Raw genomic sequence first — 103,784 nt, 5'->3', positions numbered from 1 at the left:
ATTTATATATTTTAAAATTATTTAATTTTTAAATAATAGAAAAAAATAAATGAATTTGACAAAACATATAAAATAATTTATGAACTTTAAATTTATTTTTTTTCTACTTTTTTTCATCATTTTCTCTATCATATTTTGTCTTAAATTTTCCGATAACCAAATATGGGGTTCAAACATGCCGTGTTTAATATTTGATAAATGGCAGCCATGTTCTGCTATAATGATATGATTGCACTTTAAGATAGAAAATATTACCATGGCCCCCAACTTATTAAATAATTACAAATGTGTCTCTCATGATAACAGTCAATGCAAAAATGAAACATGACTATCTATCTTTTTAGCTGACCATCTATGTCCTTCTTAGAAAAAAAAAAAACATATACGTATGGTAATAGAAAATTATTTTGAAGATTTTCTTTGGATGGTAACACTTACCTTAGGTTGTGTGTGAATTATTACCAATCAAGAGTGCTTTTATTGAATGGATACCTAACTCAAATTAGAAAAGCTACAATCTTAATACATTATGCCCTTAATATATTCTAATTGTAGATCTAGGATCATATACATTACAACAAATTAAAATATATAATGTACTCGCATTGGACCTACTAATCCTTTTATAATTAAGAGCTACTTATAAGGATGGTAATGGGTGGTAAATAATTTCTATTTTTATTTTTGGGAATTATTTTTAATTTAATTTATTTTATTCTATTAGTCTTATATTTTTGGGAAGTGTCCTATTGAGAATTATTTTTTATTTTATTATATTATATTATATTAGTGTTATATTTTTTGGAAGACTTCTATTGAGATTGTGCTAGTGGAGTCTCATTCCTTTTATAAGTAGATTGTCTTTCCACTTTGTGTCATCTTTTAATTACAAATAGATTCTCATTGGGATTGTGTTAGTGGTCACCTAAACCCTAAACAACATATACCAATATACCAATTTTTTGGAAGACCTCTATTTGGAGGAATTTTTTCAAAACCCGAGTGTGGACCCTACATTTCGGCTCATGCGCTTCCACTCGATGGCGAGCTTAATTTTATTTGAAAATGATTTTATTTATTAGAAAATGACTTGGAGTCGCCACTTATTTTTGTTTTATTTTTAAAAGAGTAAATAAAATAAGAAAGAAAACCATAAGTGTGACTCCTTATTTTGGAAAAGGTGATCTATGAAAAAACTGGATCAGACTTAGGGGTCAGGTTACTTATTGAGAAGGTACGGTAAAGACCATAGCACCCCTCTAAGTCCCTAAAGTCAGGTCTCTACTAATCAAATAAAACTGACGTGGCAATCGACAAGAAAATCAATGAATACCGACATGATCACATACTGAAAGTCAAAACATATATGTATGATGGTCAGAGTGAGAAAAGATGCGTACCTAATCAGCAAACGGCAACGCACTATCATAAAATGAGGTTAGTGAGTAATAATGAACATAAAATATGTCACTCATATCACCAAACAAGATGAAGAATCACCGATAACACGCATGACACTTCATTCAAATTCATTTTTATTTTAAAGAAAATTTATTTGATATTAGCCCCCACCAAAGCCCATTTTGTTTTTGCACGAATCAATTCCGTGAATTATATCACTTGGAGTTATGAAAATTAATTCTTGCTTATTTTTAAACATTTTAAAAACAGAGGAGGTGTGAAAATTACTTGTCATGAAGAAAAATGGTAGTAAAATTTTATTTAAAAATAGAATTTTTGATGAAGGAAAATGTGGAGTTGAAATTATTTAAAAAGACTAAAATCCAAAAGGTTATTTGAATAAAGGGATTTCGAAAAATTCTTTTCAAAACCAAGATGGTGAAATGAAAAAGGGAAAAAATAAATAAATAAAAAGATGTGACACGTGGCCACCAAGGTTTGCATGCCAAAGGTGGCCATGCATCATTCCAACCAAATCCAACCCCAGTTGCTTTTATTTGGTCCAAACCCCGAGGGAACAGTCAGCTGCCTTGGTCCTGAGCTTTTGGAATGAATTGCTCTCTTCCGCTATGTGGAGTACATGTGCCCCTTTCATGGGACAAATCAAGTCTGACAGCTCAACCCAGCAAGTCTCTATCATTCATTTGGGGAGCCTTCTGTGCTGCTTCTAGAGTAGCAAACTCGACATGACCAAAGCCCTTGAACCTCTCGTCTGCATATGAGGAGAGGCAGGGGTTTTGGGAACTTCCTTCCCAGATTTTGAATCGGTCTGCTTCAACATCTACCATTTCTATATCATTGCCATTCATCAGATGAATCCTACTCTGAAGAATCCTCCTTTCCCCTCATCAGTCTTCATTCATACCCCAGCTGGAGAATCCCAACTATGCCAACCCACCAATACCAATAATGTAAGTCTTGCTGAAGTTTTCAGTTGTTGATAAGATGTCTGAAGGTTTCATCCTCCGCAAAGAGTGCTCAAATGTTGCAATATTGATGCTAGGTGTCTCCTTTGGCTTCTTGCCCAGCAGCTCATCAGTGGATTCTGGCTCAACCGCTGTCACTAGCTTGTCCTTTCCCTTGTCAAGAACTACAGTACCTTGCCTCAGCATCCTCCATCTGAGAAGAAATATGAGCAGGACTAGGAAGATGAAAGTGACACTTAGTGCAATAGCCCAGATAGAGGCTTGGGTCAGAGCTCTCACAGCTGGGTAGCCCTGAGAAGAAGGGAAAACAGGTAGGAGTGCTGAGCACTGTTTGTCCTTCAAGCAAATCTCTGGTGCATAGCCAGTGAATCTGTTGCCAGAGAAATTGGCAAAGGCAAGGCCTGCTATGTCACAAATATTGCATGGGATAGACTCTTGGAAATTGTTATTGGAGAAATCGAGGTATGTCAAGGCAACAAGTTTTGACAGTGAAGAAGGCAAGCTGCCTGTGAGTGTGTTGTTGTGAAGATCTAGGATAGAAAGGGATGTTAGATTTGATACCGAGTCACAAAGGGTACCAGACAAATGGTTGTTGCTGGCATTTAGAACCAACAGAGAACTGCTGGTCCTAGAATCAAGAGAAATGGGACCCAAGAAAGAATTCATGCTAATGTCTAGATAGGTCAGGCTCTTCATGCTGAATATGGATGAAGGCAGTGAGCCAGTGAGCCAGTGAGCCAGTGAGCCAGTTGTTTGCCAAATCAAGCTTAGCTAAGTTTGGCATCAACAAGCCCAGATCAACAGGGATGGCTCCTGTTAGCTGGTTATGGGAAAGGATAAGCCCCTGAAGGTTTCTCAAAGCAAAGAACTTTGGTACAGCTGGCCCTGTCAAAGCATTGAAAGACAGATCAAGCAAGGTTAAGTTTGCCAGATCTGAAATATCATGAGGAATGACACCAGTAACCTTGTTTCCCCGCAACAGTAGCTCTGTCACAACAATGCACTGCTTAATTGTTGCTGGTATGGAGCCCACAAACTCATTATAAGATAAATCAAGCATACCATAGTGCTGGGTGAATTCAGAGTCCGGTAAGGGCACCTTTTGAAACCCAGAGCAGATCTCTTCAGGAATTGGACCAGAGAATCGGTTATTGGATAGTACCAGATTGTCAAGCAGTTTCAACTGTGATATAGATTTTGGAATTGAACCCATAAGCCTGTTTGCACCCAGATCCAGGGATACTAACTTCTTACAATTGAAAAGTTCCAAAGGGATCTCTCCAGTCAATTGGTTTCCATGCAGTGACAAATTAGTGAGATTTTTTAGTTCTCCGATGTTACTCGGAATGGTCCCTTCAAAGAAATTATTATCCCACTGCAGCCTCTGCAATGTCAAAACTTTAGCAAGAGCAGCTGGAAGCTGACCTGCAAGCAAATTGTTGCTGAGCAATATCTCCATAAGGGTTTTAGACTCCCACAGTTGATCAGGAATTTTTCCGGAGAACTTGTTTTTTTGACAGTTCCAACGTAACCAGCTGAAGCTCTCCCAGATAACCAGGTAATCCCCCAGAGAGATTGTTGCCATACAATAACAGATCTGTGAGACTCAAACATCCCAAAAGAATGTATCACTTCCAACCCTCATCCTGTGAGTAGATGAGACTTACTTTAAAACCCTCAACACTCCGTCTGATTGACTTAGTAACATTGATCAGACCTTCATCTGCCATAGCTTCAACATGATTTTAATCATCAACCATAGCAAATGAGGCATTTCCCATCCACGAAACTACAGCAAGCAAGACAAATACGCTCTCTTGGTCCTCCTTACTGACATGAATAATATCCAAAACTTCCACCATAATATGGCTACTCCATTGAGTAAGGCTCAAAGCTAGGTTCGACCCTGCAACCGGTAGAACACCGAACCCGTTACAATCATTAACTATTAAGCCTGCTCCATAAGTCAGATCCATCGAAAGTGCAACATCCAAATCAAGAGCCGCAAGTGATGATAGACTTAATGACAAAAGTCGAGGCACGTCCTCCAGGAACTCAGTCTCAAACCCACAAAATTTGGAAACGCTCCCATCACCCCAATCTTTCCCCAAGCATTATCTTGCCTCAAGAGGATGGTCATGTATCATCGTATTCATGCAAGGGTCAGGGCTTAAGAACAAGTGGTAAAGTAATTGGAGGATGTGTCTCCACCGATGGATCCATTTCCAGTGCTTTGGTACGCCACAAGGGAGGTTTATCTTCACTGTTCACATCTCTGTTGTCTGAAATATTTCAAAACCGCATAGAAAGCCAGAAACACTGGGTTCGCCTCTCGAAAGCACGCCAAACAAGATATCCAACCCAGCAAACTATCAACCCAGTAAGCAGTCGGACCAACTGTGATACTCAGTTCTTCAAACGCACCGGAAGCAGAGGAATAAATATAGAAAAATCCTGGACCCAAGATGACAAACTCCTCTTCCGTTCAACTTGAAATGATTCCTCTCCAAAGACTCTGGCACAGCTTTCCCTTAGGAACATTCCGATCCAAACGGCCGACCCAAACAAGATATCCAACACTCCAGAAGAATGTCAGAAACAGAGGATAAAGTGAAGAAAAAAAACAGAGTGCGAACAAGAGAAGATAATTCCATTAAACACAGCTTCACTTCATGAAAACCAGGGAGCTTAAAAAAAACTGGTGGGGCAGTTTGAGTGGTTTCAACATATAAACAGACAGCATAATCATCATGTAACTCATACGGGAAGAAACAGAGATCAGGCGAACAGGGATGAAAACCAAGCTTAACGTCTTACAGTCAAAAATAAGCATCCCAAACATTAGAAATGAGTAAAGTATGACTGTAAAAGTGAAGAACCTAAAGTGGGAGATGATCAAACCTGAATGACTCCTTTGGAGCAAAGTCACTTGGTTCCCAGCGAGCTGCAAACTCTCTCCTCGGTTCCTTGCTTCTTCTGTGAAAGCTCTCTCTTCTCTCATGTTCCCTCTTCTCAAGCCAACAGCCAGCCCAGAAAATCCCCCCAAACAGAGTACTCTCTCGTCTCTCCCCAGCAAAATATCTCTCAAAAACCAGCAACAAAATCACCTTTGCCCCATATCGTAAAAAAACACTCACTAAAACGCCTCCTGTAGCAACTTTCTCTCCAAACTATCACCCAAACTCAAGAAACCCTCCTCTGTAGATATCGAATACACCTCCTCTATGTGGATGCAGAATACGCTCTTTTTTCTCTCCACCCTCTAGCTTGCTGCCCTAGCTAAAGAAAAAAAAAAAAACCCTCTCAAAATATCTCCTGCAGTACCCGGCCGGCAGCATTTTAGAATATCTCTTGACAAGTGTCTCTTTTCCATTGGCTCATTCAAACCACTACCTGATTCCATAAGGATCAATAGGGAATCTACACGTGGCCCTCCAGGATTGCTGGGCCGGGCAAAAAGGAGCTACAGAAAAACCTCCCAAAATGGGGGTCTACACCGAGTCGTACACACTCGCTTTCAGAGTGCACCCAAGGCGAGATCTGGTTGTTGTGGAGGTAGACCACCGGTACCCTAATGCATCGAGTTCATCTTGCCTCAACTGATAAGTTTTTCTTCTTATTCATTTTGTTCTTTGTTTATGTCTTTTGGACTAATCTTTTGTTTTCATACCCTTAAACCCAACAGTGGGGTCAAGACAAGTTCCCCATTCCTCTCATCTTCATCTCAATGGGAAGAGGGTATGAGAATTTCACATACCTCATCCCATTCTTTTTTTAAAATAAATTTTTTTATTTTATTAAAAATAAATATATTTTATAAATATATAAAATATTATAAATATATTTTATTAAAAAGGTAATACTTTATCATTTTATGTGTAATTGGAAAAAAAACTAAATTAAATTATTTCTAAAATTAATTATATACCTAATCGAGATGGATGAGGACAAGGCAATACTAAGGAGTTTCTCATTTTTGGGTTCATAACAATGGTAGCTCTAGCCTATTATATATTCATTGTGAGTGCATAGAAAAAAAATATTTATAATACATATTACATATTATCCTATATGATAATATTTATTTTTTATATATTTTTTAAGAAAAAAATATCAAATTATATTCTAGTTATCTTAAAAAAAATTCCTATTTACTATTTAAATTTTTATATAAATTGATAGAATTTTCATTTTTTTAATTATAGATGGATTTTGAATTATACAATCTGACTAACTTGAACTTAAACTGAACCCAAACAACTCAAGTCTAACATGAACAAACCCAACTCAACCCAAACTTAAGAAAAATGAAGTTGGGTTAAACAATTCAACCCAAGCTTAGAAAAATGAAGTTGGGTTGGGCTTGGGTTGAGTGTTTCATGTTAGAGGTCAAGTTAGGTGGAGTTTGGGTTTGATTGTTTTTTAATTAAAGTTGGGCTTGAGTTAGTTAGTCATCAATCCGATCAATCCACTCAAATTGCAACACTAGTTTTATTATAGAAAATGATAAAGATACATTTTTTTCCTTCTATCTTTTCACTTTATTTTCTTTTACTCCTATTTTTCCTCAAATTTTCCAATAACCAAACTAAAAGAAACGATTTGGGTGGAAACTTGAACCATATAATGATACAAGGTAATAGGAAGATGACATTTGGCTCATGGCGCTCATCATCTAGAAGAAGCAGCAGCAGCAGTACTTACATTTAAATCTGTAATGCTGAATAGAAGGTACTCGAAATACAACCTATATTTCTTTATAAACAAAGAGTTGCTGTCAAATGAAGTACATTATTTTGGGAACATCACCTAGCGCATCATCGCTCCTTCAAATTTTTCACACTAAGGATTTGTAGAAGCATTGCTAGCATTTACACCTGTGCTAGAGTCCACTGAGGGTGTCACAGCCCCCTCCTCCACCTTCTTATACTGCGTGGTTTCGTGAGTCACCTTAGCAGACTCCTTGGCCGTGTCATATGACGCGTGCAATCCAAAGAAGAAATAGTAAACCATGAGAACTGCTGTCCATATTCCAAACCTTTCAAACGATGCTTTATCTATTGATCCCAGAAGGAAAATGTTGATGGCAATGGATGCTGATGGCAGCCATGGAACCAGTGGGACACCCCAAAGTTTAGGCTCCCTTGCTTTTGGAACAAATGCCCAGAGTGCCACAGTCGCTAGCAGCCAAATGGGAACTGTTACTACGTATCCAACCCACCCAGTCTCACTAAGACCCCAGTAAGTAGCGGTGGCAATTGAAGACCCGATTATAAGCACCAGGCACACGATAAGCTTGTTGCGATTTGTAGGTGTGGTCACATTGCTGACATAGTAGCGTCTCACCAGAAGCCCAACAGCCACAAGCATGAAGATGAAAAGTGTGGAGATGGAGAGGAGGTTGGAGAGAATACCAAGATCTGTGAAGAAGGCAATGATTGCAGTGGCCACAAGCATCACAATAGTTGCATTCACCGGCGTCCCAGTTCTTGAATTCACGTGGGCTAGCCATGGGGGCATCATGTGGGTCCTCGCAATGTGAGTTAGATACCGAGCCTGACCCACCGCACTCACTAGCAAAACGGTGGTCATGCCTTTGAGGGCTCCTGCAGCTACAATATATTTAGCCCAGTTCCAACCTACGGCCTCGAATGCCACAGAAAATGGGGCATCCTTATCAATATCAGTGTATTTTTGCATGAGACAGAGTGTGACAGCCAGCAGACAGTAAGCCAATGTAGTGATCGACATTGAACCTACAAGCCCTATTGGGATATCACGACCAGGATTCTTGGTCTCTTCGGCCATGGTGGAGACGGCATCAAACCCAATGTAAGCAAAGAAGAGAACTGCAGAGGATTTGAAAATACCGCGGACGCCGTTAGGAGCGAAAGGGGTATAGTTGCTGGTGTCAGCTTTGCAAAGGCCGGCGATGATGATAAAGAGAATAACGATAACATGGAAAATGGATGCGATGTAATTGAAGCGGGAAGAACCCTTGGTGCTGAAGACAGCAAGTAGGCAGATGATGGTAATAACACCGACGGCGATAGGGTCAAGTTGGTTGTAGTCCTCTTTGAGACTATGGGCTATGATTCGGAAATCTTCAGGTTTGTGGTTGCAGAGGGTGGCAAAGTAGGAGGTCCATGAACGGGCAACAGCAGCACCACCAATCACGTATTCGAGGAGGATGTTGCCCGCAGCAATGAAGGCCATGAAGTCACCAAGCTCTACTCTTAAGTAGGCAAACGACCCACCTGCAAGGTAACATTTTTGCTTTTCAGTATCCATAGATGATGCCCAAACTAACCCATCCCCTCCCCTTTCCAACCCTAATCCTATCTTGTTTACATTCCTAATCAATCAACCGTATCGCATCTTTGGACACCTGAATAGATGATTAAATCCGGGGATCCTCCCATATTCCATGGAACCCAAATTTCTAGTAAATTTGGAATATCAATAATAGAATTTCAATGTTTCCTCCCAAGACCAACTGGGTTATTACAGCGTGCTACAAATAAAAATATATAGTAATTAATTTTTTCATATGAGTGGGGTAGGGTAATACGCGAAAATCTGGGAAAAAATCACGCCTCCAGATGAGCTCATGATAAGTCGTCCATGAAAGTCATCGTCTAAGTCAACACGACCTCACCCATGTGCCCACAGAATAAAATATACTAATATACGGAATCGCATCGGACGGTAATATTTACGGACAGGTAAAAAAGGGTAAAAGATTGAAAACGTACCAGCAACTGGGATTTCGACCGCGAACTCAGTGTAGCAGAAGACGGAGAGCATGGCGGAGATGCCGGAAACGACGTACGACAGCACCACCGCCGGCCCGGCGACGTCCCTGGCTTGGATTCCGGTAAGTACGAATATTCCGGCGCCAATGACGGCGCCGATCCCGAACCACATGAGATCCCACCAAGTCAGCGTCTTCTTCATCTCGTGTGCGCTCCGAGCCTTGATCTCGTTCATCTCGGTCGTGTCCAGGGACCGAGTCAACAGTCGGTCCTTCAGCCTGGCTGGAATCTCCGCCAGCGCCCTGCCATAGTTCCCCCAAGTCTTGAAGGACTCCTCAGGGAGAAAATCGTCTTTTGAGCAGGAACACCCCCTTCTCCTCACTCCCTCACTTGGCTCTACACCCATTCTGAAATTTCCACAATCACAACACAAATCCTCAATATAACGATGAATTCAACACACAACAATAGAAAATCTTAAGCACAACAACACAGATTATAAAGATATAGAGCCTCCGTTTCACTCACTTATTTTGATATATTTCTGAAGATGGAGATTGGGAATGGAATTCTTATAATATAAAGAGATTCAAAGTCGGCAAAGAGAACAAGAAGACAAGAGAGTCGGGTTGAGAGCTTTGTTTTCGATTCAATCTCATGACTTTTATATGAAAGCCAACAACAAACCATTACGCAATCACAGAAAGCGATTCCCACAAAGATAAAATAAACAACTACGCATTCACATTGTTTTTTGAAAAAAACAAAGTCAAAAGATTCAAGTAAAGGAGAAAAAAAAAAGCAAAAAAACAAACACCTCTGTTCGAAACTAATCGACGGCGAACGGGCCGGAATACCGCAATTACCGGCCAGAGGAGAGAGAAAGCGTGGTGATGGTGATGTGAACCGCGGGAAAAATCCAGGGGCGAGAGGAGATTTTATAAGCTGAGAAAGACTGAGTGACAGGTGGCAGTGGAACAGTGGGAGTTGAAGAGCAGCCGTTATGATCCGCTGTCTTCTCTTGATTTGTTTTTTTATTTTATTCTAAACGAGGAGACGTTCGATTTGGTGGATTTGGAGCCGTGTGGTGGGCTGTCTGGCTGTTGAGTTTATACCGAATCAGAAAAGCTGGAGCCAGCAAAGGTTAAGGCTTGTTTGTTTCAGTGTGAAAAGGAAAAGCGCTTTATCGGTCTGTAGTGGACCGTGGACGGGAAATATCTAATGTGGGGTCCTCACCGACTTAACTGTATATCCTACCATTAAGATTATTTTATATAGAAGTTAATAATGAGAAAAATATCTTTTTTATTCCCAAATAATATATAATATTTTGACAACTAATATACCATGTAGGTTATACTTATTTTTAGAAACTAGAATCAAAAGAATTGTTATGTTTAATAAGGGAAAGATGGGTAAAATAATAAATAAATAAATAACTTTTTTTCTATTTTTGGAGAAAATATATGTTCTTCAATTTTTTTTTTTCCCTCTTATTTTTAGGTTATATTTGATTCTTGGGAAAGAAAACATATTAAAGAAAATGATTTTTTTAAATTTAAATAAAATATATATTCTTCAATAATTTAATTAATTCCTCACTTTTTCTTTTCTTTTTTTTTATTTTCTTTCCCTCCTACTTTTTAAGTTATATTTAATTTTCAAAAAAAAATATTAAAGAAAATGATTTTCTGTTATATCATACAAAATATTCAAAAAGAAATCAAACATGATAATAATCTATTAAAAATTTGTGTATTTTCAAATTATTTCATCTTTGTATTGAAGAATTAAAATAAATAAAATAAATTTCAAGGAGCATATAATATTAATTTATTGATTTTTGAATCCATTTTTTATTTTTCTTCCGTGTTTCCTCTTTATTTTCTTTTTCTTTTTTTAATTTTTCTCAAATTTTTCAAAAGCTAAAAGAACCGTAAATAAAGTTTTTCACAAATTATATTATCACCATGTTTTTAACTACTATAATTCAAAATAAATTCAAATAAAATTTTTAAAATATGTAAAAATAAAAAATTATGGGGTATCTAACTAAAAGGTGGTCTCTATCTATTGAAGCATTTAATCATTATCTACCATCTAATAAGGCAATAAAATGATAGGAAAAGTAATTATATCATGAACATTTTCCCATAAAAAAAATTATTAATGTATTATTAAGAAATACTAAATTATATTTCCAACTTAGATGATTAATTAATCAAGTCTTTTCATTTGAAATGATACCCAATTTAGTAATAATGGATAAAAGAAATGGAGAAAATGATTAAAAAAAGAGTAAATAAGGTTTATGAAAATATATAATTTGTTTTGCAATTATTTTTAAAAACAATTTTTTTGTTTTTAAAAACATAAAATATATTTTTATAACTTGTTTTAAAGTTGGGATCTTATTAAAAAAAAAGGAAAAACAACAAGCGTATTAATGACAAGAAATGTATTTTTATGTTGTACTTATTATGCTATTATGTCCGAGCCTAGTTAAGGAAGAGTTACAAGGTGTAAAACAAAAAAATTATATTGATTCAAAAAACAACAAACATACTCATGACGAGGAACATATTTTTGGTATGGTATTAATATTTGTACTTATTATTCTATTCTGTCAAAACTTTATATATATATATATATATATATATATATATATATATATATGCTAATTCGAATCGACATATTATAAGTAAATGATTGTATCAAGAATAATTAAAAATAAAATAAAAGTTATTTTTAAAAATTATTTGAAAACAAAAACAAGTTAAGAACATTTAAAATTTTAAACAACTTTTTGTTTTAGAAAATATCAAAGCACAATTTTGAGAATTTTAAAATATGATTTCCAAGAAAGTCATAATTTTTTTTTTATTCTTCCTTTATTTCTTATTTCCTCAAACTTTTCCAAACATAATAAGTTAAAAAAAAAAAAAAAAAAGGAAAAGAAATTTTGAATTAAAAGTTAACTCAATAATAATAATTACAAAAAATTATAAAAGAATATTCAAATTAGACAAAAAGAAAAAGAAATAGGGGAGAATGTTCCTGGCGCTATATATGTAGAGACTCCTCTTAACCAAGTAGACGCGTTTTAAAGCTGTGAGGGCCCCCTTGGGCTCAAAGCGGACAATATCTACAGGGTTGGGTGCGGGTCGTTACAAATAGTATCAGAGCTGATCCCCGATCCCGGTGTGGGGGTTTGTTTGGCTTCGTAAGGAGTGTTTGTCTGTTTGACCCCGTAATCCCATGGGACACAACGAGGACGTTGTGTCTGCATAGGGGGGTATTTGTGATGTCCCACATCGGATAGGGGAGAATGTTCCTGGTGCTATATATGTAGAGACTCCTCTTAACCAAGTAGACGTGTTTTAAAGCCGTGAGGGCCCCCTTGAGCTCAAAGCGGACAATATCTACAGGGTTGGGTGCGGGTCGTTATAAAAGAAATTTTGAATTAAAAATTAACTCAATAATAATAATTACAAAAAGTTATAAAAGAATATTCAAATTAGACAAAAAGAAAAAAGAAAAAGGAGACAGAGAAAAACGAGGATATAGAAATAAGAGACCAAAAGAGAAGCTAGGAAAAGGCGTAGAATTCGGCGCCTCGAATCGTAAATCACCATGGATTCGGCAAGTTTGGAAAGTGGGTTTTGTGATTGACTTTTGAATTTCCATCTCATTAATCAATTAATAATAAATTATTCATCCATGCATCCACTTTATACATATCCCTCTGTCTCATTCTTACACACAAACTTCGACTAATTGGCAAGGCTTCCTTCCCCACATCACATCACCCCCACAAAGGCACAAACATAATTTTATTTTACTTTTTAATATATTTATCTAAAAAGTAATACCCTTTTTTGGTCAATGTCCATTAATGCAAGCTTACACAATTATAAGATTTTGATAGTTTTGAGGTTGAGGTGAATCAAATTTTGATTTATATTGTAATTAAAATGTTACCTATTTTGAAGACCCATTCTTTCATATATTTCATTATTTTGAATCAAAATAGTTTTCCATATATTTTTCTAATTTTTTTGGAAATTTTTGAGGAAAAATGTAAGAAAAAAATAAAGAAAAAAATAGAAGGAAAGAAAAAATAAAATAAAATAAAATAAAAAATTGAGTTAAAAGTTAAGAAATTATTTTTATTTACTATTTTAAACTTATTTTATAAGAAATAATTGGTTAAGAAGGTTGAAATACTCCTCATTTTTGTGAATTTATCTATTCTCGTTTTTTTATTTAAAGTGTAATTTATATTTGACATAAATGACCTTAATTATTTTAAATATTTACATTATGTTTTAAAAGAAAATGTTATTTTTACCAAAAAAAATAATAATGACATTTTCATCCAAATGAACAAAAAAAGATGAAAAATTAGATTTCTAAAATTTTAACCCTTTTATTTATTCTAATTCGTCATTTTAAAAATTAAATAATTTAAAAATGTATAAGTGTTTAATTCATTTTAATTATTATTTTTTTGGAATTTTCCGTAGCACAACCAAACATGAGAAAATTGAAAAAATAAAAATAAAGATAATGATACATGTAACATTATCCTCCTTAAAATACATTTTCCAAACTTATACTACACAATTTAATCTATTTATTTTCAAAATAAGTATTTTCTCTTTTTTTTTTCTTCTTATTTTTATGTTTTCTAAATCTAAGTAAACACTTTATTTAGCAAGTTATTGATGAGAATTTAGAATGGTAAGAGGAACCTAATAATTTTGTATTTTATTCTGTTTATAAATTCTATATGAAATATGCAAAGCCAAATGGAATTATTATTTACCTTTTTTATTTTTTTTTGTATAATAGGTTTAATTAGGTGTGAGACAACTCCTTTTGTTTGAAAAGAAACTAAAATGGTAAATCCAATTGAAGAATTAAAGAATCCTTAAGGAGCAAGGGATGATTTGGCTGGCTTTCCTTATTAATATCTTTTTCATATATATATATATATATAAATTGTTTTTGTTCGTTCTTTACCTAAAAAGAAAAAATAAATTTAAAGTTAATAAATTATTTTTATGTGCTACTTTAAAATCATTTTACTTATTTTATCTAATCGATGTAAAGATTAAATAATTTGAAAATATATAAGTTTTTAACTAGTTTTATTTATATTTAATTTTCTTTTGTATTTTTCATGGGATAATCAAATATGAGAAAATCATTTTTTTTTATCAATTTTTTTCTTTCCCTAATACTTTTTCAGAAATCAAATATAGTCTTCAGAAAAAATAAAAGAGGAAAAAATTAGAGAAAAGGGTGCTCAAGAAAAATTAAGAAAATAACACAATACATAAAATACATAATAAAAGCTTTAAGGGTTGAGAGAAATTCAACATTTTTTTTTAGGCTATGTTTGGTTAAAAAAGTATTAAGAAAAAAAATGTTAAGAAAAATGGTTTTCACGTGATTTCATCATGAAAAATACAAAAGAAAATCAAATATAATTAAAATTTCTTGAAAAATTAAATATTTTTAAATTATTTAATTTTTATATAATTGAGAGAAAAAAGTGAAATGAGTTTAAAGAAACCAATATTTAAAATATGGGTAAATACGAATATAGTGGTACTTGAATTTTATGGATATATTGAAAATATTGAAGAAATATATCAAAATCTCGATTGAACATAAATAATTCAAAAATCATGAAAATGTTTAAAAAACTTTTAAAAAATAATAAAATAAGTTAATATACATATATTAAAGTTATTTAATAAGTGTAATTGACATAAATACGATTAAATATAATACTTATCAAATTTTTATAAAAAAAATAGTTTAAAATAAAAAAAACAGGATAAATATAAGAAAGATGGCTTTTTTTAGGGTGATTTTTTCAAAATATCCGACTTTTTTACGCCGCCCATCGCCCACACGAGTGTCGCTCCATGCTTGGATTTTATCGCCAAATTTTTAGTTGATATTTCACCAATATATCTACATAAATTCCAATTTTTTAAACACCGAAACAAACATATAAAAATTCCTTTCCTTTTACCGTTTTTTTGTCTTCGTATTTTCCTTTAAATTTTCTAAAAATCAAACATAGTATAAAATAAAATAATAAAAAATAAAATAAATATATGGATAGTATTATCAATTATGTCTATGCACTCAACACCCTATTTAAATCTTACACGCCACAACAGCCGACTAACTTCGTTTAGAAGTATGATTTCCCTTAATTTGATTATTTAAATGAGATTCTAAGGTGGGAATTGAAGTGGGAGAAGATTCTTGAAACCTTTGACCTTTATGAAAGGAGAAGATTCTAAAGGAGAGGCTTAGAAAGTGGAAGAATAGTCAAAGATGGTGGGAAATGGTGATAGATATAATAACAAATTTGACTATTTGACTATTTGACTTCACATATTGTTGTGCCATGTGCTCTTAATATTCAACTCCCCATTCAAAATGGGTGTTCTGCATTCATGATCCTTTTTAAAAATTGAAAAGAATGGGATTCAAAATAATTAGAATAGCCCTTCATTTTTAATATTATTATTTTAATTCTTATAACATATATCATTATTTCAATTTAAAATATCATTCAAAGTTAATTATGATGCATTCATTTATACATATAAAACTCATAAATTTATGTGGGATATCAATTGTATAAATATTATTCGTCTTTCAAGTTAAAAGAATATCACATAGGGATGTAATTTGGGCAAGTTGATCCAATCCAATTCGATATTTGGATAAGTTTGAACAATTATTTTCAATATTTGAGTTGAGTTTTGATTAGATTTTTTGAACCCGAACCTACTTTGAGTTGGACTCATGTCAAAGTTTGGACAATTCAATTCTAACCTCAATCCGATTTAATATCTTTATAATATTTATAATACATATTATCTCATACAATAATATTCATTTTCTTTTTATATTTTTATAAAAGAATATCAAATTATATTTTTCATTTTTTTAACAAAAATATATAAATGTATGTTTATTCTTTTATTGTTATCTTAAATTTTTATCTTATTTACTATTTAAATTTTTATATAAATAAATATAAAAAAGTTTTTAAAAAATACTATAGATGGATTTTGAATTATATAACCTAATGAACTTGACTAACCCAATCAACTAGAGTCCAATTCGATCAATTCAAATAATGCGAACTTATAAAAATGAAATTAGATTGCACTTGGGGTGTGGATTGATTATTTTTTATTTCAAATTTGACCTAGATTAGTCATTAACCCAATAAACCTAACTTACAACCCTAATATCAGAATCACCATAAATACCACATAAATATTATTTGATTTCACGATTTTAAAAATCACATGCATAAGATCATATATAGTGTTTTTTTTTCTATCCAATGTAAAAAAAAATTGATAACTATTTAAAAAAAAATAGTTTGGTGTAATTTAAAATAATAAAAAAATTAAATAAAAAATATGTATAATAATTAGATAATTAACTTCTAAAGAAAAATTTCAAATGTTTTCTTTTTATATATTTTGTAAACTGTCATGAAAATCAAGACTCTCATAGAAATCACTTCTAAGTAACCATAATCCTAAATCCTAAATCCCTTTATCATCATCTTCTTCTTCACTATTCACGCTGGCATTAATTTTTTTTTTCCTTTGAAACAATAAAATATTTTTTTAAGAACCGTAATGGAAAGGGGAGCTGGTTTTGAAAGAGAAACGAGTTTCTTGGCACTACTAAGCAAGCGCGTTGAAGCTTCCTATTTCCATATGAAGCTCAAGTGAGCTGTCGCACTTGCTTGGTTTACAAGAAGGAGTTCCAAGTTGGGGTGGAAGACAAGGCGCCTCATTAATATCTCCCTACATATCACATCACAGTCAATTTCTTTGCACAATCCATTCCAAACCTCCCCACATTTAAGCTCATCGATGACTTTGACTCATTGTTTTTTAAAAACAATTTAATCCCAAAAAGTATTTTTGAAGAAAAATGAAATGTTTGGGATGATTTTAAAAATATTTTTAAGTTTTGAAAAATACTTTTTGTACTTTTAAAGAAAATATTTCGATTAAAAATATTATTTTACAAAAACTTCAACCTCGGAGGAGTTAAATTAAGCAAAAATTATAAGAAAAATTATATACTTTTTAAAGAAATATTTGTGATGAACCGATAATATAATTACCATATATAAAAATATATTATTTTCTTGTGAAAATAACCTTATCTTGAAAAGTTACATGCAAATATTTGAAATGGTAAAATATTTTTTTATATAAAAAATTGATTACTTTTTAAAAAAAAAAAATGAAAATAATTATATTCATAATTTATGGATTATTCCATCCCTTCTAATCAAATATTCTTTCAAAAAATTAGTTCTTTTTTAAAAATGAAATCTAAACAGCAAGGGAAAAGGATAGGGTTGTTTTAATGTAGTCCTAAAAAAATCACTTAATAATTGATATCAAGAAAATGTGGATCAACATCAAGACACTAGATATTAGAGTTGTAGAATATGATTGAGTTGGATATTTTTCTATATGGGAAAGCATTATAGCAGTTGCCAAAGCAGATAAAGATAAAAGGGAAAAATAAGAACCAAGGGGCAATTTTTAAATATAATGCTACACTCAGCTCTGAATATGACTTTGAACCCATCCCCATCAATAAGGGGAATAAAAGGCAAGGAAAAGGACAATCACATTAAAGACAATAACCATATGTATCATCCAAATTCCACAACCAGTTTGATATCATTCTTCTTTTTTGTAAGCAAATGATAAATCAAAATGGAATTAGATAATATGAGAAAAAGACTTGGTCTGCCTCTCAAACTCATTTCACAATATGATCAGACCCATATGTAATGTGTTAGTGGGTTTCTCCACAGATGGAGAGATTTTTATTGGGGTATTCTGGAAATGGGATTCCAAATTTCATTTGAAAACCATGTGGCTCAATGATCATCAACTGCAATTGCTATGTTGAGAGAGTGGGCAGGAAGAGCAATGTATACTGACGCTACCCATAGTGTTTATCACTACCATCATGCCTCCACCTACACCTTCAGCTTTACCATTTTTATCAATCATACCCCAATTTTATCAGGATAAAACCACTGGGATCATGGATAAGTCAGAATTTCAGAATACAAGCAAGGCATCAAGGGATTTCAATCAGGTTATTCTGTTCCCAGGACAGATATTCGTATGGCAATGATGTGTACACAACCTAATTTATAGAATAAACCAGCGTTAGAGATGGCCATCTCTTTTCCTAGGTCAGGGAGCCTGGTAGAAACTATTGCACCGTGTTTGGTAGTAAGAAAATACTTAAAAAAAAAAAAATCAATTAAAAATTTATATATTTTTAATTATTTGAACTTTTTAAAATAAGTAAAATACATTTAAAATAATTTATATACTTCTTTTATTTTTATTTTCTGTTCCTTTAAACTTCCTTGGGAGCAAACATAGCTTAAGGATTATATAGCCAGTCAATTTGAACAAAGGAGCTGGGGCCTGCATATGCGGATGAGCATTAATTGCCAATTTGACCCATTTGCATGACCTGTCTTATGAGGTAAGTATAGTCGTCCCCTAATATTGCCCTCCAAATGGTTTTAGCATCCAAATTATGAACTAATACCCAAAATTTCAATAATATTCCGATAAACTCAACTAAGAAAGCTCTCTTTCATATGCTTAGTCATTCTTACTTCTTCCCATAATTTCATATCCACACGCACGCACGCATACAGTAGGATTTCATATTCACACACACACACACACGTCAAATTACCTTGACCAGGGATAATTTCATATTTCACACACACATCAAATTTCCTTGACCAGCATTTCATTCACACACATACACTAAGATTTCATATTCACACACACACATCAAATTAACTTGACCTGGGATAATTTCATATTACACACTAAAATTTCATATTCACACACACACACACACACACATGGTGCTTGTCAACTAGCCCCAGGGATAATTTCACACACACACACAGATATATATATATATATATATATATATATATATATATATATATATATATAGACGCGCACACAATAGCAACTCTTGTCAACTAGCCCCGGTCAAAACGCTCCCAGCTAATTTAAGGAGTATGTGAGACTTTCAAAACCACGTCAATCAAGCATCTGCTTCTACTGTTAAGGAGGACAAGGGGTGCTGCTAGTGCTACAAACCCAAGGTTTTGTCTAACTAAATCCAAAATCTAAAAGCAGACGGATAGAAGTTACAATAAAAACCAGTTTCCGAGCCTCCACATTTATCAGCAGAGGTGTACCCAATTTGCAATCTAATGATGTCTCCAGGTCCCTACCTTGCAAGAAATCATCCCCAACAGATTGTAAAAGTTTTTATAAGAGAGACCATCCCAACAGATCATAAAAATAACTTACCCATCTTTTGGTTGGCTGCAAAATTACAGGCAAAGCAGCACAGAGAGAGAGAGACAGATGCAATATTTATTTATGATCCCTCTGTATATCTTATAGTTCATAATAATAAGTTAAATGGTTTCCAAACGATATCACAACTTTAAATACCAGAAAAACAATACAGAGAGTTGAATGTAGCCTGAATATAATAAAATATAACTTAAAGTACATCCCAAAAGGGCTGTTTAATTTGAAAATTTTCTATCAAAAAAAAAGGGGAAAATCCTGCCTTTAGCAAGAGCAGTTGTCAAAGAATGAATCTGAACATATAAGCTACAAGCATTAAAAAAAAGGTAAGACAAAAACATATGAACAACAGGGTAAGTAAAAAAACGGGCAATTACCATGCTAGGATGCACTCTGCAGGCAACTATGTGAAAAGGGTGACAACATCTCTACGGTATCCCCTTACCATCAAAAGCCTAGGTACATTCTCTACCAAAAGATCCATGTACTCCATGTAGAAATACGCTGGGTGGTTGAGAGGTGGTGGTGGTAAGCTCACAAGCACGACTGCAGCCATTCTTGAGTATCTAAGTATTGTCGAATTAAGCTTCAGTGTTGTGTAAAGAAATTTCTCCACCTGTTGCTCATTCACAACCACAGATTTCCCATCAGCCATCAGTGGAGTTCCTTCCCTCTTAGCTGCCTCCTTCATCTCACTCAAGTAACCAGCAATCCGCCGCTGAGCACCCGTGAATGCCTCTATTGATTCATCTTGCTGGGACACTCCTTCTCCTTGGGCATCCCATGATTTCATCGATATAACAATCACTTCAGCATGCATGCGAAGATCATACAAAAACTTCTTGACATCAGCCTTGAGCTCCTCTGCATCAGAATCCTCCTCCGCAATGCAGAAGACCTGAATCTTACAACTCTCAAAGCTCTCCTTGGTAAGGAGGAGCTGGGAGAGGAGAAGCATAAGGCCCCCATCTCTCACGATCCAATACAGATCAATAGTACCATACTGCCTTTGATACTCATTGGGCCATTCATCAAGGCCCTTGACAATCACAACTGCCTTGTTTGCAACAATGCAGTCATTAATTATGCCAACAAAGGTAGCTGGGATTTCAATTAGGTTTTCCCGACGCCATATTTCAGGGTATCGCATGACCACAATGTTCGGCTTAAGATTGCCTAGGCCCATAGTTTGGACAATGCCACGGAAACCATCTGACATACTGGGGGCCACAACTATCTCTGCAACACCTTCACAGCGCTTATAGTCAATGTAGGTACTCAGCTGCCTGCAGGCTGTCTTGGCATCTTCTGCACACTCATGGTAATCTCCATCTAAAATAGAGACAAAAATGGACATTCCACGACCCTTTTTCTTCATGCAGTTAGCAAAGTCAGCTAATTTAGGGTGGCAGGGCACATTCTCTGGCAGCTTCCCCCATGGCCGGCAGAATATGAGGGGAATAGGATACCAGTTCTTTGGGTGCACTTGGCTTGCTGCACATATAATGAGGTAAATAATAAGAACATGATGTTCATATAAAACATGCATATATAATAAACACACAGGCAAGGGAAAAAGGTAGAGAGAGAAAAAAGAAAATCTAGATATCTGGATGGGAGCCATTCAGCAGGCACATACACATACTGTTAAAGATCATGTCCATCCATTCAAGTCGTTTTCCAATGGATCATGCTACATCTTTCAATGTTTTCTTTTTTTGATAGGCAAATTTTTGTCCCCATTGGGAGTTGAACCTGGAACGTCCCACAAATCCTCCCCATCCCTTTACCACTTGAGCCACAGGCCTCAAGGGGTAGATCTTTCAATGTTGAACACCCAAATGTGACACTGTGGATCTTCATATGGTCATAATAACTCAATTCCCTGAAACCTTAATCCCAACTACATGGAGTTGGCAAAAGAGGCTCATTTTCTGCCACTTGGCTATAATGGTATAACCTAAATCTAAAATCAAATGAGAGAGGAAGGACTGCTGTGTGGATGGTAAACCAATTCAAGGATTATTTGATTTTCAGGATATTCTAATCATATGAAATAGTTAGTTGCTAGACATCTGAAAACTTTACGATAAATGTTCATGTTAAAGTCCTAGCAGTTTAAATCCTAACAGTTAATAGAATATACAATTTCAGTTTAAAATTATTGGATTATCATTTTGTATTCCAAACATGAAATGCATGTCTCAGTCAATACCAATGAATTTGAGATAGATGAGATTGGCCTATGAACAGAATGAGCATATAAGAAAATTAAATAGTAGCTCCAGGTGACTTTTCAAGGAAGTGCTGACTCATGTTCAAGTGATACACTTGATGATAGTGGGAAATTGCGTGACAAAAGGCACTACAAGTTCCAAACTTGAAATGCATAGAAAGGTAGAGGATTCAGCTCCATGCTCCAAAGATATTCTTTGGAAAAGAAAAATGCCTGTGCAAGTGACTGTAAATGCACCGCAAAGACATGCCCACACAGAAAGTTAAACCTTCTAATCCTAGCCTACATCCATGCTCATACTCAACTACACAAACGCTTATGATATCATAGCTCCAGTAGTTGCACCATTAAAACTTCACTGAATTAGATTAAGTCCTGCAATCAGGTAGCAATTAGTTTAAGAGTCGTCTACGGCCATAACAGTGTTCAAGCTCCAAGTAACATTGGAATCAAGATTTGTGTATGAAATCCAAACATGTTACCAACATACTAGTTGCCACTCAGAAGGACCCAAGTTTCCAGTTTATAAGGATATCCCTGTCAGGCCTCAGGGGCTATTCTATTCAAGTGAACATGTTTTAATTGCCCTTAGGCCTAAACCTGCCACACAATCTCACAAGGACAACTTTGGACTAAGACTAAAAGAATCTGTCCTAAATAAGAAGAGACAAAAAAAATACCATAAAGCTACATTTTGGTTCTGGGTATCTTAACCATCATGTTCAGGTAGACATAACATAGGAAGTTCTAATTTCCTTAGATATGAAATTCTCCCAATAATGGGAAAATCCTATACCCATGGAAGCCTTGGTATTTTTTATTTCATTTCATTGAAGTTAAAAGGAATGTGGACAAATCATTTTCATTTTTATATTTATAATTAGATCCAATTTTCTCAATATTATTTGAGGAGGTTTTATGTAAATTCATATTAATTCTCAAGTAATTCATATGATAACTGTTGAGAGAGAGAGAGAGAGAAAGGAGAAAAACCTTATTCACATTCATTGTAATCTCTATTTACAATTGAGAGATATATATATACAAGGCTAGGAGTCCTAACTACCATACATGTGACCTATATTAACAAGGAAAGATAGTATACTATACATACATTATATTCAACACTCCCCCTCAAGCTGGAGCATATACGTCATATGCACCAAGCTTGTTACAAATATATTTAATCCTAGGACCTCTGAGAGATTTAGTGAAGATGTCTGCTAGTTGATCATTTAAATTGACAAAACTTGTAGCAACACATCCTGATGCGATCTTCTCTCTAATGAAATGACAGTCAACTTCAATATGCTTGGTCCTTTCATGAAAGACTGGATTGGATGCAATATGTAATGCGGCCTGGTTATCACAGATGAGTTTCATCTGTTCATCCTTTCCAAATCTCAACTCCTGAAGAAGATGTCTCAACCATATGAGTTCACATGTTGCCAAAGCCATAGCTCGATACTCGGCTTCAGCGCTAGATCTGGCCACTACATCTTGTTTCTTACTCTTCCAAGATATTAGATTACCTCCAATAAAAACACAGTACCCTGAAGTGGAACGTCTATCTGTGGGTGAGCCAGCCCAATCTGCATCTGTGTAACCAACAACTTGAGTATGATCTCTGTTCTCGTACAATACACCTTGGCCTGGTGTACTTTTGATATATAGAAGAATACGGATTACGGCATCCCAATGGCTATCACATGGTGACTGTAGGAATTGACTAACAACACTCACAGGAAAAGAAATGTCTGGATGAGTAATGGTGAGATAGTTCAATTTACCTACGAGCCGTCGATATCTCCCGGGGTCTCCTAAAGGCTCCCCCTGTCCTAGTACAAGTTTGACATTCGGATCCATAGGTGTGTCTACCGGTTTACAGTCTAACATACCGGTTTCTTCCAGGATGTCTAAAGCATACTTCCTTTGGGAAAGGACCACACCAGAACTGGATTGAGCTATCTCAATTCCCAAGAAATACTTGAGTTTCCCCAAGTCTTTGGTCTGAAAGTGGGTAAAAAGATGTTGCTTTAGTTTCTGAATACCATCCTGATCACTGCCTGTAATGACGATGTCGTCCACATAAACAACCAGATAAATACACTGCCCCAAGGAGTTATGATGATAAAAAACTGAATGGTCTGCTGTACTGCGAAGCATGCCAAACTCTTGAACAACAGAACTAAAACGGCTAAACCATGCTCGAGGAGATTGTTTCAAGCCATATAGAGAGCGGCGTAACCTGCACACTAAACCAGACTCCCCCTGAGCAACAAAACCAGGAGGTTGCTCCATATAAACTTCCTCAGCAAGATCACCATGAAGGAAGGCATTTTTAATATCCAACTGATAAAGAGGCCAAGAACACATAGCAGCCATGGACAGAAGCAAGCGGACAGAAGCAATCTTGGCAACAGGGGAGAATGTGTCACCATAATCAGAACCATAAACTTGAGTATAGCCTTTAGCAACTAAGCGGGCCTTAAGGCGATCAACCTGACCATCAGGACCAACCTTAACCGCATAGACCCAACGACAACCAACTGTAGATTTACCAGAGGGTAAAACAACAAGATCCCAACTGCCATTAGAGTGCAGAGCAGCCATTTCATCCACCATTGCCTGTCGCCAGCCTAGATGGGAAAGAGCTTCATGGGTGCTCTTTGGAAGAGAAACAGAGGATATAGCAGAAACAAAAGCAGAATAGGGTGAAGATAATCGATGATAACTCAAAAAATTGTAAATAGGATGAGGATTACGAGTAGAGCGAGTACCTTTCCGAACAGCAATGGGTAAGTCATTAGGAGAAGGCAGAGCCGGGGCAGGTGAAGCCGAAGGGATAGGAAGTGAGTCAGCAGGTGCCTCAGGAAAAGGGAGAGGAGCAACGACACGAGGGCGACGATGAGAAACCTGAATTGGTCGAGGGGGCATAGCATCAGGTGGGGAGACAATGGGAATGGGCAAGACTTCAGAAACAGGAAGAGACTCAGAAGTGGTGGAAAAGAATGGTGAGTCCTCAAAGAAGGTGACATCAGCGGAGATAAAGTACCGATGAGTCTCAAGGGAATAACAACGATAACCCTTCTGAAGTCTGGAATATCCCAAGAAGAGGCACTTCATGGCTTTGGCGGAAAGCTTGTCCTGTCCAGGAGTGAGAATATGAACAAAGCAAGTACAACCAAAGACACGAGGAGGAAAGAAATAAAGTGGTTGGTCAGGGAAAAGAAGGGAGTGAGGAAGCTGATCGTGTAAGACAGAGGAGGGCATACGATTAATCAAATAACAAGCGGTAAGAACAGCGTCCCCCCAAAAACGAAAAGGAACATGATTATGGAGGAGGAGAGTACGAGCTGTCTCAACAAGATGTCGATTCTTGCGTTCAGCTACCCCATTTTGTTGGGGAGTATGAGCACAAGAAGACTGATGAAGAATCCCATGATGAGACATAAACGAAGTAAATTGGGCTGAAAAATATTCCCTGGCATTGTCACTGCGTAACACACGAATAGAAATATTGAACTGGGTTTGGATTTCAGTATAAAATTTCTGGAAAATAGAGAATAACTCAGCTCGATTTTTCATTAAGAATAACCAAGTACATCGAGAATAGTCATCAATGAAAGTGACAAAATACTGAAATCCTAAAGTAGACGCAGTCCGACAAGGACCCCAAACATCAGTGTGGACAAGCTCAAAAGGAGACTTTGCCCGATTATTTAAACGCTTTGGGAACGAGACACGAGTATGTTTCCCAAGCTGACATGACTCACACGGAAGCGACGACAAAGTGGAAAAACGAGGAACCATCTTCTGGAACTTGGAGAGACTAGGGTGGCCCAAACGATTGTGAATGAGGAGAGGAGCATCAGTGGAAATGCAAACTGTAGGAGATGAATCTGAGGTGAGGTGATAGAGGCCTTGAGACTCACGTCCTATGCCAATCGTCTTCCCCGTACTCCGGTCCTGCAAGGTCACAAATTTATCAGAAAAGGTAATAGAGCAATTAAGAGTACGAGTGATTTTGCTGATGGAAATAAGATTAAAAGGACATTCAAGAGTATAAAGGACAGAAGTGAGAGGTAGAGAAGGCAAAGGAAGGGCCAAACCAATACCTTTAGCCACAGTTTGAGAACCATTAGCTAAGGTAACAGTAGGTAAATCAGAGGTAGTAGTAATAGAGGAGAAAAGATCCTTATTACCAGATAGGTGATCAGATGCTCCAGAATCTAGAATCCAGGGTCCAAGAGAAGATGTGTGGGTAAGGCAGACAGAGGCATTACCAGGCTGGGCAACAGAGGCAATAGAAGCCTGAGATGTCTGAGATGCGGAGGAGCTCGGAGGCTGAGGCAGCGGAGAATCAGAGGACTGGGCCATATGGGCAGTGCGAGAAGGTCTTCCATGTAACTGATAGCAACGATCGCGAGTGTGGCCAAGTTTATTGCAATAGGTGCAATGAGGACGTTGGCCTCTACCTCGGGTACCACTGCGTCCTCCTCGAGAGGTAGTTTGAGAAACTAACACAGAATAATCTGAAGCGCTATCAGATGACAAAGTCTGAGTGGACGAGATACGGAGGAGGCGAGCAAACACATCATCCAAGGACGGAACTGATGAACTACCAAGAATCTGATCACGAATAGGCTCAAGATCCGGACGGAGGCCGATAAGATAAGGACCATGAAGAACTTGTCAAGCTGTGTTTGTTGAGCCCCAACATCAGGAGTAAGAGGCATCACAGTCAAGAACTGCTCCTTAAGAGAGGCAATCTGGCCAATATAAGTAGATAGATCGAAGTCCTGTTGGCTGAGATGGACAATAGCAGAAGCCACCTTATAAAGACGCTAGATATCATTCGTGTATAATCCTTTGGCCTGAGTCCAAAATTTACAACAAGTTTTATAGGCCTGAAGATGAAGAAGAATTCGGGGATCAACCGATTGCCATAATACACTACACAACTGTGCATCTATCTTCCTCCACTGTACGCGGTCAACCTCAGGGATATCTGCCTCCTGTGTAATCAAGTGATCCTCATATCCTTGACCCATAAACCAAAGTTCAACAGAGGCAGACCAGGAAAGATAATTTTCACTCCCAACTAATTTCTCCGAAGTAATCATAGGAGATCCAGATATGACAGAGGAAAAAATGGAAGCTTTAGTAGCCATATCCACTTATCCGGAGAATGAAGTATGTTTGGATCGAAGAGAGCCCTAATACGGCTTCAGATTGCGCGTGGCCGGCGCGTGGCTGCTCTTTTGGTGCTGGTGCCTTCACAAAAGTTGGAGATCTCCTCCAGGCGCTCCTCTCTGGTATGGTCGGTGTCGGAAAAATAGGTCGCCGGAAATTTCGCCAGAAAGTTCGCCGGAAAATTTCGCCGGAAAATTTGCCAGCGGTGAGTGGTTTCTAACGACGATCCGACTGACCGGAAAGTATTGGGAGATGGGGAAGGTGACCGGAAAGAAACACGGTCACCGGAAGGTTTCCCGGAGTTGATGACACGGAAAACAGGAAAGAATTAGGTTTTCTTGCTTGGCTCTGATACCATGTTGAGAGAGAGAGAGAGAAAGGAGAAAAACCTTATTCACATTCATTGTAATCTCTACTTACAATTGAGAGATATATATATACAAGGCTAGGAGTCCTAACTACCATACATGTGACCTATATTAACAAGGAAAGATAGTATACTATACATACATTATATTCAACAATAACCAAACACTATAATGGGAATAAAATTTGATAGGAATTTGAAATTTTGAATTTTAACCAAGCATTCCACATGGAAATCTCATATACATTACATTCCTGAAATTTATTTTAGAACATCTGATTTCCATTCCCAATTTTAGATGTCAGCAAACCAAATGCACCCTAAAACTCCATAATGCATTATAAAGAAAGGAAAAACCTGCAACAGAAACTAGAAAGAAGGGCATGTTCTGCAAATTGTTTTATATTCTAAATTTACAACAGCAACAAAATATCCAGAAACCCCAATGCTAATTTTCACAAAATTCTTTTTAATTAAAAGAAGCAGAAGCGTAACCCAAAAAATAAAAAATAAAAAGGAAGCCCTAAATATGGTGAAATACCCAGAACATCTTTTGTGCATCTAAACCCACATTGTTGGAATAAAAATTGGAGTTGTCTAAATGAGATGAGGCAGAATGAGATGTAAGCCTCAATAAACAAACAAACAAACAAAAGAAAAAGGGGAAAAAACCTCAAAAAAAGTACTACTAGAGTCACATAAAAAATGAATAACAGAAAAAGCCAAAAAAAATTAATAATAAAAAATGAATTGCTTGTCATTTTCAATAGTTTCCAATTTAGATTCTCATTCTCTCTTCCAAAATATAACTTTTTCTCATGGCACTATAACCATCACTTAGGGTCTACCAAGGAATGGTCATCATATCTAATGGCTCCATCATCATTCTCATCGATGTTAGTGTCCACCCATTCATCATCATCATCCACCAATTGCAAAGGTCATTTTCTTTTTTCCCTTACTAGAAAAAACATATCATTGCCCTAAAGTATTCCTTCCAAATAATACAATTAAATAAGAAAATATCCTACAAAAGAGATCAATATTTGGATTAAAAAGAAAAGGCAACTGCACAGCCGAAAGTGGTTACAATAACAAAGTTAATACTTGGGGGTTAGAAAATACCCTACAAAAGAGACCAATATTTGGCTCCTTGTTTTACTAACATATCTGCCACATGATTATCTAAAAGAGGAACCCAACAAAAGATGCACCCCAAACTCTAAAGCAATATCAAAAATTGGGTGAAGTCAAACTATCAAAACTCCATAGGTCTTTTCTTTCTTATTCACCCAAAAAGGATCAGTTTGGAATATCCCTCTATTGTAAGACTAGAAAAACCCTCAATTTTAGCTAGCTTCAGACATTCCAACAATACTAGTATCTCAACCTCAATTGTCAAACCCACTCCAACCTGTTTATAGAATGACCTAACTAGCATTCCAGGATGATCCATCAGCATTCCTCCAATTCCTAGCTATCCCGAAATACCTAAGGAGCAACCATTAAAATTCTACTTATCCCAATATAATCAACCTAGTAGATCTCCATACAAGGTTCCAATCTAGCAATATAATACTCAAAGGGGACACCGGAAATATAGAACAAGTTGACACCCAAAGAGGAGGAGATATATAAATTAAATCCCATATTGCTTCCAAAATCCTCCATCTATCCTTAAAAATCATCATTTTGATAAATATGATGTACAATCACCCACTACTTTAGGATAGTTTCTAGTTCCGAACTATTGTCAAAAGAAAAACAAGTAATAAACATTAACCAATCACACCAAGATTCCCAGGGACCTAGGTTTCCTAAACAATTTGGGAAGAAACAAATGAAGAAAAAATATATTGGCAAGCTAGACAAAATTGCTCATAATCAATGTGATGTGAGCCTACCTCTCTTTAATAGGTGCATCTTCACAAGGCAAGCCTTTTGTGGAATCTCTCTTTCATCACATCTTTTTTTTTTTTTTTTTTTGATTGGAAACGCCACAAATATATATTAATATAAAAAAGAAGTACAAGAAGAAGGATGAGAAATCCTCCAACCAAAGACAACTAAATTACAGGAAAATACACATAAAACAAACGAACACCCACTAAGGACCAATCCCTATGGAGTACACACCGCTATCCAATCCAGATGAATCACATTAAGGGGAATCCCCTTAAATGCCTTGGAACAGAAAGCCCAAAGGGAAGCAAGGACCTCTGAATTCCTTGCTTTATCCTCGAAAATCCTTGCGTTTCTTTCCCACCACTCAACCCGAATTAGAGCTATGCTCGCAGCTTGCCACAAAACTATCCCTCTCTTAGAATTACCGAAGCCTTTAAATTTGATGGACATCATGTCATATATGCTCCTTGGGGGAACCCAATCCATCTTAGCTAACTGAAATAACCTGTGCCACAACCCAATCGTCAAGGAACAATGAAGAAATAGATGATCTGTTGATTCCCCGTGCTTCATGCACAGGATACAAATATTAGGACTAAGGGCTTTGTAGGGTCTCCTCACTTGTAACATATCATTAGTATTCACCTTCTTGTGTACCACTAACCAGACAAAGGACTTCACTTTGAAAGGAACTTGGGAATTCCACACGAACTTTGAAGGAAAGTTCTGAGAAGATCCAGAAGATTGAGATAATGCTAGAAAAAAGGATTTGACTGAAAAAAGCCCTGAAGAGGATAATGGTCATAATCTGGCATCTGGGACCGAAGGAGAAAGATACAAATCATCAAGAGACCGCATGAGGCCTTCTAAGTCCTCAATCTCAGAATCTGACAGGTTAAGGCGGAAATTCAAATTCCACAAGAAAGGCCGAGATGGACCGAGAACTGAAGAAATAGAAATGTTTTTGTCCACGACTACTCTGAATAGTCTTGGATATTGGATTCCCAAAGGTTGGTCCCCCCGCCACAAATCTTCCCAGAACCGAATTCTATCCCCGTTTCCTACCACATACCGAGTAATCAAAGAAAACTCCTAAAAGACTTGAGCAATAGCCTTCCAAGGACAGCGATGTGACCATCTGACTAAAGTGTTAGCATCCCAACCATTAGAGTGTGAACCATAAATGCTTAAAATGACCTGATGCCAAAGAGCTGAACCCTCTCTAGGATACCTCCATAACCATTTCCCTAGAAGAGCGAGATTCCTCCAAGAAATATTCCCCAAACCCAAACCCCCTATTGTCTTCGGTTTGCACACAATATCCCACCTCACTAAATGATCCCTTTTGCCTTCCCCAACCCCTAACCATAAAAAATCCCTTTGCAACCTCTCTATTTTTGCAGCCACTGAAGCGGGCATTTTAAATAAGGATAGGAAGTAACTTGGCAAATGGGAAAGACAAGATTGGATAAGAGTTATCCTCCCCCCGAAGGATAAGTAGGCCTTTTGCCACCCATCTAATCTACTTGAGATTCTCTCAACCACTGGATCCCAAAAACCACACGCCTTAGGATTCCCGCCCAGAGGGAGACCCAGATATAGAATAGGCCATCCAGACGCCTTACAATCAAGCATCTCAGCCAATCTTGAAAGATGAGCCTGATCAAGATTGATGCCATAAATACTACTCTTGTTAAGATTGACCTTGAGCCCAGAAATGTGCCCAAACACTAACAAAAGACTCTTCAGAGTATGCAGCTCTTCCTCCCTTGAGTTAGAAAAGAATATGGTGTCATCAGCAAATTGCAAATGGGACACCCTAGTTCTATTTCTACCCACCCTGAAACCCTCCATCAAATTTCTTTCCTCAGCTCTCATGAGCATCCTGCTCAGTACATCTGCGACTAAAGTAAACAAAAAAGGGGATAAAGGGTCGCCTTGTCTTAATCCCCTAGATGCCTGAACCCACCCTTTAGCACTACCATTCACCAAGATTGCATAAGATACTGAAGATAAACATCCACTCATCCATTTCCTCCATCTAGGACTGAACCCCTTCTTTTCTAACACATGATCCAAAAAATCCCACTTCACGTGATCGTATGCCTTTTCAAAGTCTATTTTGAATACGACGCCTTCCTCCCCTGACCTTCTTCTCTCATCCACTATCTCATTCGCTATAAGAACCGCGTCCAATATTTGTCTCCCTTGAACAAAAGCGCCTTGAGTATAGTGGATGGTCTCATATAGAACCCCTCTTAGACGCCCAGAGAGCACTTTGGCTATTATCTTGTAGAGACTAGTGATCAAACTAATGGGTCTAAAGTCTGATATTCTCTTTGATAAACTCTTTTTGGGTATTAGAACAATGAAAGAGGCATTAGTGCTTTGATTGATAATTCCGCTCCTATGAAATTCAGCGAACACTCTCACCAAATCCTCCTTAATCACATCCCAACACTCTTGGAATACGGCAATAGTAAAGCCATCTGGCCCCGAAGCCTTGTCCCTATCCAACTGAAAAATGGCCTTAGAAATCTCTTCTTCGGTGAAAGGGGATTCTAACCTTAACGCACTCTCTTCCGAGATAGGGGACCAATCTAATCCTTCAACACCCCAAGACTCTCCTGTAGGATTTGTGTAAAGCTTCTCAAAGTAATGTAAAATCTCCTCTGTGATACTCTCGGCATTCTTCAGCACTAAACCCCTCTCATTCTCCAACTCCTTGATATATTTCCTATTTCGCCTGCCATTAGCCACTTTATGATAAAACTTAGAGTTGCAATCCCCTTCCTTGACCCATTTCACTTTGGTTTTTTGTCTCCAATGTATTTCCTCCCTCAATATTAATACCTCTAGCTCCCCTTTTCTTGAGGCTCTTTGACTTATCAAATCAGGATTGAGACCCCCTTCCTGCTCAATGGCGTCAAAGATAGCTAAATCATTGAGAATACTTTTTTTCTTTTCTTTAAGCTCTCCAAAAGAAAACTTATTCCACTCCTTCAGTTTAGCTTTAACATATTGAAGTCTCCTCATGAACTTATGACCTTCCCATCCGTTTCCTTGAAACCCACTCCACCAATCTCTAAAGTTCTCCTTGAAATTAGTGTGTTGTAACCACATATTCTCAAACCTAAAAGGTGTTGGCCCCCACATAAACGGGTTAGTATCCATAACAATTGGCCAATGATCTGATGTCCTTCTGATTAAGGCTTCTTGAAGGCCTTGGGGAAAGAGCAGCCCCACGCATTTGAGTAGAGAAAACGGTCCAATCTCTTACACACGGGAGACTCTTGCATATTTGACCAAGTGAATGAAGCATTCCGAAGAGGTGGGTCAAGTAATTCACATTCACTAATAAAACTATCAAAGTCCCTCATGCTTGGAGTAAGGCTAGAACCCCCCATTTTTTCTGAGCTTCTCCTTATGACATTAAAATCACCTCCCACACACCATAGCGGATAAGTTAATCCATAAATGTCAAAAAGTTCCACCCAAAAATCCTTCCTAAGTGAGGGACTGTTTGGACCATAAACAGCAGAAATCCAAAGGGGTCCACAACCGTCCAAAGAGAACTTGACTGAGACCGAGAAAGATCCTATTACCACCTCCTCTCTACTCATAATTTTTGAATCCCAGATGATCAAAATCCCACCTGATGCCCCAGACGCCGGAAGAGCAACCCACTCCTCATTCCTGACCGTCCAGACACTACCCACAAACCTTCTATCACAAATCTCCTTTTTTGTTTCCTGAATCATCACAACATCCGGATTCTCTGACCTAAGAAAATCTTTAACCATCCTACGCTTATTCCTTGAACCCAAACCCCTAACGTTCCAGCTGATAATTTTCATGGGAAAATACAAAGACCCTAGCCTTCCGAGCTAAAACCAACATGTCTCAATGCCCTGTGGGGCCTCTGCTCTTCCTCCTAGAATACACCTTAATGTCTAGAGAGCATAATACCTCTTGCACTTTGGCCATTTTCCCGGGAGACAGGCCATCAAAAAGGAAATCACCCGAAACCTCCTTATGCGACCTGACAATAGAATCCTTAGGGATACAGCTCTCTGACGTCTGGTTAGATAAAGCACACTGGTTCTCCTCCTCAACACGGTCAGGTATGTCACCATGATTTAAATTGTCAACACCACCTTTTTCATAAAAAAATTTTGAGATGCCTTGGTTTTCCGTAGGAGACTGAGGAAGAGGGACTGAATTGGGAAGAATTGGACCAGAGGGATTCGTCAAAGGAGAATCCGGACTACAGGAAGGAAAAGAAAGTGACTCGGGTGGCTGAGAAGGAGAGGGCTGACATACCTCCAAGTTTTTGGCTCCCGGAATTTCGCAAAACCCCTCAAAGATGAGTCCTTTACCTCTGATTATTGAAATAGAAGGTGAGCCCATGTCTGAAAAGCCACGAGGATCAAACCCCACTCGTCCCATTAGCCCTCCTTTGACTTCAACGCTGCTCGTCGAGGTGTCCTCCTTCGAAAGCTTACCAGAAAGAGGACATCTGGAGAGAGGATTCACTCTGATTCCTCGCTCCATCTGAAAGCCCATCCCAAACTCCTCTTCCATGTTGCGGTCTTCCCTTGACGACGACGAACCCCTTGTGAAAATAGGCTCACTGCAGCACCGATGTCCCTGTCGTCGATCGGCGCTTGGAGGGAAGAGGGTAGACCACGCCTTCTTTGAAATTGCCGTCTCTTTCTCCTGCGTAGTGTCTCTCATGTGAACCGCGGGGGCTTTCCCCTTCCTCGCTTCGATTTCTTCCCTTCGCGACCATGCTTCCATACCAGAGGGCTTCGTTCCTCCTAATTTTTGGCCCAACCCCGACGGGCTTTTAAAGTTACAGCCCACGATGTTGTCTGACAATGGCCTAGAGTTGGGAAGGGACTGGGCCTTTAGCTCAACGGCCCGACCTTCTTCTCCGAAGAAAACCTCGGCGCCGGCCCTTGCACCGTCTGGACAGAGCGTCGCGATCGCCTTTGTAGAAGAAGCAGCTCACTGGGGAGAAAGGGGCGAAGCCGATGCAGACTGGTGGGCTTGAGGATCATCTGGGCCATCTTGAAGCCCACGATGCCTCATCCCACTTTGGGCCCTAACCTTTTGGGCTATAAAAGAGGACTCATGCTCTGGCCCAATAAAATTTGCTTCAGCTTGGCCCGATCTGCTCCATCTCCCTCCTGTCTCCCCTTTGTCCGCCAAACACGTCCTTGACTGCCGATAACGTGCCCGGGGAAGACGCCTCTTACTGTAGCACTCAATGTCCCTAACGCTACCTCGTAGCCCTTCTGCAGCTTTTGACGACTGAGAGACGCAACCTCCCACTCTCACCCACTCGTTCCTGTTGCGGTTTACCTCAGACATGACAACGTCAGCATCTTCATCTTCTCCGGTGACTGAAACTGCTACTGTATAGGACCATTCCCCATCTTCCACCTCAAGCAACGCTGGTAACACGACGTTTGGAAGCATCTCCACCCACAGCTTCGCCCTCGTCAGGTCCACCAGCTTCAAAGTTTCCTTTGCCACCTTCGTTACCCTCCCCCATTTCTTCAAAATGAAATTCAACTGAACTTCATCCCACAAATGGAAAGGGAGACCTCTCAATACTAGCCAGCCCCTCCTGAACTTTCCTTGAACCACCATGTTTTCCTTGGGCGACCATTTCCTTAGCAGAATCGTCCTTCCTTTCACTGAAATTCTTCCCTGATCATGAACACTTTCCGCTCTCCTTGTTGTACTCACAAAGAAGCATCCTTTGAAAGCGGAAATGGGATTTATGGACACCATTCCTTTCATCCCCATCATCCTCGCAATGGCTCTTCCTTCGTGAGTCCAGTCTTGGACTTCTTCTTGGCTTTCACATATTACAGCTCTGGCCCATTTTCCAGCTGACAACGTACCTCCAGTCCTCAAACCAGCCTCTACCACCACTTCTGCGTATGACCTTCCTCCTCTGAAAGTGTCCCTATTCATCCGGATATCACCATTCTTCTCCTTCGAAGCTCCTCCGTCTCGTTCATAATACTCTTGCACTGATAGGATCGCCTTCCTGAGATCTTCCCATCCTTTCCCTTTGACGCCCTCGGGGACGACAAGTACTAAAGGTTTCCTTTTTGTAACAAATTCTGTAATTTTCATGAACCTCCCTCTGTTATTGAAGCATATCTCCATCAAGAGGGTCTTAGTCTTGCCCCTGATCTTTCTTACAAAACCCCTAGAAGCCTCCACCTCCACAGCTTTCTTCAAATGCTCCATCAACCAAACCAGCTCCTCCATGTCAAATCCTATTGAAACTACGAAACCTCGGCTCCTCTCTGTTACCGATACCCAAGTTCCACCATTCAAACCTTCAAACTCTACCTGATAATACTTTTTCTCCACAATAATCCTTTCAACTTTGCACTTCATCTTTTCACATTCGATAACGACCACAGCTGTTATGGTATCAACTCCCTTGATGTACCCATGTCAAGACAACACCATACAAGTTTGGGCATGACATCTATTCTTTCATCACATCTTAGACCATTAACAACTTAAAGAAGGCTTCCAACATAAGGCCTAGGTAGAGATGATGAGGAGCTCACCCTCCCCCTCCCCATGCCCTACACAGCAGTCAACTCCACCACACTACGCACTCACTCTAATAGAAGGAACACACTATTTTCCAAATTAATTTTCAACCTAGACACTGTGCCAAACCACATGAGAATGTAATCTACAAATAAATGATGGGACACCTCCATCTCCTCACCACCCCTCTTTCCCACTTTGAAACCTGATATTAAACCACCTTTCTTCAACCCTTCTTAAAAAACAATTGATAGCCACAATGCCATAAGTAGGAAGAGCGATGCCCTAGCATCAATCCCACAGAGCTTTTAAAGAAGTCAGCGGCAACACTGTTCGCTAACACTGAGAATCTTGTTTTGAGATACACCATTTAATCTTATCAATCCCTTTCCACTTCTAAATTCTACTTTAAATGGCATTTTAAAGATGGAAAGGCAATATGCCGAAATACACACTAAACGAGCTTGCATCTATGTAATTTGCCCCATAAGGACATGAAGCTCTTGATCTGAATCCCAAAAAATATAGGCTAATCTCACTGGTTGATCAGAACCAAAATAAAGAGTCGAACTAAATAGCATCTGCCCATATGGTTTGAGACCAGACACCACTGCCAATACAGGAAGAACAACTTCAAAGTCATCAAACCACTCTTCATCCGTGCTAGAAAAGATAATTATGTCATCCAAAAAAATAAGAAAAAGAAAAAAGTACTTGTAGTGTACAACCATAAATGATTAGAAAAACGCTAAGTCTGCTAAATCTTTTAGATTCTAAGTTCAAATTTGCAAATTCCTAGCTCATATGTTTCACCTCCAATTATAAAATTTTCCCTTTTTTTGTCCTTTTTTCAGCAAAGGCAACAATAGAAAATAACCACAGCCTCTAAATGATCTTGCATTCCCACTATTTCCAAGAACTATACTTACATGTGTACAAATACATACACATATGCACATGCACACACATGAGCAGTAACCTTCATCATGTATTCACGTATGCTTAGTGCATCATGTTTAAATCCTAAAGTTAGTAGCTATTTAAGTTTCCAGCGGAAATATAGGTACTTCCCATATTAAGACTACTATTTGCAAAGGTCAGTGGTGTTTGTGTATGGGGGTTTCCTGTGGGACAGCAGCACCCAGCTTGTTTGTTAGTCCAAATGCACATGCAAACAAGCAATAAGCATACTAATAAGCATGGTAATAGCAACTTACCATCAATTAATATTGCGATAGAGCAAACAAATTTTCACTATCGAATCTGAAAATATAGCTAATAGCTACTGAAATAGAACAGCAATGGAACTACAGTATTGAAATTTTTCACAAAATAATATACCCACCCCCCAGTGATCGAAGACTACGAAGGGCTAGTTGGAAATATGCACTCTTGAAGCCATCACCCCAGTCCCCAGCCTTCCCTTTGATGCATACATAATAATATATGAGACTTGCAAGGGCTAGGGACACCACAGTAAATGACCAAGATATCAAGAACATGATCACTGCACAAAACACAAGAAGCAGCTGTTAAATATGATCCTAAAAAAAAATACATGCATGTGGAGTAATACACACATGCACATGCACGTACACGACCATCCAAGTATCCATGGCAAGCCAGTCTATTCAATCCATCCCAGTGTACTCAAATATGTTATTATTTCACAAGAAAATGGATGCAATGTTCAATCTCTACAATGGTATCCACTAAAAAACAGTTGTAATGATTGCCCCGATTGTATTCCCACTCTTCCCAAGAAATAAATCCCTGCAATGGAATAAAATGAGAATAAACCATACCTATACAAAGAACTGCTCCAAGAAGAGAGAGGCTCCAGTGGTGAAATTTCCATCGTGGACGCCAACTGGGAGCATCTAGAAGATCCAGAAGGAAGCAAGACAAGTTCACACCAGCATAACACAAAAGGAAAAACATGGTAATTGTTGGTGTGATAAGATCCAGATTCCCGATTATGACACACCCAATACAAATTAATGCAGTAAAGAGGGTTGCAATATGAGGTTCACTCCCTTCAGCAACTCTGAAGTAATGAAGAACAGGAAGGATATCATCATTGGCTATTGCTGCAAGCAGCCGTGGAGCACCTGTAAGGCTTTGAAGAGCCGCCCCTAAGGTTGAAAGGATAATTCCAATGTAAATAATTGCCGGTAAAGGCCAAGCAATTGTAGCAGTTAGTAGCCTGCATAAAGAGTACAGTTATCCACTAATAGCAAAAACTAAAATAAATAATTTCTGCATAACAATTTTTTATTTCTATTTCTTAACAATGAAACTTTACATGACACTGAGTTTTATTACATGAAACATTCAAATATCAAATTTCCAAATTCAAACTAACATGGTATAGGTAATCACAATGAAGCTTCACCTACAAAATAAACCACACTTGAAAGGCTTTATTTTTTTCAAAAAACAAGGAGATGATGTGGTCACTCTAAGTAAAAAAAAGAAGTTTATTAAGTTCTAATATTTAATAAAAGTAGTAACTACATTAATTATACACACACTGCAACATCAGAGCCAAGTGGTAAAGCCAGTCTAAATGCTGTAGAAATACATAACAGTTATGTCGATCTTTAAAACCATGTATAAACAGCACAAAGCAACAAGCTCTTCATGACCTAGTCCAACCAGAGACAAATTACCTTCCCCAGGCAGTCAGGACAAAAACATGACTTGTTTCTCCCACTACACTGGCATGGTCTACTTTTACATGACAAAAGTGATAACTATATTAATTATATACACTACAACTTGAGGGAGAAGTGCTAAAGCCAGTCTAAATGCTGAGGAAATACATAACAGTGAGGTAGATCTTTTTTTTTATTTTTTTTGATAGGAAACCACGCATGAATATATTGATAAGATAAAATAGTACATAAGGAGGATGAGAAGTCCTCCCGCCAGAATTAAAACTAAACAACACAAGAAAATAACATGACACTACACCGTCTCATTGGAACTACACACTGCTAGCCAATCTAGTTGTAAAACGTTAAGGGGAATGCCCTTAAAACCTGCTGAGCAAAAAGCCCAAAACGAAGTGATGAAATGAATGGAGTCCCAAAGATTCTCTGAATTCCTAGCTTTGTCCTCAAATATCCTAGCATTTCTTTCCCACTACACAACCCAAATTAAAGTTATGCATGCATTTTGCCACAAAACCAACCCTCTCTTGGACTTGTCAAAACCTTTATAATTGATGAACATCATGTCTGAAATGTTTCTCGGAGGGACCCAATCCATCTTGGCTAGCTGAAATAGTCTGTGCCACAACCCCAACGTCACAGAACAATGAAGGAATAGATGATCTACTGATTCTCCTTGCCCCATACACAACTTACAAATGTCAGGGCTAAGAGCTTTGTGGGGTCTCCTCAATTGTAGCAAGTCATTGGTATTTACCTTCTTGTGTGCCACAAGCCAAACAAAGGTCTTAACTTTGAAGGAAACTTGAGATTTCCATACAAACTTAGAAGGGAAAAAAGGAGATGAATCAGGCGTTTGGGACAAGGCTGTAAAGAAGGACTTGACTGTAAACAGTCCTGAAGACAATAAGGACCAAGATCTCGCATCTGAAGCAGAGGTGGATAAATTCATACAATCAATAGAGCGCATGAGGTGTTCTAGATCTTCTATCTCATAATCGGTTAGATCACGACAGAAATTAAAGTTCCATGAGAAAGGGCGAGCCAAACCAAGAATTGAATATATGGGAACACTTTTATCCATTACTACTCTAAATAGTCTTGGATATTGGTCTTTGAAGATTTGGTCCCCCCACCACAAATCTTCCCAAAAGCGAATTCTTTCCCCATTTCCTACGACCAACCGAGTATACTTGGAAAAATCCTGAAAGACTTGTGCAATGGCCTTCCAAGGACAACGATGTGACCACCTGACTAAAGTGTTGGCATCCCAACCATTTGAGTGTGTCCTGTATATGCTAAGAATGACTTGATGTCATAGAGTTGTGCTCTCCCTAGGATACCTCCACAACCATTTCCCTAAAAGAGCACGATTCCTTAAAGGAATCTTCCCAATCCCCAAACCCCCTTTTACCCTCGACTTACACACAGCATCCCAACTAACAAGATGGTCTCTTTTGCCTTCCCCAACCCCTGACCAAAGAAAGTTCCTTTGCATCCTCTCAACTTTTGCAGCCACTGAAGCAGGAATCTTAAACAGAGAAAGAAAGTAGCTAGGGATATGGGATAGACATGAGTGTAGGAGAGTTATCCTACCGCCGAAAGATAAGTAAGCTTTTTGCCACCCGTCTAATCTCCTAGAGATTCTCTTAATCACTGGATCCCAGAATCCACAAGCAGTTGGATTCCTTCCCAAAGGAAGACCCAAATAAAGGTAGATCTTTAACATGTGAAAATATCACAAAGCAAGGAGCTCTTCACAACCTAGTCCAACTACTTTAAAGGAGAGACATGACCTTCCCCAGGCAGTCAGACCCCCAACATGACTTGTTTTTCCCAGTCCCACTGAACTCACATCATCTCCGATTATATATGTGGTATCCTCCAGGACTCATTTCTATGGGGCTTTACCCTCACCTCCTGCAGACCTATTTGATAACCAACTTTAAATTCTACTAGAACCATTGTAGATATTGATTACTAGCCTTAACAGTATTAAGGTTAATAAGGATAAGCCTTCAAGGTTTATTCATGAAAAGTACGAAAAGGAAGAAAAAGATAAGCTTTGCCGATTTAAGTTTTTTAAATCATAATTAGTAAGTAGTTCATGTTTGAGTAACATCTAAGATTTTGCGCATCCAATTGTCAAATTTTCATTAACTTCTTTCCTTATTGATGACCTTAGATATAACAATAGTAGAATCTCCCTCTATAGTTAAGGTGGAGAGGCCAAAAGCTTTTGCCTGCAAAAAAAAACCCTTAGACAATGCCAAAATTTCTACCTCAATAGCCAACCCCACACCTGCCTGCGAAGAGAAAGCTCTCAACACTGTACCAAAGTGATCTCTAATCACACCCATTTGATCAAAGTTACCCAAGAAAGATCCATCAAAGTTCAACTTTATTAAACCTATTGAAGGGGGCAACTAACCAATCACAACTTTCTTCCTCAACCTATATAAGAAGCAAACATTTGTCCAAGCCAACATTAAAAGAAACAAAGGAATATCTGTAAAAAAGCTGGGTGATCGAGGCCCAAAGGAAACTATTAGAAGTAAATCAAAACCCAAATGGCATCCATAGATCTCCATTTATCCTTGAAAATCCTTACATTCCTCTCTAACCATATAAACCATATCAAGAACAATACCACCACCTACCATAAAGTCTTCTCTTTTGGAAGGCTTCCAAAGCCCTTAAAGGAGATAACCATTATTTCTCTTGTGCCTCTAGGAGGAACCTATCAAGATTGGATTAGCAAAGCAATTTTTGCTGAAGTGCTAATCGGTGGGACAATGAATAAAGTGATGATCGGTTATGATTCGACATGAGAACTTTGTAGGGCCTCCTCAGTTGAAACAAGTCATTTTTTGTCAATAAGTAAAGATTGTGTTGTCGACGAAAGAAAAAGCAAGAAAGCATAAACGATGTATACAAAGCAAACAAAAGGCCTAAAAAAATGCCCTACATAGAGCCTAATCAATCCACAAAATCTATCAACAAGGGATAATCCCTAATAGACACTCTAACCTAATCCCAAAAGATATACAATAAGGAATGTTTAATTTCTTAGTCTATGATTTCAGAGCTTTAGGGGGTTGAGACAAGGGAACCCTCTTTCTCCTTATCTTTTTGTGATTGTCATGGAGGCCCTCAGTTGTTTGCTTAAGAGGGCCAAGATTGGAGGTTTCCTGCCGAGGTGGCAAGTGAGAAGAAGAGGAAAAAGGGGGGTGGACATATCTCATTTATTGTTTCTCAATGATACATTAGTCTTTTGTGAGCCTTCCCTAGACCAGTTGACTTACTTGAGTTGGGTGCTTATATGGTTTGAGACCATTTTGGGGTTGAGGGTCAATTTGGATAAGAGCAAGCTAATCCCAATGAGGAGGGTAAAGAATATAGGGGAGTTGGATCACGAGTTTGGCTACAAGGTTAGGGCGCTCCCATCCCACTTATTTGGGCCTCCTTCTGGGTGCTCATTTTAAGTTTGTGGCAATTTGGGACAACGTGGAGGAGAGGCTTTGAAAAAGGTTGCCTCTTTGGGAAAGGTAGCATATTTCTAAGTAGGGGGAGATTTACCCTAATTTGTTGCACTCTATCTAACTTGCCTATTTATTTTAGGTCCTTGTTTTGCATGCTAAGATCAGTTGATTGCATTCTCCTTTATTGTAATAGAACAAGAGTTTTATGGCATCTTCTATTCTCATTTTTTAGTATATCATGGGTGCTCCCCTCCTCAATTAGAAAGGCTTTGTTAGGATGACATGGTTTTTTTGTTCCTTTATGCCTTTTTTAGACTGTTTAGAAGGAAAGAAATAGTAGGGCATTTGATAATGAGGGGCGGTCGATTCAAGGGTTTAAATTCTCCTTCATTTGTAATCTTTGGGCATGGTGCAAGTTGTACATAATTCCTAGTCCTCTTTCCTTTGTAGACTTTGTGGAGTGATTAGGTTTGGGCTAAGGGGGTTGTTATTGGTGTCCCTCTTTGTTTTTGTGTTGCCTTAAGATGTTTCTTTGTATACATCTTATCTACTTTGAAACGCTTTTTTTGACGTTTCTTTGTATAATATGATTTTGTTTACCTATCAAAAAAAAAATGATTTCACAATTATTAAAAGCTCTCTTACTTCCCCCACTCTAAATGGCACAAAACAAGCACAACAAAACAACCTTCCAAACCTTTTTCTTCTTCTTATTTCCTACAAAAAAAAACTCTTGTCAGCTCAAAAGAACACCCCCTAACTAAAGAAGGCATCACCTACTGCACACCAAAAAGAGCATAAATTATCTGCCACAAAAAGCCTACTTTCGAACAATGAAGGATATGGTCAACCATTTTTGCTTCTTTGCACTAGTAGCATTTATTAGAAATCTTCCAACCCCTCCTTTTGAGTTGATCCAAAGTTATAATCCAACCATAAATTGCTTTCAAAGCAAAGAAGCTAATTCTTGATGGCATCCAGGAATTTCGTACTGTATCATAAGCAAACAACTTTGTCCTCCTATTTGACAACAAAGTTTTTAAAGGCAAAAGCATAAGGTGAGGCGTTTTTGTATTTACAAGGCAAGGCATAAGCCTCAAAGCGTTGATGCATAAGCCTTTCAAGACCCTCATTGTAAAATTAATAAATATTTAAAAATAAATAACAAGTTAGTTAGAGCAATAAAATAACCATACTAATAATTTCACACTTCACAAAAAATCATAAGAAAGTCATAAAATAACAAATAAAGTCAAACATATAAGATTAAAATATTTCAACTTAAATAAAAACATAAAAAACAAATTAATTAAAATCAAATTAATCAATTTCATTAATTTGGTCAAAAATTAAATTAAAACTATAAAAACCTAATAAAATTATGTTAAAGAATAAGTGAACTCTAATAATATTTTATTTCAAAGATATTCCTTTTTTCAAAAATAGAATAGGATTTAGAAAAACAAAATGAAAATTAAATTAAATTACATTAAAAGTAAAATCGAAGAAAGGACGTGTGGTGGTGAAAAAAAAAACATACATATGTAATATGTATGTATGCATATACATATGTAAAAAAACATATATATATATATATATATATATATATATATATATATATATATATATATATATATATATATATCTAAAATATGTATGTATGTATGTATGTATGTATGCATGCATGTAAGTGGTCGTAAGACAAAAGGAAAAAGACAAGAATTGAAGAAGTGAGATTTGAGAGACAAGAGGAAAGGGGTATAGGTGACACGAAGTTGTAGAGATGATGAAGGGAGCACGCTAAAGAAAAGTTGCCACTAAAGAAAGAGTCGACTTCAATGGCAATGGTGGCACCAACCTATGCGAGGTATGGTTTCCAGTTTTGAGAGACATTTTTTTCACAACAGCTCAATGCGTTTTAGACCCGCCTCACCCTAAGGGACGCCTCAAAATCGCCTTTGAAAATATTGTTTAACAAAGAAGAATAGAAGGACTTAACTAAGAAGCTACCATTCTTTATAACTAACCACACCAAATTATCTTCAGCATTCATACTCATGGAATGCTCATGCAACCTCCCAAAAAAGACTTCTACCTCCTCTAATTTCTCAGTCATCTCACTGTCCTACAAACCTAGGGCTCCCACTATCATCATCTCATATTTAACCACCCAAGCCTTTTTTGAAGAGACTATAGCATTCTGAGCAAGACTCTCTCAAAGGCATGTCCCCATGCCACTTGTCCTTCCAGAATGTCACCCTATTCCCAAAACCCATCTTAAAACCTATTCCATCCTTGAAAGCTTCCCAACCACCCCCGATTGTCTTCCACATCCCCACTCTATAATCCTCTCTCGCCTCTCTAGTACACCACCCGCAATCATCTATAATTACCCATTTTCAAAGAGGATTCCTTTCACTCACAAATCTCCAACACCATTTTCCCATAAAAGCCTTATTAAGGATGGATAAATTTTTTATGCCCAAACCCCCTTTCTAATTTTCCATGCAAACAATAGACCAATTTTTTACTCATAACGGCTTATGTTCCAAAGCACCCTGTCTCCAAAGAAAATCTCTTTGAATCTTTTTCAGTCTAATAGCCACCCTCTTCAAGATAACAAAAATGGATACGAAATAAATTGACAAGTTGGACAAAGTACTTTATTAAAGTCTGTCTTCCACATTTTGATAGATATTGTCTCTTCAACAAGCAAGCCTTCTCTGAATTCTTTCCTCAAAGTTCCTCCATGTTTGAGACCACCCCAATAGGAATCAACACACTTTTCTCCAGGTTGATCTTTAGTATTGATATTGCCTCAAACCACATAAAAACCCAACTTGTACTCTAAATTCTCCTTACTAGCATACCAAAGAATGAGGGTATCATCCACCAATAACAAATAGGAGACCTCCATCCCCACACCATCTTTTCCCCTAGCTGAGAAGCTTTCAATAAACCCCTCCTTTGATGCCCTAATAGTTTGTATAAACCTCCTACCAAGCTAATTGGTCGAAAGTCCTCAAGTCTTCTGCACCCCCTTTTTTTTGGAACAAAAACTATGAACATGGCATTTAAACTCGTCTCAAAGGACCCTAAATCATGGAGCTCTATCAAAAAAAAAAAAAACCCATTACCTTCCTTTTCACAAAATCCAACAAAACTATCAAAAGGTCACGAAGGCCTCTAATTCAAGTCCTCCCCTCATCTATTTATTTGTCTATCTCTATCTCCTACAACGGATATGGGGCCACACATGAACTTCTAAGCCTAAAAATGATTAATATATCACACAAATTAAAAATTTAGATATCTTCCATTAAAAAATATGTATAAAATTGTGAGCATTTGAACTCCTCTCAAAGGACCTCAAATCATGGAACTCCCCAAATAAAAAAAACCCATCACCTCCCTTTTCACAAAACCCTAACAAAATTGCCAAATGGCATAGAGGTCTATAATTCAAGTCTTCCCCTCATCTATTTATTTGTCTATCTTTGCCTCCTATAATGGATATGGGGCCACGCATGAACTTTTGAGCCCAAATATGATTTATCACACAAATTAAAATTTTTAAATGTCTTTGATTAGAAAATGTGTACAAAATTGTGAGCTTTATATCAAACAAATGCATTTTCACTAAATAAAATGAAGCACGATATTTTAATATATTCCAAACCATAATCAAATTTAAACTATATAATAAAAATTTGTGAAAAAAAATAGTGAAAATGCACATTTTATTTATTACAAAATTGTAAAAAACTAGTGTGGATTCAATTTGACCATTTGAAAAATGAAAAACTAGTCTCTTTGAATTGTATGAATTATAAGTTTGTCCTTACATTGTGAAACAGTCAAATCAAATCCAACACTTAAGCCTTAGATGATATAAACAGGCCTTTTACTTTTGTAAACTCAAGCACTTTCAATATCCAATACTTACAATTCAGTACTAAAGTTTTCAATACTTTATATAAGAAAATTTAAACAAATTGATATTTTATTTTTCAGTAAAAATTCCAACAGGTTTAACACACCACTGATAACAAACCCAAACTTAAAACTATGTATGAACCACATCAGTTGGTCAGATAGGTGTCTGCCATATCAGCTGCCACATAATCAAATAAACGTAGGTAATACAGAACAAGGCATAATTTTTCCATCAAGGAAATGATACTACATAATCTAATAACATAAAGAACTATTTAAAATGCAAAACATGGAAATCCTTGATAAAAACATTCCAAGAAACCTGCATGCACAATCAAGGAAAAATGAATAGCCAGCCATGTGTATGTTCTGAGAGCTTAATAGAAAATATGGATACCTGTCTGTCAAAAGTTTCTCCCTTGTTGCTAGAGATCCAAATAAAAGCACAGAAAATAGGTACATTGCAGAAGTAGAAAGAGTCGCAGCCAATGTTCCAACAGGAATTGAACGTTGAGTGTCTCTCAATGAAGCAGAGCGATTTGAACCTGCCATAATTCCCGTTACAGCAGGGAAAAATAGACCGACCAGTGCACTGACAATAGTGAAAAGTAGGATAGTTAGAAAACCATTAAGAAAATTAACTCCATTTCAAACCCATTTGTAATGTAATAGGTTGGCATGCATCATAGTTCAGAGGAATGGCAGGTTGGCAGACATCAAAAGTTATTGACACAGGAAACCATAATTGCAACAACACAACTGAATGAATTGTGCACCTGCTTCAGTGGTTGAGTGAGAAGAAAACTGATACAGATCATATTTTTAGTAATGCAAAATGTGAAACCTTTCCAGATACAAGAAACAACTGAAAACAAAATCTTACCTTAAAAATTAGATAATAAGAATAGCTAAGGAATTTCTCCAGAACAGAAAATTCGTTAGGCTTTGAATTCATAACCATGGCTCTAAGATCCAGATTTCATACCCAGTGTACTCAACAAATTTATCATGTTACCCAAAACCTTCTCCTACTGGCATCTGGGACATACTATGAATTACATATGTAGACATAGGAATATAAATTTTTCAATTTTCAAAACCACTTGAGGTGATCTCAAAACTTTTAAGAAATTTCTCCACCACCAGATACATCTTTAAAGGCTAATTGGCTGTGATCGATGTCATAGACCTATAATAAAAGCACATAAGATACCGAATCTAAATGTGCTAGTAACAACTACTGATTGGCATATAATGGTAAAAAAACTAAGCTGAGAAAGCATTCATTTATGAAGGCCACAAACCCATTCATCCACAATGCCAAAACGATCGGCCAATATAAAATATAGGAACAAATACAATGTGAGTATACAAACAACTCCAATATATTACATTATTTACTAAAAAACATTAGTTCTACCGTATGCTAAATACATTTTACAGCTAACAAACATCTTAAAGAAAAAGAAAAAAAAGGAAAGAGAGAAAAGAAAGAAAAAAAGAAAGAAACCAGACAAGTAATGTGAGATCTAGCACCAAGAAAACTCAAATCCTACACTTAAGAGATCTTCAAATGGTCCTAAAAAGGGGAAAAAAAAATACAATTTTCTTAACTACCACAACAAAAAGTGATAATTGACACAGGTAAATAATTCAGAGCAACAAACAATTATGTTAAGAAGTAACAACACTCATGGCTTACTTGAAATTCCAGCTTACAGCTCCATCAGGATCAGGTATTCCAGCATTATTAGTATTTTGATAACTCGAGCTCCAATTATCTTTTAAGGATTTCAAACTCAAGCCAGTGACTCCAACTGTACCAAGCATTGTAAGAGGAAATTGTGAATTTTATTTGCCCAATAAAGAAATGAGACGAGAAAAATAATTCAGGATGTAAGATCCAAGGTCAAAAATTAGATTGAAGAAAGGTTCACAAGGGTTCAAGTGCTACATTGCTCTAGTAAGACATTTATCAATTGGTCCAACCTACAAGAGGAGTTGATCTGACTAGATGAACACATGTGATGTTATTGACAATTTTCTAGAAGTTTATTTAAATAAAGGCAATATATTACCAATAATGTGAACACAACATTTATTATTTTCTTTTTCCTAGTCTCTCTCTTTTTGTCATTCCTTGTTTCTTTCTTTTCTACCCATATAGGTTATGTTTTCAAGGATTTTTTTGTAATAAAAAACAAGAATGTATGAGAGAACGATGAGGAATCCTCCCTAGATTTACAAAAGCTAAGCAAGAGAAGAATGATTGACCTACTCCAGTATACTTAAAGACCTATACATCCATATAGAACCAAAAGAGAAAAATCAATACAAAACCTCTCAATTGAACGAGGTTTTACACAGTTTAACATCCATGAGGAATAACAACATTTCAATCAGAGAGGATCAAAACAAATCTCCTCTCATTATTCAAACCCTTATGACCTACAAATCAAATGTCAGTCGAGTTGGACAACATTGAAAGGGATGTCCTTGAATATCGAGGTACTAAGAGGCCTAGAAAGATGAATAGGAATGAATTAGATCCAAATTCTCTTTGAAGTCCTCTACTTGCCCTCAAAAATTCCAACATTTCTTTCCTTCCACACAAACCATATCAATAAAAGAAAAACAATTTGTCATAAGGCTTCACCTCTGATGGAGCTCCCCAAAATTTCATATGAGATGGTCATTATATCACATATGCTCCTAGGAGGAACCCAATCCAAACTGACTAATTTGAATAGCCTTTTCCATAGGCCCAAAGTCACCAAGAAATGTAAAAAAAAAAAAATGGTTGACTATCTCCACCCCTTAAGCATAAAATGGTCATTCAAAGATAAGGGATTTATAAGATCTTCTTGATTGTAGCATGTCATTGGTGTTTACCTTCTTATTTGCCACTAGCCAAGGAAAGGCTTTGACCTTGATGGGACTTTAGATTTCCAAAAAACTTTAACTGTAGAGAAAATAACTTTGTCAGTAGGATTGAATAAGGCTAAGAAAAAAGACTTTACCAAAAATAATCCTAAGGAAGATAATGACCAAGCTCTAGTATTTGGAACGGATCATGACAAGTGTGCACGAGTGGGAGAGGACATGAGTCTTTCAAGATCCTCTAAGTCATTGAGGTTATGGCAAAAATTTAGGTTCCTAGAAAAAAGGGAAGAGAAAGTCAAGGATAGTTGAGATAGGAAGATTTCTAATTGTGACAACTTTCAAAGTCCTATAAATTGATAGCAAAATGTTTGATTGCTCCCTCAAATCTTCTCAAAAACGAATTCTTGCCCCATCACCAACCATAAAACGAGTAAATCTAGAAAAATCATGAAAAACTCATGTAATGACCTTCCATGGAGATTGGTGTGACCACTTGACTAGAATGTTAGTGTTACATCCATTGGATTGTGTCCACTAGATGCTCAAAATAACCTAGTGCTAAAGAGTAGAACTTTCCCTTAGAAACCTCCAAAGCTACATCCCTAAAAGGGCACAATTCTTCAAAGAAATCCTCCCAGAGCCTCTTCCATCCTTGGCTTGCATGCTAGGTCCTATTTGATGAGGTGGCCTCTCTTATCCTCCCCCACCCATGATCAATGAAAATCCCTTTGCAATTCTCAATCTTAGATGCGACTAAAGATGGACTCTTGAAAAAATGGAGGAAATAACTAGGAATATATTTCGTTTTTTTATCCAAAAAAAAAAAACTAGGAATATAAGACAAACAAGACTAAATTAGAGTTATTCTTTTGCCTAATGACAAAATAGCTTTTTTCCACCCCTTCAGACTTCGCAATATGATATCAATCATTGGACCCTAAAAAGTACTTGCCCTCAGATTCTCACCAAATGGAAGACTGAACACACATACTCCCAAAAGCCTAAGCTAATGGGGAGTAGAGGTAGTCTTACATATAAAGCCCAACCAATATTGGAAATCAGCCAATGTGGGACATTGGACCGTCCGTCCTATGTTAGACATCTATGCTCAATTGATGATGCCCACATCCGCAAGCACAGGGAGAGTTAGGCCAAACCTTACTCTAATGCCAAATAATGAAAGACTCTATATGCTCCCAAAAGTCTAAGCTAACATGGGGGTAGAGGTAGCCTCACATGTAAGGCCCAACCAACATTGGTAATTAGTCAATATGGGACATTGGACTTCCATCCGTCCTATGATAAAGACCTAAGTAGGATTAAGGCCAATCAAAGACACTACATTTAAAAATTTCTCATCTTGCTTTGGAAAGTCCCCATCTTTTGTTTCTTGCCAAAAAAGTGAATGTTGATGTATTAGTCTAGGTTAGCAATTTTGTTCCATTTTTACATTAAGTTTGATGTATCTTACCTCTAAGGGTTTTACCAATTATGGTTGACCTCGAGTTGATCCAAAGTTGGTTATTCTTTTGAGGTACGTATGCATTTGAAGTAATTAGAGCTTAAGGAATGATTATGGTATGATAGTGAGGTGACAATTTTGGATAAAATATGAAAAATAAAGTCTATCAAAAAAAATATATGAAAACTAAAGGTTATAGATTTACTTGCAAATGTTCGATTCATGATATTTTACATCAAAAGAGTTTCTAGGCAACTCTCTAGGTGGTTTTTCCCTTTTACCCATGGTTACATCTCATTGTTTTTAGAAGATTTAGGAATGGTCCAAAGGTAGTGTGATTCGACAAGGAACAACCATGCTTGTCACCTTATAGGTTATTTGGTTACAAAAAGAATGTTTGGATGTTTGACAATAAGTTGAGGTCCCCACAACCTTAGTAAGAAGTTTTATATAATCATAGTTTTTCTAAGGATAGTTACTAAAAAGGTTCAATGGCACTCTTGTTAGCATGATTTTGCTTGATTACAAAGGAATGTATGAGTTAGCATGTATTAGGATGGGGTTTCGGAAATATGGAAACCTTGAGATTGACAGGTGCTCATTGAAGAATCTACATTAAATAGGAATTTAAGGGTCTTCTTAGATATCTTAAGGATAATGCAAATAGGACTTTCTCAAAGATAGGATTCTGGCTTTCTCAACATTGTTTTGAGGGATCAACACCCTTGATTCTAAGTTCTGAGCATGCTCTTCCTACCACACTACTTTGGGTTTTGTATAGTAGACTTTATTTATGAATCAAAATCACTTTTGGTTGGATTATGGTCACTGATAGGTCTATGAAATTTTTTTAGCACATTTGCTGCTTTATTATTCTTAAAATGGGATTTTTTTTTTTTTTTTTTTTTTTTTAGTCACTTCATGCAGAGTTGGACTTGGTCTGGAAAATGAAGGCAATTCCATCAAATTCAAAGGTCATTAGTTTGGAGGCATGAGAGAAAATATAGAAAAAGAAAAGAAAAGAAGCAAAATTTTGTAATTTGAAACTCTTTTGCAGTACATAAAACCTTGATAAACAAAAATGCCCAATAGACCACTAGTATTAGTTTCCACTATTTTCCCCAGCAACCAAAAGGAGGGATTTAATGTAAGCAATGTATAATTAAAAAAAATTAAGAAAAACCAAAAAAAAAAAAAAACTCACCAGCAGGGTGATCCTTTCTTGCCAAAACAGCCCCAACAAATATGCAGAACAAGGAGAATAAAACAGGTATAAGGAAAGCAGGTGCAACCCGATTGATCATCTTAACACCACCAAACACAATAAAGCATAGGATTATCGTCACAACTATCCCATAGACTTGCAGGTCATGCAAATTTGGACTTGGTACGGCCACTGCAGCTTCTGTGCCATTAACTTTTGTGACAACCTCTGTATTGCCAACACAAGGGAATAAAAAATAAACAAGCAGTCTAAAATAACTCTAGTTTGGTATCTTACAGTTGCATCCTTTGATTATTACTACAAACTACTGATTCCAACCAATAACATTTTGGTCATCCATAATATATACCAAATATAAAACTAAAACCCACACAAAGACAAGCAATACATGGGAGTCAATCTAAGGCAAATGCAGCACACACAGATGATCAATACATGGGAGTCCATCCAAGGCAAATTTTCATAAGTGACCTCCATCAGAAAACTGTTATTTTAGTAACCCCTTTCTTTCTTTTTTTCTCTTTTTTTTTTCACTCCTTTTCTTTTCTTCTTTTCTTCTTTTCTTTAAGAATAATCCAACTTTTCCATATCTTTTTTCTTTATATAATATAATTTAATGAAATAGTTGTTTCTCACCCAAAGGAAAATGGCTACAACCCTGCAAGAGTCTACTTATTACAATTATTGAAATGGCCAATAAGTTTCTTTCATGTGACAAAAAAGACATACAAGACTCATTTACAATGTTCCCATATTGCAAAATTTTCACTCAACCCCCTATATATATATATATATATAATAGTAAGGCTGCTGGCTGGTGTTTGATCGGAGTTACTGTTACAATACTTATAATAGTTATATCACAAAATTGTAATAGCTGAGGGAACAAAAAGAAGCCAACCAGAAAAATCAAATTTGCCAAAATTCCATAATTGTCACCAAAAGCCAAAAGTGAGTTTCTCAAAGGATTGGTTTCTAAAATGAGAAGGTTTTAAATGTCAACTTTTTCTATTTCTTGATCATTACCTCCAAAAATCCCAGCACCTGGCAAGGCATCTAAGAAGGTTTCTACAGCTCCCAGCACATAACTAGAACCACAAGCAAATGGAAAGGTAAGGATAATGACATTAGTACAGCATTAATAGTTGAGCCTTCAACAGAATATCACATTTATGCAAGCATCATTTTTGTGATCATCATAGCCGTCAAACATGCAAATACCCATGTCATCATAATCAATTTCAAATTCACTCACAGAGATCCAGCTACTGCATTCCCAAGGAAGAAACATAGTCCAATGCTAACTCCAACTTCTGGACCAAGGGCACGACCAATGAGATAATATGGCCCCCCACCCTAGAAACAAAGATGTCAAGAAAATAGATTGGTATCAATTAATACAAAAAGGACAACAAAAAGAAGGAAGCCTAAGCCAGTAAAACAAGAGTTATGAAAGCAACAAGAAACAAGATAACAGAAGAGCTAAAGGCAGAGGGCTTCAAGGCCCCCCACACCCTATCAATCAGATCCAAAAAGGACAGGCTCTCCTCTCATAATGAAATGTTAACCAAACAACAGAGATTTTAAAACTTTTTTTTTCTGTTCCTACTTCAAACATTCGCATCTCACTCCAAATAAACAGAGCAAAGCACAATTAGTCCATACTTCAAAATTTCCTCCTCTTCCTCACAAATCTGCCATGTCATCTGGCAAGAGTTTACCATACACTCAAGTCACCTAAAGAGGTATGAACACCATACATTCCCATTTATGGGGAACTACATTTTAAAGAAGGGGAAAATAAAAAGGAATGAAGAGCCATCCTTCAGTCTATGCAATAAAAAGAAGAAACAGGCAAGAAAACAGTGACAGAAAACAACAAAGACACCAGGCGCTCAAGAATATAACAAGAAGCCATGAAACTCAGGGTGAAAGAAATCCTCCCATAAAAGACTCCATTGATGAGGCTCACCAGTCAATTTGCTAATGCATTAGCAAATCTAGGCCCAAATATAAAGAGCACCCATTTCCCTTCAAAAGTTAACGATCCAACAAATCCAACCCTCCAATGTCTAGGTTTCAGACCCTTACTAAGTTGATGCGGAATTAAGGCTTCAAGTGGTGGCACCTTGCACCCATGAATGCTTATGGCATATGGGTTGACATGCCATGCTTAAGACAAGGTGACAAGTGGGGAGGGTTGCAAGGCTGAAATGTGTCAATGTAAAGAGATGTGTGCTAGGTGGCGCCATGGTGGTGACTTGAGGGTGGCAGCAAGCAGGCATGCGCACATGTAAGGCAAAACCTGAGTAGCATGGCTCAGCCAAGATTCAAGTATGGGATTTCAATGAGTTGAGATTTTTCTTTCAAAGGGAATGCCTAGAGGAGTTTTCAAGTGGGAAAATAATTTTCAGATTTTCTTCAATTTTAAAAAAACTGTTATACTTGCAAAAGCACTCATGGGGTCTCCTCCTATCAAAAGGGAAATTGCTTAAAACGCTCTTTAAGAAGGGGGTGACTCTCTAAATCATTTATTTATGTTCTGCTAGTAGATTTTTGTAACCATTTCATTGTTCATCTGGTAACATTCCTTGTTAAGGAGTTTTTTTCTCTTGTTTTGATCAAATTTTTAATTGTGAAAGGATATCTTGTCATTCTTGATCTTTATTTTTTTATAGACAAAAGCTTGTATTAAGAAGTGCCAAAAAAGGAGGTGCGCCCAACATATACAGACAAAATATACAAAAAACAACCCAAGCACTAGGAAAAAAAAAACCTAGAAAAAAGCAAGACTAGCCACAATAAAGTATCTAAAGTGTTTTTTATCCAAAAAAAAAAAAAAAAGCAAGAGTTTGGGAAGCAGTGGACTATCAGAAGTCCTATGGAGTCTTGAAGCCAAGAACTTGTGTCTCCGAGAGCGTCGGGTGGTGAGGCAAATGGGCCCGATCTAGCCATTGTTCCTTTTGGAGGGGTTTTAGAAAGCCCATTAGTGGAGACGATGGCCCTTCAGGTGGAAGTGGGGGACGGAGAGGAAGAATGGAGCTCCAGTTGCCTTGCGAAATTTAGTCACTGCTTGGGTATGCCGACAGTTGGGTTTGAGGAGGAAATCCTATACCTGTTGAGGAGAATGAGGGGGAGAATTGAAAAGAAAAATCATGACAGGGAGAATAATAAGACAAAGTCTTCGGTGTCAAAATCCAGTAGGGAATGAAAGAAGCTGGAATGGACGGTAAGCTATAAAAGAGCTAAGTTGGCTTCCAATGAAGGCAAGTTTGGAGGAGCTTCAGGATCAGGGATTAAATGAAGATAAAGATTTTATCTTGGAATGTTAGAGGGGCAAATGATAGTGAAAAGAGGAAAATCATTAAGTCCATAATAAAATCCAATAAGGTGGACGTGGTGTGCTTGCAGGAGACTAAAATCAAGGATATGAGTACGGGGATTGTTCGCAGCCTTGGGGTGGGAAGACATATTGATTGGAGAGCAATTAACTCTAAAGGGGCAGCTGGAGGTGTTCTGGTGTTTTGGGACAACAGAGTGGTTGATTTGTTGGAGGTGGAAGAAGGGATGTTTTCAGTGTCTTGTCTGTTCAAGAATTGTATGGATGGGATGAGGTGGGTTTTCACCGGAGTTTATGGGCCGGTGTGCAGAAGGGACAGAGAGGTTTTTTGGGAGGAGCTTGGGTCAATAAAAGGGTTATGCAGAGATCCTTGGTGTGTGGGGGGAGACTTTAACATGATCAGATACCCGGAAGAGCGCAGTAGGGGGGGTGAGTTATCTGCATCAATGAGGAGATTTACTGAAGTGGTAGAGGATTTGGAGCTAAGGGACTACCCCTTACAGGGGGGTCTCTTTACTTGGCGAGGGGGGTTAAACAATCAGTCTCAATCTAGGCTCGACAGGTTCTTAGTTACAGATGAGTGGGACAGAATGTTCAATGGAGCCATGCAGGGGATTCTTGCTAGACCAGTTTCTGATCATTATCCTATCCTACTTGAAGGTGGAGGTTTGAAGAGGGGTCCGTCACCTTTCAGATTTGAGAATATGTGGCTGGAGGAAAGGGGGTTCATGGATCAGATGAAGAGGTGGTGGGGCAGTTTAACTTTTACTGGGTCTTTTAGCTTTGTTTTGGATGCAAAATTAAGAGCCTTAAAAGGGCTTTTAAAGACTTGGAATAAAGAAGTTTTTGGGGTAATTGAGACTAAGAAGAGAGAAGCTCTTAGCCAGGTGGTGTACTGGGATGCAGTGGAGAATCATTCAACTCTGAGTTTGGAGGATTGTGAAGCAAGGAAGGAGGCTAAGGAGGCTTATAAGACATGGGTGTTGAGGGAAGAAATTTCTTCGAGACAGAGATCAACGGAATTGTGGTTGAAGGAGGGGGACAATAATACTAAATTCTTTCATAGGATGGCGAACGCGCATAGCAGAAGGAACTGGTTGTCTAGGCTGAAAGTGGATGATTGTTGGCATACGGAGGAGTTAGATTTAAAAAATAGTGTGGTGGGTGCTTTTAAAAATCTGTATACTGAAGAAGGAGGGTGGCGTCCTGGTGTTGAGGAGCTGCCCTTCATGAGATTAGACAGCTGTGAGGCTGAGGGGCTGGAAATTCCCTTTACGGAAGGGGAGGTGTTTGCGGCACTTTCAGATCTTGGCAAGGATAAAGCCCCCGGCCTGGATGGCTTCACCATGGCCTTCTGGTTGTTCAGTTGGGATTTAGTAAAGGCTGAAATAATGGGCTTCTTCAAGGAATTTCACGAGAGGGGCAGATTTGTAAAATCTCTAAATGCAACATTCCTTGTTCTAGTCCCAAAGAGGGGAGGAGCTAAAGATTTGAAAGATTTCAGGCCCATCAACCTTGTAGGCAGCCTTTACAAGTTGCTGGCCAAGGTGTTGGCCAATAAAATTAAAAAGGTGTTGGGGAAAGTGATCTCAGAGTCTCAAAATGCCTTTGTGGAGGGTAGACAGATTTTGGATGCAGTGCTGATTGCAAACGAGGCTGTGGACTCAAGATTGAAAGACAATGTGGGAGGGGTATTATGCAAGTTGGATATAGAGAAGGCTTATGACCGTGTTAGCTGGAGCTTTTTGCTGGTTGTCCTTAAAGAGATGGGGTTTGGCGAGAGATGGATAAAGTGGATTGATTGGTGTATCTCCACAGTGAAATTCTCCATGTTAGTTAATGGGTCTCCTTCCGATTTTTTCCAAAGCACGAGGGGGCTAAGACAAGTAGATCCCCTTTCCCCTTATTTGTTTGTGATCGCCATGGAGGTTTTTAGTAGTATGATGAGAAGGGCTATTAGTGGGGGTTACTTATCTGGGTGGAAGGTGAGTCGTGGGAGGGGTGAGGGGATGCATATATCGCATTTGTTGTTTGCGGATGATACGTTGGTTTTTTGTGAGGAGTCTTCAGACGAGATGACTTATCTAAGTTGGCTTCTCATGTGGTTTGAGGCGTGTTCGGGTTTGAGGATTAACTTAGAGAAGAGTGAGATGATCCCGGTTGGAAGGGTGCTGAATATAGAGGGTTTGGCTTTGGAGTTGGGGTGTAAAGTGAGAGGGATCCCTTCTAGTTATTTGGGAATGCCCCTTGGGGCAGCTTTCAACTCTTTGGCGGTGTGGGATGGGGTTGAAGAGCGTTTTCGTAGAAGGCTTGCTATGTGGAAGAGGCAGTACATATCTAAAGGGGGAAGACTCACCCTAATTAGAAGCACTATGTCCAGTATGCCTATTTATTTGATGTCTCTCTTTCATTTGCCTAGAAAAGTGAGGTTGAGATTGGAGAAAATTCAGAGGGATTTTCTGTGGGGTGGGGGAACTTTAGCCCATAAACCTCACCTTGTAAGATGGAACTTGGTATGCTTGGAGAAAAGAAAAGGAGGACTAGGGGTAAGAAATTTATCTTTGATGAATAACGCCCTTTTGTGTAAGTGGAATTGGAGGTTTGCTAATGAGAGAGATGCATTGTGGAGGAGTGTAATTAGCCTTAAGTATGTCGTAGAGGAGGGGGGCTGGTGTACTCGGGATGTGATGGGAAGAAACGGAGTTGGTCTTTGGAAAGCAATTAGGAAGAAGTGGGGGTTGTTTGATGGCAGGGTAGCTTTCCATTTGGGTAATGGGCAAAGAGTGAAATTTTGGAAAGACAAGTGGTGTGGTGATGGGCCTCTTTGTGAGTCCTTCCCATCTCTTTTTTCCATGTCCATGTTGAAGAATGCTTGGGTTTCGGAGGTGTGGAATCCTGTTGGTGATGGGATTGGTTGGACTCCTCTCTTTGCAAGGGCGTTTAACGATTGGGAGATTGATTTGGTGGAGCGGTTGTTGCAGAAGATCCAAGCTTTCAGGGTTCAAAGGGAGGAGGAAGATAGAGTGATATGGACAGCTTCAAATAATGGGGTTTTCTCTGTTAGATCCCTTTATTCTATGATGGAGCCGGGGGGCCTTTCTTTGTTCCCTAGTGAAAGAATTTGGAGGGCAAGAGTGCCTCCCAAGGTAGCTTTCTTTGCTTGGGAGGCTTCTTGGGGTAAAGTTTTAACACAAGAGCAACTTCAAAGGAGGGGGTTCTCTTTGGCAAACAGGTGCTTCCTCTGTTTATCTGAAGAAGAAACAGTGGATCTTCTTCTACTGCATTGTGTCAAGACGCGGGTCCTATGGAACCTCCTTTTCTCTCTTTTTGGAATATCTTGGACTCTTTCGTGTATAGTGAAGACAACCCTTCTTGGGTGGAATGGAGGGTTTGTGGGAAAAAGACGCAAGAAGGCTTGGCAAATGGCGCCTTTATGTATTTTTTGGTCAGTTTGGAAGGAGAGAAATAGGTTAGCGTTTGGGGATGAGGACCTTTCGCTTCAAAGGTTGAAATATTCTTTTGTATGTAATCTTTGGTTTTGGGTCAGGGGTTCCCTAGCAGAGAGTCATTCTTCTCTTGTAAGTTTTGTAGACTGGATAGGCTCCTAGTTAGGGAAGGTGGTGTGTATACTCCCTGTATACCTAGAGGGCACCGGTTTTTGGTGTTTCCTCTTTTCGTTTAATATACTTCTTTTACTTATCAAAAAAAAAATGGAGTCTTGAAGCCAGGAACATTTTCTTCTTTATCTCCTCTTCTTCATGAGTCCTAAGCAAGGAACACTGACTCATTTTGGTGGCTAGGGCTTGTAAAGGGTAGACAAAGATGAGATTGCGTACTTTTATTTTTTGATAGGTAAACAAGAAATGCATTAAAAGAGCCAAAAAGAGAGCACCAAGGTACACAGGACGTATACAACAGCATCCTTTTATAAAAATAAAAAATAAAAAATAGATCTAAAAGCCCAAAAATAATTTTAAAAAACGTGCAATTAATTGTGCACTTGCCTAAGGCAGGGTATGCACCTTGCACCAAAACACAAACAGTGCACTTCGGCCTAGGGGAGACACCCATTGTTGTTAACTTGTAAAATTTATCATGCATCATTTTTCTTTTTTTTTTCTTTTTTTTTTTGATAGGAAACGACAAAGGCATATATTAATATAAAGGAAAGTACAAGAGAAGGATGAGGAATCCTCCCACCCAAGAAAAACAAAACTACAATGAAACAAATGCGAAAAAATACAAAGTAGGTACAGACAACTGCTATAAGTTAGGCCAACCCAATGGAGTTGCACGCCGCTAACCAATCAAGGTGTATCACATTAAGGGGAATCCCCTTAAAAACCTTAGAACAAGAAACCCAAAGAGAAGCAAGGAAATGAATCATGTCCCAAAGGTTCTCTGAATTCCTTGTTTTATCCTCAAAAATCCTTGCATTTTTTTCCCGCCACACCACCCATAATAAAGCAATGCACGCAGTTTGCCATAATACAATCCCTCTCTTAGAAGATCCAAAACCATTAAAATTGGTAGATAGCATGTCAAAGATGCTCCTAGGAGGGACCCAATCTATCTTTGTTAACTGAAATAATCTGTACCACAACCCCATCGTCAGAGGGCAATGAAGAAAAAGATGATCTACTGTTTCTCCCTGCTTCATGCACAACATGCAAATGTCGGGACTAAGTGCTTTGTAGGGTCTTCTTAACTGTAACATGTCGTTAGTATTTACCTTCTTGTGAGCCACTAACCAGACAAAGGACTTGATTTTGAAAGGGACTTGAGAATTCCAGACTAGCTTGCCATCATTTTTCTATTTTTCCAAATCATGTATCATAATTCTTTTTATATAGTGAAAAATAACTAGAAAAAATACATTTATATGTGCATATATGTTGGAAGCATGAACTATAAAATAATATATAACCAAGTTTATGGCAGATAGTAGGACTCAAAAGAGTTTAAACTATACCATACCACAACCTCCAATAACCCATGAAAGCAAATTTTGCATCCAAAGATATGAGACTCAACATATGCCAAGAAACTCTTGCTGACTGACATTAGAATGGGTCAAAAAAACAGCAAACAGATTTTTAACTCTTTCTGCAGTGAACTCTCTGAAACATGGTTTTGCAGGAAGGAGAAGATTTTTTGAGGTGGAAAGAAAGAATTTTGAAATCAGTTTTGAAGGCATTCATGGAGGGAAGTGGATTTCCATCACTGCAATTAGTCGAGGTGCTGTTTTCTTTGTGGCTTTTGATAAGTAAGAGATTATTTGGTTTTTGGAGCAGCTAAAGAATGCGGAGAGTTCAGAGAGCTCCTTGGATTTCAACAGTAAGTTCAGGAGAAAGTCAAGGACCCATCTGTTAGAGGTCTGTTTTAACAGCAGAAGAAGGTTCTTAAAGCTGTCAGAGTTCGCTACAAATCAACAAACTATATTTATGGTGATTCCAAAAGAAATTAAAAGAAGAGGGTGAGATATTTTAAGTTCGAAGATATCTTTAATGGGAAAAAGTTCATCCAGTGATTTTCTAGTTAGGTTACCAGAGGTAATGCCAATGGCGAGGTTACAGGGCAGTCAATATGGCTTCAAGTGGTCTTATGCTAGTGTTGTGGTGGAAAAGGGTCCAAGGAAAGGTGCAAATGTCCCAGTAGGAAAATGAGCTAGAGCTGTGATTTGTGACAGCAAGGACAGTATAAAGGATTGGTCAGAACTTGGAAGGGCTATTGCAAGATTTCTGGGTCTGAAAGGTATGGTGTCTGTTTCACCTTTCTTCTTCTTCAAAGGATTATGCTTTGTGGATTCTGTTGGAAGAGCTCATTGCCTTCAAGAGCTAGGAATCGTTCCAATGAAGGAAGGTGCTGTGATTTCCTTAAGGAGGTGGTCACCAAGAAAAAACATGGTGGTGCTTAGAAAATTTAAGCAATGTTGGATAAAGTAGCAGTGCCTTCCATTCCATTTATGGTCTGAAAATCACCTACATCATTTGTTGAAATGGTGGGGACTAACAGAAATTGATCATCAATCCTTCAAATTAGTTGATCTCTCAAAGATCAAGATGAAAACGGAGCTGAAAGCAAAAGTGGTGTTACCTGTGCATATATGCGAAAGATGGGACATGGAGCTTTACAATCTTTTTTTTTTATCAGAAACGAAGAAGATTATATTAATAAAAGAACAAATATAGGAGAGAAAAAAGAGACAAAAGAAAGAGAAAAAAAACCAAGGGAAGGATGAGAGGTCCTTCCTACACAAGTACCAAGGAAAAACACCCAACAATAGAACTCTAAAAACAAAAGAAACCCCATCAATCTTCAAACTCTTGAAACGCAAACCCCAATCCAATTGAGTTGTAGAATGCTTAGAGGAACTCCTCTAAAAGCTTCAGTACAAGAAGCCCATAGAGAAGAATAAAACCGGATCAAATCCCAAACCATCTCTTCCGTTCTCCCTTTATCCTCAAAGATCCTATTGTTCCTTTCTTGCCACACCATCCAAATCAAAGTAAGGCAAGCAATTTGCCAAAGTGTCTTGCCTCTTAATGAGTTCCCCAAGCCTTTAAAAGAAATAACCAACATATCCTCAAGGCTCCTTGGAGGGACCCAAATCACACCTACTAGATTGAACAACCTGTGCCAAAGTCCAATGGTAACGGGACAATGAAGAAAAAGGTGGTCAATCGACTCTCCATTTCCTTTGCAAAGAATGCACCATTGAGGACAGAGGGCTTTGTAGGGTCTTCTCAATTGCAACTTGTCATTAGTGTTTACCTTCCCTTGTGCTACTAACCAAGCGAGGGCCTTAACCTTTGAAGGGACTTTTGAGCTCCATAAAAACTTGGCCGGAAGGAACATTAAGGGATTTGAAACTTTTGACAAGGCATAGAAAAAAAATTTCACTGAAAACGAGCCTGACGAAGACAAAGACCACACTCTTGAGTCTGATGAAGAAGGGGAAAGAAGCACAGAATTAAGGGAGGACATTAATCTCTGAAGGAGATCAATTTCTGAATCCGTTAGATTGTGGCGAAAGTTAAAATTCCAAGACAATGGTAAGGAATTGCCAAGGACATTTGAGACAGTGAGGTTTTTCACAGAAATAACTCTGTAGAGATCAGCAAATTGAGAACACAAAGTTTGGTTTCCCTACCAAAGATCTTCCCAAAACCGAATTCTCTCCCCATTGCCCACCACTAGGCGGACAAAAGGAGAGAACTCCTGGAAAACTTGAACAATAGCCTTCCAAGGACATCTGTGAGACCATCTAACCACCATGTTGGCATCCTATCCGTTAGGATGTGTCCCATATATACTCGCAATAACCTTATGCCAAAGACCGCTCCTTTCTCTAGGGAACCTCCACAGCCATTTCCCTAAGAGGGCACTATTTCTCATAGAAGTCTTCCCAAAGCCCAAACCTCCCATCTCCCTTGGTCTACTAACAACCTCCCATCTGATTAAGTGATCTTTCTTCCCTTCCCCAGCCCCAGACTAAAGAAAATCCCTTTGCATCTTCTCAATCTTTGAAGCTATAAATACAGGGATTTTAAAGAGGGAGAGGAAGTAGCTAGGGATGTGAGACAGACAAGACTATTTCTCATGGAGCTTTACAATCTCAATTTCAGTCATCAGGGAGGAAAAAGAAGAGCACTATTGCAGGAAGGAAGATGCAGTACAACATGACTACAGCAGGTGGCAAAGTCCAATCATTTGGACAAGTGGCAGCAACAGTTTGAATCTTGGTGATAGCTGTTCTCCACATGCTTTTTTTTCCAATTCAAAATTAAGGCCAAACAGAGATAAAAGCCCACTCAAGGAAGGTGCTACCAATAGATAGAACAAGGCCCATTTCTTTCCAAAAAGGTAAAGCCCATGAAGAGTGGAGGAGACGCCCAAAAGAGTAAAATAGATTTTTGTCTTCTAAAGTCCATGTAGCTGTCAAAACAAAGGCCAGGGCCCAATTAGTTGGAAGCCCAAACCATGGAATGAAGAGGCAAGCCCATTTTGACTCCAGAAAAGGAGACAACTCAAGTCCGTGTTTGTGTAGTGAGGCCCCTTTGTCTCTGGTCCTCCAAAAGGTCACGAATCTAGTATTGCATCCCCTCGAGTTTTCTACCACTGCAATCATGTAGGAGATTGCATCACAAGAATCAGGTTCAAACATCCCTATTTTCATGTGAGAAGCATGCCTCCACATTTCAAAGTTTCGAGTTCAAACTAAAAATGTTTTCCAGGAATCAAAGAGGACCAAAGAGGGTACGGGTCTACCATAGCTTGTGACGACGAAAACATCAAAGAAGGCCATAGGTCCTTTAGGAACTAGATGGGGTGTAATGTATTATCTGAAGCCACAAGACATGTAATTGATCGAGTATTGCTTCCGAAGAGAGGGGGCAAGGATGGTCTTAGGTCAAAAATGATAAGGGCAAACACTAGTAAGGTTGAGGGTGGAGGAGGTATTCTTCGTTGTGGTCTTCCAATCTAAGTATTTCATTCTAATACACAAATCAATGTAAATAGCCAAAGTTTAGATAGGGCTCCCAATTTGCCTCCTCTCTCATTTACACCAGTTTTGCGGTCTCCACCTTTTCGTCTCTAGCTTCTAGGTTCATTCTTGGCTCTCCTTTATCCCCATTCATAACCTCAAATGGCCTTGTTTCAGTATTTGTCTCTAATGTTGGCAATCCCAATTTCGAAGGTGCAAAGTTCCCTATAGCTTATCCTAGCCAAGAGTTATAGGCTACCACCTAGCGGCTCTATTAAGATTCAATCCCCAATTAGAGATTAACCTCTAGAAACACTTCCTCCTCAATAGAAGGCTTTCACATAGAGGGTCTTTCACCTAATAAAATGGATAGGGTTTAGTCTGTTTTGGCAACTATGAACATCAAGATGGTCAAATATAGCGAGAATAATTTCCCAAGAACAAATAGCAAGGTGCGCCACTCGAGTAACGTCTATTTTAGAAGGAAGTTCATATATGTATCTAGGGCATTGAGTGATTCCTAGGTTCTAATTCTGAGGTTTTTGGGCCCTTAGAGTATCATATGAAAATTATTAACTAAAATATTAAAGGTTTAGATTCTAGGAAGAAAAGAAAGATCGTTAAGGATTTTCTTTGCCATGAAAACTTGGATTGTGATGCTTCATGAAACAAAAAGGGAGTCATGCTCCAAGAAACAATTAGTCATGCTTATCCCACATCCCTAACTTTTTTTTTTATCAAAAACAAGAGATGCCTTAATTATGAATAAAGAGTTCATGAGAAGGATGAGCAATCCTCCCCATAAATACACAAACCTAATCAAAAGAAAGAACTCCTCAACCTATACAAGGAGATATTTACTAAAAGATAGATCACAAAAGAAGGTACAAAGATGTCATCGCCTCAAACCCGGCTAAGCTCCTCTCATAATTGGTTCAACCCTATTAGCGTACACACTGAATGTCAATTGAGATGAATGACATTTAAAGGGATTCCTTTAAAATCAATAGTACAAGAGGCCCAAAAATAAGAAAAGAAGTAAATCTCACATCCCCAACTATTTCTTATCTCTTTTCAAGATTCCAATGTCACTAGCAGCTAAGATTGAGAAATTGCAAAGATATTTTCACTAGTTAGGAGTTAGGAAGGGTAAAAAAGATCATTTCATTAGTTGGAACCTAATGTGTAACCCTAAGGAGTCTAGAGGTCTGGAATTTGGGTTGATCTCTCTAAGGAATTATGCTCTTTTAAGGCAACGACTTTAGAGGTTCCCTAAGGAAAGTTCTGGCCATTTGCTTCAAGTTATTTTGAGCATTTATGGTACACATCCTTATGGATGGGACATCAACATTATAATCAAATGATCACATAGGTGTCCTTGGAAGGCTATTGCATAAGTGTTCCAGGTTTTTTCAAGTTACACTTGTTTTGTAGTGGGTGACAAGGAGAAATCACTTCTGGGAGGATCAACCTTTGTGTATTTTCATGTACTTATAGAGTTGTCACTGTTAAAAATCTCACCATTTTGACTATTCTTGATCACTCTTCTTTTTCTTAGAATCTTAATTTTTATCGCAACCTTACGAATTCCAACATTAAGAACCTTAAAAGACCAATGTCATCATTCACTTGTGTGCACTTGTCTTCATCTACCATGGATGTGAGAGCATGATCATTAACCTCTTCAAAATTATTCTTAGTCAAATCATTCTTCATGGCTTTGTTTAACACACCAAATATTGCTTTCTTCCCCCCCCCCCCCCCCCCCCCCCCCCCCCCAAAAAAAAAAAAACCAAATTTATATGGAAATCTAAAGTCTCATCTAAGGTCAAAGTCTCTACTTGGTTAATGGCACACAAGAAGGTAAATACCAACTACATGCTACAATTGAGAAAGCCTTTCAAATCCCTTAGGCCTCATTGGTGTGTTTTATATAAGGGGAGTGAAGACTCTATTGATCATCTCTTTCTGCATTGTTTGATAACTTTAGAGCCTATTCGCTAATCGTGGAGCAATTCCTCTTGAGGTTGCAAGGGTGGAGGGCGTGCAAGGATGTGGAGGATAAGTTGGTGTGGATAGAGGGGAGAAATGGAAAATTTTTTGTTAAGGAATTGTACAAAGAATTGGAGTCAGGAAGATAATTGGTTTTCCCTTCAAACGCTATTTGGAAATCTTGGGTATGGCCCAAAGTGGGAGTCTTGGCATGAGAGGCCACTTGGAACAAGGTTTTAACTTTGGATCACATCCAGAGGAAAGGGTGGGCGATAGCTAATAGATGTTTCCTTTGTTGTAAAGAGGAGTCAGTTGATCACTTATACATTGCAACAAGACAAGGGTTGTTTGGCATCTTCTATTTTCACTTTTTGGTGTGCCTTAAGGTTCTACCTTCCTCAATGGCAAAGACACTCATAAGTTAGCACGGGGCTTTTGTGGGTAGGAAAAGGAAGGTGTGGCGAGCTACTCCCTTGTGCCTTTTTTGGACAATTTGGAAGAAAATGAATAATAGGGCATTTGAAAACCAAAAACATATTGTTCGTAGGATTAAACTTAACTTTTTGTGTAATTTTTGGGTGTGGTCCAATTTGTTTATAACACATGAACCCTATTCTATGGCAGCTTTTATGGACTGGATAGGGTCTTGTTGAGGGGTGCAGTTTTTTTTGTTGTTTTTTTGTTTTTTGGGGTCATTTTTGGTGCCCATTGTATACTCCTTGTATACTTTGGAGCATTTTTTCCGACGCTCTCTTTTAAATATGCACTCTCTTTACCTACCAAAAAAAAAAAAACTTTAAGGCATATTTAGACAAGCCAAAATAGATGGGATTCCAACCAAGGAATTGATTGGCCCTCATATACAAACACCCTAGACCAAGACCACAAATTACAAATAAAAGAGTTTTTCATTCTTTGGATTGAAAGCTCCACATTATCAAAAACAATCATGTTCATTTCCTTCCAAACTGTCCAAAAGATACATAAGGAGGCAACCTTCCAAGTCTTTTGGCGATTTTTTCCAAAGAAGGAAGCATGTCACCCAAGGAGTCTCTCTAACCATGACACACCAAAGAAAGTAAAAAGCAACTACAATAGAACTTAGTCTTTACACAATGGACAAGAATGTGATCAACGAATTCACCTTCATTATAGCAAAGAAAACATATGTTTGCCAAAAAACACCCCCTCCTCTAGACCTAATCCAAAGTTAGGTTGTCCCCCCACGTCGCCTCCCATGCAAGGAAGGCCACCTTAGGTGGCACGCACAAACTGCAAATGATGCTCATCAGAAACAAAACTGGGTCAGCAGCTCCGAAGCAGAATAGAGGGATTTGACCGAAAACTTACCGTTTTTCAACTCATTCCAAAGCCACCCTATCTTCCTCATCCCTATAAACCCTTTTATGTTGAAGTTTCAGCAGAAATCGCTCAAAAGATCCCACTCCCTTCTTATCGCTTTCCATAGTCCAACACCATGTCCATCCCTCACCTCGCGACAATGCTAATTTTCATCTTCACCATACTTTCCATTGATAACTTGTTTATAAAGCGCCCCCTTTCTTCAACAAAACACCAACTCCATTTACAAAACAAAATTTTGTTCAGCACTAAAAGACACCTCACACACAGACCCCCCTTCCTTTTACTTGAGCAGGCATCCATCTACCTTACTAAGTGTAGTTTTTGCACGAAAGCCCCACCGCCCCACAGAATATCCCTTTGGATTTGCTCTAATCTTAATCTAACCAGCCTCGGCATGAAAATAAAGACATGAAGTAGATAGACATACTAGAAAGAGTGTTTCAAATCATAGTAAGTTTCTCTCCTTTTGAGATGTATTGTTTTTTTCATATAGCCAACCTTTTGTAGAACCTCTCTTCCAACCCATCCTAAGCTACCAGAAAATTAAAAGGGGCCCCAAAGAAAGAACCAAGTAAGAAGAAAGGACAGCACCCACCTTACAACCAAACTCCAAGGCCAAGTCATCTAAATTATCCATACTCCCTAAGGAATTAACTCACTTTTGTCCAAATTGATTCTCAAACTCAAAATGGCTTCAAACCACATAAGCAACCAACTTAAATAAATCATTTGATCCTATGATGCCTCACAGAAGACAAGAGTGTGTATAAGGAACTGACAATTGAGATTTTCTTTAATTGGTATACAACAAATGTTTTAGAGCCAAGAAGCTAACAATAAAGAGTTTGTGAAGGACACTTTTTTTTATTTTTGATAGGAAAATAAAGAAAATCATATTAATGGAATGAAGATGGGAAAGAGCTTGTACAATAAATTTTCCAACACTAGTCTCTAAGAAAAAGGCACCATTCCTCCAAAACATAATGATTAGAATTGTAAACAAGCCTTTTCTCTTATTAAGGCTTAAGAAAATAATCACAGAAAGATCATCTCATAAGCAATGATAGTGGCTTAAGAATAAAGAATCCAGTCTACCTTCATTGCACCATTAGTTGCGATAGCACTCAATGATATCGAAGTCAGGAAAGTACACAAACCACAAAAGGACACCAGCAAAAGCGACTGACCAATGCCTGCCATACCAACAATCCTGTGATTTTCACAAAGAATGAAGCCAGTTTAGCAAAAAAGATATCATGTTGACTTTAATCATATGCCAAAAGAAAGAGACATAAAACAATAAAAATAATAAATTAAAAATCCAGCCGAGTTCACATAAATATATTTTTACTTTTAATTCTGTCCTTCCCTTTGGTGTCACCTGGACATCTAAACTTCCCAGTTTGGCTAAGCATGTTTTAGGGAAATTTTGTCTATTCACCATCTAGAAATTTGTGTTTTACCATAAAGCATGATACGCATATAATCATTTCAAGAATTCTCCCTTCCCCCTTAGCATAGCAGGTTGAGGCAGAATTCATATCTTGGCTTAAAGGCATACTCCCTTTTTTATATGAAAGACGCACCCCCCTTAGAAACCCAAACCGAGGCTCACAGGCCACTTGACAGTCAAGTAGCTATTTAGGTCCAACAAAATAGCTATTTAGGTACTTGCTTGTTCGGTTTTCAATTCCACAATCTGTTAAACTACCTAATATTATAATTTTATATCTAAAGCTGGAAATTTTTAAAGTACTGACTTGCCAAAAAAGGGTTTCAGTGGCATTACCTACTGCAGCAGCCACAATACCCAGATACCATAGTGCAGTACTGTTCACACAATTAAGTAAGCTGCTAGCACCTTTCTCCTGAAGGTAGCTCCTTTTGGCTCTTATTACCCAGATTGTAGCTGATGATTGAGCTGAATTTCATTTAAGCAGCAAGGATTAATTGTTATTAGGCTTTATATGTCCATAAAGGGTATCTCCCCTTTGAAGCACTAATATTTGAATACCAAATTTGCAGCTTATGGGCAATCATCTCTCCTTTGAAGCACTAATATTTGAATTCAAAATTTGCAGCTATGAATCTTTGTTTAGAAGGCGGAAGCACAAGGAACTGTTTCTTGCTTTCTTTCTTCATTCTGTCTTTTTTTTTTTTTTTGCCAAACCACAAAAAGTATTCCAACAGCCCTGTCTTATCCTGCTCCCAAAATCCTATTCTACCACTTTCTACTCATCCCTCAGCTATTTTACACTACAATTAAAACCCAATCAATCAAAATAGATGTGATATAAAAGCATCTTAATCAATTTGATATTCAAAACTATCTTAAGCATGCAAGTTCATTAAAATTTTCAATTTCTGAATTCTACTACCATGATCATAAACACCAATCTCTCTTAAGTTTTGCAGCCTTCTAAGGTCATTACATGACCGGCAATAATCTTGTAATCTTGTATTGCTAAATATTATTATTAAGTATTGTACAAATGTCTTGTGCACAGTAATGTAAACAAAAGAAATTAATTTCAACAAAAAAGCATCAGGCAAATGAGATTTACCAAGAAAATCGTATATAGTAGATAATTCCTAAAATGTTTTGCAAGCACGGCACAAATACTCCCATCAATGTCCCTAATTTGAGATCATTAGCCTGCATGATAAATATATGTCAAAAACATGAAAAGGTATCTACACATCATGGAAAAAGAGATCCGCATGCATAAGCTTTGATTACATTGTCAATTTTCAAGCCCAAAGGAACAATAAGATGCGTTCAGACAATAGATAAATGACAAGAAGCTTATGTAACGATTGGGTGGATATGCTCACTTACATGCACTATATTCATTTTAAGGGCATACTTTGCACTTTATATTAACACCCCCCAACCCCTGGACCAAATAAACCAATGGAAAAACCAAGGATTATACATTCAACAATAAATGACAGAACCTCCAAGAACCTTCCCTTCCCAAACAAATTTATGAAATAATCATTACAGAATCTTCTTCCTTTAAAAGACGTCTAATGCCTTCCACTAAAAGGTGTCTAATTCAAAAGCCATCTGCTAGGGTGAGGCTCTTCAAAAGCGCTAACAGTTCAGCTTCAATGATAATCCAAAGTCCACTAATTTGGAGAAAGCATACAATATCTCATCCTAGCGGTCCCAAAAGCTACCCTTAATCTCGACTCCACCTCAAACAATGAGAAAGCCACCAAGAACTTTCCATACTTAAACAAAGGCATAAAATAAGAGTTACACAATTTCTTTATATTAAATCGCTCCTAGCACCCAAACAAAATAACAAGATGAGACCTTTCAAAGTGCTAAGGGTTAAGCTTTGATAGCCACCCAAATCTTAATATGGTAGATCGATTGACTTATAAGGGCACTAGTTCACTTTAGTCTTTTATAGAGGACTTTTAATCGCCAATCAGGGTTCTTGTGCTTCTATTTACTTTTATTCAAATTTATGTTCTTCAAAACCTCAAGATTATCCTTTTGGTTTTTGGGCAAGTATCTGGTTTAAAAATCAACTTAGAAAAAAGCATCATTTCGGGTATTAACACTAGGCAGGAACTGTTGTCTAGTTTGGCTTTGGTTTTGGATTGCAGAGTGTCAGAGTGGCCTTTGTCTTATTTAGGCCTTCCTTTGGGAGGGAACCCAAAGACAATAGGCTTTTGGGATCCAGTGGTTGAGAGAATTTCGAGGAGGCTGGATGGGTGGAAAAAGGCCTATTTGTCTTTGGGAGGGAGGATTACTTTAATTCAGTCTTGTCTGTCTCACATCCCTAGCTACTTCCTCTCCCTCTTTAAAATCCCAGTATCAATAGCTTCAAAGATTGAGAAGATGCAAAGGGATTTTCTTTGGTCTGGGGCTGGGGAAGGGAAGAAAGATCACCTTATCAGATGGGAGATTGTTAGTAAACCAAAGAAGATGGGAGGTTTGGGCTTTGGGAAGACTTCTATGAGAAATATTGCCCTCTTAGGGAAATGGCTCTGGAAATTCCCTAGAGAAAGGAGCGGTCTTTGGCATAAGGTTATTGCGAGTATATATGGGACACATCCTAATGGATGGGATGCCAACACGGTGGTTAGATGGTCTCACAGATGTCCTTGGAAGGCTATTGCTCAAGTTTTCCAGGAGTTCTCCCCTTTTATCCGCCTAGTGGTGGGCAATGGGGAGAGAATTCGGTTTTGGGAAGATCTTTGGTGAGGAAACCAAACTTTGTGCTCTCAATTTGCTAATCTTTACAGAGTTATTTCTGTGAAAAACCTCACTGTCTCAAATGTCCTTAACAATTCCTTACCACTGTCTTGGAATTTTAACTTTCGCCGCAATCTAACGGATTCAGAAATTGATCTCCTTCAGAGATTAATGTCCTCCCTTAATTCTGTGCTTTTTTCCCCTTCTTCATCAGACTCAAGAGCGTGGTCTTTGTCTTTGTCAGGCTTGTTTTCAGTGAAATTTTTTTTCTGTGCCTTGTCAAAAGTTTCAAATCCTTTAATGTTCCTTCCGGCCAAGTTCTTATGGAGCTCAAAAGTCCCTTCAAAGGTTAAGGCCTCACTTGGTTAGTAGCACATGGGAAGGTAAACACTAATGACAAGTTGCAATTGAGAAGACCCTACAAAGCCCTCTGTCCTCAATGGTGCATTCTTTGCAAAGGAAATGGAGAGTCGATTTACCACCTTTTTCTTCATTGTCCCGTTACCATTGGACTTTGGCACAGGTTGTTCAATCTAGTAGGGTTGATTTGGGTCCCTCCAAGGAGCCTTGAGGACATGTTGGTTATTTCTTTTAAAGGCTTGGGGAACTCATTAAGAGGCAAGACACTTTGGAAAATTGTTTGCCTTACTTTGATTTGGATGGTGTGGCAAGAAAGAAACAATAGGATCTTTGAGGATAAAGGGAGAACGAAAGAGATGGTTTGGGATTTGATTCGGTTTTATTCTTCTCTATGGGCTTCTTGTACTGAAGCTTTTAGAGGAGTTCCTCTAAGCATTCTACAACTCAATTGGATTGAGGTTTGTGTTTCAAAAGTTTGAAGATTGATGGGGTTTCTCTTTATTTTTAGAGTTCTATTGTTGGGAGTTTTTTCCTTGGTTAATTTGTGTAGGAAGGACCTCTCATCCTTCCCTTGGTTTTTTTCTCTTTATATTGTCTCTTTTTTCTCTCCTGTATTTGTTCTTATATTAATATAATCTTCTTCATTTCTGATCAAAAAAAAAAACCATACAGACATTCTGATAAAAAAGAAAAAATAAAATAAAACATCATACAAACATTTTTCATGTTTATTTACGGATCCCTCATCCTACTATATGCCCATTTCTCTACACGACCGTAATCCCTTTACCCTTATTTTCTGTTATTCTCTGGTCCTTTCTCTTGTTATTCTCTGTTTTTCTTATCTCCTCCTCTCCGATTGTCCCCTCTGCTCTCAAACATAATAATGATCTTTAAATAATAAAAACAAGAATAATGAAAATCATAGTAGATTATTGCAACCATGAAAAATTGTTGACACATTCTGAACAGTATTACCCAATCCATTTGGAAAATCAGGAGAAGAAAACTCATGGGAAGAATGGTGAAATGCTGAAAATCATTGGCATACCTTGGAACGCCCAGGTGTATTCGAAACATCCTCGCCATCTCTAGGACTCGAAGGAGCTGCAATTGCCTCCCCTGTCATACTGGAATAACATTAAAATGTAAAGTGAAAAAAGGTTCTATTAAGATCAGAATGCAACACTTGAAACTGTCTAAACAATAAAAAGCAATCAATTACCTCTTAAGACCTAGAATATTAACAAGAGAGTCAAAACCGAACAATTCCAATTTGGATTCTCTTTCAGAACCATTGAGTTCTTCATGATTAGTAGATGACTCTTCTCTTGCATCAGAACTCATGTTTCCCTGCATGCTTATTTTAAGGTTCCTGCCATAGCATAAGAAGAACATATAAATACTCAAAAGATGACATACATAATTTCTCTTAAAAGAATTCAAATATATAAATCATAATATCCATTTCATGAAACTTCTCTGCAATGCTGTAAATGAATTGTTTATAAACATAAATATATCTATGCATACAAATTTCTCTAATTGTTTTCTCCTCTTGATTCTTGCCCTGTAGATTTGATAATGTGGAACATTAGATACCCCCTAACCACTCTAAGACGAGAAGGCATGTGTGTGTGCAATTTGAATGCACATAACAATGTATTCTTATCACCTCCAATGTTACCTACACTACCATGGAGCGCAGCCCAAAAAATAATAATAATGATGATGATGATGATGATGATGATGATGATGATAGGTTGGAGAAAGATTGGATCTTGATGCAACAATTACAATTAATCCATCTGACCAGGCTGCTTTTAATTTCAAAATTCATTTGGTTCCATTTTCTATAACCAGTCTCCCTTTTCAGTTGCTGGGGTTAAGAATCAGCATGGTGGACTACTTAATTTCACTTATGTAACCTGGGGATCTTTTTTTTTGTTTTTTTTTTTTGGCCCAAGTAACAGTGCCCGGGAATTTCTTAAAATCCCCAAGAAGTTTTGAACTCCATACCTTTCTAGACTGAAGTCTCTTCATGCTATATCATCAAACGAACAGGTCATTCATGTTAATAAGCTTCCCCTTACATTAGCCTGAAACCTAATTTAACACTTGTAAGCCTAGCACCAAAATTCAATTCATCCTACTGTTACTCCTTCTATTTGATCCTGGCCAAATCTCTATTTCACCTCTACTTTTGCAAGTTGAATTTGTTTATAACTTACCAAAAGAATCTGCGTTTATTAATTCAATCATGAAGTATATATTTAGTGTGCAATACTATATCTAATCGAATTTTACAATATTGCTGGCATGATCCGTGCAAACTACATCCATCTAATCAGACATGTGAAACAATTTTGTCTCATGAACACAAAAAATAAAAAAGTAAATAAATAAATAAAAAAAGAACTAGGCGAGCCTATCGCCCCGGCCCGGCACTCTAATTAACCATCCTTTTATCCTCAATTTCCCGAAAATGACAGAAAAATAAGATGAATTCAAACTGGATGATAAATAAAGCAGATTCAAAACCTCATTTTTCTTATCGTTCTTCAGTTTTCCACGACATGCATTTTCTCAACCGGCTAATTCAAATCCACAGACCTAGAGGGATTTCTCAATCAAGAAACAATAAAACCGAAAAACCTATCCGCCTCAGTGGAGCCAAGTTTTCTCAACAAAAGAACCCGATATTCAAATTCGTTTTGCCTTCTAATATCCTTCCTCCGTTTTCTCAGCAACAAAACGGAGGATCAGACCAAACCGAAAATCAATGTAGAGAGAGAAATAAAAAGAAAAGAAAAAGAGAGAAACCATACGTGAAAGGTGATTGAGGGACGGGGAGAGAAGAGGAAGATCCGGAATCCAAAGAGGACATTTGGAGAACAGCGCGGTCATGCGAGACGACTGGTCTGTATTTGCGTCCGCTTTGCCCGCCGAACTCGTCTTCCGCGTTTTCAATGTCTCCGTTGTCCATTGTCGGATCTCTGGTTTTTTTGCAGATTCACAGATCTACCTCTCTATATATATGGATTGATACTGAGATTTCTCGGAAAGATCTGAGAGCAGCCACCACCGAAAACGCAATTTATGTAAGAGAGAAAAGAAGAAAATCACCTGAACATATAAAATTAAAATACAAACGAGAGAGTGAAAGAAAATGAAATAGAAAATATTAGAAATAGAGACTTTTCGAATTGAAACAGAATCGACGAAGAAAATTCAGATGTCCCCATTTTAACAAAATCAGATATTGTGCCCACGCGCTGCTCAATCGCTTCTAGCCACACGCCATTCCACGAAATGTCCAACTTTGTAATATATATATATATATAATCATCCATAAAATATCGATATAATTCGATTTTAGGAATATATAAAAAATATATCGATGAATATTTTAATATAAACAAATGAAACTAAATATAAAAAAATGGAACTTAAATTGTACAAGTAAAACTATCGAATTATCGAGTTATCGATGTCTTTTTAATATATATAAAAAATACATTTTTATATTATAATAATACCCATAATTTATATACATATATAAAATTGTATTTGATTTAATTATTTTTGCTAAAAATAAAATTTTTCACTTTAAGCTGACTTATTTTGAAAAAGGTATTAAGATGATTTAGCATTACTAATAAGATTAATTATTAGTTGAAGTCATGGTAACTACACACTTCATTTATGTAGGTGAGGACTTAATTTTATGATGTCATTTATCATATTGTTAATTTCTTTTGATATAGTAGCCATGAAATATAAATTTTTACAATTGGAAGTTCTAATGCAATTATTAGGATGTGTTTGATAGTTTCACATTTTTTTAATACAATTTATTGCTACTTCAAAACAAAAAGTAGGGGTTTATTTAGTAATTATTTTTTGAGTCATAACAAAAAATAAAAAAACGTGTTTGACAACTATAAATTATTTCTATTTTTTTATTTTTAAGAATAAAAAATAAGATATTTTCAAAAAAACATATTTTAGTTGTTTTCTATTATTTTTTCTTTTTTTTGTGTTGTTTTAAAAAATAATTATATGAGCATGTAAAAGGATTAAAAATAAAATATTAGGTATAAAATTTATTTTTAAAACATATTTCAAAATATTAAAAATAGATTAAAAACATTTCAAGTTCTCAAACAAACTTTTATTTTATAAAACATCAAAAAATAAATTTTAAAAGTTGTTTTTCAGAATTGTTTTAAAAAATAGTTGTCAAATAAGGTGCAGGTTTTTTCAAACTTCAAAGTAGAGTTTTATTTAATTATTCTTTTTTTAATAAATTTATTTTTTAATATAATTTTCAAATATAAAATTTAATTACATAATAATCATAGAGGTTTATATTTTTAATAAAATCATTTTTTGAATATTGTTTTTAAATATAAACCTATGAAGAAAGACATGATAAATTGAGTTGAAAAGAATAAGACCAAAATTTTAGAATTGTATAAAAAACAATTCTTGAAATTGTATATTCTACCTTGGTATAATTTTTTAATAACATTTTTAAAATGTGATCGATTATTAAATCAAAAAAATTACATAATTAAATTCATTGATCCAATAAGTGATTAAAGTATTCGGAGTGTAATATCGATATAACATCATAAACATATAATATATACATTATTAATTTAAAATTTATTATAAAAATTTAAAATATATAAACAATTAAAATATTTTAAAAATGCTTCTCTCTTTTTATTTTAAACATTGTTTTTCCTTTATTTAGTAGTTTATTTTCACATGGTTAAGATTCATTTTAATTTTTTTTCAATAAAAATTAAATAATAATAATAATAATAATAATAAAAGCATGCCTAACTATTAGTGTATTAGTTATTACATTGTGAATGACACCTATACAAAGTAACCCACCCACCATTCCTTCAATTGCAAGTTAGCTTAAGTGGAATATAGCATGGGATGGTGTGAAATGACGAGTAGAGAAGGTTGTAAACAGAAGTAAAAAGAAAGGAGAAAGGACTTTTTGGTCTCTACACATTTAATTTAGATTTATTAATTTAATGCTGCTAATAAAAGATAAAAACCTGTAATTTGTTATTTAATATATTGAATTTATTAATATTTATTATTTTATCAATTTAAAGAAATATATTAAAGATTCAAATAAAATTTTATTATTTAATTGTATCAATATTTCAAGAGTCATTATTTGTGGCATAGGAATCTGACTTTTGAAGATTTATGGTTGTTGGTCCAATCCAAAAAAAAAAGTCACAGGTAAGTTTTGGGTTGTAACAAATTAGATGTGACAAATTAGGTAATTAAAGGGAATAAAATGATTCAGTATATTTTTTTAATGACTTAAAAAGATGTGTTAAAGATAAATTCGTTTTTTTTATAAGGTAATATTCAATCAAAAGTTTCAAAATTGAACTAAAATCCCTTTATTAATTTTTGACAACTTACCCTACCATTTTAAATATCTTAAGAAAGATTTAAAAATTAAATTTTGGATTATTGGAAGATCAGCATCCCTTGATAAGTATTCACTTGAGCAATGGGAGATCAAACGGATTAAAAAAAAAAAAAAGGCATTTGGTCTAGTCACGAGGGCTACCAGTGAAATAAATAATTGGACGAAATTGCCTTAATTCACAAGTTGAAACGGTTCTAAAAATGTCTATTTAATAATTTGTTTCGTCCAATTCGGTTTTCAAAATATTTTCTCTTAGTATTTAAAATAAATAATTCATAGATTATCTCAATCTTTATACGCTTCAATCAAGGGTTTTCACGTGCAATTGCATTAAATACATTTTAAATTTTAATCAAGGTTTTCCACGTGCAATTGCATTAATTTTATGGCATAGTTGCCGTAGTCCTTGGGCACCACCTACTTATATGATATGGAGCCATAAAAAGTGGTCCCTCTTATTCCTCCCAACTCTTTTAAGGCATCCTCATGAGATAAGTGGTAATGGAATGTTAAAAAGATTGTAAAATTAATAGCTTGCAAATGGGATTTAAAACAGTTTTTTGTTCATAAAAATATAAAACTGTTTTTGAAAGTTTTTAATACTATTTGATCGTTGTTTTTTAAAAACAAAGTAAAATTAAAAACAATTTTTAAAGAACAAATATAAATTATTTTCATCAGTTTTTCAAATAAAAAGGAAATATAGAGTTTTACTATGTTTTCGAAAAAATATTTAAACAAACACTAATTCATATTAACTTATTTTCTATTCATCTGACTAGGGGTCTCCAACGGGCGGGCCGGGCCGGGCCGGGCCGTAAATAGGAGGCCCGCGGCCCAGCTCGGGCCGGGCCTATGGGCCCGTTGACTGGTCAACGGGCCGGGCCGGGCCGGGCCAGGGAAAAATCTTCGGCCCGCGGCCCGGCCTATGAGCCCGCGGGCTGGGCGGGCTGGGCTGCGGGCCGGGCTGGCGGGCGGGCTGGGGGCGGGCTGGCGGGCCAAGCCTTGGGCTTTTTTAAATAAGCCAAAAGGCTTTAGAAATGAATGGAGAGGGGAGGATTCGAACCCCTCCCCTCATGGTTCAAAGTAAAGGCTCTAACCAACTGAGCCACATTACTTTTGTGTTTAATGTTAGAGTTAGTTATATATATATAACATAAAGTATATTATTTTTTAAAAAAAAATTAAAGGCTCCAACGGTCATGTGACCGTTGGAGCTCCAACAGTCCAACCCATGCTCCTAGCTGCCATGTGACCGTTGGGCAACGGTCACATGGCCAATTTTTTTTTTTTTTTTTTTTTTTTTTTTTAAAAAAACCTTCCTATAAATACATCTTCTCCCTTTTCATTTTTTCATCAAATTCTCTCTATTTCTCTCTCTATTTCTCTCACATTCTACAATATTTCAATTTTTTTTATTTTTCCCTCAAATTATACAATATTGTTGGTGGTGCAAAACAAGCATTGGTGGCTCCAAGAGTTCAAATTTGCTAGGAATTTCTGCATCGGTTCTCTAATTGAGTAACATACTTCACCTCTACTACTTTATTTTTTTGTTACATTTTTTTTTATATTTATTACTTTATTATTTTTGGCATAATATTTTATCAATAATTATAATATGACAACAAGTGCTTCTTCATCTAGTCCATGTGATGAAATATCATCAAACAAAAAATTTACTTCAAATATATGGAATTTTTTTGATAGAGTAGAAATAATTTTAGAAAATAATAAAAAAGAAATAAAAGCAAAATGTAAAATTTGTAATAAATTTCTTACTGGTGGCTCAAATGCAGGCACAAGTCATTTAAAAAGACATCACGAAAATTGTAAAACTAAAAATAATGTAGATATTAGAAATTATATGCAATTAGGTAAAAATGAAAGTGGAAATTTAAAAACATTTTCTTATGATGAATCTAACTGTCGTGAAGAAATGATTGATTATATAATAAGAGCAGAACAACCTTTCAACATGATGGAAACTCATGATTTTGTAGGAACAATTCAACGAGGTATTAATCCTCAATTTAAAGGTTGGTCTGGAAATACAGTTAAAAGAGATATTATGAAAAAATTTTATACACAAAAAGAAATTTTAAAAAATTTTTTTGCAAATTTTGAAGGAAATATTTGTTTAACATCTGATATTTGGACATCTTTAACTCACACTGGTTTTTTATGTATAACTGCTCATTACATTGATAATGAATGGAAATTAAATAAAAGAATAATTTCATTTAAATTAATAAATGCTCCACATAGTGGTAAAAATATAGCAGCTTTAATAAATGAAGAAATTATAAATTTAGGCCTTCGTGATAAAATATTGACAGTAACATTAGATAATGCTGCTAATAATGATGCAGCAATAAATAGACTAAAACTATATTGGCAAGTAAAAGATGATCATGCTAAAATATTTCATGTGCGTTGTTGTGCACATATTTTAAATTTAATTGTAAAGGATGGATTAAAAAATGTTGATGATACATTGGAAAAAATTAGAGGCATTGCATATAGTATTAATAGTTCTCAAGCAAAACATGAATTATTTTTTGATTGTTGCAAAATGTTAAATATGAAAAGAAAAAATATAAATTTGGATATGGCCATTAGATGGAATTCCACATATAAACTTTTACAAAATATTACAAAATATAGAAAAGTAGTCGAATTATATGAAATACAATTACTTAACAATGATTGTGATGCAGATATTGATGCATTAAGTGATTATGATTGGCATGTTGCGGATCTTTTAAGAGATCTTTTTGAAATTTTTGATACTTCAACAAACATTTTTTGTGGTGTATATTATCCAACTTCAAATCGAGTTATTATGCAAATAACTAATATTTTTATTGTACTTCAAAAATATTTAAGTTTTGAAATATTTAATGATACAATATTTGCAATGATAGAAAAATTTAGAAAATATTGGGGAGAAATACCTTTAATTTTTTATATTGCTTTAATTGTGGACCCTAGATTGAAATTTGAAGCTTTGGATGAATGGTTAACAATTATTTATTTTAATGACCAAATAAAAATTGAAGAAATTAAAAATGAAATAAATTCATTATTATATAATTTATATAACTATTATAAAGAAAAATATGGTAATGATATTAATACTAATAAATTACCACCTACATCTACAAACTCCTCATCTTTTTATAAAGGAGCTCTAGAAATGTTGAAAAGTCGAAAAAAGACAACAAATAGTTCTCCAAATAATACATCTGATTTAGATAAATATCTTAATACTGATATAATTCCATTTGAAGATCAAGAAGATTTTGATATTTTAATATGGTGGAAATCACATCAACACAAATATCCTGTGCTTTCTATAATTGCTCGTGATGTACTAACAGTTCCTGTGAGTACAGTTGCATCAGAAGCTGCTTTTAGTGCAGGTGGAAGAGTTATTAGTAAAAAACGATGCAACTTAGCGCCAGACGTTATTGAAGCAGGGATATGTGTAAAAGATTGGGAAATTGCAGAAAAAAGGATGTACGATTCCATTCGAGAAACAGAGATGCTTGTCGATATGGAATCTTTAAAACTATCAAGATCTTCATGGATGCATGATAGTTCGCCATCACCGCCAGAAAATAATGACTAAATGTATATTATATTTTTATTTTTATTTTTTGTGGTTGAAAAATACAAATGATTGACAAATAAATAGGTGCCAACCTAGTTGGGATGTATTTATTTTGTAGTGATGTAAAATTTTCCCACATTTTTAAATGTAATTATACATTCAATGAATAAAATTTTGAAATGAATATTTTTTTTAATACTTTTTATTTTTGTAGTTTTTTTTTTTAAATGGGCGGGCCTAAGGGCGGGCCTACGGGCTGGGCCTACGGGCGGGCCTACGGGCCGGGCCTAATTTTAGGCCCGCGGCCCGGCCCGCCCATAAACGGGCTCGGGCCGGGCTCGGGCCCGGCGGGCTTGGGCCGGGCCGGGCCTAAAGCGGGCCGCGGGCCGCGGGCTTTTTGGAGACCCCTACATCTGACCACCTTTTGTCACCCCTCGTTATTGTTATGTAAGAATGTAACAAAAATAATTATTAAACGTGTTATTAGTTTGAAAAATAGTTGTTTTTAAGAATTAAAAATGATTTTTAAAAAACATTTTTTAAACAAATTAAATGTTTTTCAAAGGTAAAAATTGTAGCACAACTAGTAGTTTGCTTTTAATATGTACATGATAAATACCCAAATCACCAAGCAAGCATAATTGATGTATTTAATTAATTAATTAATCTTATTCTCTTTGTATTATTTATTAGATTATTAATTCTTTCATTATAATAATCAGAAAATTTTGAATAAAAATAAAATAAGTATAGTTAATTTGAAGGTCTAATGCAACTATTAGAGAGTTTGGGAAGATGGAAATATCATAAATTTGTGGAATATTGACAGTTGAATTTACAAAAATATTGGATATAAATTAGAAAAAAATCGATAAGATGTAAATTGATCAAAACCCATAAAAATGTTAAAAAATTATAAAAATTTATAAAACAAATAATAATATGTATATTAAAATCATATTTTTTATATTAAAAAAAAAAAGTCAAAATTTATGATGTTGGACAACAATATAACATGATAAGAAATATAAAATTTAAAAGCGCATACTTAAAATTAATATGGAAGTACACGTTTGATTTCGTTAAATGTTAACACTTTATATAAATTGTGTTTAGTATAATATTAATACCACAATATTAAAGTTATACGATATTAATTGTAAGTATAAAATATTTAGATAGGTTGAGAGAGAGTTTTATTCAAATATTTAAGTTATTCTTAATCTTTAAACATCTTTTAGTATTTAAAAAGAGATTATTTGACTAAAGGAGACGTTGAAAATGAGAATTCGAAAGTCTAAACCCATGACATAAAACAATTTTTGTATAAAATTGACCTTCCACAAATTTTTAATCCTTATTTTAACACCAAACACTTTTTGGATCAAAGGCTTAATGATAAAAACGTCCAAATGAGGTTATATATGTAATTTTTAATACATTAAAGTCATTTTTTCTAAATACGCGTATTACCCCATCCCCTTTAACCACCTTTGAAGAATTCTTTAATACTTTTCAATATTCAAGATATTCTCTCATATATGCCCCATGATGATTATAAAAAAACTAAAATTGATAAAGAGTATTTTTGTCTAAAAAAATAGTTTTATTATTTTGAAAGACATGTAGTTCTTCTTTGTAAAATTAATAAAATATAGAATTTTAAGAAAAGACATAGCAACATGTGCATATGAATCATATTATCTAAGATTGATGTAATATTTAATAATTATTGAAATTCAAGGACATGGGAGAATATTCCTCCATGGAAAGTGCTTCTTCTAGAAGTTTTATATTGACAAATACAATGTCATTTAATATATGTCTGAAAAGAAAACACAAAACCACCCTCTCTATAAAAAAACCATCTTTGTGTTAATAAATAATTAAATTTATTGTATTTTGATAATTGGAAAATACAACCAAATAATAATTTTTTTTAATCAAACAAAAATTTTGTTTCATAATATATATATATATATATTTACATTGTAGAAAGATATAACTTTTTTTTTAATTAAGTTCATATTTATTTAATTGCTCATTCAATAATTTAACTCAATTACATTATAAATATAACGACTCATACTTGATCATATAAATATTATCCGTTTTGAGTTTAAAGAGGTCTTCACATATTTAAAACACGTCTATATGGTTAAGAGAAACTATATTTATATAATGTCAAAAACTTTTTTTTCTTATTCGATGTGAGATATCACAAACATCCTTCATGTAGACACAACATCATCGTTTTGTCCTATGGAATTATGAGGTCAAACAAATAAGCATTATTTATGGAGCCAAACAAACTGTTACACTAGGGTCGATGATAAACAATGATACAATTTATAATGACCTATATCTAATTATGTAAATATTCTCCACTTTAGACCCAAATGAATCCTCATTAATTTAAATATAGACTTATTGTGTTCCACCAAACAAATAGACATTCAATGGGGCAAAACAAACACAAAACAAACTTTCACACTAGAGTAAGAGACCGAATTTGATACTATTTATTACGACTTATATCCAATCGTATAGAAATTGTTTGCTTTAAACTTAAAAGGATCCTTACGATTTGAAAATGCGTTTACAAGATTAAGTAGAGTTCATACTTGTATAATGTAAAAAACTTTTACCTTCATCCAATATGGGATGTCCCAATAAAATATCACCTTATGTTGAAAAATTATTTTTACCACTCATGCATTGAGTTATAAATTAATACCACCTAATATTAATATTTCTTATCAAACAATAGAAGGATAAAATTTATTAGTGTCAATAAGCGATTGATCATAAAATGTGGCATGTACTTAGTGATTAAATAAAAATTTGTCATATATTACAAAACTTATTGTTTAAGATATTTGTGACAAATGAAAAGTTATCACACCATTAAGCGTGTAAAAAAATGTCATCCACACATGAATAATATGATACATATAGTATAGTTGCGTGTTATTAATATCTTCAAAGTAAGATAATGAAACATGTCACATGAGTCCCACACAAAAGAAGAAGAATTTTCAAAATAGAATGAATATAGTAATTTTGATAATTAAAAAATATTATTATTATAATTAATTTGATTACTAGATTGAAAAATAATAATAATAATAATACTTTGTAGAAAGTTAGAAGATAATGTCAAAGAAATTCCTCAATTTTATAGAAGTGGAAGCCAATTTGCTTTCAAAATACACTTTACACTTTCTAGAAGAATTGTGGAAAGCTTAACGTGTAAGTATTTGAATTGAAGATTTTAAAAGTGGAAGATTCTCATGAAGAATTGAAAATTTTTCCAAAGAAGATTTCAACATTTTTTTTTTGAAAATTTCTTAATGAAGATTTTAACATTTTTTTATGCAGATTTTTGAATTGAAGGTTTGAAGTTTTTATTAAAAAGTCTGTTTTCATCTAAAAACTATGCATTAAAATATTTGGAAGACATTTTGTCTTTTGCGAGAAGAATTGGTGAAGATCGAAGGGCGTATGTAAAATTGTTTCTAAGCAAAAGGAGATGGAAAACAAGAAGCTGGGATAGAAATATGGTGGGTTAAGAAAAGGAAAGTAAAAAATGGTGGATGTCAGATTGTGAGCGGCTGAGGAGGAGTTCTTGGGACCTGTGGAGCACCGGCTGGTTTTCCTTCCATGGACGAGCGGGAGGTCGCGGTCTCCGCCACTCTAGGAGCCACGCCATCCAAGCCTTCGCCTGGATGTCGGGACTCAACTTCCAACTTGAGCGGGCACAAGCCAACAAATTAACCCCATCAGGCTCCACCAACCCCAGCCGAGCCAATCTCCGTCGACCTCGAAGCCCCCGCTCGGGTTGCAAGCCCACGTTACCATACCCGATAACGTCTTGTCCTCATGGTGGCATTATTTGAAGATTAGTTTTACTTATTCCTTCTCGATGTGGGATTGCGAGATCGTTTTTTAAAATCTCTAAAAAAAGCATATATATAATTTGTACATATATTTGTAGGACAAGAAACAAAAACATCTAGATTAGGGTTTGAATGCCCATTTATTACTTGGAATTGCATTTTGTTTCTTATATGATTGTAAATGAAAATTAATGATTTTGTCGATTGATTTTTAAAATTAACTTTTTAAAAAATCATATTGTAATTTTATTTTATATTATTTTATTTTGCTTTCAAAAAAATGTTAGAAATAGTTTGTAGGACAAAAAAAAAAACCATATAGATTAAGGTTTCATCCCCATTTACTAATTGAAATTGCATTTTGTTTCTTATATGTTTGTAAACGAAAATTATTGATTTTTGAAATTAATTTTTTAACAAATTATATTGTAATTTATTTTAAAAAATATGTATTCTTGATTTGTATTATTTGAACTACTTCTAAAGTGAAGAACAACAATATTTAAGCTTGTGCTTATTTATGAATTATTTTGAAAAAAAATTATTTAAAAAATATAAATTTTATGCTATCTAATTTGATACTTTGTTATAAAATCGGTGGATAATGTTATTAAATTGCATTGATATACTAAAAATTAAGTAAAAAACTTTAATATTAAATTATATGTGTTGAATTAGTGGAAGGTAAAAATGTTTAATATTAATTTTATCCTAAAAATATTTCAAAAATAGTTATTGAAAAAACTAAAATTCTTGAAGGAAAATATTAGAAATTTCATTCCACCATATTCTAAATACAAATATGCAAGTTCTACTGTTATTTTTAGAGGTTGAGAGGGGATATATTGGGGTGGGGAGGATGCTTCTCTTTTATGGCTACTCTTCCTTGTGAAGGAGCATGAAGGAGTGACTTTTATCGTAAAGAAACAAACTTTTTGCAACAGATCAACAGACTTTGTTGACTTTTGGGTACATGAGGATAAGAGTAGTTGGACTCGTCTTTTTAGGTATAGGTTAGCCGATCAAGTCATCTTGCAAGTTTGGAGGTTATCTCAGTTAGAGGTCATATCTTTTTATAGTTTTTATTTTAGGGTGAGATGAATTTATATATACTTAAGTCTTGAAATAGACCATTCTCTTGGTGGTTCGATTTTTGATACCTCTAGTTTATCAATAAAAAATGTTGAATTATTTCATTTGCTTCATCATAATGGTATATTAAAATATATATATATATATATATACTATTCTCATATGCTTGGATGAAATGGAAATGAGATAGAAAAAATGAAAATATTATGGAAAATTTTAAAATACTTTCCTTGATATTTTCCTCAAAAATGAAATAAGTTCAAGAAAATATATTTATTAATAATTTAATTTTAATTCTTTTAAAATTTTCATGGACAACCTACTAAAATGGGTTGTATTCAACATCTTTTCTTCAAATTAGGATTAAATATAGTATTTTTTAATAATATATAAAAAGAAAATCAATGAAAATAAATTATAGAATAAAAGATTGCAATAGAAATTTTAATAAAAATTTAGTTCTTATAGATGCATTAACAAGAGTTTATTTGGAATTTTAATTTAATTTTATTAAATAACTAAAAAGGATTATATTTTAAAAGAAATTTAATTTCAATATAAATCAATTAAGAATAAAGTTTGATTTAGCCTAATCCCCGGTCATTAACTAAAACAAGAATGCTTTTAGCCCAACGGGGAGATTCATCAGCAGGAGGTGGACGCTGCTTTGTGAAGCCAGCCTCACGCGAACTCCGCCACTCTAGGAGCCACGCCACCCAAGCCTTCGTAGGCGTCGGGACTCGACTCGCTACTTGAATGGGCAAGCCAGCAATTAGGCCCTATCTACTCAGCCGAACCATTCTCGAAGCCCCCACTCAGGTTAAAAACACACGTTACTAAGCTCGGCAATTATTGCCCTCCCGGTGGCATTATTTGAAGACTGGTTTTACTTCTTCATTTCTCGATGTGGGATTGGGAGATGGTTCTTTCAAATCTCTCTCGTAAAGCTACTCAAGTCTATTGATTCTGCCAATTGTTTTTTGAAATTAACTTTTTAACAAATTATATTGTAATTTTTTTTAAAAGATGTATTTCTAATTTGTATTTATTTGAACTATTGCTAAAATGATGGATACAACATCTAACCTTGTGCTTATTTATGAACTATTTGAAAAAGAAAAAAATTAAAAATACTATCTAATTTCACACGTTATTATAAAGGAAAAATCATGTAACCATATTGTGGATCCCGCATTTTCGGCTCATGCGTTTCCCACTAGATGATGAACTCGATTTTTATTTGAAAAATGATTTTATTGATTAGGAAAAAATGACTTGGAGTTATCACTTATTTTTGTTTTATTTTTAAAGGATAAACAAAATAAGAAAGAAAAACCCTAAATGTGACTCCTTATTTTGGAAAAGGTGGTCTGTGAAAAATCGGATCGGGTTCGGGGGTCAGGTTACTTATCGGGAAGGTACGGTAAAGACCGTAGCACCCCTCTAAGTCCCTATAGTCGGGTCTCTACTAATAAAATGAAGCAATTGTGACAATTAACTAATTAATCATGGATACCAAAATTAATAATCAAGCAAATGAGCATGTACAAGTCATAGTGAAAAGCAATATACACAAATAATGATGAAATCTAATTATGAAAATACACAAAATAAATAATAAGAGAATTATGCAGAATGATTTATTGAATTAAATAAATAAAAGATATTAAAAAAAAGTTTTAAAGAAATTTCAAAGGATTTTATTAAAAATGATTTTGAATTAATGACTTCAATTTATTTACTTACAAAAAGAATCAATTTATTTTCTCAACTTTGTTTGTATTCAATTTTCAAAAAAGTTATTTACACTTAGTATTAAAAGAATTTATTACAAAATTTCAATTTGGGCACAAAAATTATTTTTACTTGCTTTTACTAGAAAATAATGAATTTTTACAATTTTATTTACAAAAGTATTTAGATTCATTTTAATTTAAAAGAGTGATTTTTACAAATTATTTAAAATGACATAACTTTATTTGCAAAAAAAAAATTTAATTAAAAAGAAAAAAAAATTTAAATCCTTAATTTCTAAAAAAATACTTTTAATCCCATTTTAATTAAGGGAAAAGATTTCATTTAAGAAAAACATTTTTTTGGAAAATTTTATTAAAAATTAAATTTTGGGGTAATTTTATTAAAAAAAATTTTGGACAATTTTTATTAAACAAAGAAATTTTTGGACAATGTCATTAAAAACAATTTTTGAATTCTATTAAAAACAATTTTTTTTGGATTTTTTTGAATGCATTTTTCTGAATTTTTATAAAAAATAAAAAAAAACTTTCTTTTATTAAAAATAATATTTTAAAATCATTGTTTTATCAAAACACATTTACTGAATTTTTCCTCTCATTTAAACAAAATTTCTAGTTTGTTCGATGTTCAATTCTGTACATACAAGTAAATATACACAGATAAATATTTACGGAAATCAATAGAAATAAAACTAAATATAAATGAGAAATCAAATATGTACCACAGTAGGCTTACAACAAGTTCAATGCTCCATTTACAGCTTTTCGAGTCTCATTTTGTTCCATGAAATTTTGTACTCCACGTGTCATAAATTTATACTCAGCCAACAGGTTCGCAGAACGAGCCCATGCAAGAACAAAAATAGCCCAAGTTTCATATTAATTCACCACCAACAAATTAACTCAAATTTCATATTAATTCAACAATTCAAAGATAACAAACAACAATTACTAGTATAATCAAATCAAGAAAAATGAATAATAATAATAATGATAAATAATAATAATAATAATAATAGTAATAATAATAATAATAATAATGATAATAGTAATGGGAAACGGATGAGATGGGAAGGAGGTCGCCGACCGGCAGTGGCTCGCCGGCGGCGATCGGTCAGTGTCCCGACGGCGGTGAGGGGTTGAGTTTTTGAAAACAATAATAATAATAATAATAATAATAATAATAAAGAAAATAAGGAAAAAAAAATGGGAAGGAAATGAAAGGGTGTTTGGCCGGTGAGATGTAGTGGAGTGAATGGAATGATGAAAAATAAAAAAGAAGTGAATCCCTAGGCGCTTGCTCTGAATCGAAGTGGAGTTGCAGAGAGGGGGAAAAGAGAGAAAAAAAATTCGGGCCTGGGCTGCCGTGTCTCTATTAGAAAAATTGAAGAAGCAAAAAATGAGGGGAAATGGGGACTGAAAGTGGGGGTAGCCCGGCCATTCTTGCCTTGGGAAATAGAGGAGATAAACCAAAAAAAGCCCTAGGGCTTGAATGGGGGGCCGACAAGTCTTGCATTGGGAATGAGGGAGATGTTAATAAAAAAATGGAAAGAAATGATGAAGAGTGGAAATTGGGGAGGGCTTGGACGTGGAGTAATGGAAGGGTAGGTGAGGTTAGGTAGGGGAGAGAGATGAGAGAGAAGAGAGAAATGAGAGAAATAAAAGGAAAAAGAAAAATAAATAAAAATATAATATAATAATAAAAATAAAAATAAAAATAAAAATAATAGTAAAAATAAAATAAAATATAAAATGATAAAAACTAATAATTAAATAGTGAGTGGGCCAAAAACATCACTTGTAATTGAGATTTAAAATCTATGGACAAAATTGGGCTCAAAATCAATGTAAAATAAAAATGAGACAAATTTTGGGGTCTACAAATATGCCCCTCTTCGGTAGAGTCCACGAGTAAAGTGAGTGTATACACAAACGAAACGAAGTGAACTTTGCCGAAGAACAAGAAAGACCACCAAATTTCTCCCAGTATGACACGAGCTTTCTTAAACTAAAATAAGAACAAAGAGGCTATAAGACCCTACAAAAATGACAAGAACAAAAACTCTTAAGGTGCCCTTAAAGATACACTATGGATTTGGACTCCCTCATAAATGTCCTTAAAAGTGACTCGAAAATCGATGTCGAAATCGAGTAGCAGCTGAACCACCAAGGAACACAGGAATAAATGTGTACAAAGAAAGAAATCACTCATCTACTATACGAAAGTAGGATGAAATATGAAGCTGTGAGGACAAGGTGTGCAAAGATTAGTGTCACCTAAATCTAAAGTAAAGGATGTGACGCGACTGTAATGACCAAAAATCACCAAAATCATATGGGACGCAGTCGCAATGACTGAAATCACCTAAAACATAATGAAAGATGGGACATAGTCTCCATGACCAAAATCACAAAAAACAGGAAAATGACGAATATGTGACCTCTATGCTGAAGATAAGACTGAATTGACAAAAGTGAATGACCGATCAATATAGGTGGGGTCCCAGCACGAAACTCAACACAAACTAACAAGACAAATGACCGATCGATATAGGTGCGACCCCAACTCAAAAGCAAACTGAACTAATTAGATGAATGACCGATTGATATAGGTATGGTCCTAAGTCGAAACTAAACTGACATGATAATGACCGATCGATATAGGTACTGACAAGACAATGACCGATCAATATAGGTACGACCCTAACTCGAAAACTCAAACTGAAACTAATAAGAAGATGACCGATCGATATAGGTGCGACCTCGACTCGAAAACTCAAACTGAAACTAATAGGAAGATGGCCGATCGATATAGGTGTGGCCCCGACTCAAACTAACACGCAGAATGACCGATCGATATAGGTGCGGTCCCGACTCAAAAACTCAAACTGAAACTGATAGGAAGATGGTCGATCTATATAGGTGTGGCCCCGACTCAAACTAACACAACGAATGACTGATCGATATAGGTGCGGTCCCGACTCAAAAACTCAAATTGAAACTGATAGGAAGATGAATGATCGATATATGTGCGACCCCACTCAAACTAACACGACGAATGACCGATCGATATAGGTGCGGTCCCGACTCGAACTAACACGACGAATAACCGATCGATATAGGTGTGGTCCCAACTCGAAAACTCAAACTGAAACTGATAGGAAGATGGCCGATCGATATAGGTTCGATATAGGTGCGGTCCCGACTCAAAAACTCAAACTGAAACCGATAGGAAGATGACCGGTCGATATAGGTGCGACCCTGACTCAAACTAACATGACAAATGACCGATCGATATAGGTGCGGTCCCAACTCGAAAACTCAAACTGAAATTGATAGGAAGATGACCGATCGATATAGGTGCGGCCCCGACTCAAACTAACACGACGAATGACCGATCGATATAGGTGCGGTCCCGACTCAGAAACTCAAACTGAAACTGATAGGAAGATGACCGATCGATATAGGTGCGGCCCCACTCAAACTAACACGACGAATGACTGATCGATATAGGTGTGGTCCCGACTCGAACTAACATGACGAATGACCGATCGATATAGGTGCAATCCCAACTCGAACTGAATTGAAACTGACATGATGAATGACTGATATAGGTGCGATTGCAACTTGAAAACTCAAACTGATAGGAAAATGACCGATCGATATAGGTGCGGTCCCGAATCAGACTCAAATAGATAAGATGATGGCTGATCGATATAGATGTGGCCCCGAAACTCAAACTGACACGGAAAATGACAGATCGATATAGGTGCGGTCCTAACTCAAACTAACACGAAAGATGACCGATCGATATAGGTGCGGTCCCGAAAACTCAAACTGACAAAAAAAGTAATAGGAACATGACCAATCGATATAGGTACAACCCCAACTCAAACTGACACGCCGAATGACCGATCGATATAGGTGCGGTCCCAACTCGAAAACTCAAACTCAAACTAACACGACGAATGACCGATCAATATAGGTGCGGTCCCGAAAACACAAACTCAAACTGACAAGATGATGACCGATCGATATAGGTGCGGTCCCGAAAAGTCAAACTCAAAACTCAAACTGACAATATGAATGATCGATCGATATAGGTACGGTCCCGACTCAGACTCAAACAAACAAGATGATGGCTGATCGATATAGGTGTGGCCCCGAAACTCAAACTGACACGGAAAATGACTGATCGATATAGGTGCGGTCCCGAAAACTCAAACTCAAAACTCAAATTGACAAAAAAAAAGTGATAGGAACATGACCAATCGATATAGGTGCGACCTCAACTCAAACTGACACGCCGAATGACCGATCGATACAGGTGCGGTCCCAACTCGAAAACTCAAACTCAAACTAACACGACAAATGACCGATTGATATAGGTGCGGTCCCAAAAACACAAACTTAAACTGACAAGATGATGATCGATCGATATAGGTGCGGTCCCAAAAAGTCAAACTCAAAACTCAAACTGACAGGATGAATAACCGATTGATATAGGTGTGGTCCTGACTCAGACTCAAACAGACAAGATGATGGTCAATCGATATAGGTGCGGCCCCGAAACTCAAACTGACACGGAAAATGACCGATCGATATAGGTGCAGTCTTAACTCAAACTAACACGAAAAGCGATAGGAACATGGCCGATTGATATAGGTGCGATCTCGAAACGCAAACTGACACGAAAATGATAGGAACATGACCGATTGATATAGGTGCGGCCCCGACTCAAACTGAACATGAAAAATGATAGGAATATGACCGATCAATATAGGTGCGGTCCCGGAAACTAAACTGACATGATAAGGAGATGACCGATCGATACGGGTGCGGCCCCAAACTCTAATAGATAAGACAATGACCAATCAAGTGGCCCAAAGCCAAAGGATAACTCAGATAATGATGCAAACAAACTCAGCCGGAGGGGATATGCCCTAGTATGACAACTCATGAGGATCAACGACTAGGTCGAAAGATAACGAAGCCTCTGAATGGTCCGATGATCCTAGGGAAGGATGGTATGCCCTAGTGTGCAACTCGTGAGGGTCAACAACTAGACCAAAAAGGTGAATGAAACCTGTGGAAGGTCTAATGATCCAGGGAAGGAGGGTATGGCCTAGTATGTGACAGTGAACAGACTGAGATACACAACGTCTCAAAACTATTGTACCCTGAAATATGCTCATCCGTCATGTAATGAAAATGTCCAACCTCAGATAGGTAATGCCAAACAGGACCATGTATCGTGACACCATGCTGACAAAACAAAACTAACTGGTGAATAACAACAATAATGATTAGTGCTCCAAATGCAAAGAGTAAGCAAAACAATACTCAACATGCCAACTGTCAAAGTGAAAACATCGTCACTAATAAGTCAACAATCTGTCAGGCCCTGCTATCATGGAAGATGTTGAACCTAAAGTCCAAAAGATGTATGAAAACACAACCAAGGTGATCGAGGATTGATCTACATCTCTTCCTAATCGAGAGAGAGGTGAGGTCATGTGTCACAGTGGGATGTGTAGGATGAAAGAAGGTGACGATCAGGCTCTGGTATGATAGAAGGCGTGAAAGTATCAGGGTGAAATGTTTGAGTACGAAATGAAAGGTATGTAAGTATCTGAGATCATCCAAGTATGCCGAGAAGACTAAACCCGAGGTGTCGATAGCTTCATAACCCATCGAAAGCAACAATCATAAACAGGAAGTCAAGCCTCAATGTCAAAACCTCCAACAAGGTGGCTATGCCCTAGTATGCAATGAGCACAACATCAAATAATCCAATGATCCATATCATCCAATAGATGCTCCAATGTAAAGAACCAATCTAATCTCTCTCCAAAAGATGGATATGCCCCAGTGTACAAGATTTGATAGGGTGACTATGCTCCAATGAAAAAATACTCTCCATCTCATCTATAACCCAGTGTAAAGCAGTGCATCTGAGTCGACAACTGCTGAGAAGGACCATGGATAGTGCGCATCAACAAATCAATCGATCCCTACTCCTGATGCCAAAAATGGAAACATCTCGTCATAGTCCATATGAATCAAAATCCCCGAGCTATATGAATGTGAATGAAGTGGCTATGCCCCAATATAAACCACCTGAAGTGACTATGCTCCAATGAAAAATCCAAGTCCATCACCGATGAGAGGACTATGCCTCAAAATAAAACGTCACCTCAAAAATCAACCATCGATGAGTAGAGTGTGTCCCAATGTAGAGTATCGAGTAGAGTGATTGTATCTCAATAAAAGTGCTATCTGAAATGGCTATGCCCTAGTGTAGGGTCATCCAACAACTCCTAATCCATCATAATCCAAGTGAATAAGTGAATTGACTATGCCTCAGTGTAAGGCATCATCCTGAAAGAAAACGTCATCGATGAGCGGGATATGCCCCAGTATAGATAACGACACCTCTGAAAATCCATCACTGATAAGAGGGGTATGCCCTAGTGTAAATCATCATCTCAACTCCCTGTCCATCATGCTCCAAGAAATAATCTCCGACCAAGCTCGAGTATTGCCCATGTGTGAGCTGTCAAACACAATGTGAAGTAATGGCCTCAGGGTGGTCTTCAGACACGGGACGTAATGTAGGCTAGGGTAATAGGGTGAAAGAAATGAAAGGAAACTAGGCTCAAATATCCCAATGATATAATCCCCATACCCCTCATGCATGAGATGCAATGCGTAGAAAACGTCATGAGTCTCGGACTTAGGGGTCCCCACACGAATAGTGATGATAAATGAATGGTCACATTGAATGAACAAGTATGATGTGTGTGTACCAATCCCAAGTCAAACATAAAGCAAAATGAGAAAATAATGAGATCAGATGAGGTTGGGTGAAACGGAGGAATAAAATAAAGATAGCAGAAGGCGAAGAGATAGAAAAATGAGTGATGGTCAGCCCACATCAAAGCATGGAAAATAGTTACATCCGAAATAGATGGGATGATGGATAGAGCCAGGATCCAAAAATACTAAAGAAAGGTTGCTCGACTCTCTTACAAAAAACGAATGGGCGACTCATACTCTCACCCAAAATATACCAAGATAGAATCTCAGAAAAAAGCTCTCATACGAACTCTCTCTAACACATGAACTCAAAGAAGCAAACTAGTACGTCCATACACATGCCCAATAAAGAATAAGAAAATGAACAATGCGCTATTTTTTTTTTTTTTTTTGCGCATACTCTAATCAATAGTGAATGATCTCCCATGAAATACATAGCTAAATGAATAAATTCTCCCCATGTACTGATGTAACATGAATCCTCACTAACAAGACAACTTCTCAAAATAAGATCTCTGAACCACTGCTCATAAGGCGAACGGAGGGGAAAATGTGACAATCCTCTATGTAGTGACGTGTGAAAAACCACCACTCAAGGTGAAACAAGGATAATGTCGAGTAAGCAATGATGAGAGAAAAGACAGAGAACGAATATCACAAGTAGTGATATGTGATGTTGGAAAAAGTGATGAGATGATGTCAAAGAGGAAAATATCACAATGAAGAGTGATGAATGAGGCTTGAATATGTATTTCAGGTCTGGAACTCATGACGTATCCAATCATAGCATGTAAGCACTACAGGGTCCCCAACCCGGTGTAATAGGTAGATGAGGTGATGAAAGAAAAGGCTACGTGCTCGTGTGAGACTCAATGGGCTAGCAACAAGTAACCCTATATGTGAGGGTGATAAAGTAAATGGGCTCCTAAAATGATGGCCACCCATCATTTGACCACAACCTCGAACATCGTGCTTTCAAGATCTCACATGGTCAATACTAAAGACTGGTACCCGTCCAACAAAGTCATGGCGATCCCTTTGAAAACGTGCAAAAGCTCTCACTGATGCTCTGTGATAACCGTCAATGTCCTCTAATAATAACCTCACTCCATCATCATAGGTCACTCACCATCGTCTCATAAAATCACCATCTCTAATCATCCCGACTCTCTGAAGTCATGTGCAATGACTCAAATCTGGATGCTCCATGATAACCCCTCTGTCTCAACAACATTATCAAGCAATCAAACCACTCTCTCATCATGATTTATCTATCATCATGCAAAGCTCACCTCAGGTCAAACCATCTCGGACTCTACCTGGTTAGATCAAGGAAATGATGGAACGAATAGGCAATGGTGCTGTAATATACAAAGGGGAACAAGGATGACTAGGTCATATAGTGGTACCAAGGGTAGTGTCATGTCAAGCTCAAAATGGGTAAGTCAACAAGTCTGAAAAGTCAGGATATGGATATAGATATGACACTGCTCTGATCAGAAAGTGAAATGGGTCACAGGCTCGAACTCCCTAGGTCGATCTCTTAATCCTAGGTCAATAGACTCAATATCCTCCATGATATGTCAGGCCAGAGTGATCGTGATGTGCAAATGAATAAATGTCCCAAGTCAAAAGTACAACACATCATTTGATATATGGTCCTGTGATGACAATCTAAAATTGGAAATATGACAGAAACTCTAAGGTCATGAAGGTGTCCACTGTGAGATGGCTACAAATGTGACTAAAGAATTTCTATCAACGATCTAAAAAATGAATGAGGTGTGAAAAACAACATTGTCATGAGATCGATACTCCATCTATAACAAAATATCTCTTATTCACTTTCAACCTAAGCTCAATAAAGAAAAATGATTAGGTGATAAAGGTGAACATCTCAAAAATGGTGTGAATGTGAAAACCTGCCTTTCACCTTTCTGTGATGAAAATCTGGTTGAAAATAGAATCAGGCGAGTCAACCAAAGAATGAAGTATCAAGCCCATGATAGGTGAAGAATATAAAAAAGTGAGCATAATCAATGAGCATATCCCAAAACATCAAGTAGAAAGTGACAACAAATTGAAAGAATGCGTCAACGTAAGAAAAGAAGACTATCTAAAGTCCTAGGAAGAAAGTGTGCTAAACTCAATGAGCGACAAGAAGAAACCAAAACCGTACAATAAAGGGTGGTCCAACTGATACTCAAACTCGCACTGATCTCTAAGCACTCTCAACTGGAGACCAAATGAGGAAGTACTGGATCCGAACTGTAACTAAAGAGGCTTTGAAGGCCCTCAGATGCACCCACGTGTAAGGAAGAAAGTCCTGATCAAAGGATTTAAGCTCATCCTATAGGTCAAGGTGGCCCTAAAATAAGATGGGTGGACTTTAAAAGATCCCTAGCAGAAGCGATCATACTCTCCGGCGGTACGCAACCCTCTACACGTCTCCGAAGAGACGGGGCGTTTCCATGCAAGGTGGTCATCACCTCTACACATGCACTGCCTCGACATCCTAGGGGGTTTCCTATGGTGAAAGCTCTCACAACTCTCAACACTCAGTGGTAATCTAAGGTGCACAGTGAGTGGTGTGGGTGCATCCGAAAACCCTATGAAACTAAAAGAAAACACACTGACCACACAAATATCCTGAAATCTAGCTCTGGGCTATACAAGTCTTCAAAGTTCGGACTCCAATCAGCAACAATATGTCGATCACCTCCAGAATGCTCCCAAACATAGATATAGCCCATCACTAGACCCTATTCCTAATCACTAGCTCGGTCGAAGAGCAAACAAGGCAACAAGTCTCGTATCAAATACGAGAGCAAGGAAAACAATGTCGACCGAGACTAGGGACTTGGAAATAAGGGGATAAGTGTGTGTCCCACATAGACACACAACTCATGCAGTCACATCAGGATGAGAGGAGTCATGCAACAGACAGTCATGCAAAACAGGTATATATCATCCAAATCTACACACAAGCTAATCAAGAAGAATATTTGACAAATGATAGCATGCTCTATGATAAACAAGATAATATATAACCGAGAGAATCAATAATGTCAAATCAAATGATATACAATGGTGAGTCTATACATGTGAGGTAATTAGAACAAACATGGCAAAATTAGAGTCACTATGCTAAGCAAGGTAAGATGATCAATCAACATAATCAACATATCAATGTCCCAAACAAATATAGCTATGAAGCACGGGAAAAACGCCACAATCGGAATGCTCAATCAAGATAAACAATCATCATAATCAACATGTCAATGTCCCTAGTAAAAACAAACACCCAAGCATGCATCAAGTGTAATGATATCAAGAGCTCTCAATGTGTAATCAATAGTCAAATAAACACACGCACAAAGAGAGGTGGGTACCCACTGATCGACCAATCAAACGCCACATTTGCCTCAATTTATGTTCAAGCTTGACCCTTTCATGGTCCCCAGTGGAGTCGCCATTTTGTGGACCCCGCATTTTCGGCTCATGCGTTTCTCACTCGATGACGAACTTTATTTTTATTTGAAAAATGATTTTATTGATTAGGAAAAATGACTTGGAGTCGCCACTTATTTTTGTTTTATTTTTAAAGGGTAAATAAAATAAGAAAGAAAAACCCTAAATGTGACTCCTTATTTTGGAAAAGGTGGTCTGTGAAAAACCGGATCGGGTTCGAGGGTCAGATTACTTATCGGGAAGGTACGGTAAAGACCGTAACACCCCTCTAAGTCCCTAAAGTTGGGTCTCTACTAATAAAATGAAGCAATTGTGGCAATTAACTAATTAATCATGGATACCAAAATTAATAATCAAGCAAATGAGCATGTACAAGTCATAGTGAAAAGCAATTTACACAAATAATGATGAAATCTAATTATGAAAATACACAAAATAAATAATAAGAGAATTATGCAGAATGATTTATTGAATTAAATAAATAAAAGATATTTAAAAAAAAGTTTTAAAGAAATTTCAAAGGATTTTATTAAAAATGATTTTGAATTAATGACTTCAATTTATTTACTTACAAAAAAGAATCAATTTATTTTCTCAACTTCATTTGTATTCAATTTTCAAAAAAGTTATTTACACTTAGTATCAAAAGCATTTATTACAAAATTTCAATTTGGTTACAAAAATTATTTTTACTTGCTTTTACTAGAAAATAATGAATTTTTACAAATTTATTTACAAAAGTATTTAGATTCATTTTCATTTAAAAGAGTGATTTTTACAAATTATTTAAAATGATATAACTTTATTTGCAAAATAAATTTTAATTAAAAAGAAAAAAATTAAATCCTTAATTTCTAAAAAAATACTTTTAATCCCATTTTAATTAAGGGAAAAGATTTCATTTAAGAAAAACATTTTTTTGGAAAATTTTATTAAAAATTAAATTTTGGGGTAATTTTATTAAAAACAAATTTTGGATAATTTTTATTAAACAAAGAAATTTTTGGACAATGTCATTAAAAACAATTTTTGAATTCTATTAAAAACAATTTTTTTGGATTTTTCTGAATGCATTTTTCTGAATTTTTATATATAAAAAAAAAATTCTTTTATTAAAAATAATATTTTAAAATCATTGTTTCATCAAAACACATTTACTGAATTCTTCCTCTCATTTAAACAAAATTTCTAGTTTGTTCGATGTTCAATTCTGTACATACAAGTAAATATACACAGATAAATATTTACGAAAATCAATAGAAATAAACTAAATATAAATGAGAAATCAAATATGTACCCCAGTAGGCTTACAACAAGTTCAATGCTCCATTTACAGCTTTTCGAGTCTCATTTTGTTCCATGAAATTATGTGCTCTACGTGTCATAAATTTATGCTCAGCTAATAGGTTCGCAGAACGAGCCCATGCAAAAACAAAAATAGCCTAAGTTTGATATTAATTCACCACCAACAAATTAACTCAAATTTCATATTAATTCAACAATTCAAAGATAACAAACAACAATTACTAGTATAATCAAATTAAGAAAAATGAATAATAATAATAATAATAATAATGATAATAGTAATGGGAAACGGATGAGATGGGAAGGAGGTCGCCGACTGGCAGTGGCTCGCTGGCGGCGACCGGTTAGTGTCCCGACGACGGTGAGGGGTTGAGTTTTTGAAAACAATAATAATAATAATAATAAAGAAAATAAGGAAAAAAAATGGAGAATGAAAGGAAAAAAAATGGAGAATGAAAGGAAAAAAAATGGGAAGGAAATGAAGGGGTGTTTGGTCGGTGAGGTGTAGTGGAGTGAATGGAATGATGAAAAATAAAAAAGAAGTGAATCCCTGGGTGCTTGCTCTGAATCGAAGTGGAGTTGTAGAGAGGGGGAAAAGAGAGAAAAAAAATTCGGGGTTGGGCTGCCGTGTCTCTGTTAGAAAAACTGAAGAAGCAAAAAATGGGAGGAAATGGGGACTGAAAGTGGGGGCAGCTCGACCATTCTTGCCTTGGGAAATGGAAGAGATAAACCAAAAAAAGCCCTAGGGCTTGAATGGGGGGTCGACAAGTCTTGCATTGGGAATGGGGGAGATGTTAATAAAAAAAGGGAGAATTGTGTTTTGGGCCCAGCTGGGCCCAAAAATTAACAAATGGTCCATCTAACCGACCCATTTAAGCTGAAAACCCATAGAAAGTGTCAAAATTAAAAAGAAGGATATGCACTTTTATTAATTCCAAAAATAACCTTTGCTGATTATGAAAAAAAAAAAGATAATAAACAAAAAAATCCAGGTTGGAATTTTGCCCTAATTTTGGTGTCTCTTCAGATTTCAAGCCTAGAAGTCATTTTCTTCTCTTCATCCCGAGTTCCTCCATCGCTTGCATCTCAATCTCAGCGGCTCTTTGGAATTTTGCCCTAATTTTGCTATCTTCAGCATTTCAAGCCTATAAGCCATTTTCTACTCTGCCTAGAGTCGTTTTCTTCTTTGCCTAGAAGTCGTTTTCTTCTCTGCCTAGAAGCCGTTTTCTTTTTTGCCTAGAAGTCGTTTTCTTCTCTGCCTAGAAGCCGTTTTTTCTCTTCCTCCCGCGTTTCTCCATCGCTTGCATCTCAATCTCTACGGCTTTTTGGAATTTTGCCCTAATTTTGGTATCTCTTCAGCATTTCAAGCCTAGAAGCCGTTTTCTTCTCTTCCTCCCGAGCACCTCCATCGCTTGCATCTCAATCTCTACGGCTCTTTCATTTTTTCTCGCATTCGTCTCTCTCAAAAATTTGAATAAGGTATGGATTTCAGTTGGGTCTCTCTTGTTGCATATTTGAGGTTAGTAGATTGCCTAAATCTCGACCTAAATTTTCTTAGTCCAAATCTCTAAACTGTGTTCAACTTGATCTCCGGAGTTCAAGTTACTGTTCCCATTCAATAATTGACTGTTTTTGTGCTGACATATAGACTGGTTCATAAATTCATGTTTCCCTAGAAGATTGAATTCAGAAGTCTCAATTTCTTGAGATGTGAAAGCATGCCAGATAAATGGTGTCCCTTATCAGGCAATGTTAGTGGAAAATTTATCATTTCATTCAAGAGAACTTTATATTTGTTTTGACTTCCCATGTTGGTTGAATGCATTCCCTGGACTTGGTTAGTTTATTTTCTGTTCTACTTCAATCCATACCAAGACCAAAAAATAGAAACAAGGTGAAAATGACAGGACAGTTAGATGTTCCAGGACAACAATGAACCCTTCATGCAATTCTGGAATTGTTAATAAAATTTTCTATTCGACTATTGTTGAACATAGTTTAGAGATTTGGACTAAGAAAATTTAGGTCGAGATTTAGGCAATCTACTAACCTCAAATATGCAACAAGAGAGACCCAACTGAAATCCATACCTTATTCAAATTTTTGAGAGAGACGAATGCCAGAAAAAATGAAAGAGCCGTAGAGATTAAGATGCAAGCGATGGAGGTGCTCGGGAGGAAGAGAAGAAAACGGCTTCTAGGCTTGAAATGCTGAAGAGAGACCAAAATTAGGGCAAAATTCCAAAAAGCCGTAGAGATTGAGATGCAAGCGATGGAGAAACTCGGGAGGAAGAGAAAAAACGGCTTCTAGGCAGAGAAGAAAACGACTTCTAGGCAGAGAAGAAAACGACTTCTAGGCAAAAAAGAAAACGGCTTCTAGGCAGAGAAGAAAACGATTTCTAGGCAGAGAAGAAAACGACTCTAGGCAGAGTAGAAAATGGCTTATAGGCTTGAAATGCTGAAGAGAGCAAAATTAGGGCAAAATTCCAAAGAGCCGCTGAGATTGAGATGCAAGCGATGGAGGAACTCGGGATGAAGAGAAGAAAACGACTTCTAGGCTTGAAATCTGAAGAGACACCAAAATTAGGGCAAAATTCCAACCTGGATTTTTTTGTTTATTATCTTTTTTTTTCATAATCAGCAAAGGTTATTTTTGGAATTAATAAAAGTGCATATCATTCTTTTTAATTTTGACACTTTCTATGGGTTTTCAGCTTAAATGGGTCGGTTAGATGGACCATTTGTTAATTTTTGGGCCCAGCTGGGCCCAAAACACAATTCTCCCATAAAAAAATGGAAAGAAATGATGAAGAGTGGAAATTGGGGAGGGCTTGGACGTGGAGTGATGGAAGGGTAGATAGGGGAGAGAGATGAGAGAGAAGAGAGAAATGAGAGAAATAAAAGGAAAAAGAAAAATAAATAAAAATATAATATAATATAATAATAAAAATAAAAATAAAAAGAATAGTAAAAATAAAATAAAATATAAAATGATAAAAACTAATAATTAAATAGTGAGTGGGCCAAAAACATCACTTGTAATTGGGATTTAAAATCTATGGACAAAATTGGGCTCAAAATCAATGTAAAATAAAAATGAGACAAATTTTGGAGTCTACACATACACCAATTAAAAAAAAAAAAGATTTTAGAATTTTACTTTTTTCTTTTTAATTTTAGTGTAAAATGAGAAAAAATATTGTCTAATCATGCATTGCTTTCAAATTTGTTTCACAATTACTTTAAAAAATAAAGGACAAAGTACACATCAATTTAATACTACATATTGACAAGTACATGTGTCATTTATTTTTATTGTTTCTTTTACATCAATATATCTCACTTATCACTTGTCACGTTCCTACTTTTTTCTTTTTTCATTTTTTCTTTTTCTTTTCCCTCTCCGACCACCATAATCTATTGTCACCTATTATAGTTTTTATAATTATTTTTCTCTTGTTCCTTTATATTCTTTTTAATATACTCAAGAATTTTCTCATAAAACTTCTTTAATTTTATTTTTTCTTTACTCTCTAATTTCTCAATATTTATTGATTTTAATTATTTTTTTGACATATTAAACTTAAAATGATAATATATAATAAATAGTTAATATAACAAATTAAATAAAAACAAAAATATATAATGGACAAAAATAAAAATATTATCCCACAAATAATATACTTGATGATTTTAAATATTAATTATAATAATATATTTGATAAATTAAGGTTTAAATTAAAAAATTCTATTTTTTTATTTAGAAGTTTATGATATAAGATTTTTTATATTAATACTAAACAAAAGATTTATTTATTTTGTAAATTCTATCACATGTAAAAGTAAAAATATATTTGTAATACTATTTTATTATTCACATTATTTTTCTTTTAATTTTCATTTTAAATTTATCATATCAAAATCACAATAAGTGATGATGCTTTCATAATTTTTCTTGTGATTTTAATTTGATTGTGGATCTAACTTTTTGTTTGGTTAAAATATTTAATATTTAATTAAAATAAGATATAAAAGAAAATACATTTTTCATTAAAAAAAAAATTGTATTTAACATTTTACATTAATTTCATAAAAATTAGGTACATCCCTTTTGCTTGAAATTGCTTCCGAGGGGATTTGAACCCCAAACCAAAAGGTTTAAAGTTCACTTCACTTGCCATCTGGACTAACTCACCCTTATAATATAAAGTGCACCAAACATATATATACTTAAAGTCATTATATAAAGAAAATATTAAAAGAATATTTTAAAGAGCAAATTAATTATAATTATTTTATAATTAAATACAAAATTTTCTTTTAATTAATTACCAAAAATATAAAAATTATATAATTTTCTTCATAATGTTTTTAATATCATTAATAATTAATTAAATATTAAAAAATTATATATATATATATATATATATATATATATATATCATAATTTATTTTATATTGTTTAATACAATTGAATTAAATGGATCATATTTTAATATTAATATATATTTTAAAATTAGACATATTATAATCAAATATGATAATATTATATGTAATTTAATAATAAATGTACACTTATAAAATTCATATTTTTATCGATGCATACGATATTATTATCAAATATGATAAATCATGTTATACATATATCAAAATTTTCAATAAAATAACTTTAAAATGTCTATTATACTTCTAATTATATTATTATGATGTTTTCCTTACATTTTCATGAGTTTTTAACAATTTTAAGCTTACCGATATTTTTTTCCAAAATATCCGCCAATATATCTCTAATATATCTGATATATTCGTAAAATCGAAGTATCGATATATCTGTGATTACCGATATTTTCATCATTGGGTACATCCTTAAAAAAAAAAAGGTTAATTCATGCCTAGGGGAACCAGAACCACTATCATACTTATCATGGTGTTATATTCCTTTGGGACCCTCGATAAGTAATTGGAGGTCCTCGCCCACCCCAAAACAAACTTTGCAATCCTAGGTATATTCATTCTTAGAGTAACCAAGACCCCTCTCTCAATTCTC

At 36.1% G+C, this 103,784-nt stretch overlaps 3 protein-coding genes across 6 annotated transcripts; all 3 read right to left on the bottom strand.

Moving 5' to 3' along the window:
• Positions 1-1,848: 1,848 nt before the first annotated feature.
• Positions 1,849-5,671, bottom strand: LOC104880524 (leucine-rich repeat receptor protein kinase MSP1). The gene is made up of 2 exons (XM_010657422.2): positions 5,289-5,671; positions 1,849-4,966 (listed from the first exon to the last, which is right to left on the bottom strand). The coding sequence occupies exon 2, from the start codon at positions 3,970-3,972 to the stop codon at positions 3,055-3,057; it is 918 nt and encodes a 305-aa protein (XP_010655724.1). The 5' UTR covers positions 3,973-4,966; positions 5,289-5,671; the 3' UTR covers positions 1,849-3,054.
• Positions 5,672-7,119: 1,448 nt separating this feature from the next.
• On the bottom strand, positions 7,120-10,285 carry LOC100263534 (cationic amino acid transporter 1). Of its 2 annotated transcripts, none has more exons than XM_002281427.5 (3): positions 9,960-10,285; positions 9,143-9,549; positions 7,120-8,644 (listed from the first exon to the last, which is right to left on the bottom strand). In XM_002281427.5, exons 2-3 carry the CDS (start codon positions 9,546-9,548, stop codon positions 7,230-7,232), a joined length of 1,821 nt encoding a protein of 606 aa, XP_002281463.1. In that variant the 5' UTR covers position 9,549; positions 9,960-10,285; the 3' UTR covers positions 7,120-7,229. The 2 variants fall into 2 exon arrangements, with proteins under 2 accessions (XP_002281463.1, XP_003633038.1); XM_003632990.4 differs by having other exon boundaries at positions 9,671-10,204.
• A 9,463-nt stretch (positions 10,286-19,748) lies between these two features.
• On the bottom strand, positions 19,749-74,613 carry CCC1 (cation chloride co-transporter 1). 3 transcript variants are annotated; one of them, XM_010657419.3, is made up of 14 exons: positions 74,505-74,613; positions 74,135-74,374; positions 72,532-72,681; positions 72,358-72,436; positions 69,298-69,389; positions 67,829-67,943; positions 52,804-52,904; positions 52,575-52,636; positions 51,528-51,755; positions 47,681-47,795; positions 46,376-46,570; positions 37,691-38,091; positions 37,231-37,392; positions 19,749-21,087 (listed from the first exon to the last, which is right to left on the bottom strand). In XM_010657419.3, exons 2-14 carry the CDS (start codon positions 74,290-74,292, stop codon positions 19,997-19,999), a joined length of 2,949 nt encoding a protein of 982 aa, XP_010655721.1. In that variant the 5' UTR covers positions 74,293-74,374; positions 74,505-74,613; the 3' UTR covers positions 19,749-19,996. The 3 variants fall into 3 exon arrangements, with proteins under 3 accessions (XP_010655721.1, XP_010655723.1, XP_010655720.1); XM_010657421.3 differs by having other exon boundaries at positions 73,848-74,606; XM_010657418.3 differs by having other exon boundaries at positions 74,135-74,605.
• Positions 74,614-103,784: the final 29,171 nt, after the last annotated feature.

This window comes from Vitis vinifera, chromosome 10 (assembly GCF_030704535.1).
Source record: "Vitis vinifera cultivar Pinot Noir 40024 chromosome 10, ASM3070453v1".
NCBI lineage: Eukaryota > Viridiplantae > Streptophyta > Magnoliopsida > Vitales > Vitaceae > Vitis > Vitis vinifera.
This window is presented reverse-complemented; position numbering and strand designations above follow the sequence as displayed.

Excerpts from the sequence above, each read along its gene's own strand:
- LOC100263534 (XM_002281427.5), bottom strand. The coding sequence starts at position 9,548 with ATGGGTGTAGAGCCAAGTGAGGGAGTGAGGAGAAGGGGGTGTTCCTGC. Across the intron at positions 8,645-9,142 it reads GGTCGAAATCCCAGTTGCTG|GTGGGTCGTTTGCCTACTTA; the intron begins GTACGTTTTCAA and ends GTTACCTTGCAG.
- CCC1 (XM_010657419.3), bottom strand. The coding sequence starts at position 74,292 with ATGGACAACGGAGACATTGAAAACGCGGAAGACGAGTTCGGCGGGCAA. Across the intron at positions 72,682-74,134 it reads GTCCCTCAATCACCTTTCAC|GAACCTTAAAATAAGCATGC; the intron begins GTATGGTTTCTC and ends ATGCTATGGCAG. Across the intron at positions 72,437-72,531 it reads AATATTCTAGGTCTTAAGAG|TATGACAGGGGAGGCAATTG; the intron begins GTAATTGATTGC and ends ATGTTATTCCAG.
- LOC104880524 (XM_010657422.2), bottom strand. The coding sequence starts at position 3,972 with ATGGCAACAATCTCTCTGGGGGATTACCTGGTTATCTGGGAGAGCTTC.